The sequence below is a fragment of the Lepidochelys kempii genome, chromosome 13, assembly GCF_965140285.1.
Source record: "Lepidochelys kempii isolate rLepKem1 chromosome 13, rLepKem1.hap1, whole genome shotgun sequence".
NCBI classification, from domain to species: domain Eukaryota; kingdom Metazoa; phylum Chordata; order Testudines; family Cheloniidae; genus Lepidochelys; species Lepidochelys kempii.
This window is the reverse complement of record NC_136392.1, coordinates 5,900,902-6,036,843: the sequence shown is the minus strand read 5'-3', so window position 1 is coordinate 6,036,843 and position 135,942 is coordinate 5,900,902. Positions and strand designations below refer to the sequence as shown.

Sequence of the window (135,942 nt, the reverse complement as noted above, 5' to 3'; positions counted from 1 at the left end):
GAGATCCTGAATCTATTGCAGTAATCAAGGAACAGCCTGAATGATCTTAGACTAACCAATTTATTTGAGCTGTAGCTCACGAAAGCTTATGTTCAAATAAATTGGTTGGTCTTTAAGGTGCCACAAGTACTCCTTTTCCTTTTGCAAATACAGACTAACACGGCTGTTACTCTGAAACCAGCCTGAATGATGTCTCATGTAGCATGCGGGTTTATTTTTTCGTGTTTGCATGTTGGGTTATCCCATGGTTTAGGCTTCTTGAGGATGGTAATAGAAGGTACTTTGAGTCTTGTCACATTTGTTTGCTCTCTGCAGGTATGCGCAGTTGCCAGCTTTCACATGGTAAATAAGCACCCTGACTTTCACCATAAGCCAAAAATCAAGCTAATCCCATTTCAAAACAAAGCCAAACCAAGCCACTCCTTATGAACCCCAACACTGTGACTAGATCTCCCCCCTCGCCCTCCCCTCCAGTGTGCAGTCTGGGACAGTGGTGGGCCTGCTGTGCAGCCCTGACTCTCTTCCTGCCTTGCCCCTGCTGGCTGGGAGCCAATCAAAAATAAATAAATGAAGCAATAAGCTAAGCCAAAAACTAGCCAACAAGCAACTCACAAGCCAATTAAGCCAAAAACAAGCCCAATTTCCGCACTTTTTTTTGTGTGGGTTTGGCATGTCTGGTATGTGGTCATGGACACTCCCCATATTCTGAAGGCTCACTCCTTTGTCTTGCAGGGTTGATATCTGTACAAGAACTAAGATCAAGTAACATGGCAGCAATCCCATCAAGCGGCTCACTTGTGGCAACCCATGACTACTACAGAAGTAAGAACTGCTACGCTGTCCTTTAATGGGTGCAAAATGGAGTGCTCACAAACCGGACTGCAGACACTCATGTTGGTGGGTGGGGAATAGAGCGATCTAGTTCAAACCTTTTTCTGTGGAGTGGGTCTTGCGAAGATAAGTCGCTGAACTCTCCTCTTATCTTGGTTGAAGTTTGTAATGCCCATGTAGAACTGCTCAAAAACAGTCAAGTTTGCTTTCCAACCACAGTGTATTTATAGGCTCCTTGGAAATGCAAGTTAAAGAGGACCCTAAAGGAGTTGGGTGCTCATCCCTCACTGAATTTCAATGGGATTTGAGCATCTGAACTCCCTGAAATGCCAGCTTGAACTGTGCTTCAGATAAAATCTCCTATTCTTGCTTACTGTATGCCTATGCTAAAGCCATCGGCTTCTGCATCCTTTCTCAATACATAGCAAATGTACCATTTCTCTCGATTGTTCCTTTCAAAGAATCACCAACAGAACTCCTTATAGGACCCGAAGTGTGGATTAATTTAGAAGTAGCCACCAGTGGCTACGTCATGGCATTCCTGAAATAAACATGAACCATCCAGGCGCTAAACAAAGACACCTTTTTGTTCATGCAAAAAAAATGCCTGACACTGCAGCATTTTTGTTGAAAAGAGGCTAAGAGCCAAGAATGGGGGTGAGTCTTATTTACTCAGCAGGGAGATAACAAGCCACACTCCCTTAACTGTGCCAGCATCCTCTGTACTCAACCATATGACCTACCATACAAACAAAGGAACAATAAGTTCTCAATGCGTGGTTTAGGGGCTATTTTCCTCTTCTTGAAAGTGGCTGCCTCTAGAGTTACCTTAAAGCTCCTGGGAGCAGTAGGGTGGGGGGTGACTAGCTAAACGCTGTGTAAAGTAAGCACTTCTGCGAAAGACAAAGTAAATAGAAAAGTACAGCCTGCCCACATGAGCCTATAGTACAGGGCCAGATCCTCAGGTGGTCTGAGCTACCATAGCTCCACTGCCCATAAAGCTTTACCAAACAGCACCAGCTGAGGATTAAGAACATGAGACCAGCCATGCTGGGTCAGACCAAAGGTCCGTCTAGCCCAGTATCCTGTCGTCCAACGTGGCCAGTGCCAGGTGCTCCAGAATGAACAGGTAATCATCAAATGATCCATTCCCAGCTTCTGGCAAACAGAGGCTAGGGACACCATCGCTGCCCATCCTGGCCTAAGTTCCCTGTAAGCCACATGGCCATGCAGCAGCCTAGGCGCTTAGGGAACCCAATCGGGGACCTGCTGGGGGAGGGGCACCCCTTCCCCCAGCCCCAACTCACCCTGCAGCCTGGCCCCAGCCACAGCCAGATCAGGGCCAGGGAAGCATGGCTAGAGCAGCCTGGACCCAGGTGTGGCCAGGGCCAGCCCAAGGTGCAGGCCTGCTGTGCTGGGGCTGGGGGAGGGGCACCTATCCAGCAGCCCCAGCCCCAGAGCTCCTGCAGCAGGGACAGGCGCCTCTTCTCCCCACCCCCACCCTGGTGCTGCTGTGGGGAGATAGCGCTGGGGGAGTCCTCTCTCTCCCCACAGTAGCCCTGGACCCTCCTGCACTCCAAACCCCTCTGCCCCAGCCCTGAGCCCCCTCTCACAAGAGCCCCACCCCCACCACATGCATTTTGTTATGTGCACCAATATGAAGGTGATGTGTGACACATCACCTCCATATTGGTGCACATAACAAAATTCATTCCGCACATGGGTGGTAAAAATGAGAGGGAACACTGATCCTGGAGAATAGGTCCATCAATGGCTATTAGCCATGAATTTATCTGGTTCTCATTTGAACCCTAGTGTAGTCTTGGCCTTCACAACATCCTCCGGCAAGGAGTTCCACAGGTTGACTCTGCATTGTGCAAAAAAACCTTCCTTTTTTTGTTTAAACCTACTGCCTATCAACTTCATTTGGTGGCCTCTAGTTCTTGTGTTATGAGGGAGTAGATAACACTTCCTTATTTACTTTCTCGACACCAGTCACAATTGTATAGACCTCTATCGTATCCCCCCTTAGTTGTATCTTTTCCAAGCTAAAAAATCCCAGTCTTAATCATTTCTCCTCAGATGGAAGCCATTCCATTCCCCCTAATCATTTTTTCTTGTCCTTTCCTGAAACTTTTCCAATTCCAGTGTACCTTGTGGTCTTCTCCCCACACTCCTGTTAGAGATGCAGGATGGAGAAGGGGAAATTGTCTCATAAAGCACCCTCTATGTTCAGATCGTTGTTGCTCTCCAGCAAGCTCCTTTTGGCCAAGTGGCAACTGCTGTGACTTACCCTACGTCAGGCAAGTTCCTCCCATGCAGAAATGTCTATGCTATGGCAGCTGTAGTGCCATAGGGTAGATGCTTCCCGCATTGGTTGACAGGAAAAACCCTTCCATGTAGGTAATGCCTCTCCGGGGCAGTAGCTCAGGTGATGGAAGAATCCATCCATTGACCTAGCTGTGTCTGTACTGGGGATTAGGTTGACCTAACCACGGTGCTCAGGGGGCAACATTTTTCACAGCTCTGAGCAAACTTAGCTGGGTTGACCTAAATTTTAGGCATAGACCAGGCCTCTGTCTCACCCACACTAGAAGAGGAGACTCCCAATGTGCATCAAACCAAAACCTTCCCCCACCCTCCATGACCAAGAATCCTACACAAGGATTACTGCAGTCTTGCAAGAAAGTGAGCATGGTTTAAGCTCGGTTACTTGTCTCCACTTGCTGAGTGAGAGTTACAAACCATTTGGAAAATTTGTTATGGAAGATTATGTCCACATAGCACCACCTTTGTTCCAACCTGTGGCATTAACCTGCTGCTGCTTGTAATTACCTAGTTTGCTGAGAAACCTGTTTGAGGTTATTCTTTGTCCTTTGGGTGTGAGAGAATCTATTCTTAAAACACCATGCCAGGAAATCTCATAAAGGAGCACTTAAAAATATCTCCAAATGTGTGATGGCAGATTAACATGTCCTTCAGACATGCTTTTACTGTCTAGGGTGGATGCCATTAAAAGACTGGCACATACCAGCTGATCCTCAGAACAGGAAATTAGCTGGTATGGAAACTGGTACCCGCGCCTAAGAAGCAGTAATGTGGCAGATACTTTATCGTTAATGGCAAACCATGTACTAACTGCAGCGGGGATGTTCATTACAGCAGTAGATCTGATGTTTGCAGAGGGGAATGTTGGTCTGATGGGGATGCAATCTCGTTCGCAGGGCGTCTGGGTTCCACTTCCAGCAGCAGCTCCTGTGGAAGTGCTGAATACTCTGGGGAGGTTATTCCTCACCATCCGGGTAAGCACCTCTCCTACAGCCTGGACTCTCTCTGCCCCAGCCCCCTGCAGAGGGGAACTCTTGTGCTCAAAACACCCTGTTTTAATACAAAACTAGCTACCTTCTCCATAGCTCTTCAGAGCATCAGTGTAGCTTCAAAAACGTTCTCCGTGCTAACTAAGTACATTATCCATGGGTTATAATGGCAGAAAAATCCCTATAGAGACTCTGCATAGAAGAGAACTGAAGTTGTAGTAGCTGGCTTCTACTCCTTCGTGAGGCACCACTGCAGAGTGCCAGCTGCTTAATTTGCCCTCTTGCTTGCATGTGTAGCAAGACCACCATGGTAATCAGGGAAGTACCTATTTCTGCTGTACCTCCTCCTAATCAAGCTGCCTGTACCTAGCTGTCCTATTTCATAAGTATGTTTGCTTTTCAGGTCTTCCTAAGTCTGACCCCGGTCACTGGTGGGCTAGCTTCTTCTTTGGAAAGCCAACCCATCCTGTCATGACAACTGTGTCGGAATCCCCAGAGAAGTAAGTGGTCATTCGTTTTAGCTCACTCGGAATATGGTAATGGAGATAAACTAAGAAGCTTGAAGGGTGGCTTGGAATATTGGAATGGCGAGGACAAGGGAGGACTGTTGTGGAGGAATGCAAACTGTAACGTCTTATAATTCTGCTTCGTTGCATTCTGCACTGCATATCTAGAATACTTTCCAGTTGGTCTCTCCTGCAGTGCTTTGAATCTTCACGATCCAGCCTGCAGCAAAGAGCTAACAGCAGCAAAAGGAATCCCTGTAGCTGAGGAACGGTAGCACTGTCGCCCATTATTATGAGGAGATACTAGACCTAAAAACTCTGAGGCCCATATCCTCCTCAGGTGCCTAACTTCCATGGTGATCTGGGCCTGTCTCTTCAGATGTTGTGGAAGGTGGAACATCTGTTTAACTGGGTGGAGCAGGGGAAGCTAATGGCTTGTTTGAACTAAACTGGCTTTGTGTGTAAAAGCCATCATGAACCCAATGACAAGGTGAGTGAGGGACCAACGGCTGTTGGTGAGAGAGACAAGCTAGTTTCTCAGCTACAATAACACTGCATGTCCCGAATAAAGTCCTTCTCTGTCTGCTGAATTCTACTACAAGTTGCAGAGGAGGAAAAGATTTATTTTTCCTTTGTAGCCATTGAAAATTGGTACAATAAAAGGGCCCTCAAGGAAAGTGTCCTTGCAGCGGCAGTAGAAACAGCAGGTGCAGATGTGGATTAACTAGTTTGTGCGCACACATGGTTGCATGTGGCCCTGTGGATCTAGCAAGTCAAGGGAGCAGGGGAATAGCTCCAGCTCCCTTAGCCAATAAACAATGGAGCTGTTGCTACCAATAAGACCCTGTTGTCAGCTAGCACAGCTCTTTGTTGCAGATGGTGCTCACTGTAGTCAGGAAGTGCTGCCCAATCTGGAGCAGTGATGGCTGAGTTTGGGTGCTTCAACCATCTCTCTGGACTCCAAGAATCTCACTAGAAGTCTGTCCTGGAATCACTGCAGTAGGAACGTACGAGGAGCTCTAATGAGAGCAGGGAGCTGCAATTCACCAGCCTTGTATCGGAGGCAGCTGTGTCAAAGATGGTTTGTTTCTCTCGTTTTCCCTCACCCTGTGTCTCTCTTGTCTTCCAGTTCAGGAACTTTCCAGGTGGCCAACGGCGTGATCACTTGTGGCCTGGCTCAGGAAGTAATGAGGAAGCGCCACGCCAGTGAGCCCAGCAAACAAAGCGCTGGGCCATCTGCGTGAACAGGCTGGCACATCTTCCTGCTGCCTGCCTGGTTGCTGCTTCTGATCCAAATGCTAGGAGTCAGAGCCCATTTTCCACTCCCCCTCCCCATAGAGTAGACAGGCTGCGTTAAGTATTTAGATGTAGGTTTTTAAAAAACAAAAAAAAAACCAAACTCTACACTGCCTTAGTACTGTTTCATTAACTTGACTGCATTCTTTCCATACAGCCTTGGTAACGCTTTTTGTTTACTTGTTCAATGAAACTAATAAACTTAAGCAGCCTTTTAAATGCTGTGTGGCTTTAATGTTTTTTCTTTCCAGTATGAGCTCTGCCCTTTGCTGGGTGCTACTGCTCTGGCCTAGAGGGGCTGCTGCTATCATCATGCCTGGGAGTGTTTCACACATCAGACAGGGACCTGAACATGGGGACAAATCTCCTGGCTTCATACTAAATGGAATTTCACCTTAGCTCAGTTTCCCTTAAATCTTGGTGATAAGGAGGGGAATTCTCTCATAACTATGGCTACTTACAGATAGACAGCGTGCTTGACAAACTGCAGCCCTTAAGCAACCCCCTGAAAGTGCAGTCTCTTCCCTGGAATTGTGAACATGCTCAATTAAGGCTTTGAAACCCCTTCACTGTTTCTCATCAGAACGGGCAGGTAGCTCTGCAGCCTTCCTTAGTGGCCAGTCATGTCACTGGGTTGTCCTTTTTCCAGATGGTAGCCATCCCTCCAGGTGTACCTGGCATAGAACATCACTTGCTTTGCACAAGGCATAGGTAGGTGAAGATGAAGGCCCTGCCATCTGAGCAGGGGGTAGCATGATGTACTCCAGTCACTTCTCAAGCTCACTTAATTGTATTGAGGGAATATGAAGCTTTTTCTTCCTATTCAGTCATGATGAGGCAAAGAACAGAATAATTTCCTGATCATTTGGTTCTATCAGTAGCCTGTTCTCAGCATCTGACCCATTGCCAGTAGAGAGAGGTTAAAGCCCTGTTGTAAAATTCACTTAGGTTTTCTGCTGCTACCTTTTGAGTCTCGGCTGGAGGCCAAATAGCCCTTCTGGCTTTCAAGCACCCAGTTCTTAATGCAGGTACTGGAGGATCTCAGTAAACAAGCACTTCAAAAAGGAAACTACCCCTTCTGCAACAATTAAAATGAAGACTGACCTCTGCAGTTATGGATGTGTGTATCAACACCCAAATGCAGGCTGAAATGCAATGAAAGGTTGCTTAGTTGCTTGACAGGCTGCATCTATCATATACTACGTGCATGGAGCCATAAGCCCATGCTTTCTTAAAATGGCCTTTCTTTTAGTGCCTACCTTCCAGGCAAATAACAAAAGGCTTGTTCCATCAGCAGCTGTGCATATCACTGCTCCAGCAAGAGATGTTAGCACTTGCCTAGAATGTAAAGATTGTATGTTACAAATGCCCTAGAACCAAAGCGCTTGACCTACATTAATAGGAATTTTGTTTTTGTTGTCTTCAGATAACTTCTAACAGCTGTCCTGCTTAGTCTGCCTTTATCATAAGGGGTCCAGTTGAGGAGCATGGAAGTTGATCCTACGGCAGCATTCCCTAATTATCTGTCTAGTACAGTGTTTTCAGAGCAAATGAGGGGCTGGGCACTGTAGCGATTTAGGCCATGCAATGCATGGGCCAAGTCTACTGTCTCAAGCACAGATCTTAAGGTCATATAGCACAGACCAATCTTATCAACTCCTTGGTTGGAAACAATCAGTTGGTTTAAATTTTACAGAAAAATGCAGATTTTTTTTTTAAATAAATAAAAAAAGCTTAAGACCTAACTTTCAAATACTTCTGTCTGCTCTTGTTAGACAGCTAATGTCAAACTATTTCTGTGCAACATAGCCAATCACTTGTCTGCCTCTACAATTCAGTCAAGCTTGCATGCCAATTGGGTGCACAGCTTTGGAAACCAGGTTTGTGCAGGCCCCTTTGGGACTGAATACTCACATTCTAATGGCACCAATTTTCTCTGCAAGCAGTTATTTCTATCCCTAGTTAGAACAGGAAGACATTCTGAGCTATAAAAAGGCTTACTGGCAGATTTTAAACTAATTTGGCAACCTCTCCCAGAATTCTGAGCCAAACCAGCTCACATGGTTCTATTATAAGTGAAAGCAATCAACTTGTTGATGGGCCAAAAAGTCACAGCTCAATGACTTTTTTGGGGAAAATACAAGCTGTGGAAATGTCTTGCTCAGCTACCTACCCCAAATAAACATTTCTCAGTCTCTTAGAATCTCAAAGTTACCGCTGTAATCAATCTCAAGGAAGGCAGGACTAGTGCACTCCTCATGCTGAGGCAGGATTAACTGGTCTACAGTCAAAGCAAAATATAGGTTATAAACAAAACCTTAAACTAATCTATGACTAATGCTATCGGGACGGTCAAAGTGTATGGGGAAGTGTCTTTGCTCAGTTCCTTGCTGGAAATGACTTCAGAACAGTTCCGTGATGCAGGGTTGCCTTAGTCTGTTTGGGCAAATGTCTTAGTGGAAAGTGTGTGCGAGTAAAAGCCAAAACCTCAACTACTGTAAGCAAGTGGAGAAAAGAAGAGAAACCAGCAGTCGGACCTTCACATGGCTTGTGTATGAAAATAGCTGATTACTGATTCGCTAATATACGGGATAAGGTGTCCAAACGGGCTTGTTTTACGCTAGAACCATTGTGTAATCCACAGTACGCCTAGAATAGTTACCAACAAGTGCTTATTTTTTTCTCTCTGTTTTGGAACACAAATCTTTCCTTAAAAATTACATACTCCTTATCAAGACCCAGTTGAAACATAAAGGGCTGATGCTTTTCTAACTAAATCTGGTCTGACTTCCTGGTTTTGCATTTTCAACGAGGAAAAAAATGACCCTTTAATGTGGCTAATCCTAGACAATCCCACAAGTGCTTAGTTACAGAAAGGCTGAGGGGTTAGAAAGAGATGGCATATTCAACAGGGTTTATTCTCATATCTTACTATTCAGGCTTATTCTTCACAGAGGAATGCTGCTCTTTGTGGAAGGACATGAAGCCTTTATTAAAAAGATTTAGAAATAAACGTTTAAGTGGAAGTGCACACTGTGTCAGATCCTCCACTGATGTGAATAGTGCTAGTGACTTAACCCAATAAATCAATACTCTGTTGGGATAGGAGGGAGTGAAAATTCAGGTCAGTTCCTGAGTTTTGTAAAGTAGAAGGCAATCAGGTGTGTGTTTCATAAGAATGTGTTTGACAGGGAAGTGTGTAACTGCTGCATTGGCCCATTCACTCTGCATTTAATGGGCTCCAGACATTCTTAAAGTGTTTGAGGGGAAAATAAAATTACTTCCTCGATCAGTCTGGAATCAGTGGAAAATGGTGGCCAGAGCAATACCCAACCATTCTCTTTACAGACTTTCACATCACCTGAGGCTGCTCTGAGCAAGCTTATGACCAGGGCCAGTATGAATTCAGGAGCAGGACCAAGGAGCCACAATTGGCTCCTTTGCAGCCCTCTCCCCCACTCCCCTTTTCCTCCTAATCTCTGTTGCCAGCAAATATTGTGCACAGCTGAGGATCTAGGCCAAATTGGAGTTCTGTTCCAAGTAGTGAATTTGGGGGGGGGTTCCACATGTGCTGTGCATTAATAATTTCCCATCAGTGTTTCTCCATTTCCAAATAAGCTGAGGGAGGGGTTGTCACTTGGTAATTGCCAGACCTGCACATTCAGCCTGTAGGAACACAGGACTGGAAGGAACCTCCTGGGTCAGAGTCCAACCCATCATATCATCCAGTTCATAAATTTGCTGTGCCTGACCTGCAAAGCAAATTGAAAAAGCCAGTGAATGCCAGCTACTTTCCCTTCTTGACTGTATGGTATTGAGTGCTGGCTTCGTTGTTATGGTGGCAAACAGCAGGATATCCCTGCTCAGACTAGATTAGTTTACAGTATTACACAGACATAGCCTTCATTATGTCCATATTTAAGTGGTGTGTCTGCAGCTGCTGATGAACTAGCCATTCAAATTAACTCTTTTCTCTCTCTTCCCCCCACCAGTCATTTAGGAGGAGTTTGGGTTATGCCGTAACTTCCTTGCAGGGACTGATCCGCCTATGGAAGACAGACATTTTACCTGCAAGAGGGCTGTGCCTAATGCATGAAACATCATGCTGAATTTAATCGATTTCTAGTTTGGGTTGAAACAAACCCTATTAAAAGAGTTATCCATGTTCTTGGAGGAAGTGGCAGTGATTATACCGTGCCCTATAGGAGAACATTTCCCTTCAGCCTCAGGAAACAGCTGATATAGACCACCATGATTTTATGCCCCGTGCCTCACAAGTCCAGCCCTTGTGGGGCTGATCCTGTGAGGAGCTGACCCCTTGCAGCTCCCATGGGGGCCAGTAGGAGCAGCAGGTGCTCAGCAACTCCTGGGATCAGAAATAATAGGAGCCAAAGATGCTGAGCACCTTGCAGAAGCTGATCACTTGGATCAAACCGTGGATGAGGGACTCTGCTGACTGTCTGAACCCTCTTGGAATGGCTGGCTGGCAGACAGAGCAATGTGCTCTAAAAAAACGTAACCTTCCGTGAAGGGTTCCCTGCTTGCAAAGACTAAGCCCCAGTCCTGTGTGAAAATTATACCCACAGGGCACAGGTAACCTGAATTAAGGGCAGTTCAGAACATTGTATTTGTGGTTCTCAGCTTTGCGAACCAATGCCCATACTGACAGCACCCCGTGCTCGTAGTCTCACCCTGGGTAAATATGGCTGTAGGTGTTCCCTGGGTTTATTTTCCCAGAGCCCTGTGCCAAGGCAATGGAGTGAGGGCTGAGTTTCTACAGCTGCTTAAACCATTCTAACCTTGTTACATGTTGCTTTTGCTGCCCTCAGGAAAGGGCTCAATGACTCCAGTCCCACACATGATTACTGAGCTTTTAAACCAGAAACCTGCATGTTCTTTCTCTGTGGCTTGCTCAGAGGGACTGGAGATTTTCTTCTGGCCACTTCAAGCCTCCCCTCTGATGCAAAGCAGGCTTGAGTCTCTCATCCAGTGAAGGGGCAGGCCAGGCGCTAGCTCCTAAACCATCCACCTCCCTGTGGCAGCGGTAGGTGGCTGAGTGGGAGGCCAGGGGACATGGCTAGAGCTGCCCTGTGCTACTGTAACAGACCCCTGAGCCATTGGCAGCTGGTGCAAGCTAGAGCAGCTCCCAGTCGGCCCAAAGCATAGATTGGTCAAAACCAGTTTTGCACGCACACACACACCCCCCGCCAGGGTGCATCAGATGCTCCTTGGTCTCAGTCACAGATTGGGGCCACTCTCCCAGGAGTAACTCTGGACTGTCACCAGGATCAGGACTTGCCCCTCAGCGCAGTTTGGTGCTGTCTCGTGGGGGTGGGAGCAGGAAGGAATTGGGAGCAAAATAAGGTCAGCTTTAATGTGAACAATGCAAAGCAGAAAAGGACCAGGGTTAGGCTTGACGATTTTTCCCTTATTTAAAATCCAGTCGCGCTGCCAGCTTTCTGCATCATCATCACATGCCCTAGCTCCAAGAGAGTACTCTTCCAGCTGCCCCGGCTGCCAGGCAAGCTGAGACTAAGGCTGGGGCTCTCCTGAGCTGTGGCAAAGGCAACGAGGGAAATTTGTGGACGTGATGAGCAAGGCCGTAGGCATCTTGCTGAAACACATGCCCCAAAATCCTTCCCACTCCCAGGGAGGGGCTGGAACGTCAAAACCAGCTTTCCTCTCTCCCTCTGTGCAAGGCTCCCATTGACTTCAACCGGCTTTGGAGCGGGCCGCAAGCAGGTCTGCTGTGGTTTCTTGTTTGTTGTGGACGGCCGTGGCTGTTGATATTACCGGGTGAGTTTATATCAGGTTCCTAGCAATAGATGATAAAAGACACACACCCCCGCCAAGTGACAATCCAGACTCCTAATGCGGAGAGAAATGCAAACAAAATGAAACCTGGTCTGACTCCTCTCCCCTTCCTGCTTGGCTGACCTTTAGCCCACTTTTCCATGTGGGCGAGCAGATGGCTTCCTTGGGGAGCAGGCAGGGGGAGAGGGGCAGGCATGCAGTGGAGCAGGGGGAGAGAGACAGGCAAGGACTGCTGGGATCCTCTGCACTGGGATTACGCCTTCGGGATGTCAGGGGAACAGCTGCTGTGGGGAAAGGGGAATGACTTGCAGGGATCCAGTTACATTGCGGTACTAAGTTTGTCAGCGCTGATGTGTTTGTTTTAATAAGGGGGCTGTAGAGCAGACCCACTTCTGGAAGGGACAGGGAGTGCTTCCAAGACTGTGCAGGGAGGCTTTGCTTATGCACAGCAGCACCGTGATGCAATCTGCCGGCAATCTTTCCCCTCTTGGGTGTTTCGCCTCATTGACCATGTGCCTCCCAAAACTGTTACTGAATAAATAAGGAGTTTTCCTGGAAAGGAGGCCAAAATAACCAGTAGAGCTGGCCCGAAGACAACAATCCATTTTGCAAGGTTTTCATGGTTTCAAAATTTGGTTTTCTTCCTCACTGGAATGAAAAAAAAAAAACCCAACCGTTTGACCGTTTTTGTGAAACAGATTTTTGTCAAAATGGCCATTTTGGGATCAGAAAGGTCAGGTGCTCAGTTCAGGTTCTTGCTCTCTCTGCTCAGACGTGACCACGGAGTCCACCCTGAACCTCAGAAATCTTCCCATCAAAAACGTTGCTGAAATCGATCCATCTCTATGAAATGTTTCTGTTATGACAAAACAGCGTATTTCAGCCAAAGTCATTGAGTTGAAAGCATTCTAACCAGTTGAAATAACCAGTAATATCATTTGTCAGGAAGGAAAACGCCAAACCTCTTTCATGTAGCAGCGGGGAAGGCTGGCCTTGTGGCTAAGGCAGGATATCTGCCCTGCTGGTTTTAGCCTCATAGCATCAGCCTGAGTCAGTTGACCTGGGGTCACTGCCGCTATGGAGGTGCAGAGAAAGTTTCTTGCAATGCAGGGATACCCTATGAGGCTCTGTAGCCTAACGGTTAGAGCAAACCCTTATGAAAAAGATCCTTTGAGTTTAATGGGTATGAAACTAATAGAATTTGATAGAAATCATTCTGAAAGCCTTAAAAAAATCTCACAGAGGCTTATAGTATTCTATTGGATGGCTTAAAAAATCTCAAGAAAAGTTATATTCTCTAGGGCTTTTCTCCAAGGAGCCAGAAGATGTCTGGGTCCTATTTCTGGAAGAGCCACTGATTTACTGTGTCACTTTGCATCTAATTAGAAAATATATGTATCACAGCTCTATGGAAAACTGGCTGCTGAATATAAGTTCTAGTGTCCTGGGAGAACAATAATAACAACCAGTCTTTAAGGCAGTGTTCTCAATCCCATTGCATACAACGGGAACACTCACTTTATGGCTGTGTGCCTCAGTTTCCCCTGGATGATTAGGCTTGCCCACTTTTCTAAAGCAATTTTCAACTCTGTGGCTCTGAATACATTTCTGAATAAACACAGAATATTGCTCTTAGATGTATGGCCACTTGTTGTCACCAGATTGATTGTGCCTGTCAGTGTAGATGAGACATCTCCAGGACAACCTAAACAGGAAGCAAAGATCTGCCTTTGAGTATGTGCTCTGCTCTTCTGATCTGCACTGTGACAGTGAAATCCCCGAAAACTGTCTTCCTGTGTTCTTCTTTCAGCTCTGGGATGTTGAGTGCACATCTTAGGCAACAAGAAATGCTTGTCTAGCAGTCTTACCCTTTACAGGCAGATCACGTGTTCCCAAATAACCCTTTCTGTTCTCTTCCATCCCCACCCCACATGCAGCGCTCCCCACAGCCTGAAGGTGGCACAGGATCCTCTGAGGTTGACTCTACTGATGCTCTAACAACAGGAAACACTTGAGTCCCATCCACATCTGGAGACCTCCAGATGTCCCCCTCACCTGCATGTGAAACGAGACAAGTGTCCCCTTTGCATCTCTCCACTGGAGGCAGCAGCTGCCCTTCATTTTCAAAGAGGGCAGCTAGGGCCACCCTTAGGAACAGGTTTCAGAGCAGCAGCCCTGTCAGTCTGTGTCCGCAAAAAGAACAGGAGGACTTGTGGCACCTGAGAGACTAACCAATTGATTTGAGCATCAGCTTTCGTGAGCTACAGCTCACTTCATCGGATGCATGCAGTGGAAAATGCAGTGGGGAGATTTTATATACACAGAGAACATGAAACAATGGGTGTTACCATACAGACTGTAATGAGGGTGATCAGGTAAGGTGAGCTATTACCAGCAAGGGGGTGGGGGGAAACCTTTTGTAGTGATAATCAAGGTGGGCCATTTCCAGTAGTTGACAGGAACAGTGTGTGTGTGTGGGGGGGGGGGGGGGGGGGAACGGAAATAAACATAGCAAAATAGTTTTACTTTGTGTAATGACACATCCACTCCCAGTCTTTATTCAAGCCTAAGTTAATTGTGTCCAGTTTGCAAATTAATTCCAATGCAGCAGTCTCTCGTTGAAGTCTGTTTCTGAAGTTTTTTTGTTGAAGAATTGCCACTTTTAGGTTTGTAATCATATAATCATAGAATATCAGGGTTGGAAGGGACCTCAGGAGATCATCTTGTCCAACCCCCTGCTCAAAGCAGGACCAATCCCCAATTTTTGCCCCAGATACCTAAATGGCCCCCCTCAAGGACTGAACTTACAACCCTGGGTGTAGCAGGCCAATGCTCAAAGCAGTGAACTATCCCTCCCCCAATCAAGTGACCAAAGAGATTGAAGTGTTCTCCGACTGGTTTTTGAATGTTATAATTCTTGACGTCTGATTTGTGTTAATTTATTCTTTTACATAGCAACTGTCCAGTTTGGCCAATGTACACGGCAGAGGGGCATTGCTGGCACGTTAGTCTCTAAGGTGCCACAAGTACTCCGTTCCTTAGGAACAAGTGCAGCACGTGAGGGACTTGGGCCCCTGCAGTTTTGGGGACCTTGCTGTGCTCTGTTTGTCTTTGAATTTCACAGGCTGGTTCATCTCAGCTCTGGGAGCAAATATAGAGCCAGCTTCTCACGCTAATCAACACCCTGGGAGCCTGGGGCCCTCTGGATTATGAGGGGTTAGATCTTGCTTCTGTTGAAAGCAATGGCAAAATCATTGTGACCTTCAAGTAGAGGCAGACACAGATCCTAACACATTAAATAAGAGATTCTTGCAAACACATATAAATCACCCAAGGGAGAGGCTTGTCTGAAACTTTGTTTCACTTCCTGCATGTCTATCAGTTGTTGCCGTTTTGACCTAAGTAATTAATTCATGTGTGTTTAGCACTTTGCAGATGGAAAGAGCCCAGATAGTCACTATTATTGGCCCCTTTGACATTTTGACTGAGGAAGGACTAAATAAATACTGAGCAAAGGCTTTAGGATTTAGCCCCACCTTATAAACGATCCTTTCTAAAGGCAGAAAGCAGGTGACTCTATTTGTTTAACTCTCTGAGGGAAGGGAAGTAAAGCCAGGGGCTGATTCAGGGCTCTCAAGTTGATACAGTTACTGGCTCTGCATGCAGCCAAGCCTTTAGTCACAATTGTGTGGTGTCTGTGAGCGATCCTTTCTGCTGAATGGAAAATGAGCCAAGGTGAGAGCTGCTAGGGTGCTGGGAAGCCTGGATTCATTTCCTTTTTTCCACCACTGCCCCTCTTCCTGCCAGCAAGGTTGTCTAAGCAAATCTTGGGGTTCCTCATAGGTTAGTGACTAGGAACCATTAACATTTGCCAGGTGCCATTCTGGTTTTGAACCAAGGGGGCAGAGGGGTAGATGCAGAGAGGGGAGCGGCATTTCTATCAGCCTAGATCTTATTCTGTTTTTGCTTCAATTTTTACACTACTTGGCCACTGAAAAAGGAAATACAAATTGACGGTCATGAACAGCAGAGCAAAGAGGCCCATTAATGATCACACATTGGCGGTTGCTGAGTCATAAGAACCTGATTCAGACAAAGCCTCCTGTCACATTGCATGGCAATTTTGGCATTGGCGGGGTGGAGAGAAGAGCCAGCTGGGACCAGATCCCATAGTAAGTGACTGCAGGTAGATAGTGACGCATGGTACAGCTGAAGTGAGGCTTTGTGTATTTGTTCTTCCATCTGCCCCTGCCCCCCAAAATGGATTTCAGACAGTGGTCTCAGCTCATTAACATGACTTCCCCCCCCATCAGTTCCTTGTTGGGCACTTGACTGAACTAGCTGGGGGGTGGGGGGGTAGGGGGAGAGTAAAAGCTTGTCCAAGGTTTTGGATTAAATTTTTATAGCCATTTGATATTATTTTTGCCAGCATCAGTCCTAGATTAAGGGGAAAACAATGGGCCACCCCTTAACAGGGCTGTGATGCACTGTCACCTGATAAATTTCAGTGCACCAGGCCATATCTTTGAACCAGATTGTAGTCAGCCATCTGGGGATTTCCTTTACATAGGGGAATATAGCTGGCACCTCTCCTAGACGTCTCAGTTTGGGGATATAGCGAGAGCAGGAAATGGGGTGGCTGGAACATGCCATCTCTTTTAAAATGGAAGGGGTTTGAAGTGGGAGGTTGTCTGTGGATGCTGGATCCCGCACCCCCCATGGCTAAGGCATACGCTGGGAAGCTGTTCAAAAGCAACAGGTAACTTGTATTAGAGGCGGGGTTTTAGCTAATAGAGCAGTGTAAAGCCTGAAGTAGCATCTTGATGTTCACTCACTATATAACTAGTATCTGTTTGCTCTCCCGTATTATTTCCTTTCTGAATTTGTGGATTTTCTACTAAACAAGCATGTCTCTGTCGTACAAACTGTGTGGCATGTGGGGGCCAAAGTGAGCTGATAGCTGGGGGGAGAGGGATGATTTCACACCTTTTGGGGGTGACAAACCAGAGGGGAAAAGTTTGCATGTCTGGTAGTTAAGAACTCGTGAAGGACAAATCTGGAGAGACTCAGGACTCAAAGAATGGCTGATGTCACCCTGTGAGGAGTAACTAGGCCAGTGGAAGCCAGGATGAGACCTTGTGCTAGTGGGCTGGCCACTGGTGTAAGGGATCTGCGGCATTCAGGCATCCCAAGGTCACAGGGCAGGTGGTGAGCAAACCCCTCACTGCTCTGGGGGATCCCCAAAACGTCACAGACGGTTTTTACTCCAAGCATCCCTTGGTGCAAGCTGGAATGGCCACTGCTGGCTCCTATAGCTGAGGTGAGTCCATGGGTCTGTGGCGGAAGCACTCAAGGGTTGAGTAGTTGTTGGCCTGTATACTGGAGGGAAAGGGCCCTCGTTGATTGTTTTAGAACCTTATATACAAACTGATTTTCCCAAGCACCTGCATACACTGCCAGCTGGTAGGGAGCTGCAGGCTGAAAACCACTGAACTCTCCGCGGGCACATTGGCTGAGGGAGTTTCTCTCCCTAAGGTCAGAGAGTAACAAGGCCCCTCTTTTCTGTGCTGCTTCCAGCTGGACCCTCAAGGCATAGCCCATCACAGACTGTGCCAAGCCAGGTACCTTGGCGAGCTATACAACAGGGATTTGGCCTGGGTCCGCAACCTTTCCTCAATACCACGGCTGTCCCCACTAATCCAAGCTATCTACTGTTCCTGGGTGAAATCCACCCCGGTGCTGAGGTTCCATCACACCGTATAGAGCCTGCTTAGGAAAGGGTGCACTGCATGGGGTGAATTTTACCCACAGTTTAGTGTAGAAGGGGGAAAACACCTGCCCTCTGATTCCCCTTCACCATGGGGAGCCTTTCATTCTAATATACAGCACCCAAGTGGGTGAGAGACGGGTCTTTGGTGCCCGCTCTCCTCCACCACCACTATGTCTTGGCAGTGTCTCTCCTACTCCCGACTACCACCAGAAAACCATAAGGAAGGAAGCAGTCTTAAAGCTTAAGCACATGGCTGCAGGTTGACCATATAATGTTCTGGGCTGGAAGCTGGTATGGAGGGGATGGGTCAGTGAGGTTGACTGTCCCTCCTATGCTGATATCAAGATAGGCCATGAGTTTCACTCCTCTCCTACCTGCTGCCAGTCCCATGTCTGAAAGGTGGAGAATATACCCTTTTTTAGCCCGAGTGGATATTCGAGGGGTTGTTTCTGTTAGGAGGAGAAACTGATGATAGAGTCAAGTATTTCATTGATGCAATCCTGTTTATTTAAAAGCTTGTTCAGAAAGTCCTGTTTCCCTGAACACAGTAGGCATTAGGCAAAAAGGTAGCAGTGTCTTTGCTCACAACTCCAAGTCTCTTTTCAGCCAGCACTCTGCCCAAAAAATCCTCTCAAGGCTTTTTCTCAGGGCCACGCTATGAACAGCTTCATTTATTTTCTCCTTCTGGTTGTTTCTGACTCACACAGACACACACAGCTCCACCACACAATAACCAGCCCCCCTGTGTTTGCAGTGAGATCCCCAGGGAAACTCAGACCACAGGGCACAGCTTCTATTCCAGCTTTGCCATGCTGGTCTGTGATTTGGGTGCTGACGTCTATCGTTTCAGCTATCACAAACAGGGGTATATGTTCCTTCATCTAGCCAGAATGGAAGACAACTAGCATGTCTGTCAGCTTCAAGGATGGATTCATAACAATCCTGAATCAGGAGTTCAAAGAATCTTAGATTTTAAAGGGCATTTCTGAGCATCCAGTCTGACCTAGCCCATTGATCTTATCGTCTGGAGCTGCACTCCTTTTCCCCACACTAGTTGTAGAAAGGGGAGATCATGCCTGAGATCTTCTGCTCTGGCCCAGCTCCCAGAGAGAATTGCACCGCGCGTGCTTCTCCTTCCTTTTGTCCTGATATCGGGGGCGGGGGGGGGCAGGGACTGGGTTTTGTATGCCTTCCTCTCTCGTGTGGCTTCCAGAATTGGCGTGCGTAGACCGGTAGGGCCTTGCTGACACCCCCCTCGGCCCTCCCCCCCCACCCACCATACAGGGTCCCAGATGCCAGAGGGGCAGGAAGCCTGATGGAAACACCTTGCTCTTGCTGCATGTACGAGGCACAATCTACTGCAAGGAACGGTCCTACTGGGTCAGTTTGGGTTTGAAAGCTGAACTGCGGGCCAGGACTCAATAAACATGCAGCCCCTTTCTGTTTGGTGTCTGGGATCAGCTAACGTGGCCCCATGCAGTGGAGGCTTTGGGTTAATGAGTCTGGGATTCATGGATTGCAAGGCCAGGAGGGAGCCTCTTGTCTGACCTCTTGTATAACACAGGCCAGAGACCTGCCCCCAAATAATTCTTAATAACCTCTCCACTCCTATTCAGGATCCCCCTGTCTGTGCGTCCCAGGACTGCATTTGTGCTTTTGGTCATAGCATCGCAGTGGGAGCTCACATTCAGCTGATTACCCCCAACCCCCCAACTCTTTCTCAGCGTCACTGCTTCCCAGGCTAGCGCCCTCCCCTTCCCCCCCATCCTGGAAGCATGGCCTGCATTCTTTGTTCCTAGATGTAGGCATTTCCATTTAGCCATCTTAAAACACAATCCATTCAAAGCCATGCCCCGCTCATGCCCCTGGCACCTCCTGTTCTCTGCCAACAGACGCTGACTCTGCACGTCAGCTGCCGCTACGAAATGCACTTAGCATAAAGGGATCCAGGAGCCTGGCTGGCAGAGGATGCGGCCATGCTGCCAGACTCATTTAGTGTCACTTTGTAGCACTCGAAATGCACAGGTAGAAGGGCCTGGGGGATCAGGTGACCAGCTGTCTCGATTTTATAGGGACAGTCCCGAAATTTGGGGCTTTGTCTTATATAAGTGCCTATTACCCCCCCAACCTCCATCCTTATTTTTCACACTTGCCTGTCTGGTCACCCTGCTGGGAGAGGAGCAGTGAGCCTCTCCTTTCCAAAATCACAGCTCATCACAGAATAAAAGCCCACCCCCGCCAGGAAGCAAGGCTGCATTTCACACCGGCTGCTTTTCAGCTGCTACAGCTCAACCCTCCTTCTGCAAACCACAGTGTACAAAACCCAAACCCCTCTCAATAAAGGTCCCTTCAGGACAACTTGGACGCCGTCTTTCCTGTGGCTCTAAACTTGCGCGATACCGTGCTTGCTCATGAATGGTTGTTAAGGGAACAAGGGCTGTCACAGCAATGCTTATGAAAACTGTGTGTCAACAATGCCCAAGGAGAAGACAGGGGAATTCTGCAGGGCTCTCGCTGAATCTCAGGCTCTGTTTCTCTTAGGCTCTTGCTCGCTTCGCATTTGCTAGGAAAGTGCATTAATGCCTTTTATTTGCTTTTCCCTTCCAGGGGGCTCCCCCTCCACTGTTGGGCTTGGTGTGCGGGTGCCATTGGTGGCCTGTGAGACACAGGTCAGACTAGATGACATGGTAGGGGCCTGTCTGACTTTGAGCATGCTGATACTACTAAATCCAAGCAAACCTTAAAAGAAAAAGACACAAACGCTCATTTATGGTCATAGTTTTTCCATTCCCACTGTTCATCCCAGAAACACTCCCTGATATGCCCACCCTGCATCTTTTGTCTGCTTTACTGTTGCCAGAGACCGGCCTCAGCCTGCACCCCATAGCCCCTCCCGCCCCCCTGAGTCCCCCTCCCCCACCCAAACGCCCTCCTGGAGCCCGCACCCCACACCCCAGCCACCTGCCACAGCCCTGAGCCCCCGCCTGCACTCTGAACCCCTTGGCCTCAGCCCGCCCCCCATAGTCCCTCCCGCCCCCCTGAGTCCCCCTCCCACACCCAAACGCCCTTCTGGAGCCCGCACCCCACACCCCGGCCACCTGCCACAGCCCTGAGCCCCCGCCTGCACTCTGAACCCCTTGGCCTCAGCCCGCCCCCCATAGCCCCTCCCGCCCCCCTGAGTCCCCCTCCCACACCCAAACGCCCTCCTGGAGCCCGCACCCCACTCCCCAGCCACCTGCCACAGCCCTGAGCCCCCGCCTGCACTCTGAACCCCTTGGCCTCAGCCCAGTACCTCCTCCTGCACCCTAACCCCCTATCCCAGCCTGGTGAAAGTGAGTGAGGGTGGGGGAGAGCGAGCGATGGAGCAAGAGGGGATGGAGTGAGCGGGGGCGGGGCAGGGGGGGACCACAGTGTTCCTCTTTGTGCAGTTAGAAAGTTGGCTACCCTAACAGGGGCCCTTCCACCTGCCAGGGGTGGGGGGGCCCAAGAGCAGCCCCTGACCTGCCCCCCCGCCCTCCCAGACCTCCTGCCAAAGGCAGGTGGAGGGTTCGCGGCTCTCCACAGCGGCCTGGGCTCCCCAAGCCACTCTTTCCTGGGCCAGGCTCCAGCTTCCAGCCTGGTGGGCAGGGGGAGGCTTGGGGGAAGAGGGGGGCAGAGGGCCTGACACATGGTGAAAAGTGGATGGGTCAGGGCTGTTCACTTTCAAATGTATGAGGGCCATAGCCCCTTGTCCCCCCCCACCCCCGCCCCCGCCACTGCCATTCTGGTACCCTTGCTTTAAGAGCTTATGATTTTTAAGTCAATCACATGATTTGGGGGGGAGGGGGGCTGGCTCATGGTTTTTGAATGCTTAGTGTTGGCAATACAAATGAATGGAAAACGAGGTCCAGACCGACATGCCCCACAGCTGTCAGCACAGTGCAAGCTTTCATACTGCGCATAGCCATCCCCCCTGTGAACTGACCCACGCTCCTCTGGGGCAGCTGGTTCGCAGAGACCTCGGCTGAACTCTCTCCAGCCCCTGCTATGCTTAGAGCGATCTTGCATGACATTGCTTGTTCCACTTCACCTCTCCAGTGCTTGCCTGGGTGTGTTTTTGCTAACAAGGGAGTGTCATGTGATGCATTACAACTGTTTGCCTGGGTGCACAGCGACCGACCGAGAAAACAAGGGAAACCGGCCCAGCAACCCACAGATCGTTTACATTAAACAGGAATACACTAATGCTCCTGCCAAGGAGCAAGCCAAGCCGGCCAGAGCCGCCCCTGGTCACCAGGACCCCGGGGGTTCAAATTACAAACTGCCAGGGTTGCCTTTTTCCAGGGTAGCGACTGTGCAGAGACATGTTTCTTTGTTCCTGAGCCAGACAGACAAAGCGCGTCACGCCCAGACAATCTTTGTACGGGGCAGTCTGCAGCCATCTGGTGGCAGAAAGAAAAAGAAGGGAAATCAGTGGACAGAAAATGCAGAATTCTGTGTTGTGCAGGGGCGGGCAAACTTTTTGGCCTGAGGGCCGCATCGGGTTTCTGAAATTGTATGGAGGGCCTGTGAGGGGAGGCTGTGCCTCCCCAAACAGCCAGGCATGGCTGGGTCCTGGCCCCTGCCCCCTATCCGACCCCCCGCTTCTTGCCCCCCCCCGGACTCCTGCCCCATCCAACTGCCCCTGTTACCTGACAGCCCCCCCGGGGACCCCTTCCCCATCCACCCTCCTTGCTCTCAGTCCCCTGACCACCCCTGGATCCCCCGCCCCTAACTGCCCCCCGCCGCCTCATCCAACCCCCCCCAAACTGCCCACCCGGACCCCTGCCCCATCCAACCACCCCTTCTGCCTGATCGCCCCGGACCCCTTGCCCCTAACTGCCCCCTGCCCCTAACTGCCCCCCACCACCCTATTCAACCCCTGCACTCCTTCCTGACTGCCCCCCCCAGGACCCCTGCCCCCATTCAGCCCCCCCTGTTTTCCGCCCTCTGACCTCCCCGACCCCTATCCACGCCCCTGACCACCCCCGAACTCCCCTGCCCTCTATCCAACCCCCTGCCCCTGCTCCCTTACCGCACTGTCCGGAGCACCGGAGGCTGGCAGCGCGGCTGCACCAGGACAGGCAGCCACTCAGCACACAGCACTGGGTTGGGCCAGGGTCTGCAGCCCCGCCACCCAGAGCATTGCACCGCGTAGCGGCATGGCTGCAGGCGAGGGGGGACAGCCTCCCAGGCCGGGAGCTCAGGGGCCAGGCAGGACGGTCCCGCGGGGCGGATGTGGCCCGCGGGCCGCAGTTTGCCCACCTTTGGTGTAGCATCTTATCCCACACTCATCACCATAACAGCGGAACACTCGCTGGTTGGGCATTAAGCAACATGCCTACACATCGGTACCCGTGTGGTATCTCGGCGTCTCGCCAGGGGGAGAACTGGGTGTGCCGAGTCGTGTTTCTGTAGGGTGGCTTCTTTGTTTATCTGTACATGCTGCTCTGAGTTTACGTTAGAGAAAGGAGGTCAAAGAAGCATGCCTTGCGTGTGGCGTGGAAGGTGGTGAGTTCTGACCCCTCAAGAAAGCTCCATCTCCTGAACAGACGAGCTGTTACCTTTGTGATAGAAAATTCCTGTGTGTGTGAGGAGCAGGGTTTTTGAGCACAGGCCTCATCTCGGGGTTTTAGGCTCTTTTAGGTATGCTGGGGCCCAGGTCATTGAAAACAAGGACTGAGACCTGGAACTTGAACTTGCAAACAATGTGGAAAGCAACTGGGATGGAAGGGGAACCAGGAGGACACCAACTGATTCCTACCATTCACAGTCATTGCGGTTGCCTAAACTGTATTGTGACATTCTGGAGGGTGAAAAAGTTATGATTTGCCAATCACCTCTGATTCTTGGCCAAGACCAGAGAGGGTCTTTATGTAATGTGACAGCATTTCTAGCTTTGCCCGGATGTGACACAATCACTTTTGAACACCCCAGTGGATCAATTTCAAAATTTCCAGGAACGTTCTAGCCGTCAGTGGGCTGAACGGGCTGGATTTTTGGTGAGAATTGCAAAGCCAGAAAAGCTGGTTGCTCTTTGCTCGCTAGGCTGAGCCGCCTCAGAGCTGTGGGTCAGATGCTCGGCCAGCAAGGAGAGCCAGAGGGCGAGGAGCTCCTTCCACCCTCCTCCCAGCTGCCTCCCAGCCTGCTCCATGAGGGGTATGGGACTGGGAGAGACACACAGAGCCACTACCATGGAGGAGGGAATAGGGGTGCACAGTGTGCCCCTAGCATAGAGGGCAATGGGGTGGACATACAGATGAAGACATGCAGGGAATGGAGGGGACCCCATGAAAAGCCCCCAGAATGGGGGGAAGGGGAGAAACAGAAACCCAGGAATGGGGTGGGAGGGTGGAATGGGGTCCCCACAGAGCCTCTGGGAGGAAGGGGAGCACACAGAGGCCCTGGAATGGGAGGGAGGTGGGGAATGGAGGAACACAGCAGAACCCCAGGAATGGGTGAGGCATGCAGAACGCCTGGAATTGGGGTAGTTGGGGGGGTAGTGGGACATAGAACCCCAGGACTCAAGGGGTGGCATGCCCCCCAAAGCCTCTGGAAGGGGTAGATGGGAATAGGGGGGACATAGAACCCCTGGCATGGGAGAAAGGAGGGAATGGGTGAAAGTGGGGATAGCAGGGGATCCTGATATGGGGGTTGGCGGGAACAGGGAGGACACAGAGCCCCTGGAATGAGGGAGGGATGGGGGAAGGGTTACAGTTATTCCCTGAAATAAAGGGGGATGGGAGGGTGGCACACACAAATCTTGTGGGGGAAGGGGGAGGAATGGAGGGTTGCAAGGAGCCCTCGGTGGAAGCCATGAGCTTGGCTTACAGAAGCAATGAAGTGGGCAGCCCTCTAATGATTGCCATTATAGTGGATGCAAAAAGAAAAGGAGTACTTGTGGCGCCTTAGAGACTAACCAATTTATTTGAGCATAAGCTTTCGTGAGCTACAGCTCACTTCATCGGATGCATACTGTCTTATTATCATATTATTATTATAAAAAGAAAAGGAGGACTTGTGGCACCTTAGAGACTAACCAATTTATTTGAGCATGAGCTTTCGTGAGCTACTGCTCACTTCATCGGATGCATACCATGGAAACTGCAGCAGACATTATATACGCACAAGAGATCATGAAACAATACCTCCTCCCACCCCACTGTCCTGCTGGTAATAGCTTATCTAAAGTGATCATCAAGTTGGGCCATTTCCAGCACAAATCCAGGTTTTCTCACCCTCCACCCCCCACACACAAACTCACTCTCCTGCTGGTAATAGCCCATCCAAAGTGACAACTCTCTTCACAATGTGCATGATAATCAAGGTGGATTTGTGCAGGAAATGGCCCACCTTGATTATCATGCACATTGTGAAGAGAGTTGTCACTTTGGATGGGCTATTACCAGCAGGAGAGTGAGTTTGTGTGTGGGGCGGTGGAGGGTGAGAAAACCTGGATTTGTGCTGGAAATGGCCCAACTTGATGATCACTTTAGATAAGCTATTACCAGCAGGACAGTGGGATGGGAGGAGGTATTGTTTCATGATCTCTGTGCGTATATAATGTATGCTGCAGTTTCCACGGTATGCATCCGATGAAGTGAGCTGCAGCTCACGAAAGCTCATGCTCAAATAAATTGGTTGGTCTCTAAGGTGCCACAAGTCCTCCTTTTCTTTTTGCGAATACAGACTAACACGGCTGTTACTCTGAAACCTGTTATTATTATAGTGGATGTGATACTCAAACCTCATCCACATCACTTATTCCTGCTGGGGAGCGGCCCCCCTGCTAGGCCATGAATAAACTCTGACTCCAGCCGATTCTAATTCCCCTAGGTGACCAAAGTTTGAAACTGGTTCTTTCGACTCCCCTGCCAACATCTTATCCACCTAATTCTGCTCATTCCCTCCCTAAGGGCGCTCACTTTGTAGTGATTGCCCCTTCACGCCCAGTGGCTCCTCACAGAAGTAACTTAGATTGCTTTATATGTTAAGCAGGGGACGGTATTTTCCCCATTGGCCTTCCATGGGAACATAGTAAGTGACAAACTAGACCAAGCCGAAGGGCCATCTAGTCCAATATCCTGTGTCTGACAGTGGCCAGCACCAGCTGTCTCAGTGTGTAAGGTACCCTGCAATACACAGTCTTGGGATAACCTGCCTATGAGGAAAGTACTTCCTCCTCAGCCCCGCTAATTAGAGGTGGAGTTATGCCCTGGGGCATGAGCGTTTATATCCCTTCCAATGCCATATATCCGCTTCTTCCTAATAAACCTGAATGCCATTATTTTAGCTAGCCCCAGAAAGTCTCGCTCTGACTCTTCGCTACTCAGGGTGTAGCGTTACATCCCAGCATCTTCCACCTCAACCGTTCATTCTCCTCTCCATAGTCTGCACTTGGAATCCTGTACAGGCCAGCTGAGATGTTCAGGGTGACAATCCTTCCATTCAGAAGCCGGAGAACTGAAAGCAGGGCTGGGCACTCCTGGTGGAAGATGTCTCGATGCAGAACTTTCCCTCTGCTGGTTCACCACAGTCTGAGTTTGATGCTTGGGAGCTTTTCGTGCAAGCATTTACCTGGACTTTGGGCTAGGACTATGCAGTCCCATCCCCCGCCCAGCTGGTGATTTGAGATAATTAAAATACATGCATAATGTGGAGTGAAGCAAATAAAAAAAATGGATTGAAAGGGAACATAATGGATTTGGGACTAACCCTCATTACTCTAAAATATATATCCTGGATTGCACCCAATGTGTGGTGCAGAATTGGATGCACAATGCATTATATATTAATGGTCATCGTGATGTACTTTTTGAACAGTGGCAGCATGCAGTGACCCCATCCAGCGCAGCAGTCAGCGTATAACAATTTGTATTGAAGCAAAGCAACGGAATCCAAAGTTGCAGTTCAATGCATGGGCCACCTACAGCATATTTTGAATGGAATCAGGTGTTCTCTATTGGAAAAGGTGGGTAGACTAATGTAAAGAGATTCCCACTGCTCCCTTTCCAAGACCCTGGAGTCTTGTGCAGCTGATCATTCTGTTATTCCTCACAGTGGAGTCCGATAAAGGCTCCCCTAGGACATGTAGATTATTGCCATATATTTTGCTAATCATTTACACATTCTAACATTACTGCAAAAATTCAGTCTTACAGAACACCATCGCGTCTATGGATCAGACATAATTATACAATGGTCTGGTCAGCAGGAAGTCTTGAAATGAATTTGCAAGGCGGACAGAAGGAATATATTGTCTCTTAGGGGGAGAGATCAACTCCAAATGGTTTTGCTGGTCTTTCTTCAGATTTTTTGTGTGAAATGATTGAAAACAAGTGACATGAGTCCTAGCTTCTGAAATAGATTCATCTTCTCTGGAAGCAGCTGTTCCTGTTCTTTAAGCATGTATCCTTAGTACAGAATCCCTATTCTTCAGAAAATGATCTAGGAAAAGCCTGCAGATATCCGACCTACAGCGTGTACTTGTTTCAGAGGCCAGGGAGCTATTGGTTTCATATCCAGAAGTCTTTATAACAGAAATGTCAGGCTTAAAAAGAGGTGAAAGGAAACAGTAAAAGAAGGGCTCCTCTGTGCGGCTATCACTCTGGGTTCTCGTAGTATGAGAAACTGTGGAGTTTTCCTTTGAGGTGCTGGAAGTCAGGCCTCTGATCTGGACTGAGCTGCCAGCACTTGTGCATGGTTTCATAGAGCATGGGTGGGCACTTTGGTGGGCAGGACATCTTGAAACCTGTTTGGACTTTTTTGCAAACTTCGCTGTTACTCATACCTACAAATAAAGAAGAAAAAGTGTATTAGAAGCATAACTGCAGGGGGTCTTCAGTCACCCAAGTGCAGCCAGAACAACAACCAGAATCCAGTATCTTTGGGGGTAAGTGCCACTATTCCTCCTTGAAGCATATTTGTATGCACTTGGGAAAGTGGCTGCAATATAAATTGCCATGCTCAATTCTGCTCTCAGTTACACTCAAGTCAACGGGAAGTCAACGGGAAATATGCTGGTGTAACTGAGGGCAGAAAGGAGACTTTAACCTTGCTTTATACTGTGATGCATTCAGAAGAAGAGTGTTTTCCTAAGCTTTGATGCCTGTAACGTGTGCATCTTGTCAGCACAAGAGCTGGGTGAAATTTTTTGACATTTATTTTCAGTGAAGAATGCAGATTTGGTAACATTGAACCATGTGCATTCAGGTCAGTTTCATCAAATAGTTTCTGTTCGAAAACAACTTTTAAAAAATGCCAAAAGAACCAAAATGTTTCATTTAGAAAATTCCAAATGAAATGTATCAGTCTTCACATTTGAAATGTCTTTTTGTTTCAAAATTTCCTTTAATTATGTTATTTTTAAAAAATTAAAAACTTTTCCAAAATGCTCAAAATCAAAACAATTTTCTTCCCTTTTTTGGAATAGCCAGGGACCTGAAAAATCCATTATTTGCACAGCTCCAGTCATCATGGCTTCTTGCCGATGACTCTACCTTGGGCTCCAAACCAAACACAAAGCAGGTGCTTTCCACAATACTCTGTGAAATTAAGCTGAATGGCGAGGAGTTGCACACAGCATAAGGCACAATACCTGGGTATGGAATCTGTCCATAGGTGATAATTTCATACAGAAGGATCCCAAAAGACCAAACATCGGACTTGATGGAATAGCGTCCGTGGGAAATGGCCTCAGGGGCTGTCCATTTATAGGGGATATTGTGGGAGTCAGACAAGTACACATCATCCTGCAAACACAAAGGATTTGTGATTAAAAGGAGAGGTAGATACAGCTCCTGGAAGCAGGGCTCTGCTCCCTCCAGATGTCAAAAATCTGTGCCATTTGGTTTGGACTGCAAGAAACAAAACTGGGATTTCACAGCAGGTGAGACTGGCTAATTGCTCTCCAAGGACCAGGCATGAGACCAGTCTGAAAAACTAGGCAAAGCAGAAAAAGAGGAATCACCCTCCCCCACAAGTTGTGGAGCTCCTCTGCGCAGTCCATGTCAGCCCAGAATAATATTCCATGACTCTCTCATTCTCTCCCCCCCTCCCCAGCCCCCGAGATTCCATCCCTGGCCTTTTCTCTATGTGCTACTGGGCAGGGAGCCTCGACAGGATGGCTTCACATCCCACATTGTCTCCATATCCTTCCCCCCAACTCTTGACCAGAGCAACCATACTGGTTCAGCAGCTCCCAGGCCTTCTGCAACCACAGAAAACTGGGAGGGATTTGGCCGTAAGGGATCTTTAGTGTATTCGTCATCAATGTTGTTTCGGGATTGAGCAGCACCTGCTGTGGAAAGCTTCTCCCATCTACTGATCATTGGATCCATTCCAACCAGCTTTATTCTACAATCCTTCCTCACCTCTTGTCACTGCCTGAGTTGAATAGAGTTACTCACATGAGTAAACACAATCCTACATGAGAATGGATTGCAGAATCAGGCCCTGAGAGAATTCCTTTGCAAATGTGCCTATTGCTCCATTAATTTGTGTGTCCAAAGTTAGCCACATTTTAACATTACTCAGAGGGGAATGTATTCAGAGTGCCATGGAGTAAATCCATCTGCAGGTTGCATGGGGGTAACTGTGAGCAGATTATGGCTCATTGTTATAGAATCATAGAATACCAGGGCTGGAAGAAACCTCAGGAAGTCATCTAGTCCAACCCCCTGCTCAAAGCAGGACCAATCCCCCAATTTTTGTCCCAGAACCCTAAATGGTCCCCTCAAGGATTGAACTCACAACCCTGGGTTTAGCAGGCCAATGCTCAAACCACTGAGCTATCCCTCCCACACAATTATGTTATCATAAACTCACTGAGGGATTCATCAGGGTCCAGCAATCACATTTCCTTACTTCCCCCTTCCAAACCAACCGTTGTCAGCCCTGAGTTGATTTACAATACCTTAATAAGCCTGGCCAGGCCAAAGTCACCCACTTTGCAGATGTTGTTATCTCCAACAAGAATATTTCTAGCAGCTAAATCTCGGTGAACAAAATTCTGAGACTCTAAGTAGCACATTCCATCAGCCACCTGGGATGCCATGTCAACCAGGTCAGTCGTGTGCAGATGCTCTCCTTCTGACTCTGATAAAAAGTGAATGAAAGATCCTTCTATTATTATCTAGCTCCAGTGGTCATGTAGATCAAAGACAGGAAAATAGCTCTGGATGGTGGAAGGCACACTGTGGTAAAAAGGCAAAGCAAGATCTTAGCTGGTCATGGAAACCTGTGTAGAAGTCACAAAGGGGTAAGAGCATGCTCATGTGTTAAATTTAATTTCAGTCAAAAAGTTCCAGAGAGAGTTCCAGAGGTAGAGCAGTAGATCTAATACCTCTTCCGTCATCTGATAAAATAGGCTCGGTTTTGTATTTGACAAGTTGAAGCATGTGAGAAAGAAAGATAGAAAGAAGAATTCCAAAGACATGAACATATTCAATTTTAAGAGATTTTAACTTGACATTTTTCAAATTTTGAAATTTAGACAAAATTTCCAGCTTTGATAAAAACAATAGGAAAAATATTGAAAAAAAATCAGCAAATTTTTACTGTTTTTTTTCCTATCAGCGTAAATTTTAACTATTTATTCTCCCAACAATGTAAATGTATCCAAAGATTGGGGGAAAAAATCAAAATATCTCTGGAAACACCTCCTGCTCCAACACAATAGATCTCTGTATTGCATTTCCTTGGATGACAAAAGTTGATATCACTGAACTTAGTGAATCAATTCCATCCCTGCTGTTGTTAAAACCAATGATGGATGGAGAGCAAGGATGAAATTGTGCCTCTGACTTTTCCCCACAATTAAATGATCTCCGCCATCGAAAAGTATAAGGTAATCACTGACATGGGTTTAGTATCGTCCCGCCACAACTGTCTTGGGCTAAAATTTTCAAAAGCAACAAAGTCACTTAGGACCCTAAATTTCTTTTTTAAAAGTGACTTAGGCTCTGACCCTCAAAGGTATTTAGGTGCCTAACTCCCATGGGTATAGGGACCTAAAATACCTTTGAAAATCTGAACCTTAGGAGTCCAATGAGAGACGTAGCTTCTTAAGACATTTAGGTGGTTTCAAAAAGTGAAAGCTGGGTCACTTTCTACCTGCTTAATCCTTGAGGTATCTTTGGTTCCTAAGAGACTAGACCACCATTTAAAAAAATGGACACCAATTACTTTGGAGGCTTCCGTTGTTGGGAGCCCTACATGAGACAGCTACTACCTGAACAACCAGAGCTGCCATTGGCTTCACCTACTACTAGATCAGTCATACTTGTTCCAGAGATAGCTCCTTCCGGGAGATCATCCTCTAGTTTTTATGATCCATCCTCTAGTGCCCTCTTTTTAACCTCAGCTTGTATCATTGCTGTAAGTTATGGAAGAAGGGAGAGGGTGGCTTGAAGATCAAACCTCTTTCTCCACTCACCATGGCTTGAAGTCATCTGGGAACACCACTACTCTGCCTTACCTCGGAGAAAATCTAGTAGGTTTCCTTTGAGCATGAGCTCGGTGATGATGTAGACAGGGTCTCCAACAGAAGATATGGCATAGAGGGAGAGGATGTGCTTGTGCCTCAGATTCTTCATTACCTCAGTTTCATTCTTAAAAGTGGCCTGGTACGTCAGGTCAGCTGCAAAGGACCCGTGTAAGAAAAGAGAATGGAAAGGAATGAGGTGCTTTAATAGAGATCTTAACATTGAATTACCTCTTCCAAGGCTACTGGCAGAAACCTAAGAGATATGGAGACATGGGCATTCATGTCCATCATAAAACAACTTAGAATACTTGGACAAAGAAATTGTTCCACTAACACCCCTTTGTAGATGAGAGATGCGGAATCCTAAAATGGGGCTTTTCACAGAGCTAGTCTCTGGTGTTACTCTTGAGGTGATAGTGTTAATACTGTTGCCCCTTTTCGACCTAAGCAGCTAGTCAAATTTCGGGGCCGTGAGGATGTTCCAGTTGGAAACAGAAATTGATGGAGTCTGGCATTTTCTTTGATGCAGTCTTATTTATTTATAAGGAAATAGTCCAAAGTACAAAGCCCAAAGTCCTGCTTCTCCGAATGCAGGAGAAGTCAAGAACAAAAGGAGAGGTGTCTTAGCTTACAGCCCCAAGCCTTTTTAGCCAACACCAGTCTCAAAAGCTCTCTCTCTAGCTTTTCCAGGGTCACATTGTGCTCACAGGCTACTGCCTGGCTTTCTGGATTTTTGCCTCAGCTGCTCTCTCTTCTATGTGGTCTTAGTTTCTGTGCGTTCTCCCTTCACACTCACACCTCAATCAAAAGCCCCTCTACTCTGCCCACCCAGTTTAAAACTCCCTGAGTGAGTTCACAACCTCTTTCCCCTCCCCGCCCCCCCGTTGTCTTAGGGGAGACGCCTGTGCTTAACTTATCCTGAGAGTTGTGTTAATTGAAGGGTGCATTCGCTCCCATCTCAAAGAGGTTTGTGACCCATTCAGTCACCCGTACCTCTCAGCATACCAATACGGTGACTGGTGTGATGCAGCAGGGCCCAGGAGCATTGGGAGAGTGATCTTACTGGGGTCTGGGAAGTGGGCAGGCATAAGCCCTAGGCTAATTAAGGATGGTTCCCTGTAGAGTAGGGAAGCTTACTACAGGTTAATTGGAGAACCTGTAGCCAATCAAGGCCCTGTCAGGAACCTAATTAAAAAAAACCTGCTTCAGGCAGACAGGGTGGTGTGAGGAAGGAGAGAGGGCTGGAGTTTGGAGGTGTGTTGCTGAGAATTAAAAGACCAGAGAACTGGAGGAAGGGAGGGCAGGGAGACTCCCTCCCCGAGTGTCAAGGACTGAGGGTAACCCTACCCAAAGGGGAAGAGGGTAAGAAACCCACAGAGGTTGAGAGGGGCTGGGGCTCAAAGTGAGGAGCAAGCCCAGACCCCTTCCCCGCTTCTCTCCTCTACCACCTTCCCGGGCCACTAGCGGGGCCCTCAGCTCCCCAAGAGGGCAAGGGGTGGTGTCCAAGCACCCCCTGCCACGAAAAGCGCGGGACCCACCATACCCAGTATGGCAAAATGGCCAACGTTGGTATCAGCTTTAGGACCCTGCATGGAGCCATGGGACTTTAGTGACTCATTTTGGCAGCTGGACCAAGTGGGACCTATTATCTCCCACTCAGGACTACAAAGCCATGTCCCGATGGGCACAAAGGAAGTGGTTTTTCAATAACGTTGGCTCAATTAGCTTAACACAAGTGAAAAGGTCTCTCAATACTCATCAAGATGCAGGCTAACACACTAAAATCCATAGACCTGGCTGGGTTTGAACTTAGGGTAGATTTTTTGGAGCCAGACAAAGCAGGAGGAAGGCCTTTCAGAGAGAAACCCTAGGAAAAGCCTGCTCAGAACGGAGTTGGGGCTACAGTTCATGTTCTAGATACAGGCCTGCCAAGGGCTTTGTTATTATATAAGTCAAGGATAAAGGCAAACCTCAGGGGTGGGGGTGAGTTTGCACCATAACCACAGTGGTTACAAATACTTTGCATTTCTTCACTGCCCTTAAAAAAACCCAGCAACAACGACTGATGATCTTCTATCAGAGTGGAACGCATGTCTACAGTGATACAACCCTACCCATGCAACAAGGCATTCTGGGAGTTGTAGTTCCTGGAGGCACCCTTGCAATTATAGGCTAGAGAAAAAAATGCTGGGAAAGGGAGCAGGAATATAAATTCTCTTTTTTCCAATCTCCTGCCTATAATAATCTTCTGTTGACAGGTAGGAGAGGCCTGCTGCCGCAGTGACTGGGGTCTTTGCTGAGAGGAAATCAGGGAAGGAGGCTAGGAGGGGCTGTGGGAAGCAGTCTGAGAAAGATCCAGGAAAAAGGCCAAAGAAGCAGGCAAGGCTCTGGAACCATGGGAGGGGTATGTTCTTTGTTCAGGAGAGGGCTGCGTCAGAACCACTGGACTGGGGGCGAAGGCTTAGACTTGCGTTAGAACAGCTGTTTGTTGTCAATGGACTCTCATTATCCTGAAAAGGGTAGAGTTTTGGTTTGGCCAGGGGTTGAGACTAGCCAGACAGTGGGGGAAGCTGAAGCAGCAGAGAGAAGACAAGCCACTGCTACCCTCTCTAGATAAAGAATACAAACATTCCTCCAGAAGAAAAGCTGTCACCTTTGGGGATTGTTTTAATTGCAACTTTGACCTTGTTTTTCCAGTATCCTTCATAGACCTCTCCAAAGTATCCAGCTCCCAGCTTCTTGACCAGACTGAATTCTTCTTTGGGTCTTTCCCATTCATCCCAGTGAGGCAGGGGCTCTTGTTCTTGCTAGATTAAACAACAACAAAACAACTTTATACTGTTTCAGCCTGAGAAAGTCCATCGGGGGAAATAATGGAGATATACATCTGCCACTGACAGCCTGGCCAGCAGGTGGCTGAAGGACTGGCTAGAACAACATGAATCGGTGCTCTCTGTTGTGATCGGTGCTCTCTGCGAGGGCTGATGAACCGATCGATCAGGGTGATCAATGGGATTATACATCCAGAGAAAGGATGTACAATCCCATTCGCTCTACACCACTCAGTTGACACCAAGATGTTCCAGAATACTGTGCTCCTCCAATGTGTCATTACCATGGAGGAGCTCAGATACCATGGAGATGTTTTGCAGACCACATTGAGGGAAGCCATGTAAGCACCTAGACAAATTAGACCATTTGGGGGCAGGCAACACACGTTTCTCCACTTGCAAAAATGCCACCTTCTCTTTCTTTACTTTCTCTTTTGCAACATGAAAGGCAGTGTCTACAAGCATAAACCCCATGCCACTTCACCAAGGAAAAGTGTTTTTTTTTTTAATTCCAAAAACAAATGAGACTTCACTATCTAGAGAGCAAAGGTGCACTCCAGGCCAAGTTCCTAACTGCAGCCTATGTGACATAGTCACAATTGGAAATGATTTCCCCCCTAGGGTTAAATCTATGATTTTTTTGTTGCCAAATCTCAAGGTTTCCAATATGAATATCTATGAAGCAAAAGCTGGTGGCTTGGCTGGCTTCTCTACAGGTGTCCTATTTGCGAGACAAGGCTTCTTCATTGCATCCTTCTTCTGTTATAGTGAGGCATGTGTGCACAGGCAGCAGTGAAGGTGTTAAGGAATGGTCTACATATCAGCTGCTATTTCCATGTCACTGGGTGAGCATAAGAGATGCTACATGCTTCCTTAGTCATATGATATACAAGTGGTATCTGGGGGTCTGCATCTATCTTCCACCCCCACAAAGCTCCAATATACACCCAAACCACCTGCCAAGCTGAGATGCTATCCTGATACCTTGCTCCTTCAGTCTCCTTTGCCATTTCTTGATATTTTTATGCATTAATTTGCCAACATAATTCTGAGGGTAACTCCCCTGACTTCAATATTTACACCAGGGATCTATTTTTGCCAAGCAAATTTGATTTCTATAGTTGCTGATCTTACAAAATGGGTAGTGACTAATAGGATGTATATACAGCATTGAAAGAACTTGTATAATTTTATTCCTGGGGGAATTCTGCGCCAAAAAATTAAAAATTCTGCACCAAAAATTAAAAATTTTGCAAAATTCTACATATTTTATTTGTCAAAATAACGCAACATAATCATGCCAGTTTCAATTATTTTAGTAATTTATTTAAACTGCAATACAGAAAAAAGTCACAACAATCCAGCATTACCTAAACACATGAAAGTTACGTTGCAAATACTTGGTAACCAATATCCTGCATTCCACTTATAATTCTGGACTTTCATTTAAATTACATTACAGATCACCAAACAGCAACATAAAAATAATGTAGAATGTCATTTTAAATTGCTCAGACTTTCACACATGAAAGTCATTCAATTTTGCTAATCATTGTCCTGCATTTCATTATAATCCGGTATTTTTATTTACATTACAGTACAGAAAACAAAGAGCCTTCAAGTTTTTCTCACTTAGTGATTTCCTTCTTGCTGAAAGGATCAAATTGTACAGTGAAAAACTTCTTTTTGCATCTGCAGGGTTTGAGACAGCATTTATGCAATTCAGGGTCAATTTGGCAATATTTGGAATCCTCTCTTTCACCGACAGCAAAAAACACTTGGAGGTCTACAAAAATAGGTTTACTTTGAATAGCTTCAAGCACGATCTTTTCCTTGTACAGTTTTAGCTCCTGTTCAGGTACCTCAGAAAAACCACGTATTGCTTGAAAATACTCACACAGTGTACTGGCAAGATATAAACACAATGAGGATCAAATAACCTACAAGCCTTCAGAAAATTCAGACCTGGTTGTCCAAAGGACAAATATTTGTTAAGCTTTTGAGAAGCTTCATGGACTGCCTCTTTAAAGAGATCTAGAAAGGCTAGTCTTTCAACAGGAGATAAGTTTTCCCTAAATTTGAAAAACTCTGAGGTGCTTTCTCAAGGGAGCTCTAGATGTGAACTGAAATATATCTGCTGTTCTTCCAGAAGGTCAAATGCTTTAATAGTGCAATCCTTCCTGCTCTCAAATGCCAGATTTAAACAGACTTTGTTCATCTTTCTGTGCTAGAAAAGTGATCTGTACTTTCAATAACACATATTTAGTTGGGTCATTCAGCATTTTCTGAATAGTTTGCACAGAAACTGACGAGATGCTGTTGCTCTCTTGGCTGAAGAACTCTTTGTAGAACTGAAAGTTCTTAGAGTGATACTGAACTTCATGGAACCAGATGTTCCAGTGTGTTCTACCCGGGCTACAAGGCATGGATGCTTTTGCATCTGGAGACTCCTCTTGTAGTTTCTAGTTCATGAAATGGAGGTACCTCACTTTCCTACTACCAGAGTTATAGAACATGTTTTCAAAGCACTTTACATATGTCTCAACCAGCTGAAAAGGCTTTCTAAATGATTCACCAATTAAATTAACAATACGTGCTAAACAGGTGATATGAACAGTATTTGGAAACAGTGTAGAAAACACAGAATCAGATGCCTTTTTCATGTAACTAACATTGTCAGTATCTATTACTAAAACATTTTCATAATCAAGCTGGTACTCATTTCCTGCTTTGACTACAGCCTGTGAAACAGCTGACTGATTAACAGCATCTGAAAACATTTTATCCATCAAAAGAGAGTTAACATGCCCACGGCAAGCAGGTTGTAATGGTGTAAACAGTACATACAGAACTGATCTTGCCTCATCATCACAACATTCATCAAAGATAATAGCGATTTTCTTGTCTTTAAGCTTCAGTTTTAAGTTTTCCTTTCCTTTGAGGTACACTTCAGGTGAGTATGACTCAGTCAGTTGTGTCCTATCAGGAATTGCACCACCATTCTAGACCCTGCTGTCAAGAAATTGTCCCACAAGTGGGTGGTCCATCTTTGACATAGGGATGTTGGCACCTGCTAGTGTCTTCACTCGTGCTATACAAATCTGAAAGTAGAGAAGTTAGGTGAGTCTTGAGTGAGCACCAGTGTTTACTATCCATGAAACGTTTTTAATCTTAGATTAATACATTTATTCACATTATATTTAGTTCCTAATGTCTAGATTTTAATTTAGATTTATAGTATAGTAAATGATCACATGATTACATATATATTGTAATATTCAGTTATTTGGCTTATGCCTCTATTCAAGGAGACTTGCACTCAATAACAAAAGTGCATTATTAAATTACAATCGACTGTAGAACATCACGTGAAAGTGCAAAAGTGACAGTGTAAAGTGTGTTATCATCAACAGAAGACTGACCACAGTCATCACTTAAAAAAAGTTTAAAACCAGAGCTGTCAATTCCAGATCTCCGAGCAAGTGAAGAGACCCCATCAGTATAGCTTTTCTAAGCTACTTATCTTATTTTTCTGTATTATAACATTTTCTGATATTTTCCACTCACCTCCACACATTCTTTCTCCACCTGTGTTTTGTTTTTCAGTGTACTTTTTTCTGTCTTCCTCGTAAGCCGTATCTTCCTTCAGTTTGGGGTTTTTTTTTAAGGCAAAATAATCAACAAATTACAGACCGTCGGTCATGATTGAGAACAAGATTGCAGGACGCGTAAAATAATTTGTCCCCCTCCGTATGCAGTTTTGCAGGGAATTCTTGAGCATGAGAAGCTGGCATAGCTGTTTTCGGTGAGGATGTGAAAGCCATTCACGTCATGCATAAGAATGAATATCTCTTTGGTAACTTCATCTGGACCTGGCTGGCTACTTCGGGAAGTGCTTAGGTCTGACTGTCTTGATATTTTATTGACTGCTTGACAAATGTTTTATTTGCCCTCAAAGTCTTTTTTTAAAATAGGTAAATAAAATAGATTCTGAGCTGTAATCTAATCCCATTGTGCCACTAGAGCAGCGGAAAAAAGCAAGAAACCACATAGATCTTTCCTAGCTGAGGATTCCCTTCCTGTCATTTACAATAAAGTGCCTTTACACCACCCTGGCAATGTAATGGAGCCTTACAACTTTTACACCTGTTTTATGCTGCTGGGGGAATTGATTAAGAATGGGAACAATTCAATAACAACAGTAGGAACATTAATAACTAAGCAGGCAGGCTGCTACATTTTCTGCTCTTCTTGAGGGGATAAAGCCTGCCTTGAACCTACCTCCAAACAACCTGAAGCTCTATCCCTCCATGTGGGGAGTGCTGCAATAGCCTCTCGCGCTCATTCAGTCACACGCACACCCAGCCCCGTCCGCCTGGCGGTGATTGATGTCTCCCCACACACGCCCAGCCCCGCACCCCCAGCAGTGATCTCCACCAATTGCTCCAGGTGCTCGAAGAGAGATATCCGGGCTGCCTGGGAAGGGGCATGTGTCCCCCGCAGATTTCTTTGGTTCTCCATTTTTCTGTGGGGAAGCAAAAAAATCTGCAGAGGATATGAATTCTGCGTGTGCGCAGTGGGGCAGAATTCCCCCAGGAGCATATAATATACATGCAGTCACTAGAGGGCAGTGTTCGGTTGACACTAAGTGTGCATTTCTGTGTTGGGGGCTGATTTATTTACTCATTCGCAGATTTATAAGGCCAGAGAGGACCATTGTGATTAACAAGCGTGATCTCCTGGATAAGAAAGGGCATGGGTCTTCCCTGAATTAATTTCTGTTTGAACAAGAGCATATTTTTTTAGAAAAACATCCAATCTGGATTTTAAACTGGCCAGTGATGGGGACTCCACGACAGTCCGTGGTAAGGTGTCCCACTGGTAAAAAAAAAAATAAATGATGATGATTTATTTACAATCTGAATTTGTCTAACTTCAACGGCCAGCCAATAGCTCGTTATACCTTTGCCTGCTAGACTGAAGAGCCCATTGTCAAAGTTTTGTTCCCCATGCTGGTATGTACAGAGTGTGATCAAGCCATCCCTTAGCCTTCTCTTTGTTAAGGTAAACAGATGGAGCTCCTAGAGTTTATCACTATAAGGCATGTTATCCAATTCTTTAATCATTCTCTTATAGACTCATAGACTTTAAGGTCGGATGGGACCAGTGTGATCATCTAGTCTGACCTCCTGCACATCGCAGGCCACGGAACCTCACCCACTCCTATAATAGACTCATAACCTCTGGCTGAGTTCCTGAAGTCATAGAATTATACCACTGGAAGGCCCTCGAGAGGTCATCTAGTCCAGTCCCCTGCACTCATGGCAGGATCTAGACCATGGTATCTCTCTCATGGTATAAATGTGCCAACTCACATATCACCTAACAATAAGAATACTTAGGGCCAGATCTGCAAAGGTATTTACTCACCTGAAGATGCAGGTAAGTGCCTAGAGGGATTTTCAAAAATGCCTAAACAGATTAGGCATCTAACTTCTATTCATTTCAATGGGAGTTAGGGGCTTAACCTGTTTACCAGCTCTTGAAAACTCTACTATGTGCTTATCTGCATCTCCAGGCACTTAAATACCTTTGAAATCTGGCCCTCGGTGCTTAGATGGCATCTGCCTCCTAATGATTCCACAAAAGTGGGTATTATTCTCCTCATGTTACATATTGGGAAACTGAGGCACAGGTAGGTTTCAGGACTTGCCCAAAGTCAGAGAGTCAGTGACAGAGTCAGGAATAGCATCCAGGTCTTCTGATTTCAAGTCCCCTGGTCTAACTAATAGATTTTAAGATCTCCTGAACAACACAAACCAGAGAATTTCACCCTGTGATCGAGCCCATCTGACCTCCTGTGTAACACAAGCCATAGTATTTCACGCAGTCACCCCTGTACTGAACCCATCTGACCTCCAGGCCTGCATGCAAGAAGACATCAAGCTTGCCCTGCCATATCCTGACCCACTCACCAACTAACGTTCCCACCACAAGCATCATCCTGGCAGTTCTTGGCTGGCTCAGATTTACCTTCCAGCAGGGGATGGTCAGTCTCAGGCCGTGGGAGAGGGTCTTCGCTTTGTAATGCTCCACCAGGCTGCGCAGATCAGGGAAGGAGAACACCACGTTCATGTAGAGGTTCCCCTGGGGGTTCTGCCAGATCTTGTAGTGCCTCACAATTGAGTCATCCCGAACTGTGAAATCAAGGAGGAGAGGCAGAAGGAGCACACAATGCAAAACAGTCATTAAATGTGTTGCTACCTTCCTGTGCCAGTAACTGACAGCATGCCAGGAGGCAAGAAGTCATTCCTCACACACCTGTCACTGGTGGGGGAAAGGTTTGGATTTGTTCAGGGTCTGCCTACCTCCTATACCTGGGTTTCAGAATCGAATGTGGTGATCCCTCACTAAAATCACCAATTTGCTTTAACTTAAGGCCCGGCTGTCAGAGGTGCTGAACAATCTGTCGCTCTCATTGACTCCAGAGTTGTGGGTGCTCAGCCCCTTTGGAAATAAGGCCCTTGGTGTAATGGCGATTGTAATCCCTGGAGACAGAGAACACCTCTGTGGCTATAAACACACCAGTGGCTATAAAGCACCTTGCTCACTCCGGGTACGGAAATAAACCAAATATTTAGCCAACGAGAATGTGTATTAGTGATGACTAGCACTGCATTCAGGAATTTTAGTGGGTCAGTTCCCTTCAAACACTGCCAATGCTTACAGAGCAGAATCCAGTGTCCTCTTATCTTGTGTTTCTGATCCTTGTTCCCTGCTGCACACTGACTCAATGTACACCTCTGTTAGACACATGCTCTGCCACAAGTCTTCCTGGGTTATTTTTGCTCTGTTTCCTGGTAGGTATTGTCCTGAGGCTTCGTGCAGCCGCAGGAGATTAACCATAGGAATTGCACGCTGTAAACTTTACTGCTGTCTTCCTGTAACAGAGAGGCTCAGAATCCCCATTTCTAGCAGCAGTCCGAGCAGTTGGCTCAAAGGAACAACTTGCAATGCGTGTGATCTGGGATGGAGGAGGGGAATAAGTATGTGATTTCTACACTATGGAATGGAAAGTGGTCACATGTGGTTTCTTAAAGAGACACGCCAGCCTGCTGAGAACACTTCTTTCCAAAATGTTTGTATCTACCCAGCTCGCTAGCTGTGAAAGAAATGGGTGGAAGAAGCATTAGTGTATTTTCAGCATCTGACAAAGTTTTGTTTATGGTCAGTTTCACCGATTCCCTGGAGTAACAAGCTAAACAATTTCACAGGAAAATGCCTTATTAATAGGAACAGGTGGAGCAGAAAAAAACCCCCTTACTTATTACAAAGGAATTAAAGAAAGAAATCAAGACATACCATTGAATGAAAGGGCACTCTATCCAAAAGGGGAAGGTTCTTCCAATTTAGCCAATTCAAAAAAATGGATAGTGTCTCTTTAGCATGGCTGGCTCCTGTGAAATTGCTCAATAGTCCAGAAAAGGAAATTCCGTATTCAGAGGTCTAAGCAAAAGGGCTGGTGTCTTGTTACAGAGGGTGGGTCAGAAGGAGGGAGAGAAATAGCTTGACTTACCTGAAAGCACGTATTCAGCATCTTTTTTCTCACTGATTCGGATTAGAAAGGCCCCGGTCTTGTTCTTATCCGACAGCAGTCTCTGTAAAGTCTCAGAACGCGAGATCTGCCCAAAAAACCAGCTGGAGGAGGAGAGAAAATAAACTTGTGTTGAAATGGAGTCTCTCTAGAGCATCAGCACACACGAGGATCTCTGCATCAACCTAGCTAGCTCTATTGTAACAACTCCATGGCCAGCGAGAGACTTCGCTGTGTTGCTGTTCTGCATCCCCCAAATCACAAAGAACCTGCTTCAGTAGACAGGACCCTACCCCCTGCTCCCTAAACACATCCCCCAAGCTAAGGAAGGTTCAGTCTCTTTCTGCATCTATGACTTCTTTTGGGATTGTTGCATTGTCTCTCTGGGATTCACAGCCGAAGAGTAGGGGTTCAGGCTTCCCAGGACCCTTCCCCTGCTTTGCACCACATTGGTGAGGCAAAACAGCCATAAATGAAGCTTGTTGACCTAAGGTTATGCCTGATCTGGGTCACTGGCATGGCACAAAGGCAGCCAGAGCATGCCCATGACTCAGGCCCTAGATAGCTAGTCCTCCCTACTTCCCTGTCCAGAGGCTGTCCTTGTCATCCAGTGCTGGGCATATGGGTGTCAGACATAGGTTCTCTTGGGCCTTGCCTTGTGGGATGCTGCCCCGGAGTTTCATTGTAACCTAACCCTTTGTAAAAGGGCGGTAGTTTCCTCTAGAGAAACAAGTGAGAATCTATGGATCAGGTTCAGACACTGACACCAAACTGCTTGGCTTGGCTAAACTGCCATTTGGCTAACAAGTGCAAAGCCCTCTGATCTTCCAGCATTAAACAGTGGTTACGATTCCTGACCCCAGCGGGGTTTTACTTACGGTTCTGCCTCCATTGTCTCCTGCTCAGCTAAATAATTGTAAGGAACATAACCTTCAGCTAGGATCCTGTTCGAGCCATCGACTTTCTTGGCCCACCACCATTCTCCTTCTTGCCTGATGACCTGGAATAGGTCTCCTGCCCGGAAGCTGATTTCTGTCCGTGTCCTGGCATCAAAGTCCCAGAGGCTGGTGTACAGAGGACTGGCTCCAAGCCTGGAATTCATGCTGCCGGGTGGAGGAGCTGAATTATGGCAGAAGTTAGGTTTCCCCGCAGCAGAGCCAAGGTCAACGAGGTTCTCATAGTTTTCCAGCCATGAGCTCTTTAAACAGCTGTGCCGAGCAGCCCTGGAATGCTTGTCTCCTGCTGCCTTCCAAAGGTGTCTGTGTAACTCTGCCAACTCATCTCACCAGAGGCAGGTCAGATGGTACCTGCCAGGAGCAGACTTTGCAAAACGCCCTCTGCACATCATGTTCTTTATAGCTAAATTGCAGCCCTGCCCTTAAGCCACGCCTCTTTTGGCAACAAAAGGACAGAAGGAAGCCAAGTGAATTACTGCTAGGTTTCAGGTGGGTGCAAGGCACCAATCCTGTGAAGCAAGCAGGGCTGCCTAGCTAAAGGCCAGAGGCGGAGGGGCCATGCGTGACCGATGAGGTTTCACTTTAGGGTACGTCTGCACTGCAATTGGGAGGTGTGATTGCCATGTGCAGACATACAGGGCCTACCTTTACTTTAACTCACTCACATACAGATAGCAGTGACGCTGTGGCAGGACGGACTTCACCCCGGGCTATACAAGCCCACCTGGGACCTTAGGTATCATTTGGGTGGCTAGCCGTGTTGTCATGGCTTCATTGCCATTGGTCCCCAAGCTAGCTAGATTGCAAGCACACCCCTTGATTGCAGCGTAGCCGTCCCATGAGTGAATTTCACCCAGCTGTAGGCTGCTATATGGGAGAGGGGAAGGGGAGAGAAAGGGGGGAAACAGAGATGCTAGAAGACAAGAGAGGGAGAGGAATTTATAGAGAGAGATGACGGTCAAGGAGGTTAAACAGGGAGGAAAGGGAAGAGAGAGAAAATGGGGAAAGAGGAGAAGGGGAGGGGAATAGGGAATAAAATGGAATTTTAGAGGGTTAGTGGCGATTCTTGAGTTAGCCTGAGGATTTCACGCATGTTAAAAAGGCAGTTATTACACATGCCACATAAGGGTGTAAAGCAATATCCTGGCCTCTGTTTTGGGGCAGGGAGCTGTAGTCAATGTCTCTCTCATGCCCCAAAACAGAGGCCAGGAGGATATTGCCTTGCACCGTTATGTGCCATATGTAATAACTGCCTCATAAAGCCACTCAGCTGTATGTACGGTCCGATCCCCCTACCCTGTGCCTCTTATGGGGCCTGATCCAATTCTCGTTGAAGTCAATGGAATACTTCCTGTTGACTTTGCTGGGTTCTGGACGGGGTCCATACAGGGCTTTTCACCTGCAGATCTCAAAATACGTAGCCTAGACAAACCTACATAAGATGGGTGCACAACTGGCTGGAAAATCATACTCAAAGAGGAGTTATCAATGGTTCACAGTCCAGCAATAGGGGAAACCGAGGCACAGGGAAGTAATTTTTAATTCTAATCCTGGCTTCCAAAGCAAAGCACTTGCAACTCCTCCCAGGGTGGTTTCATCCACAAACTTTATAAGTGTACTCCCCGTGCCATTATCCAAATCATTTATGAAGATATTGAATAGAACCAGGCTCCAGACAAATCCCTGCGGGACCCCCATCGATATGGCCTTCCAGCTGGACTGTGAACCATTGATAACTCCTCTTTGAGTATGATTTTCCAGCCAGTTGTGCACCCACCTTATAGTAGGTTTGTCTAGGCTATATTTCCTTGGTTTGCTTATGAGAAGGTCATGTGAGACTGTATCCAAAGTCTTACTAAAGTTGAGGTATATCACAGCTACTGTTTCCCCCATTCATAAGGCTTGTTACCCTGCCAAAGAAGGATATTAGGTTGGTTTGACATGATTTGTTCTTGACAAATCCATGTTGACTGTTACTGTCACCTTATTATCTTCTAGGTGCTTACAAAGTGTTTGATGATTTGCTCCCATTATCTTTCTGGGTACCGAAGTTAAACTGACTGATCTATAAAAACAACAAGGAGTTTGGTGGCACCTTAAAGACTAACAGATGTATTTGGGCATAAGCTTTTGTGGGTAAAAAACCCACTTCTTCAGATGCATGAAAAGCTTATGCCCAAATCAATCTTTTGGTCTTTAAGGTGCCACCAGACTCTTTGTTGTTTTTGTGGATACTGACTAACCTGGTTACCCCCTGATACTTGACTGTTCTATATTTCTGTGGGTTGACCTTATCCTTCTTTTCATAGATAGGGACTACATTTGCCCTTTTTCGGTCCTCTGGGATCTCTCTCGTTCTTCACGAGTTCTCAGAGATAATCACTAATGGCTCAGAGATACTTCAGCCAGTACTGTAAGTCTTATAGGGTGTATTTTGTCTGGCCCCGCCGACTTGAAGACATCTAACATGTCTAAGTAATTCTTACTGTGTTCTTTCCCTGTTTTAGCCTTGGATCCTACTTATTTACACTGATATTCACTATTTAGTGGTGCAATCACTGCTAATTTTTTTTGGTGAAAACTGAAACAAAAAAGGCATTTAACACTTTGGTCATTGCTGCATTTTCTGTTATTGTCTTTTCCTCCTCATTGAGTAACGGCCCTATTCTGTCCTTAGTGGTCCTCCTCTAGCTTCTAATGTATTTGTAAAATGTTTTCTTGTTACTCTTTATATCCCTAGCTTATTTTGTGCCATGGCCTTTTTAATTTTGTCCCTATATGCCAGCGTTGTTTTTGTTTTTTATATTCAGCTTGAGTAATTTGACCTGGTTTCTACTTTTTGTATGACTGTTTTTTGAGTTTCAGGTCATTGACGATCTCCTAGTTAAGCCATGGTGGGCTCTTACCATATTTACTATCTTTCCTTCTGAGATGAAGCTAGAAATGGGAGGCAGACCTGTTGAAAGGCTATGGATGGGGAAGGCTAAATGGGGTTAGAACAAGGTTGATGTCATGGTAGGTTTCGACTACAGACCACCTAACCAGGAAGAAGTGAATGTGGCTTTTTAAAAACAACTAACAAAATCACCCAAAGCAGAACACTTGGTGGTGATGGGAGACTTCAGCTACCCAGACATCTGTTGGGAAAATAATACAACAGGGCCCATCCAACCAGTTCTCCGAATGCCCTGGAGGCAACTTTCTATTACAGAAGGTGGAGAAAGCAACCAGGGGAGAGGCTGTTCTCTCCTGGATTCTGACAAGTAGGGAGGAAATAGTTGAGAATTTGAGGCTTGGATGAAAGTGATCACGAAGTTGATAGAGTTTTTGCTTCTAAGAAACGGTAGGAGGGAAAAGAGCAGCATAATGACAATGGACTTCAAGAAGGCAGAGTTTAGCAAACGCAGGGAGTTGGTAGGTACAATCCCATGGGAAGCGAGTCAAGGGGAAAAAGAGTTCCAGACAGTCAGCAGTTTTTTTAAAGCATCATTATTAAAGGCACAAGTGCAAACTATCCCAATGCACAAGAAAGACAGGAAGTAGGGTAAGAGATGGATATACACATGGTTGATGTGTTTTTATTTTTTAAGAGGACCCTTTCCTAGATCCTCTTGGGAACCTTCCAATAGCTTCACAGAGCCTCCTCCAATACTTTGATGAGAAAACCAGAGAAAGTTGGTTAAAATACTTGTATTTAAAGAGGCAGAAAATGTACAGTTAACGTTTGCATTTAACAAATAAAAAGAATGTCATGCTTCAGGCAGCCACTAAGTGGTGCTAAAAGACAGGGAGCTCAGGGCTCAGCTCTCCCTGGAGTATGAATTAACCATGATGATGATGATTTATTGTTTCACAGTTGGGGAACATCGAGAAGCCAGGTCCCTCTGCTGCAGAGCTTACAGTCTAAATGAGGAATATGACAGACAAATGAGAGCTTAATAATATACACCAGGAGGGGTCAGGAAGGATGATGGTTACAGGAATACAATTATATCTGAGTGGGTCCGAATTGTGGGGAATGGGGGGAGTGGTAATTGGCAGTTCCAGGCATAGAGGGAGAAGTCCAGGCAGATCTAAGACCCAAATGCTGCCCATATGTGGGATGCCTGGATGTCTCTGAATCCCAATGAGGAAACAGGGCTTTACATGGCTTTTTCTTGCTGTGAACTACAACATGGTCAGGTCTGATTCTGCCACTGATACTAGCAAGTACTCTGAAGAGTTACATTGTCCGCATGCGCTCTGAAAATTGAGTGGGTTTACATGCATTGATCAATAAATAAATCAGACACACATCATGAATAAATCCATAGCAATCAGTAGTTTACACAGACAAAGTAAACGGGAAACTTCACTTTCAACGCAGCGGGTAGCTTGTGAAATCCTGCTGTACTGTTCAGATTAAGAACTTCTTATACCCAAGGTGACATCTTTGCTGTACCGCATCTATAATGAATAGTCCTCTTGAGGAGGGCACAGCCAGACCATAGCAAGGAGGCTAAAAGTCTCCAAAATGGAGCACGGTTTTCTGTCCCTCCTAAGGAGAGGGCCTTGTGTATCTTCATCTGAAATGTGCAACACAAGAATGCCTGCCGGACTCAAGCCCTGCACAGGTTAGTCAATGGAATGGATACCTCCAGCAGTGGGAAATGGAGCCCCAAATAATCACGGGGGTGAGGCGTAGGGCCGTTTCCATCAGGAGAGCAAATTGTGCGCCCGTCTGTAAATCGAGCAGAGTTTCTCTCTCAGAGCGAGGAAGGTGGGTCGTTCCTCAGCATTACCCTTCCAACACTCCAGCATGACGATATAGATCTCAGGAGGGCAAGTGCTTGGCCGGGGCAGGCGGTAGCCCATGCTGATTTGCTGTATGGTTTCTTGGTTTGTCATTCCTGTAAGGAAACAATAAACTCCAATGACCCTATTCACCATCACGTTGTGGAGTTTATCCCCCCAAATGGCTCAGGGTGGCTGTGAAGAGTCTAGCCGGCCTGTATGGAACGGCTTCTCCATCACCATTCGATCCCTCATCAAGCGCACCTCCCATGTGTAGTGAAACCTGTGTCAAGCAACTATCAAGGCTGCCTCCTGGCTGTGCCGTAGCGGCTCCATGCACTGTGCTGAAAGCCTCCTTTCCTGGCAGGAAGACTGGATGGCGGGGTGGGAGAAGCACATGTTTCATCAGGGCTATCTGCTGGATGTCGGTGAGGTGGGGAGCCAGAGGACAGCAGCCTTGTGTAAGGGGAGCACAACGAGGGTACATCTACACTGCAAAAAACCAAACCAATCCGCGGCACCAAGTCTCAATCTGGGGCAATTGACTCAGGCTGGAAGTGCTTGTGCCACAGGGCTGAAAATAGCTGGATAGATATTAGGGCTCAGGTCGGAGCTGCAAGTCTCTCCCCCCTCGGCAGGTTTCAGAGCCTGGGCTCCAGCCCGAATGTCTACGCTTAGCCCCACAGTGCGAGCCCGAATCAGTTGACCTGGGTTCCGAGAGTTGCGACCACAGGCGCTTTTCTTGTGTAGACGCGCCCTGAAGGACATTCTCTGAAAGAGTGTGGCACAGTATCCCTCGAAAGGCAGCACAGCTGGTAAAGAGGAGGGGGAAGGGTGGGCATCTTACCTTCATACGGGGTCTGCCCATACGTGAAGACTTCATAGAGCAGGATCCCATAGGACCAAACGTCAGATTTCAGTGAGTAGGTGTGGTAGTTTGCTACTTCTGGTGCTGTCCACTTCACTGGGATTTTGGTGCTGCCGCTGGTGGAATAAATATCGTCCTAAAAAGCAGCAGGAGATAGGCCATGAGCAAAGGGGAAATAACAAACACAATATCCCCTCTCTCACAGGCACGGGGGCAGGAGAAGCCTAAGCTGCTATCTCAAGTAACCCTTACTAGCCCCACAGCTCCCTCTCTCCAACGGTGCACTCGTTTCAGGGCCGACACTGATTGTGTCCTGCCACACGCGATGTAACTGGAGACCATGTTTCAGTACCTCGGTCTAGCTGTAGCTCTCGGGATTGTCAACCTGGGACAGCCAACGCTGGATCCCTGGTGCGAGTTTCTCATCCTCTAGGCAGGCAGAAAAGTCAGTGTTTGGGGAGAGGTGGAGTTGTCTGTTCTGTGGCATTCAAAGGCAACCCCTCCAGCCAGTTAATCAGCTGTATCTAAGTCTAACCAGCTGGTAGGATGGTGCCACCTTGTAAAAGCTTCAAGGGTGGGGCTCACAGGTTCCAGTGTGAATTGGGGCTTTGAAACTGGGAGCCCCTTGGGGACAGGGAAGGGAATGTGGAAATAAGCAAGGCAAAGGGACCAACAGCTTCCAGCAGACCAACCTTGAGGAGCCTGGCGAGTCCAAAATCGGCGATTTTGCAGGTGAGGTTGTCTCCCACAAGGATGTTCCTAGCGGCCAAGTCCCTGTGAACGATATGCTGTTCTTCAAGGTACGTCATCCCATCGGCCACCTGACAAGCAATGCTCATCAGGTGGAGTGTGCTCAGAGCCCTCCCTTCCAGACCTGTTAAACCAGCGATCGAAGGACCAAAATCACTTTCTGTTTTAGGCTGATCCATTAAAACCCTCACAGAGCACGTTATGGAATCAGTACATCCTTGCTAGGAAAGAGACCTGCTGCTAGGAACTGATAAAATAAACACGTTATGAACGTGTGCAGCCTTTGTTATTCAGCCCCCACTTCTGCAAAGCACTCACACACACGCTTAACTTTGAGCACATGCAGGTTCCCCTTGACTTCCATGTCTGTAAAGTTAAGCGTGTGTTTCAGTGCTTGGCAGGCATTGGACCCCTGTGAGCTCTGTTGCAGTGAGGAAGGTGGTCCTCATAAGGAGTATGGTAGGAGTATGAGCCACTGTTAGGAGTATGAGCCATGGAGTCTAACTCTTGGCTGGGAGTTGTGTTTCAGAACCCATCCTACTTGGGAGTTGTTGCTCCTTGGATAATGAGTCCTGCGGGATCCATAGCCCCAAAGGAGGCCCCATTAGTCAATGGAGGATGTTACCTAGTAAAGAAGAGGTCCCAGCTGGGAGCTGTGTGACTTGTTTCCCTAACAACTATTTCCTGGTTGGGGGAACGAAAGAAAAGAATGAGAGAAATAAACACTACAGGCATGTTCTTCGTGCAGTTTCAGGGCTGACTCATCAAGATGGCAACAGGAGACTTGCCTTTTTATCTGTTTCAGACGCCAATGCCCAAGGGACAAGTTTTGGCAATTCGCTTCCAACAGAGGTTGTGGCCGAGCAGGCTGGGGAGCTGAAAACTCACTCTCCCAGTCCCCCGGTGAAACCACCTCCTTTGGAGTCGGTGAACAACGAAGCAGCACGCCATTCGGACTGCGCGAATGTCTCAATGTGCCACGGCAACTCTTCTTAGAGAGGGGCGTCAAGCGACGGCAGGAGTTCAAACCTGCAGGAGCTTTGAGGAAGCCTATGCCTTGTCGACATACACAAATTGTACTGTTTTCACTACATCGGTATAGTCCGAGCACTACCGCCCTCCATAAAGGAAGGGGAATAAACTGTACTGGAAAAAGACAGCATTATACGGATATAACCCACATGAGGTATTAGTCTAGTATATATATTTCAGTAAAACAATCACACCCGACCAAGTGAGTTATACCAGCACAAAAAACGGTGTGAAGACCAGGCCTTACATTCAGATCTGGGTGCTCAGGACTGTTGAGACTTTTCTGCAAAGAGGCCCATTGCATAGTTACCGGTGGTAGGGGTGAGGGCTTCTGTAAGAGGTTTAAAATTAAAAATGGCGAATTGTCCCTGGCCGACGTATGGTGAATTAGAATGTACCCGGGGCTGAATTCTGCTTTCAGTTACACTGGGGTAAGCATGGAATTGCTCCGACTGGGGTGGAGCCGCCCTGCCTTCGCCCCAACGTAAATGAGAGCAGAGCTCGGCGGGCTGCCTCTTTGACGGCAGCGCGTTGTCACCGGTTTAATTTGGGCAGGGCGGAGGCAGCCGCCTGGGCCCTGCCGTCCCTTCGAGCTGCTCTTGAGTGCTGGGAGACTCGAGTTCCAAGAGTGGTACTGTCACATGGTGGGAGGGAGAGCTCAGTGGTTTGAGCATTGGCCTGCTAAACCCAGGGTTGTGAGTTCAATCCTTGAGGGGGCCATTTAGGGATCTGGGGCAAAAATTGGGGATTGGTCCTGCTTTGAGCAGGGGGTTGGAGTAGATGACCTCCTGAGGTCCCTTCCAACCCTGATAGTCTATGATTCTATGACTCCCTGCGCAGCGCTTGGCATTCAGGGCCGGGTGGTACTGACCGCTGAGGTAGCTCTCCAGGTTGCCTTTCCTCATGAGTTCGGTGACGATGTACAGGGGCTCACCCACAGAGCAGACCGCATGGAGCTGGATCAGCCTCTCGTGCTTCAGCCGCTTCAGGTTCTGAATCTCTTTGGTGAAGTCTTCTGCCTTCATGTCAGCTGTGGAGGAAGCCGAGACGTTTCCAGGGTGAGTGCGTTTCTCGCTACGTTCATCCCTGCCTTTCTCCATGTGGCTGCGGGAGCTTTCCAGCCCCGCCCCCACTCTGCGGCTCTCACGGCTCATGCACCCCACCCCCTTGCAGCTCATTAACAATAACATTTATTGAGGTTGTTCTCGTTAGGATTGAGATGCCATTTTCAGGTAGCTGCTGAGTGCAGAAGGGCCTTCCACACTAGTGGTTCTCAACCTGGGGTAAGCCTGCCCCTGGGGGGACTCAGAGGTCTTCCAGGGGGTACATCAAGGCATCTAGATATTTGCCTAGGTTTACAACAGGCTACATAAACAGCACTAGCAAAGTCAGTACAAACTAAAATTCCTTACAGACAAGGACTTGTTTATACTGCTCTATATACGATACACTGAAATGTAAGTACAATGTTTATATTCCAATTGATTTATTTGATAATATATGGTAAAAATGAGAAGTCAGCAATTGTTCAGTACTAGTGTGCTCTGACATTTTTGTATTTCTATGTCTGATTTTGTAAGCAAGGAGTTTTTAAGTGAGGTGAAACTTGGGGTACACAAGACAAATCAAACTCCTGAAAGGGGGACAGTACTCTGGAAAGGTTGAGAGCCCCTGTTCCACACAACAGTGCAGTGTCTTACCATGAGGCCTCCAGAGTGATGGGGGGTAAGGGGGGAGGAAGCCATTTTGTAAAGGCCTCAACGTAGATAGGACCAGATTTTCGAATGGGTGCGTGCAGACGTGTGGATGCTTTGGCATGCACCTCGCTTCCAGGCAAGTAGCCTTACTGAGCTAGGGTTGCCCGACTAAGCCAGGCAGGAAGTCCTATCGAAGTTAGTTTATTTAGTCTGATTGTTTACATGAAATGTTGGGTGATCAAGGGGGAAATGAAACAGACTGGAGAGATCTTTCATGGCAGTGAGTGAAAGAGACAAGGTGGCACATGGTTAATGTTCCCTGCCTTCGCGTCCACGCACCTTGTTTTATGATTTTGATGGCAACTGGGACCATGTTCTTCCACAATCCTTCCCACACCTCTCCGAAGTATCCTTCCCCCAGTTTCCTCCCGAGGGTGAATTCTGAACGGGGCCGTTCCCATGCATCTCTCACCGGAGGTGTCTGTATTAAACATATAGAGACACAGAACATTTCATTTCAGGCCTATGCCATCCAGCTAGTCAGGTAGAGGCAGCTTTATGAACCAGGGCAGACTTGGGCATAGGATGAGAAAGCAACCGAAGTCAGCATCCAGTCCAGTCCCAAACAGCACCTCTTCATCCTGATTCTCCTCTGTTACGTGTGCACTTCTGACCCTCAGGTGTGTCCCAGAATCCTTTGCCGTGGCTACTGCCTTTGGAGCACTGGCCACATTTGGGAGCCAGAGATGTCCATGAGAACAGAACTTTGAGACTGCAGGATCTACCACCATTTTAGGACCAGGAACTACAAAGGCTCAAGGGATACTAAGGGCTCTGGTTTCTCTCGGGAGGCAGTTAGGTCTCACAGGAAGCGTGAAGGCAGAGAAGCTGCTGGAAGGGGTATGTAGCAGGAAGCAGCCGCTCAGATCACAGAGAGACCATCCCATCTGCACCATTAATATTGATTTGTATGATAAGAGGGTGCTCAGTGAAGCTATAGGAAACTGGTCTCTGTCCCCTGCAAATTAAACTTCTCGGTAGAGCTGGTTGAAACTTGGAGTTTCTGTTCCAGAGGAAGTTCCTACATTTCAAATTCTTTTTCACTCTGAATTGGAACCAATGACCTTAAAGATGGCCTTGAATATGGAGTAAGCATTTGAGAAAGCCCTGTGCAATTCAACTTGAAGAAAGGGAAACCAGATAAAAGCCGCAGAACAAGAGAGACTCCTTAACCTTATAATTAACACAGCAGAGCCTGAAAGCAAAGAGGCTGATGGATGGATAAGAGGGCAGCTATATTAAAAGGACACTTAAACCTTTCATTTAATAAAGTGTCGAAAGTTGAGCTGCTCAAAAAATTATGGACACATTTCTGTGAAAAAATGCTGAAAAAAACGTTTTTCATTTTCAACATTTTTTCACTGAAAGACTTTTTTATTTCTGTTGGCAGAATGAACACGGATTTTTTTTTTTCATTCTGGCCCCATTTCTCCCACTGGAGAATGTTTATAGTTTTTGGATTCATTTTTTTTTTTTGGCTCCAAAACAAAAAGAATGCAACCAGTTCTACAAGAAACTGCCTGCATTGTCCTTCAGAATGCCTCTGTTCTAATGGCCACCATATCCCCTAGCAAATCACCTGCTCCCTACCCCATCACAATCACAGAACAAGTTACAAGACTAAAATGAAATAACGAAGAAAGAAAACGGCCAAGGCCAGCAAGCAAATAGTGAGCATCAGGTTTAAGATGAGTGTAAGAGTGAAAGAAACTAGTTGACGCTAGTGTTGTGTACACAGACCTTAGGGATGCAGGGCTGTAACAAGGGGCTCTGTACAACTTTCCAGTTTATGGTGTAAAAGGTGAGCAGTTCCTCCATGTTGGGGAAAGTGTGTCCCTTTTGTATGTACAGACCTCCGTCGGGCTCCTTACAGATCCGGAAATGACTGACTTTAGCATGATTACGGACTGCAAGAGAAAAACCAAAGGAGAAATTGAAACAGAGTTCAGTGACCCATGCAACCAGCACTAGTCCCCACTTGAGCATTGCTGGCTCTGGCCTCAGTTTGGCTCTCATTTACACCAGTGTAACAACACTGACTTCCATACTAAAGAAGTTCAGCCTAGATAGTTTGTCCAAGAGGTGGTTAACAGGTGACTTGGTCTATAAATGGTCTCTAAATACTAACACATGGCAGAGATTTGATAGTAGACAGCTCTTTATCTAGCAGACCAAGGCCAACGAGATCCAATGATTGGTAGCTAAAGCTAGACAAATTCAGACTGGAAGTAAATTTTTAACAGGGAGGGTAATTAACCATTGGAACAATTTACCCAGGGACGTGGTGCGATCTCCAATCACCTGAAGTCTTTCAATCAAGACTGAATATCACTGTATGCTAGTTTGCAAACAGAGTTTACGGGCGTGATGCAGAAATTACTGGGGTGAGGGTCTTCATCTTGTGTCATGCCAAAGGTCAGACTAAGTGATGCATTAAAAATCTATGAATTTACATCACTGTAAATGAGACCTGAATCAGGCCCTGATAGCTTAAAGCCGGAATTTCTTTTTTTATATAATCCACAGATCAATAGAACAATCCACTGGAAATAAACCCCGCGGCTAAGGACTATGAAGCTGTCTTATGAAGCTGTAAATTGTTTATGGCTTTCATATCCCTGAATGAGAGCATTGTACTTTGCTTTCCCACAGTGATTCAGCGCTCAATATTTGCATAGATACGCAGGGCATTCAATGGCCATTGGAGTGGCTTTCTGTCCCTTTTCAGAGCTGAAGTGAAGCCATCTTAATAGGATGCTATAAACCACTTTAAACACATCCCTGCTCTTTCCTGCTTGTTGGTGAGCCCAGCTCCACAGGCAGAATGTTCCTTCACCCAGGGGCTTCTCCCACTTGCATGTGGTACATGCTGATCACTTCCCTTTCCCCTCATCTTGCCAAATCTACACCTGGGGCTGCCATAGCCCAGGGAAGGGCGACCAAGAGAGAAAGGAACCTAAAAAGTGCCTTGAGATGGCTCTAAATTATGCCAGGGGTGAATTTGGCCTCTGGCAGGCCCCCAGGATGGAGGTAGGTGGCAAGGTGGCTCACAACCATCTTCATTTCCCTTCCCCACCAGCTGTGCCACCCTCTGCTCCTGGGCAGCACTGAGCCCCCTTTGTGGCACGAGGGCAGAAATGAGCCACAGACAGCAGCAGGGCCGGACTTTGCAGAGCGCTGGGGGTTACCTGACAGAGAATACTCCCCCCGGCTACTCTCGCTGTCGCGGATGAGGAAGGAGCCGTGTTGATTGGGCGGTGAGAGAAGGAGCTGCTGGGCCTCATTTCGACTGACTCCACTGAAGTACCAGCTGCAAGAAAGACAAATGGCCGATCAGAGCGACTGAGCCCCCAGGACAGACCCTTGCTGCACCCGGGCCCCGAGAGGCATTGAGACGGGAGGAGTCAGAGTAAAGCCCAATAATGCCCTGAAATGGGCAGCGTGAACCGAGCTGGGCTCTGCACCATGTGGCTGCAGCTGGCTCCGTTTAGCCATAGCATGCGCCAGGGGACAAGCGACGGAGGGTCAGGTCCTCAGCTGGGGTCAATCAGCAGCTCTGCACGGACTTCGACAGAGCTATGCTGATTGACGCCAGCTGAGGGTCTGGCCCAGGGGGGCTCATCGGCACTGCTGTGTTTTATGCAGAAGGTGGTGTGATACGGGAGTGATGGGCACCAGTAAAACCTCCTGAGGCAGATAATAAAAGACTTGCTGCAAAAAAACTCCAGCCCCCTGAATACTAGCAAGTAAAAAATGGGGTGGCCAGTGCCCAGGGTGCAAAAGAGAGAAATGCACCTTTTCCTTCTTTTCCTAGAAGAAGAGCTGTCTGCTGCAGCAGGAACGACCTGCATGGGCTAGGTTAATGCACAATGCACAGGCACAGACCAGCCTTTGCATGTATCAGCCCAGGTTCGAGGAGGCCTGCAGGGAACAGAAGGTCTCCGGCTCCCCCTAGATGTGAAGAGGGCAAAGTGACTTTCCCTCACCCGCGGGCAGGGTTAATTTGCCTATTTACCACTTGTTTGGGTGTTGCTGAAGCAGTGTGATCTGGCCTTTCTTAGGAATGGCGTTTAGTGGGTTATATTGGTGCATAACATAACTCATGTGAGCATGGACGTGGGGCTGGATGCGGAGTCCAACCAACCATTTCCTTTGTTTTGAAAAGACCTCATCATCTGTAACCCAGCCCTGCTTAGCCCACGGACCGCCTGGTGCGAGGGATGCCCACATGAAAGCCAGAGACAAGGTTTGCTAGTTTACAGTGCTCATGCTCAGCGGTACTCAAGGAGCTGCCCTTTGATGTCCATTTCAGTTCAGTAATGTACATTGTGGCTGCATATGTACAAGCCAGCAGTGCAGTTTGCTAGCTTCACCCACCCCCATTGTGGAGGCATGCGCCCCAGTATTGAAGGAACTGCCCGTTGATGTCAATTTCTTAATTTATAATGTCGCTCCCCGGCTAGTCACATCAGACGCACACACTGTTTTCCTAATGTCTCCCACACAGCTTCCTTCCCCTTGGGTATCAACCATGTTACATTCATTCCCTGCCCTCTGCAGAGGCTTTGTATGTCTCATGTGGCACAAAGGGAGCAGAAACCCCAGTCCCCAGTGTCAGTGCTGAGGGTTGGCCAGAAACTGCTTGTATCCAACCCCCCCAGTGGCAGGGTTGAACAGAAGATCAGGATGCCAGATGTTCTCCCCATGTCCCCACCGAGCTGGAATAGCAGAGATGCTGGTTCTTGGGTTCCAGCCCACACTACCTGTGGTTATCACTATTTGTGTTTGTGCAACTGCCTCATGAGCAGCAGAAGAGCTGATTTACAGTGCAGAGACAGGAGCACCCGCAAACAATCGCACCACAAACAATCACACCCTCTGATGTCATCGCTAACCTTTGCGCTCAGAGGCTGCTGAATGATTTGCTCAGTTTCACCGGGGCCTTTTGTTATCTGGTATCACAGCTTGTTAATGCCAAACTATTTCCTTCATTCTTTGGACTCCAGAGGAGAGTACAGGAAAGCCCGGCACTTTGCCCCAGATAAGAGCAGATCTTTAGAACCAATGGCGTCTGCTGTAAACACTTAACTCCACCAAAGATACCGGGCATTTTGATCTTAATTCAGCAGTTAAGGAAGCAGGAAGAATTAGAAGGGTTTGGTAGCACCTAAAATAAGGCACTTATTTGCCCTTCAGTTCTAGAAAATCCAGGTTCAAATATGGATTAGGTCACAAGTGAAAATGTGCCGGTGGTCTTTCCTCTATTTGCCCGTCACAAAACTACCCTTTGTGCTTGGCAAAATTCCGTACAATCGTCAGTCTCTAACCAAAGGAGATCGAAGATTGGAATAGCAAGGCAGGGCTGCAGGTCAGGTGTGAGGTGCTGTGGGCAGAGCTGTGCTAGGTGTGCTATTGGGGACAGGACCTTTAAGGGCTGAGCTTCCCAGACACAGTGCAGGCAGGGCTCCAGGAAGCTCATTGTTACAGGCAGAGCCAATTGCAATTGGACACAGAATGCAGCAGAACTCTTGCAAACTCCTTCAGTGTGGAGGGCTCACTAAACACCACACAAGGGGCGTTTTGCACAGTCCCTGCCCAGAGCCAGCCTTGTCTCCAACCAGGACTATCCCATCTTAACACACATGGGTACTAAAATGTGTATGTGCAAATGTATACGTGGCCATTCAGTGTGTGTAAGGGTTCAGGGGGCCAGGAACAATATCACGTGTCTCTTCTCACCACTCTTCTAATTATTACATCATTTATTTGTATTACCATAGTGCCTCTGAACCCTAGTTGTGAAGCAGGGCTTCATTGTGCTAGGCACTGTACAAACCCAGAAAGAGACGGTTCCTGCCCCAAGGAGTTTACAATGTAAGTACTAACCTAAACTGCACTGCTCCTAAAATCCTGCTGGTCAGGCGTTCTGATGGATGCAAGTGGATCCCGGCTCCGTCCTTCCCCTCCAACTCCTCTACTCCTATAATTTGTGCAAATCTATTGTTAAAAATCATCTGGGAAAGGGTCAGAGGTCATCGCTTCCCAGGCAATACATGAGTAAAGGCGGTTGCCAGGGTACTAGAGGCCATTGCTGCAGAAAGCTGAACTGGTGTTTGTTACAAAGGGTTGAGCAGTGAAAGGGTCTGTTAGTATCTCTGCACACCCCCACGCAGGCACTGGGAGAGGCTCCCAGAGGGTGTTGGGTGAATGGCGCCCCTGAGCCTGCATTTACCAGGGACTTGATCCATCCAGCAGCGTCGTATACTCAGCCCAAGGCACAGCTGGCGTTTCTTGTTCTTGTTTGTTCTTGTTGGGAGGGGCAGGGGGGAAGACAGGTTGAGCCTGTCCTGGGGCTCAGGGTTGGTGTAACTGCGCAGAAGGGAGATGGAAAGGGATTATTTGCCTCAGCTACAAGCACTGATGTGGTGTGGATCTGACAGGCTCTTCGCCTCGCTCCCCCGCAACTGGCTCACTTGCAATACACCCGGCTAGCTGAGGAAAGCTGCTTCCCCCCCAGGCTGTTAGCATAGTCCCTACTCTCGTCTCTTCACCTAGCGTGACGGTTCTGGGCAAGCTGCAAGCACACATACACCCAGTAAATGAAAAATGAATCTAGGTTGCCAGGCCTGGGGCCAGGCGGTGCCCTCAAGACCCCCACCTGCAATGGGAGCAGAATCACAGCATCACCGGCAGGCCTCAGGTGAAGACAACCCACTGCCCGGCTGCACAGGAGGGTGCGGAGTGAACACGCTGCGGGGAGCAGGCAGCTCGTGGCTGGAGAGCAGCGGCTGGTGGCCAGAGAGCGGCAGCTAGTGGCCAGGTGCCCAGCTGTGAAGGCAGTGCCCCTCCAGCAGCAGGAAGGGTGGCCAGACCATACCAGGCCATCCTCACTTCTGCCCTGCTGCTGGCGGTGACTCTGCCTTCAGAGCTGGGCTCCCGGCCAGCAGCCGCTGCTCTCCGGCGGCCCAGCCCCGCCACCAGCAGCAAGCGCAGAAGTAAGGTTAGCAGTACCACAATCCCCACCCCTCCCAATAACCTTGCAAGCCCCGCCCCCCCGAACTCCTTTTTGGGTCAGGACCCCTAAAATTATGATGCTGTGAACTTTCAGATTTAAATAGCTGAGATCATAAAATGTAGGATTTTAAAAATCCTATGATCGTGAAACTGACCAAATTGGACCGTGAATTTGGTCGGGCCCTATATATGGGCCTCAACTCAGGCATCAGTCTTGCACCCCCAGATAACTAGGGGCAGGTGGTAGGGTGCAAACAATTGCAGGCGTATTTGAGAATACGTGGATACGTAGGTGGGAGTCCCAAAAAGCATTCAGCGGCGGCACAAGGCTTCTGCCATGGAGACGCGGAGTTTTGCCACTGGATTTCAGTGAGCTAGGTCAGTGGTCTCCAAAGTGGGGTGCGTGTACCCCAGGGGGGGCACCATAGGATTCCAGGGGGTGCGTGGCAGGAGGAGTGCCACCTGACAGCACTCCGCTGTTTTTTTTCTTCGCCTGCAGCAGGTCTTCCCCTCCAGCAGCACACCTGGGGCAGGTCTTGCCTCCTTTTTTGTTCGGCAGCACGCCTACGGCAGGTCTTCCCCTTTCCTTTCTTCGGTGGCACTGGGGCGTGCGCGATCCAAAAACTTTGAAGACCACTGAGCTAGGTTACTGCTTCTGAAAGTCCCACTCTACCAGGTGCTGTGGGGGTGCAGCCAGTGATTTGGGTGACTCCGTGAGATCAGATTCTTTGCTCCTGCAAAACTGCACTCACGAGACTATTTGGTAACAAACTCAGAAGCCGCTTTTCAGAAATCGGGACGCTGGTGCATACGCCCCACTAATTTCTCTCTGCCACACAGATTATTGCTGGCTGCAGATTATTAAAGGAACTATGAATTGGTGAGGCAAGAAAGTGAGGAATACATAGCATCAACAAAGCCAAGCACGCTCCACAGGTTAAGGATCAATTTCCTCCACCTAGGAGTACTAATGACTTTTACTCCTCTCCTGGAATTATTCTAATTCAGCTACTCTCTTCACGGGGCCCATGAATGAATTTGTCAACGAAGCTTTGCCTGAACCTGCCTGCTGCTGTCCTGGTGCATTGCCAGTCATAACAGCTAAACTGCACTGTGGGTTTATGCTCTAGACAAGCACGACCACGAACATGGTCACTCTTGATCTACACTGAGGTTTGATCCCACCAGCAAGAAAAGGTGGGTTCCTTTACTTCATGTGCCACCTGTAATACAGGTGTGAAACACAGGTGTGCTGGTAAAGACTGACCCAGCCCCAATCAGTGGATGAGGGTCAGGACTACACAAGTGTCATGCCCCTGGCATCTGACAGGCATCGGGATGTACTGATGGCTACTGGTACAATGCCCACCCTGCCATTGCTACTAGGGCTTGGATGGGGTTGTGTGGAGAGTTAGGGGAATTTTTATTTTTTGGCAAATACTAAAGTCACTGAAAAAATGCAGGTTTGGGGTGACCGACCCTACCTGTGAATTCAGATTGAATCTGGTGGCCAGATTTTTTGTCTGGACAAAAAAAAAAAAGAAATTAGGGAAAACAATTCAAAAATGGCAAAACCAGTTTGTTGAGAAACTGCTGATCCCTTTGATCTACACAATTTTTTTCATTTTGATGAAAACCCTCCCCAAAAATCCATTTTTTTCTTGTATTTTTCAATCCAGCCCTACCTGGAACCTGACGAAAAGAAACGAATTCATCAGTGCTGAAAACCCTGTATTCTGGTCGTACCCCACCACCATTTTTTTGGTCGGTGTCCTGTCTATCTGATCTCAGTGAGACGGACAGATGGAACGGAACCCTATTTATTTTAAAATGCAAAGTGGTTTCACTTTGAAAACTGACTGTAGTGTGTATCGGATGCTGTCACCCACATTCCACCCCTTTGACTCCATATTCAGGAAGATAAGTAAGAGCTCAGCTGCCACTTGAGTAGACTAGAAAGACCAGAGGAGAAACTTTTCCTGGGACTTCACTCGGAGTTTTCGCAATGCTTGCTTCCAGCGTGTGTGTAATATGCTAATGGTACTGACTGACTCATGGGCCTGATACTGGCAGAACGGAAGTGTCTCAGGTGTGCTTCACAAAGCACGTCGGACCTGGATCATTGTGAGTGGGGAAAGAAATGCTGCCTTTCACTCACGCACTGGGCAGGAAGAGGTTAATGTTCTAACCTTAAAATCAGCAGCTGTGAAGGTGTTGCTGGGGAGTTGTTGGCAGGGTGGGGGAGTGGTTTGCCAGAGCAGCTTGCTGCTGGAGCTCCACAACACCCTCCCCTTGGGCCGGTGCTGGAGCTGGAGAACTCGACTGGCCCACGGCTGTGCCGAAACAGGGGTTTTGTCTGGTGGGGCTCGGGGGTTCAGCAGGGCAGCTGCCTCCCTCTGCCAAGCTTGCCACAGCTGTCTACTTAGCCTCATCCCACACCACAGTCTGGGAGAAGAGGACCAGCAGCGGTTTGGGGGACTGATGCAGCACAAAGAGGGATTAAAAGCCTTGTCTACACACACCTCGCATTGCTTTAATCAAACCAGTCTAACCCCCCTTGTCTAAAGGGCAGCTATACCACTGGAAAGGTGATGTATCCTGGCACAGTGTATTCTCAAACAGGAAGGGGAACAGCTATACCTGGGACAAGACCCCTTCAGACTGGTATCAATGTGTCCAGGCTGGGGGTTTTACCAGCATCACTATTTCAGTTAAAAGAAAATAATCACACCCTAACCGACACAGCATCACCAGTACAGAACCTGCGAGTGGAGCAGGCCCTTGGCAGCCACCTGCCAGGGATCATTATTGTTTGTATTACCGGAGCACCAAGGAGCCCCCAGCTTGGAGCAGGACCCCGTTGTGCTAGGTGCTGTACAAACAGAACAAACAGCTCAGACATCTCTCTGTTTGGCCTGGAACTGTGCGATGCGCCAGTTCCACTCACAGCCCAATAACCGTGGTGTGCCGTAGGCCCTGACTACTGACAATACCAAATGCAAATTACAAATAAAAGAGAGACAAGACAATGCTACAGTTCAAGCTGATCGGGGACAGCCTCAATGTAGAGGCAGCAGGCCCAGTGTTTGTTCTTTGTCCCTAGCTTTCAGTTCTGCCAGGCCTTAGATCAATATATAGCACTGGTGCCGGGAGATCCAGCTTGCCAAGTTTCCCCCTGCTTTGTGCTTCATTTACAAAAGATTATCCCCACACAAGCCACAGTGAAGAGCTGGTACTTACAGCTGATGGGAGGTTTCCTTGTTGATCCTTGCCACGTAATTAGCAGGGACGTAGCCCAGCGCTGGTTCCCCCGAAAGCCTCCTGGCTAAGACATATTCCCCCTCTTCTTTGAGGACACAGAGTTTATCTCCTCGGCTGACGCTCAGCTCCTCTGCACTCCTGGCTCTGAAATCATACAGCGCACTAAAGAGAGAGGAGCTGGGGAGGACAGGATCCGGCTCTAGGTCTGGCCGCAGGGGGACAGGATCAGGCTCAAAATCCCCCTGTGAGGGCCTATCAGCAGAGACGGTGTTTGGCCAGAGTTTGTTCCACAAGGAGGTCAGGAAGGTCAAGCGCTTCCTGACATGTTGTTCCATCCCTGTTCCCAACAAAGCTGTGTCCAAGCGTGAGGCCGCTATGCTATAGCATTTCTCCACAGCAGAGCAGGGACTTTTGGTCCCATGTCTTTAGTCCTGAGCTCTGCACATCATCTGTTCGAATCAACGCTCAGGGGCGTGTGATGCCAGCTCAGTGCTGAAACAGGCACCTGTGCTGTCTTTAGCTGAGAACTTCCTACTTCTGAAAGTGAAACGAGAAGATCAGGTGTAACTCGTTGCTGGCTGGAGCCATAGGCTCAGACCTGCACACACATCTGGCCTTACAATCACACCTGGAGTTTGCTTCATTAGTCAACTCTGTTTACACTTTAAGAAGCAAGGGAATCTTTTGAACTAGAAATTAACCAAAAATATGTTCTGGTAGTTACCAGTTACTGACAAACAGAAATCTCTGGTAGGTAGGAAGGACTCGTACGTACAAGTGGTAAATCTCAGAGAAATAATCTCCCTCTATCTTGTGCAGGATCTTTCAGATAAATTATCTCATATAAATTATTATATTATAAATGTGCTAGAGTTAAAAACAGGAGTTCCAGAGACAGCAAGTGAGAGAATGTAAGAGGGGGAGGTTTTCAGCTGGAGTGGTCTGGATTTTTGCCTCAAATATTTTTTTTGCTCGGCACTTACAGCCCTCCTCCTGGGCAGGTTCTGACATCTGGCTTTACCTGTCTGGAGCACTCTAACTCCCCCTGTACTGCAACTGCCTTGCTTTTTGTTTTAAACTGGAGCTCTTTTGTGGGTGCAATCCATAGACTGTTGAATAAAAGGGAGAGGTTTATTGCATTTCTTGTCCGGAGTTTACCGTTTATGTGGCCTCAGGTTTGCTATGTAATGTGAAAAGTCCCAGCTGAAATGGGCTGACGTTTGCATGGAGTTTCCATGGAAGTGAGATTTACATGTCTCTCGACAGGAGATCAGCTCTCCCTGCATTCTAGCTTTTGTGCCTCTTATTTGTCCTCCGCTGCCTTCGTTAGGATGGGAAGGATAGGACTGGTCAATAGTGGTAGATGTCAATTTCACCGTACACACACAAACCAACAAACAAATATTTCCATCGATGACCGAAATTCACTGCTAGGCAAAGTAAGAAAAAACGCTGCTGGAGAACTTAGAGCTTGATTTAAAGATATTTACATTGTATATTTTGACGTGAAATGTTAACCTTGCGTTTGAATAGTTATAAAGCTGTAACTTTTTGAATCTCAACGTCTACTGGCAATTAAATAATTATTGTCTGCCCCCTGCATAATTTCCCAGAAGTGTGAAAATCTAAATTGATAAAAATCAGAAAAAATGTTTAAAAATAAACATCGATATTATCCATAGGAATTATAAAAAAATAAAAAATTGAATTGAAACCTAGCTATAATTGTCTCTGGAATTCCATGGCTGACACTGGTTCGTTTTCAGGATGCAAATTATTTGTTTGAAAGAAGTGGTTTAAAAAAAAATAGAGAGGAAGAGATATATTGTAATGGTTTGATCAGAGGTTTATTGAATAATTATGCCATTTAAGTGGTCTCAGCTATTTAAGAGTTCTACTTAAGAGGACCACAGCACCTAAGTGGTGAATCTGGACTGCCTAAGGTGCAATTTTCAACTAAGTGGCAAAACTAGATCACTTAAGTGGTTGACTTAAGGCCACTTCAGTAACAAAATTCAGACCATTATAAATTTAGCTGAAAATCTCTCTCTTTCATCTGGATCTCAATTTTTCTTTTCATTTGAGTTTGGCTCTAGGAATTGCATCTGTCATGGTTTTGCATCTTTTAACTCACAGGAGCCATTTAGATCCTGTGGTCACGAGAGCCATCTACTCACCTGGATATATTATAAAGTTACATTCCTTAAACTTCACACCCCTTAGGTAGCCAATCCTCCATTCCCTGATGCAGTAAATCCCACTTCCACTCGCTGACTTATTCTGAAGCTGCCAAGTGCTGGCTTGGATATTTTTCTAAGATCTGTTCTGGGAATTGCTTTGGGGCAGGTCTCTGGCCGGTGTTATACACTTATCACAACGGTGCCTTCTGCCCTGGGAATCCATGAACTGTTGTTCCAGAGTCCACAGGGCTGCTCAAAGTGGGGCCAACGGGTTCCTAAGTGACCTGGGATGGGATCGGAGTAGAGCGCTATCAGCTTTCCTCAGGATAAATGCTCATGAGCACTGAACGAACACACACTCTCTCTCTCGCTCACACACACACACAGTTTTATGAAAGTTGTAACTCCAGTGATGTTGAGTGCAAAAATTCACACGCGAGTTCATTTGGCTGGTAAATTTGCTTTTGGCGGGAACACAGTGTCTCAAGGTGCCACATTAGTAAAGCACACTGGGTTTCCTGTCATACAGACAGACAGGTAATTCCCATTTCACAGCCGCCACAGAAGGCAGCTGTAGGAGTCCAGAAAACACCACGAAGAGGCGACACAGGGTAGCAAACCAACATGTGCAAATCCCATGGCTCGGTGTCAGCATCCCTGCGTGCTCCCCAGGATTCTGACAATACCCAAACTGCCTGCCCCAAAACTTGATCAGATTTTAGGGGCATCTTGCCCCACCCCGAAGGCTCAGAGAGCCATAAGTGCAAACCAATTTGTGTCCTCTCCCCATCTACCACGGACCTGGGCTCCATGAAGAACCATTCCAGGCTGCTGCATAGGAGTTGTGGGGAAGGATGGACTGGTGGGTCTGTAATCATGAATATATGCCGAACATAAGAATGGCCACACCGGGTCAGACCAAAGGTCCATCCAGCCCAGCATCCTGTTCACCGACAGTGGCCAATGCCGGGTGCCCCAGAGGGAATAAACCTAACAGGTAATGATCTAGTGATCTCTTTCCTGCCATCCATCTCCACCCTCTGACAAACAGAGGCTAGGAACACCATTCCTTACCCATCCTGGCTAATAGCCATTAATGGACTTAATCTCCATGAATTTGTCCAGTTCTCTTTTAAGCCCTGTTATAGTCCTAGCCTTCACAACCTCCTCAGGCAAGGAATTCCACAGGTTGACTGTGCGCTGAGTGAAGAAGAACATCCTTTTATTTGTTTTAAACCTGCTACCCATTAATTTCATTTGGTGGCCCCTAGTTCTTACATTATGGGAACAAGTAAATAACTTTTCCTTATTCACTTTCTCTACACCACTCCTGATTTTATATACCTCTGTCATATCCCCCCTTAGTCTCCTTTTTTCCAAGCTGAAAAGTCCTAGCCTCTTTAATCTCTCCTCATTTTGGACCTATTCCAAACCCCTAATCATTTTAGTTGCCCTTTTCTGAACCTTTCCTAATGCCAGTATATCTTTTTTGAGATGAGGGGACCACATCTGTACACAGTATTCAAGACGTGGGCATACCATAGTTTTATATAAGGGCAATAAGATATTCTCCGTCTTATTCTCTATCCTCTTTTTTAATGATTCCTAACATCCTGTTTGCTTTTTTGACTGCCGCTGCACACTGCGTGGACGTCTTCAGAGAACTATCCATGATGACTCCAAGATCTTTCTCTTGATTAGTTGTAGCTAAATTAGCCCCCATCATATTGTATGTATGGTTGGGGTTATTTTTTCCAATGTGCATTACTTTATATTTATCTACATTAAAATTTCATTTGCCATTTTGTTGCCCAGTCCCTTAGTTTGATGAGATCCTTTTGAAGTTCTTCACACTCTGCTTTGGTCTTAACTATCTTGAGCAGTTTAGTATCGTCTGTAAACTTTGCCACCTCACCTTTCTCCACTCCCCACCTACAAGGAAGAAGCAAAACAAATGTGCCCTACCTGGCCTGAGAGGGTCCACTGATGGCTGCCCATCAGCCTGCCCAGCGTGCACCATCTGCACGAGCACCGGGCACTGGAGAGAGGATTTCCTGTTTAGGGAGTTTCCCCAAGTGGTGCTTTTCTTACTTCTAGCATACAAGCAGGCATCAAAGAAGGGGGGGAAGCAGGGGTTCCAACTTGTAGGGGAAAGAGACAGCAAGTTCCACATTGCCCACTGGAATGTGTGTAAAACACCTCCGACAACTCTGCTGTTCCCACTACGCTCGCCACACGCCCCCACCCTCCTTAACCATGTGCATCGAGAGAAAAATCCACCATGGCCCTGGCTTCTTTAGGCATTTAAGCTGGACAGTTGGTATCGGCACATGTGTCCCTTGCTCTTTTTAACGAGGGCTGCAGTCCCACAGAACTATGTATTCAGGGTCGCTGTAGCCCTGCCAGTCCCAGGATATGAGAGAGACAAGGTGTGCGAGCCAGTATCTTTTATTGGACCATCCTCTGGTCCAATAAAAGACATCACCTCACCCACCTTGGCACACCAAGAAATAGTTGATAAAATCTCATCAGCCACACCCCTTTTCTAGCATCATTTTATTTTCCTAATAACTTCCAAGTCCTAGCAGGGGCATCACAGGCTTTGGGTCCCTTCGATTCAGTAACAGGCCTGAAAAGAAGAAAAAAGAACAAGCATGTCTGGAAAAGTTTATGATCCTTGTACTGTGGGAAAGGGGAGGATATAGGGTGGGAAAAAGAAAGGAACGATGGGAAGAACAGAGAACAACTAAGGACTCAGGTATGTTCTTAGCAAAAACTATCTGCCTGTGACTGACAAGTTTTAGGCTGCCCTGGAGTCACCTGGGTATAGATTATAGCACCACTGAAAAGCACCTCCAAAGTAGACCCCAAAAGCTGATTACATATTTCTTGTTTAGCTGTGGAGCACCTGGGAATAATAAATACAAGCAACACTTTACATTCATTCATGTGTCAACTACCGCACACAGTATTCTCCAAATAGCTAACTGATGGAACACAGCCGCTCCTGGCTTTTAACTAGAGGGCTATTGCATTTAATTATCTGAGGTTGTGTGTCAGGTCCTGTTACATTTACACTGTAAATACATCTTCCAGCTGAAATCCTTAGGAGGGTAAAGACGAATGGAAACCATCCCCCCAGCTAAAACGCATAAAGGTAGAAGCTTGGAGAGCGCCGTCCAGAGCGAAAGAAAAGTTTCTGACCACGGGGCATGAAAAGGTAGATTCACTCGCAGAGATTTAATTGGGGGAGATTCCACTAGTTTTAAAATGACGGAGGGAGTAAAGCATCAAGGGTAAGCTGACCTCCCTTCTGTTTCCAGTACAGCATTCCCGTGCACCAGACTCTAGGCCCAGGATGGGAGGAATATTTCCAATGGATGGGGGGTTTTCTGGTCACTGCTTGTGTTAACTGTAGGCCATGCCAGCAGTGCTTCACAGTCCCGGAAGCTCTTGTTTGCTCAATTACATAAGAGAATTTTTTCTTTTTTTAATTTAAACATGTGAGATCAGATTTTCCAAATCCTTGCTGACCCTGCTGTCTGAGACGGCTCGTCTGGGCGAAGTGTTGCTAGGTGCGCAATGTTCCCAAGGGGGTTGGGTGCCCTAGGAATACCTGCTGCAAAAGCCAATGTGGCGGTGTGATATGCAGCGGGAGGAGGAAAGCGTACAGGATGAAGGCACTGAAGCAGTTTTAACTTGTCTCCGCTTTCTGAGCGAGGGCTCTGCTAGTGAAAAGCAGGATCCTAGGAGCACATGGTCTGCTTGCCTAAAATAGGGCAGTGCAGAGGTTTGCAGGCTGAGAGGAACACCTTTCTCCTGCGGCGGAGGGGGGCAGACGGTTCAGGGGCTCTAAGCTGTCAGTGCGAAGAGTCAGGTACCAGGGGAAGCACAGCTGCCCTGGGGTGGAGTGGTACAGGAGGAGTCAGACTGGATGGAACGTTGTTCTCACTGGCCATCATGTTGGGGCCCTCTTGGGGTGGAGAAGATTGGCTGAGAGGTGAGCAGTGTGAAGTGTACAGATCACCTGAAATAACCTAGAGAGGAGGAAGAGAAACCGGGTGGATTGTAAGCGCCTTGGGGGCAGGAATCATCTCCTTGTTACATGTCTGTATAGCACCTAGCACCAAGGGGCTGGGGCATCTAGATGTTATTGCAATGCAAACAGCAGCGTAACAGCACCTATCAAATACAACCAAGAGGCTCCAGAGCCCTCTAATGTATAAGCTACCCCTTCTGTCCTCCACCATCGCTCTTCGGGAACCGAGCTTTCCAGCCTCTGCTGTAAATGATCTGAGCTAGCTTAAAACTCATTCTTTCCAAATAGGGTTCCCAAACATTGACTCTCCGCAGAGGACAGCTCCTGGGGACGCGCTGCACAGGTGTGCAATCTGCCTGCCTTTGGCCCTAGAGCGGTTGATGGGCGGCACCACCGCACAGAGTAGGGGCTTCCTGTTTGTGATACTTGCTTTTGGATTGGATTGGTCTGGTCTGGTCACGTCACAGGTCCTGCCTCTTAAACTGAGTGTACTGCCAGCTGGGCCATTTTTAATCTCCTTCCAAGGTGTGAGAATCTCCACTGTGCTTTCCTTAGGCGAACAATAGTTAAGTGAGCTCATGCTGCTTCCCACCAGGCCCCACTCCTTATGAAGGGAGCACACTGGATGGAGGGCACATGGCTTTGGGGTACAGCAAGGATAGCTAGCAAGGCTGCTAACATGAGAAGGAGCAGTAGTCCACAGGCCAACAGCCATCTACAGCTATTGTTGAGTTACAGGGGAACACAGCTGTACAAGGTATATACAAGAGTCCCTCTGTCCACCCTGGTCTGTGACCCGAGATCCCCACATGGCCTTCTGGAGACCCTTTTGGGGGCATTATTTGTGGGTAAATTAAATCCATTTACAGTACTTCAATTGTAAATTCTTTAGGGCCTACTACAGTGGGGTCCCGGGCCATGTCTAGGGCTCCTAGGTGCTATGATAATACAAATAAATAGTAATAATAATAATCAGCAGTCTGGTACCAATCTGTCTATCCTTCCCTGCACCCTCTCCCATGCTGGCGGCCCAGCTGACATGCTCTGACCTCACGTTAGCAGATGGGGTCATCATCTTTTTCTCCATTTCTCTCCAGTCTTCTTCCACCGTCTATATTCATTAGTGCTTCTATGCCACCACCTCAGCTGACCTTCTAATATGTTGACCTGGGACAGCAAGACAAAGATAGCACCAGCTCCCCGGTGGGGAATTCTCCAAGCTCCTCTCCCCACCCAACATTCTGCAGCCTGCACTCCCCAAACTTGAGTGCACCCTGAGATTAGGAGGTGGCCGGTTAATGTTTTGTTCCCACGGCTGAGTGCAATTTGGACATGCTTCTGCACTGCTGGGTCTCAGCTGAAGCAGATGCATGCAGAGGGATGCTGAGAATGGGTCCCATTCTGGAGGCATTTCAGAAGGCCAGACAGGCTCATGGAAGATGCAAGGCTGGACCTCCAGGCTCTGGGACGGAGTCTGTTCCCCTGAGAACCCCCAAAAGTAATCTTTACCCAGAAAGAGTCTCCTACCAGCCCTGCCCTTCCCCTCCTCTCTCTGCCCTCAAGCTCCTGTGACTACCCCTAGTTCCCTCTGCTCAGTCATTCCCACTTCTGCGGGAGGGAACAAGCCACACACACTACACCTGGCAGCTTTATACAGGGCTCTACATCCTATTCACAGGTGGGTGAGGGGAAGAGCCCCGGTGCATTATGAAGTCCTACCTGTTTCCGTAGGAAAGAGACAGTCTTTTCTAGGTCAGCCACAAAAGACTCAAGGTCCCGCTGGGAGGAACGGTCGTGGGAAGGCTCTTCATTTCTATAAGTAGTGGCAGAGAAAGTGAAGGCTGTTGTGAAAATGTTCACTCTTGAATTTCCTGGCTATGCAGGTATTTAAAAGCGTGACCCTGGCTGTACATTCAGGTTCTGTGTTTCACGTTTCTGCTTTTCTAAATCAAAAGGAGTTTAAGGGCCAGATTCTCAATGGTTCAAGAGCCAAGAGTCACTGGTGAAACATCCATGCAACTGTTTGCCTAATTTGTACAGGCACATACCACGACTGAGTGCAAACCCCCACCTTACACTTTAGTGAGTCTACATACTGATTAGAGGTGCACTGGCAGGTTTTTTTTGCACGAGTGGCCTTAGGTTCCTGAGATTTTGAAAATCTGCCCCTACAATGTTCATTCTCTCTTGTTTTCACTGGGCTCTCACCCAGCAATCCCATGCACCGCTACAGACTAGGGACTGAATGGCTAGGCAGCAGTTCTGCAGAAAAGAACCTAGGGGTTACAGTGGACGAGAAGTTGGATATGGGTCAACAGTGTGCCCTTGTTGCCAAGAAGGCCAATGGCATTTTGGGCTGTATAAATAGGGGCATTGCCAGCAGATCAAGGAACATGATCGTTCCCCTCTATTCGACATTGGTGAGGCCTCATCTGGAGTACTGTGTCCAGTTTTGGGCCCCACACTACAAGAAGGATGTGGAAAAATTGGAAAATGTCCAGCGGAGGGCAACAAAAATGATTAGGGGACTGGAACACATGACTTATGAGGAGAGGCTGAGGGAACTGGGATTGTTTAGTCTGCGGAAGAGAAGAATGAGGGGGGATTTGATAGCTGCCTTCAACTACCTGAAAGGGGGTTCCAGAGAGGATGGATCTAGACTGTTCTCAGTGGTAGCAGATGACAGAACAAGGAGTAATGGTCTCAAGTTGCAGTGGGGGAGGTTTAGGTTGGATATTAGGAAAAACTTTTTCACTAGGAGGGTGGTGAAGCACTGGAATGCGTTACCTAGGGAGGTGGTGGAATCTCCTTCCTTAGAAGTTTTTAAGGTCAGGCTTGACAAAGCCCTGGCTGGTATGATTTAGTTGGGGATTGGTCCTGCTTTGAGCAGGGGGTTGGAGTAGATGACCTCCTAAGGTCCCTTCCAACCCTGATATTCTATGATTCAATGCTCATTAAAATCAACGGAAAGACTCCTACCATCTCCAGTGGGCTTTGGATCAGGCTCAGAGTTTGTATTTGTGCAATATCATAGTTCCTTAAACAGCACCATAGCTCTGATCTTAGCAGAATCCAGCACTCTACATACACAGAACAGTTTATTCAGTCATGTATAAAGAGTCTTGTATATTTTGCAAATATCCCTGCACTCTAGTCCTCAGCTCAGGTTGGCAGATTTCAAATGATCACATGCACGCGCACACAAAAAATGACAAACTTTGTGACAGTAGAGAAAGGGAAGGTGAAAAACGTAGAGGCACTGCACCTGGGGATGGCAGGGTTGTGCTTAGAAGGGTTTTCTTCTGGGTAGCTGAAGCCAGGAGACCTCTTGCTCCGGAATTGCTGAGAAAGAGCATGGAACTGCCCTCTTGTTCTGCAGTCTGGAGGAAGGGAAAAGAGACTTTGGAGCGATGCTCTGTTGGGAAGTCCTGCCCTTTTGCTTGAATTTCCCCCTCCAATCTCCCCACTCAGCATAAGCCTTCATCATCCTACATGCAGCTATAACAATTACATCAAGCAGTTCTGAGTTGGTGCGTTCCACTGCACACGGAGCAAGAACCTCCCCCGGGCTGGAGCACCATTCAACGTAGGGGCGAGAGCATCAGGGGCGCCAGCTCCATTCCCCGATTCTGAGCGCCGGCCCCCACTGCCACTTAGAACTGCAGCCACTGGTGCCAGCGGAGGGTTGAGGTCATTGAGTGTGGCTTCACCATGCCCTCTCCCCTCCCCTGACATGCTGGAGGGGGGTGGACCTGCCGGGGTACAGGGCTTGGCAGGGGCACAGCTGCACCAGCAAGGAGGGGTGCCCAGGTTGAGGCATAAGTTAACTTAATAAAGAGTCTGGCCAATGGATTTTTCAAGGACATACAATTTATTCAGGGCATCTTCTGCATCCTTCCCTATGGAGATGACAGACCCAAGTTTGCTCCTTCAAAAGGTCCCAGGTGATCACTCCAACAGCAGGAGACCCGAGAATGAGCTGTGACTTACTGCTGCAGAGGAGTTGTGTAGATAATAAAACCACCCCTTGTATCTCTTTTAGAGAGAGAGAGAGCATCCCAACCAGAACCCACATGCCGATCGGCACAACAGCAGCACTGCGCCCACCTTCGCAGCAGTCCTGCCACATGCGGAGATCGACTGCTGGGATCTCCTCGCAGTTGACCATGCCTTGGGGGTAGGATGCCACCCGGAACACATCCCTCTGGAGCTGTTGGACATGGTCACTGTTGTCGCAGATGATGCGAGCCAGCGACGTCTGCTTTATCTGAGTCACCTGGGCTGGGGTGAAGACTCCAGGATTCCTGTACCAAAACCTACAGGGAATTGCAATCCATGGTGTCACTGAGGTTAACAAGCAGTAATGCTGGGTGAAGAGAAGCCAAAATTGGGGGGGAAAGGCCAGGCCAGGTGGAGGAGGGCACAAGTATTTGCATTTCAGGACCTGAGTTTAATTTGTGGTTTAAGTGGACTTGAGTCTGAGGGTCTCACAGGCCTTCAAAGGTGACTACTCAAGTTTGACCCTTCCCCTCTCTACGGGGTACATAGTATAACCAGTTCCATCCCAAGACAAGCTCAGAACGGTAATAGCTATAGTGTAGTGGTTAGGATTGTGATGCCCTGGCTCACACAGCTCCTTCCTGCATTCTTTCTGTAGGTAACCAGAGCGATTGGTGTCACATCTGACATCACATGCAGTAAATTCGCTCAGAATTAAGCTCCCAACCCTGTCCCACACCTATACTTTTCTAGCATTTCCACTTCAGAGACAGCAGATGACATAACTTAAGAACCTTGAAAATACCAATGAAGCCCATGTGAATTAATCTTTAACTAAGAGCAAGATAAGATGCCTGTACTGCCATAAGTCCTTGAGCAGATACACAGAAGGGAGGAGAACAGAGCCTGCCCTATCTCCTTATTCCCCCACCCAAAGAACCATCACAGCCTTTGAACCCAGGGGAAATCAGGAATTGCTCCTTCCCTGTCCCCCCAGGAGGAGTGATCTCCCCAAGCAGAATACTGGGGGTTTTGGTTTGACCAGAGGTGATGCTACCTATCCCCATCTCTGAGTCTTCGGAACTGCGTTGCTAGCAGGCACATCAGTGTTGGTCCAACTCTGGTCCCAGGGACAAGATCTTCCACCATCAGTGCTGGAAACAGGTCAATGTTTTTGGTAGTCCCATATAAACTGCACAGTGAGAGGCAAAAGGAAAAGATTATCAGAGGGCGGAAAGTGATCTCAGCTGGAGTTTTGCTTCATTTGAAAAGGAATCTGGGTGCAAGGAGCTCATCTGGGCAACATTTGGACAGTAACTGCTGTGAACTACCTAGACGACAGAAGAGAGGGCCTACCTCAGCAATAAGGAGTAGTAACCAAGACAGACAACAGGCAATTTAGTCCTCTTGGAAAATAGCTACTAGGGACTCAGATTGAAACCCAAAGAGTAACATACCAATCCCCTGATACAATACTAGAGGTTGAGAAGGGATTGCTCGCTTGGAAATCTCCAGGCATTCTAGTTGTTATACCACGGCCATCACCCTGGCTTCTGAACCCCATCGCCGTAGAGCAGATCAGCTGATAGGTGCTAGGGGAGGCAATACCACTGATAGACTGATCTCATGGTCCAAACCACAGTACCTCCTGAGCTTTTCTCTGATCTCCAGGTTTTTGATCTCGTTCCGGAGGTCTTCAAACTCCTGTGCCGACGTGAGGTTGCAGAAGACCCTAAAGTCATTGTATGGGGGGATGCCGTGGTCCCTTCCCCTCTGGATGTTGATTGCTGCTAGATCCAGTGAGACAGAGTGTGCCATGGAGAAGAGCTTCTCAGTCAGTTCCATGTTCAGGAGCTCGGAGGGGACCCGCATTTTCCCAGGGACCCCAAACAGACCACGGAGGAGAGGATCAATCCCTCCTTCCTGGGTAATCCTGAAAGGGGAGAAGAAGGCCTTGTGGAGGGGGACGTGGCCTTGGCGAATGGGCTGGAAGGTTTCATTCAGCCGATACAGGACGGGGTTGATCAGCGTGTGTCCGAACCGGAACGCAGCCGTGGCAAAGGCATTGAGGATTCCAGCATTGACGTTGGGGTCATAGCCTTTGTATTCACCCAGCACCTTCATGCCAGCTTCCCCGAGGATCTTGGGGAGCCAGTGTGCGTAGGTGATGTGCTGCATCTGGGCGCCCACCATTTTGCGCGCCTCATGGTAGAGTGTGTCCCCATCCCAGTGGGGATTCAGGGCCCGCAGCTCAGTGGCAAGCCGGTTGTGCTCCCGGAACCAGAGGGTGTGCATGGCTGTGAGGCCCAGCTGCTCGTTGGCGCGGTGATCCCCTGCCAGGAAGCACAGCACGGGGCTCTCGTTCTCATCCCGCATACACTCGGTGGGTGGTCCCACTGCAAATGGGAGGAGGCGTTTCCCCGAGCTGGGCACCACCTGCCCTTGTTTCAGCAGCCCTCTCTGGCTACTCAGGTCCCTCAGCTCCTTAGACTCCTGCTCTGTGCTGCCGTAGACATTGGAAGCATCGATGTAAGAGGTCAGGTGGTTGATCTGTTCCCTGGCATAGACTGAGTTCATCAGCAGGGAGGTCATCCCACTGCCGCACACTGGGCTGGAGCGGACAAAGAACATGCAGCGCCCATTCCTCACCCGGGGGTCATTCTTCGGGATCACGACCGAGAAGCACGGAGGGTCATTGGTGCACACCTCGCTGCAGGGTGCCCCGTCCGAGAACCGTGACATGCTGATGGCTGCCACCGTCTGGTCCATGTCGTGGTCCAGAAACTGGCCCCACTGCATGAGCATGTGAGTGAACTGGTCATCGGAGGTGATGGTTTCTGTCCCTATCATGGCTGTGGAGACGAGACGAGGCAGCGGCAGGGGCAGCTCCCTGGAGTCTTCCGCCAAAGAGAAGCCCCGTGGCAGGTTAAAGCCATTCTGGTAGGCCGGCTTGAGGAGGCGCTGGAAGGCTGTGAGGGACGCACCCCACATGGGATGCTGGAGATTGTTACAAGAGCCATCGTGGGTCCTGTACTGCTTGTGAAAACAGATGTCAGAGCAGTTGGGCGTGCGGCGGTGGGCAGAGCAGCCAGACAGGTTGGCGATCACGTTCAGGTAGTGAGGGGAGACCAGGTCATTGTAGCGGTAGCCTGTGAGGGAACCCCAAAGGAACACATTAGAGCATGGCCATCGTAGAGACACACCCTGCCACCTCACATGAGGGCTGGAAGAGGCCAATTTGATGTGGAATGTAGGGCCTGTGATTATGGGAGGGTGAATGCAGAATAATGAGGTACTGGCCCTATCATGGAGTGGTGGACGGAGGCAGGGTTTGGCACAAACATTACAAAGAGGGTGTGGTGTCTGGGCCTGGGTTCCAGGCTCTAGTACATTTGGTTTGTTTTTATGTGTTTATAGTCAGATGGCTCCCAGGTGAGCACCTCACAACCTTTAACGTCGGTATCCTCAGAGCAGCCTTGTGGAGTGGGAAGGCATTATCGCCACTTGACAAATGAGGAACCGAGACACGGAGACAGACCGGAGCGGTGTCTACACCATAAGCGCTACAAACAGCAGCATAACTGCAGCTACTCCGCTTCTGTCTAAACACTTGCTCCAGCAATGGAAGGGGTTTTTCCATTGCTGTAGTAAATCCACCCCCTTCATAGACGGTAGCTAGGCTGATGGAAGAATTCTGCCATTCATCTAGCAGTGTCTACACCGGGGCTTAGGTCAACTTAACTACGTCTCTCAGGAGGGTGAATTTTTCACAGCCCTGAGACGTGTAGCTAGGCCGACCTAAGTTTCAGGTGTAGACCAGGCCTAAGTGACTTGCCCTAGGTCACTCCAGAAGTCTGTGGTAGAGTGGGGAAGTGAACCCAGGCCTTAGCCACTGGGCTACGCTTTCCACTTTACAGGGCATTCTATGCTGTTCATGCCTATAGTTGAAAGTTGGATGGAAGATGATGGTCAGGATAAGGGGCAGAGTTAACCACTGGTGTTGGATCCTGGATAGGCTCTTACTGATATTTAAGTGTTTTGAACTTTTAGTACAATGTTCTGATTTCCCACCTTGCAACAGTCTGGCGTTGCTGTTTTTTAACTTTATTCTCCCTGTGAATTTCCTGATGTTCTACTGTCGGATCAGTAATAACCTGTCATACCCGTGCCATTCATGTCCACGATCAATCCCTGCTGGACATGGTCTTGGATCAGTTGTAAGGTTCTTTCAAAGATCTCGCCAGCCCGGGCTGTTTCGATGGTGTAAGGGTCCCGGGGGTAACGGAAGAGTGCCAGCAAGTCATTGGGAGTTTTGGGTCGCCTGTTTCAGAAAATTAAAAGTGGGCTACAAGGGATCCTTGATTACTGAAATGAATATTTCCCTGATGTTAACAAGATGTTTCAGGCACCCTGGGTCACAGTCTAGACCTATGCAGGAGACATATCCCAACAAGTATTCATGTTAGTGATCCAACTTCTCTGCTTCCTAGAGCTGATCAGGAAAGGATTCCACCCCGCCCCTGCCCCCCCATGACAAAATTTGATGAACATTTTCATAATTATTCATACTTTCAAAAATGTGTTTCAGTTTTTGGCACCTAAACGCCATAACATTTTGGTTTAAGGCCCAATTTTTTTGGTTTTTCCTATGAAAACCCCAAAATGTTCAATTAAAATGAATTGTTTCTGAAATTTCAATTTAATCTAAAGCCACTTTTTATCCAGAAAAAAGTTCAGATATATATTTCTTGGCCTTCTCCACTGCCACACACTGAACTAAGTCATCTGCATTTATATACTGACTGTGCTGTCCCTTTATTTCCATGTGTGCTCAGTCTCTGAACAGCTCAAGATTACAGTTCCATTCCTCTTCCAGTTGTACGGTCGCCTACAAAATAGTCTCAAGGGGTTCCTTTGTAAAAATTCTACAGTCAAACGGGTCTCCCCATTATGATTTTTACCCTGCTATAGAGGAGTCTATGTTTATTAACTTGGGTCACCCGAAACCTGAGACGGAATAATAGCAATGAGGTATAATACATGCTTTCAGAGCATCTCCAACTCAATATATTTCTGATCTCCATCTGCTGTCACTTCTGCAGCTCAGATCTTATCCCCAGGCAGGCTTACTTGCTAAATAGCTCAGTGCGCGTTGAATTGATAGCATGGTCCACACTGCTGATGGCTTCCTGTATTGATGTGGCTACAAAGGTGTCACCACTCCGAACAACGTCCGTGGCTTTCAAGGAATCAAGAGAGAATGAGGAAATTAAATGACTTCATTTTACTTTGGTTTTCCAACCCTGAGAGAACTTGGTGAGGCTTTTGTGCATCAGTGTCCACTAAAACATAGAACTTCATTGTCGTGTGCCATCATAAACAATTTGGGGTAGGTTTGTCTCTCAGTTTGCAGGATAGTTATGAACTGAAATCACTGCACCAGCATACAAGAGACCACACCGCAGGATGACAACATGCCCTTGGGAGATTTTGGTCTGTGAACATTCACTTGCATAAGGTATCTGAATTTGCTTCAGCTGTAGTTGCCCCACTTTCACGTTAACATGTTCTTTAGAAGATCTGTGAACTGACAGGTACATTCATGGCAAGAGTGAGTTTTTCTTAACATACACAGGAGTATGCACTTCAGAAACCTGATTCTAAGGGTATGTCTACACTGCAATCGGGAGGTGTGATTGTACCATGTGTAGACATACCTGAGCTAGCTTTAATCTAGTTAGCTTGCTCAAAAATACTGGATATGTATTCGAATGGCTAGCCCATGCTGCCACAGCTTCAGTGCTGGTTTTAGTGGGACTAGCTAGATCAAAGCACCTCCTGATAGCTGTGCAGAATCAGATATACCCTAAGCGTTCCCCCCACCCACTCAAGAACTAGACAATACCTTGTGGCCAACACGTCACACCAAAGATAATCAACCCAGCTCAAATTTGGATATTGACATTGGGGACTGACATGCAATGTGCACTGTTGGGAAACAAGCTACCAACCACGGACAAATCACATTAATTATCCTGTGAGTAATTTCAAAAAACAAAGAAGTTAGACAGCATCCTAAACGCCTCACAGTCAATTCATGCACAGAGAAGGGGGCTAAATAAATGATTGGCTATGCACGTTATTCACCCCCGCATGCTGGAGAAATGCTTTTAAACCGCCCTTGCTTTGCTTCTAATTTTTGCCTCCTCGATTCTTCCCTTCCCTCCAAGGGTTACCACCGTGACGCTTGACCTGCGGGCTGATTGACAGATGAGTGTTACCTCTCTGGCGGCTCTTTGTTACAATCCCTGCTTCTCCTTCCTTCTTACCCAGAGCAGTCGTGTGAAAAATGGAGAATGCCTTCCTTCCCCAATGGATTAGGGTTATAAGCAAGCGTTTAAAAACTTGTCATTCTATTGGCAGAGCTATTCTCATTCGCCCACCCTTTGCAAGGCCTGGATGTCTGAATGACCTGCCCATAAGGAAGTGAACAGAGCGACACAACTGTTCTCTAAAAGTACAGGCATCCACACAGGAAATATGTAAGTAGAGCAAGAGAAAGAGAGAACATTGCAAAGATAAAGCCAAGGGACACTGTACCAGTGATGGTCAGCTGCATGGTGCTGGACGTGAATCCAAAGGTATTCCTGGCTATACACTCATATCTGCCCTGATCAGCCACTCCCAGGTCTCGAATGGAAAGGGTCCCATCTTGACTTACATGGAACTTGCCGCTCTCTGTGATCTGAATACCCTCCTGCGGCATGAGCAAAAGACAGGAAGATGTTTCAGAGATAATCCCTCAGCCTAGACTCTGTTCTATTTAGGAAACAAACACAGCTGTCATTCATCAACATGGCCAGCAGATGTCAGGAGATCTCTGTGCAACACAGAAAAGGTATTTGAAAGCAGTATCAGTCCTTTTCACCCCACCCCCAGCAATTCTTTTGGCTAGTTACACTCTTGTCCGGCTTCCCACCTCCCTCTGCTTCCAAACATCTGTTGTATAGTTCTGAAGGAACTCCGATATGAAATTGCAAAACTACTAACTATGATATGCAACCTGTCGCTTAAATCAGCCTAGATACTAGATGACCGGAGAGTAGCTAATGTAACGCCGATTTCTAAAAAAGATTCCAGAGGCAATCCTGGCAACTACAGGCCTAACTTCAGCACCAGGTAAAATGGTTGAAACTGTAGTAATGAACAGAATTCTCAAACACATAGATGAACGTGATGTTGAAGAGTCAACATGGCTTTTATAAAGGGAAATCATGCCTCACTAATTTATTAGAATTGTTTGGGGGAATCAACAAGTATGTGGACAAGAGCGATCCAGGGGATCTAGTATAGCTGGACTTTCAGAAAGCCTTTGACAAGGTCCCACACCATGGGCTCTTAAGCAAAGTAAGTCATCATGGCGTAAGAGGGAAGGTCCTATGGATTAGTAACTGGTCAAAGAATAGAAAACAAAGGGTACAAATAAATAGTCAGCTTTCAGACTGGAGAGAGGTAAATAGTGGTGTCCCCCAGGGATCTGTAGTGGGGCCAAAACTGTTTAACATATTCATAAGTCATCTGGAAAACAGGGTAAGCAGTGAGGTGGTAAAATCTGCAGACGATACACAACTACTCAAGATAGTTAAGTCCAAAGCTGACTGCAAAGAGCTACAAAGGGATTTCGCAAAACTGGGTGACTAGGCAACAAAATGGCAGATGAAATTCAGTGTTGATAAATGCAAAGTAATGCACATTGGAAAACAATCCTAACTATACACACAAAAATATGGGGTCTAAATTAGTTACCACCACTCAAAAAAGAGACTTTGGAGTCATCGTGGATAGTTCTCTGAAAACATCCACTCAATGTGCAGCGGCAGTCAAAAAAGCTAAGAGAATGTTAGGAAAGGGATCAATAAAAAAAAATACATAAAATCATACTGCCAATACATAAATCCACGGTACGCCCACACCTTGAATCCTGTGTGCAGTTCTGGTTGCCTCATCTCAAAAAAGTAATGTTAGAGTTGGACAAGGTACAGAGAAGGGCAAAAAAATGATTAGGGAGCTGGAACAGCTTCCATCTGAGAAGAGATGAAAAAGACCGGGACTGTTCAGTTTGCAAAAGAGATGACTGAGGGGGGATAGGATAGAGGTCTATCAAATCATGCCTGGTGTGGAGGAAGTGCATTAGGAAGTGTTATTTACCTCTTCATATAACACACAAACCAGGAGTCACTCAATGAAATTAACAGGCAGTAGATTTAAACCAAACATAACTAAGGGAGTATATCTTCAGACAGTGCACAGTCAACTTGTGGAAATCACTGTCAGGGGATGTTGTGAAGGCCAAAAGTATAACTGGGTTCAAATGAGAACTAGATAAGTTCATAGAAGACAGGTCCATCAATGGCTATTAGCTAAGATGGTCAGGGACGCAACCCCATCCTCTGGGTGTCCCTAAGCCTCTGACAGCCAGAAGCGGGGACTGGATGACAGTGGATGGATCACGCAATAATTGCCGTTCTGTTCATTCCCTCTGAAGCAGCTGGAATTAGCCACTGTGAAAAGACAGGATACTGGACCAAGTGGACCTTTGGTCTGACCCCGTATGGCTGTTCTTACAATCCATATACATTCATTCATTTCACGTATTACTTTCTCCTCCAGATTCCATACTAGCTTAGAGGCAGGAAGCTGGGATCGTTATGCTGTAATACAGACATTAAAAGTTGAGAAGAGCAAGGGTTAAGTCTCAACAGGTTTGGTTCAGCTGAGGAATCAAAATTTAGAGGTTTTTCTGAACCTCTAGAGGAACAGGCTCTTTCATGAGATCTCAGACCATTGTGGTCTTGGGTGGGGGGGTGGGAGGTGTGAGACATTTCCAGTATTAAGAACTCCAAACATTCAAACATCTTGAGTCAGGCACCCAGAAGTCATGAGACTGGGATAAAATCATGAGATCTAAAAAATAAATTTATGGGTTTTGTTCTTTGCCTTCTGAGTTTTGAGCCTTCAGGTCACACGTTCAATCTTTTCTTTGCAACCATAAAGGCTAGCAACTTATTTTAAAGAATAAATGAAAACGAGAGTCTCATGCAGTTGCTTGTCTCCAGGAGTTGGGGCAATAAATAAATAAATACATAGCTGTTGTATAGTGCTTGTCATCAGCCGATCTGAAAGTAGTTTACAAAGAAGTAAAACGTCAAATACTGTGAGACTAGCGATAGAATCACAAAAGTTGGAGCAGCCCTTCTCTTTGGATTGTGGTGTCTCTTCTTGGTTTTCCAGCTGAAGCCAAGGGATATGTAAGACCTGATTCTTCTCTCATTTACACTGGTGTAACTCTGGACTAAACACATTGAAGTCAACAAAGTTTCACGTGCATTAAGCTAAACAAGAACAAGGCGCCCTTATTCCAGAGTAGAGGGCCCACACATAGAGTTATTCAGAAATAACTGCTCCTGAATAGCTCCATATGTAGACAAGCCCTAAATGAGAAGAGTCAGACCCATAGAATTCTGTACAGCTCCTAACACTATGGGTACTAATCTTTATTGTGGTTCCCAAGTCCTACCGTAATACAACAGCAATAATAAATAGTAATAAAATAAAATAACAATAATAATACAAATAATAAAGTTTCAGTTCCTATTTGAACTGAACTGCTACAGCTATCCCTTCTTTTTCTCTCCTCCCAGGATTCACTGAAACTCAGCAGATGCTTAACGAAGACAGTCTGTGTCCAAGAGAACTCCCAATCTAATTAAAATTTAACCTCTTTTTCACCGCTGCCAGGCTCCAGCCTCTCTGTAGCATTGCCTTAGTAGCACAGCTCTTCCACGTCAGACCCAGAGCCAAGTAGAAGTGTAATGTATTAGTGATGCAGCCCGCTCCCACCAGTGGAGACCCCTGAACACAAGGACAATTTGTACTGTACTAAAATATCCCGTCTTTGGGAGTGTCAGGGATCACTCAAGTCACAGGTTGGGTAAGTGGAGGCTGTTAAAATGGAAAGGACAATCCATATTGCTAAAGACCCAGCTATTTGACATATAAAAATCCTGTTGGGAAAATTTAGTTCCTCAAAACCTTATTTTCCATCAAATTTATCTTCTCCCATATTTACTACGCAAACTTATTTAATACCATGACAGCATTAGGTAATGACTAGAGCTGACTGAATTTTTGTTTATTAACAGTAAATTCACAGAAAAATGCATTTTGGGGGGGCACTGAAATTATTCATGAATTCCAGTCAAATTTGGTGAAGAATTTGGTGAAGCCGAACCCCACAACCAACCGAAAACAAAAATTTGGGAAGTGTCGAAATGGTTCGTTTTGAAAAAAAATAAAAAACAAACTATTTTCAAACTGTCATTTTGACTCAACATTTAGTTTTGAAATGTTGATTCGAATCAACATCAGAAATGTTTCTTTTCTACCCAAATGCAAGTTTTTCCTTTCAGAAAAAAGAACAACAAATTCAGTTTCAGTTTGAAACTGACCGAATTTGTTTCAGGTATTTTTGGCTCAGCCACTGAACCGAAAAATCAATTATTCACTCTGCTCTACTAATGAGACAGTATCGGGAACACTGCTGTGTGGGGATTATCAGCTGGGTACAGGGTGACTGCGGAATTCCAAGTTCTCTTACTTTGGCCCAGGTGATGGTGGGTCGTGGATCTCCTTGGGCAGCACAGGTGATCACAACATCCTGCCCAGTCTCAGCTATCACATCTTGTGGTGGGTGAAGAAACACAGGGATCACTGTTTAGTGTGAAGAAACAGAGGAAAAAATACAAGAAATGTCTTCGTTAGGGGCAATTGTGAGAGGTTTGAGTTCGTAACAACTCACCAAAGTCCTCCTTTTCTTTCTGCGGATACAGACTAACACAGCTGCTACTCTGAAACCTAACATCTCACCAGTGAGTGATAATAAGGCTCCCAGACACCTGCTGCTGTCTCAAACAACTTTTAAAGGGACATTGTCAAGTTAAAATATCATCTGTTTTCCTTGTCTCTGTTAGTAACAACCCTCTCTCATTTAAATTTCATTGTTCATCTTCTGCTGCTGTTTGTATTTCTCTCAGCTCAGACAATTACATGGTGGATTTCTCCATCACCTGGCGTTTTTAAATCAAGACTGAATCTCTTTCTAAATGATCTGCTCTACCTCAAGCAGTAATTGTGGACTTGATGCAGAAATTACTGAGTTAGGTTCTCTGGTCCATGTTATGCAGGAGAGAAACTCGAATCTATGAATTTACAGAAGCTAGTCAGTTTCTCATGTGATTTTATTCAGTTTAATTTCCCCAGAGTATGTCTACACTTACCCTGGATCAAGGCTGTGGCGATCGATCCACTAGGGGTTGATTTAGCGGGTCTAGAGAAGACCCGCTAAATCGACCACAGGTTGCTCTCCTGTCGACTCCGGTACTCCACCGGAACGAGAAGCGTAAGGTAAGTTGATGGGACAGTTTCTCCCGTCGACCCAGGGCGGTGTAGACACCACAATAAATTGACCTACGGTACGTCGACTCCAGCTCCATTATTCACGTAGCTGGAGTTGAATAACTTAGGTTGATTTAACCCTATAACGTAGACCTGCCCCCAGTCTCACCAGGGGCACAATGCTGCAGTGTTTGGTGGGCAAACCCTGTGGGCCATGTTTTTTGTTTAAGAAGATTGTTTCCATAAGAATTTAAAAAAAAATTTTTTGGAAATATTTCTGTTGTTCTTATCTTTTGTAAAAGCTCAAATTTCAGGAAAATCTAAATTTGGGATGAAATTTGGTCCGGCAGTTAGTGTTCAGAACAATGATTTCTCAATAAGATGTACCACTTATACAGAGGGCCAGAATTAGAGCTGCTAGGAAAAAAAGACAATTATTTTTCACAGAAAATATCAAAATTGTCATTTTTCAAAGTATCCTATAAAAATACTATTTTCCCCCCTTGTTGAAAAAACCAAAATCATAAAGAGGATGGTTTAAAAAAATTTAGTTTTCAAAAACTGAAAACTTTTACCAAAAAATGAACCCAGAGCTAATTTTTAAAAATTAAACAATGCAAGGTTTCAGTTTTGGTTGTTGCTGAAATACCAGAAAACATCAAGCCAAATGAAAGATTTCTGCTGGGATTTCCAAAGGAGTCTAAAGCAGTTCGATGCCCAATTCTCATTCCATTATGCTCCTTTGAAAATGTCACAGCCTGAATGTATTTTTCAGCATTTAAATATAGGTTTTGGAAGGGCACCACTCAGTGAAAGATCCATGAGGAGCATGAAAACTAACACTCACCAACTAGATGAGGACTGGTGTGTAGTCCCTCTCTCCCAGGCACTCTCCATGTCAGGTGAGTTTTGATCTGATGTAAACTGGGCAGCTTCACTGACTTCAAAGGGACGATGCCGATTTACATTGGCTCAGAATCTGGACTTGTGTATTTCCCCCATCCTCTAAAGGAACTTTACTATGGTCCCTCTGCTCCCAAGGCAAAGAGAAATCCATCCCACAGGAATTCAGGCAGTTGCCTTCCTCAACAGATAGCGTCAAACTCAACATACTGTAAAGTGAATGCAATCCATTTGCCAGCTAGTATTTCCCACACACACTGGCCTGCATTGGTGTACCTCGAGGTGTCACCCAAAGCTGCACCGGGAGGCTCTTGACTCCGATGGCACTGATGGCATGGCATTCATACTGGCCTTGGTCATGCAGGGCAACCCTCATGACGCGCAGGGTGCCGGTGGAGAGGATACTGTGCCTCCGGTCATTTGGCAATGGCCCACCTGATTGCGACAGCAGAATGATGTATTAGTGAAGCTGTTTGTTACTATTCCATTCATTGAGGGTGGTTGAGAGTGTGTCTGGAGTCTGCCCATTCCCACTCTAAAAATCCCGACCCCTGCTATTGATGCCCTGAAGCATAATCATCACCTTTCCAGCCAAGGTCAAGAAGAGGTGCTGCTTCTACCTCGGTGTCATCCCTAATTTGCTTTATGGATGATTATGAACTTAGTCTGAACATGAACCCTTTCTGTGCGGTCAGGCGTCATTTAGGGCACGAACAAGGCTCCACCAGACCTCTTTATCCTGGGCTGCTCTTCGCATGTCCACGGGAACAACTTACCCAGAGATGTGGTGGACTCCCCACAATCAAGATGGGATGTTTTTGTAAGAGGTCGGCAGTAGTTCAAACAGGAGTTAATTCGGGGGAAGTCCTGTGCCCTGTGTTATACAGGAGGTCAGCCACTAAAGTGGTATTTATTTAACCTTTTCATTGCTGGACAGCCTACCAAGTCCATTCATGCACAGCACCCCATTCAACATCCATCCTACAGGAAAGCTGCTCCTGGAACACGGGCAGCAACAAGGAAAGGGTTAAAGGAAATGGAGAACATGCCGGTTAAGGAGATCTCAGCTGGCTTGATGGCTGGTCTGCTGCTGTGGAAGCCACAGTGCCGGCAGGGAATTCTTCCCAGCTCAGAACAATTCATTATGGCTTGTGGAGCGTCAGGAAAGCTGGAGGGCCCCTGGGCCAGGGATAACTGGCTCCTGGCCCAGACACGGTTACATGGGGTCAGCGCTGAGGAGCCGTGCTGAGAACCATCATAGAACTTCAAAGTTCACCCAAGGTCAGTTTTCAAAAGCAAAAAAAGAAACCCCAGGGAGGCGTCAGAGGCAAGTTCTCTCCTCTATTACCCTCTCCCATTAGAAAGAACCCAGTGATGACCAAAAGCTGGAGTGCGGTGACACCAATGAGCCACGGCTGTCCAGCCCCCTACTCTCTCAAACCAGGTGAGTGTCTGGAACAGGCTGCGGTTCAGCATTGCCAAGGACTTTATGATGAAAAGGGAGTGAAGGAAATGCAGTCTCCAAATCCCTCCTTCCTTCTGACAGTTCTACTTAGGAATGTATAGGGGCTTAAGAATCTCTGTTCTTTTCCTGATTCTTAATGTTATCCTGGATGATGTAATGTAGTCAGGGCCAGCCTTACAGGTGGGCAATGTGGGCAACTGCTGTGGGGTGTCGTGGCCAAGAGGGTGCTGGTGCCTGGGCAGGGTAAGAGGCATGCACCTGCCAGGTGGGCTCTGCTCCCTGCTTGTGGCTTCGTTGGCCTGCGCAGTGTCCCGGCTTGGTGGAGGAGACGGGTGGGTCAGGCCAGCTCCCAGCGAGGGGAGGGGCTGACGCTGTGGGGGCGACTTGCGACTGGGGACGGTCTGCCCCAACAGTGAGCTGCAGGAGCCCTGGTGGGCCCAGGGGAGCACCCTGCAGGATAGGCTGGGGCCAGGGCTGGCCTTGCCCCCGGGGCTGTGCCATGTGCTGATCCATGCTGCGCTGGACGAGGAGAATGCCAGGGGGAGAGCTGCTTCTGACCAGTGTCTCCTGCACTCACCCCTGGCTGCCTAGCAGAGCCCACCTGCCACAGTAGCCACTCACTCACCCCCAAATGCCCGCTAGTTGCCGGCCCTGTAGGCTCAGCCCAGCACAATCGCTCTTTAGAGAGTGGAGTCAGGGCTACAGCCCTGAGGTCAGCAGTTAATCCATCAAAGGTAAAGGAAATTCATTTGAACGGAAGCAACTGACCTCACTGGTATTTACAGGATATAGAAACCAAATAGCCTCTTTCGACCCCTAAGGAAGAATTTCAGTGACTGCCTTAAGCTCCTGGTACTCTCACATCAGCCTCCCCCTTTCCCACCAGAATCCTTCATGTCCTTGACAGAGACTATAGGACTGTGTCATGCCCTCTTGGCCTTCCAATCACTGGAGGGACAAAGCGGGACCATGTTAACGCCACTCCTGAAGCAGCTGAGAGGGTGAATCAGAACCTGGGTATTTCATGTAGTATAATAAACGTTTATTAGAGTTGCAGTGAGCCCCAGTGAGTGGTGGGAACAGCCACGCAATACTCATCCACCTCAATCCCAGACCAACCACCAGCCCAAAGGATGTCGCAGGATCCGACATCTCACCGGGGTGAGAAACCTTCAGCTCAGCTGGGTGATAACTCGCCATCGGCCGCAGAATGCCCCAGAGCAGTAGCCTAGCTATCATCGTCCAGGCCTGGTGGGTATTTACAGGAGAAAGTAACACTGGGGGAGTACCTGCTCTTGTCCAGGTGATAACAGGTGGAGGACGGCCTTCAGCAGTGCAGGAGAAATCCACGCTTTGCCCCTCAGTCACAGTCTGATCAGTGGGAATGACCAGGAACCTGGGAGTATCTGAGGGGAGAAGACAATGGCACAGCAGTAGGAGAAAACCAAACCCAGCCACACAGGAATAGCCACTGAGAGCGGAACAGGGCCCAGTACACTGGGTTTAGCAGCCTGATAAGCAGTTGAGTGCTTAACACCAGCAAATGTCATAGAGTCCCTCACCTTGCACTATAATGTTTGCCGTAGCCTGGATGGAGCCTTCTGAGTTGCTGGCATTGCAGTTGTACTGGCCCTGGTCCAAGAAGGTGACGTTTTGGATGTACAGCCCTCCCGAGCTGGTGATGGCAACGTGGGAATCGCTCGGGAGTGGTGAGCCTGTGCCCAAAGTCCAGATGACGTGCGGGGGTGGGTGCCCAGAGACCCCACACTCCAAGGTGACGCTTTGCCCAACCAGCACTTCCGTGTTCTGGGGTTGGATCACGAAACTGGGCTTGGCTGAAAGCAAGGGACACATTTCAGACACAAGCGGCCTTGCTGCCCTCTCCTGCGCAGGCCTCTCCAGAATGGGGCAAAGCAAGCTTCACTGGTAAATTAGAACAAATCTGCCACTGAAAAGTGGGACTTGACCCAGAATGCATTTCAAATGTGTTCAGAGTCTGCTTGGTGTCATCATGCCTCCCTCCACCCCGCCCTTCCATGACCTCCAAACCGGCAAGATGAAGGACTCCTCTACCACTCTGCATCTCCACTGACTTGGCTGCGATATCGCTCTCCTCCACTCTCCCTTTCCCTGTTGCTTTTGTCATCCACAAAACCATGTTGCCCTACAAACCTCCCCACGCCTGGCTTACTCCAAACCTATGATTCTTCTGCTTCCATGCTCTGCCCGTCCCTGGAGACTGTGCAGATCCTCTTTCCCGGGATGTTTGTCCTCCCCTTCCGTACTGTTATACTCTTAAGCCTGCAATTCTCAATACCTATTTACCACCTTCAATTACCTCCCTTAAAACTTCCCCTCCTCTAGTCCCCTTCTCTCTCTGGACTCAGGACTCTGCCTCCAGAAGATGTACTTCAGCCCTGACTCCTGTCTGGAAAGTGCCTAGCACACCACGGGGGCTACTAGATATAAACATCATCAGATAATTAATGTAACAGCACAAATCCAGGGACTTTTACTCAATGAATTATAGGGGCCTCCCGACTCTCTCTGCTACACAAGCCGAGTCCTTGGGGCAAATCCTCATTCCTGCACAGCCTGAGGAAACAATCCAGGGGGCTGTATTAGGGTTACAGAGAGGAGGCCCTTCTTTCTGAAGGTTCTGGAGCAGGAGCAGAACCTGTCCCTAGCTGCTCAGAGCAGCAGTAGCCTTCATGTGCTATGTTCATTTTCTGAGGGGCTGGGATGGCTGGTGGATTCATAGAATGATGGCTTCACCGGTACCAGCCCTCCCTTTGCTCCATAACACCCCTCCAGCTGGCTAGGAGCCTTCAAAGCACCACGTGTGAAGCCACTCGCCAAAGCGTACATAAATAAAGGAAGGGCTTAATCTGACTGGCTCCCTTCCATAATCTGGACCATCGAGAAGTCTTTAAGGCTCAATTACATGGAGTGCCAAAGTAGCGCAGAACTACTTCCTGTGTCTTGACCTCTCCGGCTATGTTCTTGGCCATGCACTGGTAGACGCCTTTGTCGGATTCTTTGGTGTTTTGGATCATCAGGGTTCCATCTTGCAGCAAGTTAAGGCGCCCATCGTCTTTCATGTCAATTTCATTACTGAAAAGCATAGCCAGGCACAAAGAGGCTGAGTTTGCAGGGACAGAGGAAAAACGCTACCATTTCCCCCTATTCATCATCATCAAACAATTTACTTATTTATTGCATGCATAATATTAGGTGCGTGTCTCTTCAAATTATTTTTTAGCTCCCCATAATTGACAGCAAATATTTTTCCACCGTCATTATATGGAATCATAGCTAGTATTCCTTTTATACAGAAAACAACTACAGGCAGAAACATTCAAGCTTCCTCTCAGCTTGAGTTCCAGCTTTCTCTCCCTTGTTCACTAAGAACCACACACTATCTGGAACTCAAAACAGAGATATATTCAGCAGGTGAATAATATACTGCAAGTAAATATATCATTATACCAATGGATCCAATAAAACCATCTAAATGATTTTTAGCACTGCTTCTCCACCCCGATATACACAGATACTTTCAGTCAGGGGAATCTTTATTGCAGGCAAAGAGAACTATAAAGGAAGAAAGAACAAAAGTAAAGTCTCCCCTGACAGTCTGCCCTAAAATGACTACTAAATGGTTGCCTGTCTCTGTAGACAGGAATGTCCTTGAAAATTGAAACATGCAGCATAGCAGTTAAGCAGCTAGAATAACATCTAACTTGCTAACTCTTAGTAGCGATCCCATCAGAAACCCTGCTTGCTTAGGGAGAAGTGACAGGTTTTATGGTATTCAATATATTAGACTGAGCTGCTTTAAAAAAAACCAAAACATTTTGTGAATATTTTGTTGAAACTTCCTTTTTTCAAAATTTAAAATAAAAAAAGTTCATTTAAATTTCAAAATTTGGAAAAAAATGTCCATCAGCACTATAAGCTGTTGAGAAATAGGGAAAAAAGTGAAAATGATTAAGAAAAAGTATTTTTTCACAAGGTTCAAAGTTTTGGAAAAAAAATTAAAAATTGCACTTGGGTAAAGTTCACCCAGCTGTAGTATGAAGTTTGTTTTTTAGGAGGTTTAGTGTAAGAGTAGGAATCTTTTTATAGCAGAGAGATTAAAACAGTGAAAGCACATATAAAATAGCATCAAGTTATGCAAGCAGTAGCCATGATGGAATCATCCCTAAAGCTTTATGCAAAGCCAACTTCATTTCAGCAGGGCTGGAGGTTCTTTGGTAGGAGAAGAGCTAGGTATAAATTCACTGTGGGTTCCTAATAAAACAGGGGAATTCCATTCCAGGACCTGAGAGCTGTGAAGTATTTTTTTCTCTCCCAACATTCAGCTGCAACTCTTGGAGCCCAGCCGGCGTTAGGAGGTCACCCTGTTGGATATCATTTATCCTAGCATGATGGAACCTTGGAGGGCAGCAGAAGACTAAAGGAGGAGAGGAAATTTCTCTCCCCAAAATATAGATGGATCTGCCAGGCAGAACAACATGCCTGATGAGCATTTATTAATTCCCCTTGTCCAGTGTGACTGCCCGGTTATAGTGGTTTCCAGTGTGGTGAACATATATTAGTGTGATCCCATTCGCACTGCCCTGAGTGGGAGCTTGCCAGCATTTCCATCACAAAACCCTCTTCTGAGAGCAATATAACTCAGCCACAAAAATTTGCACTGGAGTGAAACTGCCTGCAGGGTGTCAGCAGGGATGCTAACATTCATCATTTGGGTTTTATTTTTAAGAGCATCCTATTCGCTCGCCCACATTCCCATGAAAGAGAAGCAAAGGAAAGCAAGGAAGACTTTAACATGAAGAATGAACAACTGCTCAAGCCTCAAACGTTTTGTCGTCAGGCATTTCCCTGTGACTTTTCAGGACCTGATATCATCATGCAGCAGCGGTGTCTGCACTGGCAGGATGGCGTGTTAACCCCTTCCCTGCCACGTTCCACTGCAGCCTCTGCACCACAATAGAGCACAATAATTCCCCTTTCTAAGGCTGACTCTTCCATGGACAAACCAAGTACAGGAGACAGCAGTTTAGTGGCTAATATATCACAAACATGGTGGCGCCAAGCACACCAAAAGGCGAATAAAATGTTTTGAGAGACCACTTCTTTCAGCCTGCAGAGTACATTTATGGGCAAGTATCAACCCTTGGAAGACATTTCAAATGGAGACGAAGACAGCACTTTATTGACAGGCTCATTGGAGAGTGCTACTAAAATGAAGGTAAATACGATTAATGAAACATGCATTTCTAATTTTTGTGAAATGACTCCTGTAATCACAGGCAGTAACTGAGGAGTTTGCCACTTGATGGAAGCAGCCACTCCCACAGGGCCTATGTGCGCGACTCACTTGTTGTGTAGCCAGATGATTTCTGGCTTTGGGTTTCCTTCTGCCCTGCAGGTGAAATAAACTGTGTTTCCCAACTTGACGTCAGCATCATGGGGCTCGGTGGTGATGCGAGGCCTCTCTGAAAAACACCATTTATCAAAACCCACTCTAGTGTTGATAAATTGTATAGTCAATTGCTTGACCACACGTTGGTTCATTATGACGTATCATAACCAGCATTAGTCAGGTTTATGCTAAAAGCCAGTAAGAACATAGTACAGGAAAAAGATTCTTTACGATCAGAGGTGAAAGTAAGCCAGTACGGTACTGCGTACTGGACCAGCTTCCCCAGGCTGGCGATTTAAAGGGCCAGGGTATAAAAAGGCCCTGCCTCTTCCGGTTAAGGCCATGCCCCCTGCTCAGGACTCCAACGTACCAGTAAGTCCTTTCAGTTGCTTTCACCCCTGCATATGATACCAGTCTCCAGGAAGCGTCTCATGCAGCGTGGTTACATACATTCACTTTTTACAGAAGCTGTGGTCTCACAGTTACACATTTCAGCTTGGAGTATTTATACCATGATTTAACAAGTTACAAAACTCTTTACAGGTCACTAAAATCCAACCCCTCAGTTTGTCTCCGTTCCTTAACTTGTTGTTCTGCCCCTTCCTTATTTTTGTTTTGGATGCTAGCATTCCAGGTGTCGGTCCGTGAAAGCACCTTCCCAGCTTGTACTAAGCCATAAAACGAATGTACCTTGACTTTGACAAGTTTCTTATCTGCGTATGCGAAGTGCTGGGTAGTACTATTGGAAGGTATTGTGAGATGTAGCCTAGCATGAGTGAACAGAACTCTGTGGAAACCATAGGCCAATTCAACTCTTGTAACTGCCAGGCATTTGTATAAGGTAGTGTATACTGACCTAACATACATGTGTTGGGGAACTCCAGGGTAGGATGAAGTTAAAGCCTAATTAGACCAAGCCTAGAGATGAATAAGTCACCCCCCCCCCCCAAGCAATCCCAGGCCAATTCTGACCCAGTGGCTGAAAATATGGGTACAATATCCTAGGCCTTACCCCTTATATTACAAAATGGGCTTACACACTATGACCCCAATGCAGCAGTCCATCCCTACTCAGCAAAACACATGCTCACGTCTTGTGGACTTCAATGGGAGTTAAACATGCTTCAGTTCTTGTTTTGCTGAATAGGGATGAATTGAAGCACGTGCTCTGGAGCCTTTGACCCTGATTCAGCATGGTACATAAGCTTGTGTCCAACTTTAAGCCCATGAGGAGTCCCACTGAAACCAGTGGGGCTGCTCATGTGCTTAGGGTGACCAGATGTCCTGATTTTATAGGGACAGTCCCGATATTTGGGGCTTTTTTTATGGGGGCTCCTATTACCCTTCAGCCCGTCCCGATTTTTCACACTTGCTATCTGGTCATCCTACATGTGCTTAGGTACCTTGCTGAATCGGGACCTATCACTATTACAGTGAAAGAGACATGCCCGATGGGACACTCATGTCATACATCTTATTGCTCAGTTGATACAGTACCTATGACAGAGTATTTAACTAAGGTTACGGACGCCTCTACTGATGTCCATATGCAAAGAAACACTGACTGCAGTCGAGGTGCTCTTTTAGCTTAAGTGAATGGTCTATTGACCTGGGAAGCTGACAGCACCAGTCTCCATCTTCCTACTTGCAGCACTGGTGCTGGAAAGTAACTGACCTGGGCAGTGTTGTCTAATGGCTAGAGAAAAGGAGTAGTGGCCAGAAGGGTCCTGGGCATAAATTCTAGGTGTGCTGTCAACCACCAGTATGTTACTTTGATCAAGTCACTTGACCTCATTAGTCCTCTCTCATTTCAGCAGTGGAAGTGGATGCAAAGCAGGACCATAGGGAGAAAAAAAACACAGATGCTGAGTCAACCCCCTTTCTTGTTTACACCGGTGCAATCCCACTGACTTCAGAACTGAGCATCACTGGGTGAATAGATTTAATAATAAAAGCATGCTCACCACAGTTAAATTCTTGGGTTGTCAAGGTGGTGATGGACCGGCCCTGTAATTCCCTTGGATTCTCACAGGTGGCAGCTGTTTGAATATTGCCCTGTTCAGAATATTTCTTCAGCAGTTCGGCCAGCCACATCAAGTCACAGTCACAGAGCAAGGCATTGGAGTCCAGCCGTCTGTGAGACATAGATCAAAGAAAAGTTATTTAATCTCCCAGCCCCTTCCCAAACATACACAACGGTTTGGGCTACACTACGAAATAGACTCACAGCCAGATTCTGAAAAGAGCTCACAGCTCCCGCCCAGGGACCTAACTGAAGTGGGCAGATTTTCAGAAGTTATTGGCATCCAACAGCTCCCTATTGTATAGGTGCCTAAAATGGCAGCTGTTGAGGGCTGAGCTCTTTTGGAAATCTGGCCCCCAATTTATCAGTGCTTCTGATAAATACACATTGGTTCAATGACACCATGAATTAGAGCTGGTTCGACCCAAATCAAAATGTTTCGGTTTGTTGTACTGACCTAAAATGTTTCATTTCAAGTCAACTGAATGCTAAACTGGAGCCTTATTGTGGCACATTGCCTCATGGGAGTTGTAGTTCAGACCCTCATTCTGTCCTACGGGCTGGACTCCCTGACCAGAATCCATCTCCCATGATGCAATCCAACGTCCCCTCTAATTGAACAGTGTGGTGCATCATGGCAGATGTAGTCGAGCCAGGGTGCTTGACTCACAGGGGAGAATGGGTCATCAAGCAAATTAAACTACAACCCCCAAGAGGAAATGCACAACCATAGGGAAATACAGCATAATGTTGAAGTGATCTGAAACATCTTGTTTCGGGTCAGTTCAACAAATCAAAATGAAAGTTGAAGTGTCAAAGTGTTTCATTTTGGTTGGTAATGCCAAAATATTTCATTTTGGCATTTTCAAAACTAAAATATTTCAGAACTTCTCATTCCGTGAAAAATTTTAATATTTCACCTAGAGCTATGCAGAAGATGGAAATTTTGTTTCTTTCAGGATTTTGTGATTTCAAAATTTGTTTTCATTCCAATTCAGCCAAAAATCTAGAAATTCTCTGCAAAAGAAAACTCTGAAAAAATATTTTGGATAGATCAAAATAATTAGTTAAGATTTCTACTTTATTTTATGTTATCACATAGAATACAATTTAAAATAAACAACATTCAAAATCAAAAGTTGATTCAAAACTTCATTCAAATCTCTCTCTATATTCAAAATAAAAAATTTAAACGTTTCATTCCAAAATGTCAAAATGGGGCGTTTCGACATTTTAAGACTTTCCCTCCTGTTTTCTTCCCTGAAATGAATCAGCCGCAAAATTGACACTATTTCTTGAAGCATTTTGATTTTGACTGAACTGCATTTTCAAATGGAAAAGGGTTCCCTGGCAGTTTTTCCAACCAGATCTAATTTTAACTGTCTCTCTCGATTTGGGATAAAAACAAATGTTGAAATATCAAAATTTCCCGCAGGATGGAAATTCCAGTTTTTGTTCAGTTCTACTATTAACTGCTGAAGGTAGAAATCCTGTTTTAGCTCTCCCTGCTTATTCGTTCCAAATTATACCTGGATAGTTAGAATATGCACCATTGCCTATTATGCAGCTATTTTATCTGGCCTGAAACTAGAAATTCAGTTCACTAACTGTCCAGCTACCAATATTGGTGTCCACAATTCATTTGTGGGAACACAAGCACAAATGTTATGGACACATTTTTACATCTACACAGTTTGTGGTTGTGTATCGTGCCCATACAAAGGAGCGCAGAGGTATAAAATTTCAGATTACTATATAGGGAATAACATTACCAATCTAACGTTCCGGTTCTTAGGTCTAAGCCAATGCCCACTGAAGCCAGTGGAAAGATTCCCATTGATTTTAACATGCTTTGGATCAGTTGCTTGGTACCCCCAATGCTAGATGCTGTATAGCATATGCTGCCATGACTGGAGAGGAGTTTTCATCTCTATAACCCATGCCCCACCTTTGGGAGATGGGAGTAATGGTATCTGAGTTCATCCTGTCCTTTCTTCCCTGCAGATTTCATTACTAGGGTCAATTCTAGGTGCAGGGCTAACGGACACCGAAGAAAACTTTACACTATACCACTTTCCCTTTTGGAAGTTCAGCTGTGGAAGGTTCTTGGGTTTCACTTTGTGAAAATTGCATAAGAAAAATGAAAAAGGGTACAATGCTTCATTAAACCAATATTTGATAGTACAAAAATTCACACCATGTAAGCACGTTTTGCAAACATCTCACTCATCCTTGACTCTTGGGCAACATTTTACAACTTCTTACAATTAATTAATTATTACGATGCAACATGAGAAGGAGTTTTTTCTGTGTGCAGCAAATGTAGAGAAGGCTGCAGCGGAATGGGGAAACATGATCCTACCGCAGATTTTTCAATTATGGCAGAACCCCATGATTTGTGCACAAAACTTTTCACCCTGCTCATTTCCTAAGATCATAACAACAAACAGCTTTAAGGTCCGATGGATTTTTAAGTGAAAGAAAGAGAAAACCTGGAGAAAGCCAGGTTAAGTGAAGAATCCCACATGATAAGCTTTGTGTTTGTTGCAAGATAACCATGCTCCTTGGCTGTGTAGTGAAGCACAAGGCTATACCCCAAGTCCCTATAAAAAAATACTAAAAGACTTCTCTTACCGCTGTATTTCTCCTTTCACTGTGTGTATCGATCTAAGGAATCCAAGATGGCTAACAAGCAGAGTCATTTCATTGACTTCAGTGGGATTTGGATGAGCTCAACCACGCTATGGGAGTGGAGGGTACTGAGCACCTTGTAGGACTGAGCCCTAAGAGGGACCCTCAGCTGCAGCATTGTGCAGAAGGCATTACAGCAATTTCAGTCACCAACGTGAAGAAACCACTAAGTCTGGTTAAGTCTTCTCTTGTGTGTGGCTGCCACAACAGTGTACTAGACATAACAGTTGTCCCAGAACTACATTAACTGGAACCTTTGCCAGCCAGTCCAATTGGTCTCTAGGTCCTGGCCGTGTGATAAAAGACAAAACAATTGTTCTTTGCTGGCAATGTCGTCCACTTACAGCCGTTTGAGGGATTCCAGTTGAGAGAAGGTTCCTGGCTGAATTCTGGAAATTTTGTTGTTGTGCAAGAATCTGCAATGGGGATATCAAGAGTGCCAAAGTGTTACACAGAGTGCCAAAGTGTTACACAGAGTTCTACACTATACAGATAACGTCCCAGGTCAAGGCTCACTTTAAATGTTAAGGGTGGTCACCAGAACTTTGCTGATGTGCAGAATTTAGAGTGAGTGAGTGTGTGTGTATATATGATACTTTGATACTCTCTAGGGGCTATAGGGATATTGTTAATTTGCTAGTGAACACAATGCAATATACAACATCAAATGCTGAATATGGATTGGAAACAGTGACTCAGGATTTGAAATAAAAAAGCCCCAAACCAGATTCTTAAATCAAAACCACTTCAAATTCTGCAAGGGGCAGGGAGGAAGAGATTGAATCTCTAGCCTTGGACCCATCCCTAGCATTTTGGTTCTAGCTCAGACCTAAAACAAGAAGGGACTTATTTTGAGCATGGATTCAGATACTGCTGAAATTTCGTGAGAGCAGCCATTACTATAAGATGTCAATTCAAGGAGGCAGACATCTCATATTAGCCCAGTGCCCTTAAAAATCTAAACCCAAACCTGATCCTAGAATCAACAGGACCTTGAACCCAAACACTATCCTAAATCTAGTGCAGATCCATAACCAGACCATTGGCCTATTTCTAGATAAAACCAAAGCTCAGCTCTGGGTTCTGAGACATATGGTTCAAGACTCCTGGTTCTTAGAAAAACAGGAAGTTAGTTACACCAGTATGCATGAGGGGGGAGCAAGATGGAATAATTAGTCTGAGATTACTGGGAGGGTCTGCAGTCGTATCTAAAATTCTGAACAAAGGAAAATTGACAGATGATAGTGAGTAACTCACTGTATTAACCAATGGAACAGGAGAGGAAGACACAGGCAGCCTAGCATGTGAGATGCATGCATGGGTGCCCTAGAGTTCAGCCATGCCTCACAATTTGGATTTGAAGTTTAAATTCCAAGTTTTAACTTCTCTGAAATTTAGATCCGTTTTAGTTTGTTGAGTTACAAAGATCAGCTAGAACCTCTTGATCCAGATCCTAATTATCCTCAAGTTTAGGGATGTTTGAATCCTGGCTTTTTCTCAGGGCCTCTTTCTAGTGTTTGTGGATGTAAAGCACATTTATTTGCCAGTGCAGAGAGGGCTTGTTGAACTGAATGTGGAATGTGAACCTCCACTTGACTTGTTCTGGCTACAATGTTGTTCCTTTAAGTAGTACTGGGGAGTAGGAAAGAAAAGCTTTAGTTCTCTAGCCATTCCAGGGCATTACACACATTTTTCTTGTTATCTTTTTCTCTGACTGCATTTCCCCCTCATTTTCTCATGCAAACTGCCCAAGAGTCAAGGGCACCAGAACCTTTGTAGAAGTGGGGGGGGCGGGGGGGAGGGGACAAGGCAAATTCCTGCACCCCTTCCCTTAATCTCTCCTGAGCCCCCTTTTCTCCTAACCTGCACTCCCTCATGGACCTAGACCCCTGCGCCCCCCTCTCCCCAGCACTTGGTGCAGCCGGTCTCCTACCTCCAGCAGCTGCATGCAGCTCACTGGGAACCAGCCGCGCAGCCTGTCCTCCTCCTGCCCTTCCCACCAGCCGCTCTCTGGCACCTGCAGCACCGTGATCAGCTCCCCCACCGGGAAGTGTAGCCCCTGCTGGCACTGCTCCGAGCCTGCCCAAGGCTTGCAGTGTGGGGGGCAAAGCCTCCCTCCTCGCCCCTCCAAACTATGCCCATGTGTGGGGGAGCATGGCCCCTTGCCTTCCCCCCACCCCGTTCCAGCACTGGTGCCAAGAGTTGACTAATGTTGACCTGAAAAGAAGTGAACAGGAACAGAATTCTAATACGGCTTGGCCAGTTACAGGGCCCGTTGTGTGTGTCAGAATGCACAGAATACATCCTGGGAAGAGCCCCTAATATTCTCACCAACCTTTGTGCTTTGCAAGGACCTAAAGTCTTCTGATTTGAGGAAACTCATTTCCAGGTCTCTCTTAATTTTAGAGGCCCGGCTTTGCTCCATGGCAATGAAGCAGAAGAAATCAGATCCTGAATTAAAGCTCCAGAAACTTTCCTGCCCATCACCCAAGATGGAAACTCTTCCAAAGGGCCACACCATGAGAAGTCAAGAGAGTGTTGTGAGCAAGGGAGTCCCCCTTCCTCTTCACTTACAATCTTTCCAGTTTGGGCAGGTCACTAAAGGTTTCTGGCTCCAAGGCTTCCAGGGTGTTGAAATGAAGGTAACTGGCACAAAAAGAAAAGCACAAGGGACGGTGTTATAAAAACTGACTTACGAGTCCAGACAAATGTCCACCAGTCAATCAGCCAGTGCACAGTCCAGGGCAGATTTTCAGAAGACGGTCTTCACATTTGCATCTGCAATTTGCATGTGCAAAACCAGCCCGGGTTGGGAAATCATGCCCTATCGATTCATTCCAAGAAACTTCTGTCAGCCGTCAACTCTTCTGCCATACTGAACAATAAAAAACCCCATAGGCCAGACTTTCAAAGCTCTTCCCTTAGCCCTAGAAACACCGCCACCAACTTACTGTACCATAGCTTCGGTGGGAGACCCTATTAACTTAAGCTGAGCTTTATGTGGTTCTTCTGAAGCGGTCACTGGAGCTAGTGGCTGCAACAGCGCAGGGCTTTCCTCACCTCCCTCCTGCTGCCTAAAGCATTCCCTAGCGTCTGTATGGGGCGGTCCTTTGGAAGACTGGGGGAAGGGGAGAAGTAGCCTTACACAGGTGCTCCCCAACACCCTGAAGACACAAGGTTGGTGTCAAGGATCTGTCCTCCTCAGAGCGCCCGGTTTGGATGTTACTTGGAAAGTGCACTCGCATAAGTCCAGCCTGCCTAATGGAAGGGTTCTGCGGTGATTTTGGGGCAGTGGGCTCTCAGCCCTCCAGCTGAGATTTTCTGGCTCTCTCTCCCCCTTGTGGGGTCTCCAGCGAAATGAACAAACAACCCAAAGTCAAAGTTAAACAAAAGGGCAAAGAGAAAGAAAAAGAAAAACCTGGAGGCCGTGCTAGCCAGGAGATCGACCTCTTTCCTCAAAGGGGCCCTGAATGGGGGGACCAAAGAGTCCGCTGGGTCTTCAGCGCAAGTCACGGGATAAAAATCTCTTCCCCCTTTTAGCTCAGGGAGTCTGTGCTCCCTATTTGTGAGGGCAGAGGTTCCGCATGCCCTCAGGCATCTTCTGGGGAGCGGGGAAGCTTAACAGCCTGCTCCCTTCCTGGGCTGCCTCCTATTGAGTGGAGCTTCCACCTTTTAAACTCCTCTTGCATCCCTGGCATGACTTGCAGCTACTCCAGCCCAAAGCAGCTCCTTAACCCCTTCCCTGCTGATGGGGGATTATACACCCCACCATAGTTAAGATAGCCGTCTCATAGACTTTAAGGCAATAAGGGATCATTGTGACCCTCTAGTCTGCTTTCCTGCACATCACAGGCCACAGAACCTCACCCACCCACTCCTGTAATAGACCCATGACCTCTGGCTAAGTTACTGAAGGTAACAAATCATGGTTTAAAAACTTCAAGTTACAGAGAATCCACCACTGATTCTACTTTAAACCTGTCAAACAATGACAGTGGAAGTGGGGACAACCGATCCTTACGTGGCACCGAGGAAGGGTTTCCCTAGCGGGGGTGGTCCAATGGAGTGGCAAAAGTTTGACCTGTGCTTAACACGAGCAACCCAGCTCTGCCAAAACGTACTAATTCTGGGCTGATGTTCTCGGCTCCACTAACATTCCAAGTCACACCTGCCATCCAATGGTACAGGGTTTTAATGGAGCGTTTTGCATGGATGGGATGAAGGAGCGCATGACAACAAACGAACAGAGACAGGGATAATCAAGGTTCCACCCCCTCCCCGCCCACGAGCTGTTACATCAACCCACAACCTAAGCATTGTTCTGAAATTATTAGGAAAAATACCTAAATATCAAAGTGGCAGGAGTAGCCTCCTCCCCTTACGTCACCCAAGTATAGCTCCAGCGGTGACCCCTGATAACTCTACAAGTCTATGTTCCACCAGTTGCATCCAACTGGTTTGAGAAACGATTGCATAAGCCAGAATGCAGCTGTCCCATTCATAATGGAATGAATCATGATAGAAGATTGGCTATCAGAATAAAGACCAAATCACCATGACTCAGATTCTATAGCCTGGAGTGTGTTTTAATAAGTCTCAGTTGCGTGCTTTTATTTCTCCAGAGGAAAGCAGCTGATACTGTCCATCAAACAGGTTTTAGTTTTACTTGAAAAGTTGGCTTTTGGGATGGATTTGAGCAAGGCCAATTTGCTTGGAGAAAAGCCTGTTTCAGGGATTGGAAACAGATGGGGGATTTTATCCCTCTGACATCAAATCTGGTTTGTTCATTGTTAAAATGTGGTTGTGGCCAGAAGTGCATCTCTAAAAAGAGGCCTTACACTACAGCACGGACAGTATCTGCTCCCCAGGATTCTTCTCAACCTTTCTGAGGAGCTTGTTGATGAGGAAAAGGTATCAGATATATTGGATACTGTCAGCACTGCAGAGAGCAAGTTGAATCCTATTGTTCCTCATACAGCAAAGCAGCCAGTTATGTTCCAGCTCCAGTACCTTGGCTGCTGGTGATGATGCACAAGGCAGAAAGGACTCACCATTGGCTGCAGCCACCAGCATGTTCAAGTACTTTCTGTCCTCCTGCCTTCCATGCTCACAATTCCTCACTGTGCATGGGCGCACGCGCACCCACCTCAGGGATTTTTTATGATCCCCGTCCCCCGTGTGCATGCACAAAGCCATCCCAACTTGCGAGGATGCTTTACCCCTTGATTTTCTTATACCACTTTGGCCGTGAAGTGCTGACAGTTGGAAAGAAAAATTGCTCTAGCTGACAAACAGAGCAATTAACTATGGCCAGAGAGGGCATCATTACAGAATGCTGAAACATCATTGTTCCAGGATCCAGTGGCTAGGCAGAATGTAGGCTCCCTTCGTCCTGGGGCATCCCAGGAGGCATGGTCTGAAAGACTTTCTATGGTACCTCAAAGTTGGACTTCAGCAGAAATTTTATGCATGCAAACATCACAATATTGGCAATTGCTATAGATACTCAACTTTCCCAGCTGCCTGTTCGCTTCACACATTCACTTCCAGCAATAGATGAGCTGGATTGGATAAAAGAAAAACTGAGCCTATCCCCAAAATTCAAACAAAGGGCCAGATACTGGACCTTGCTCTGTAAAGATCTGCCCCACTTAGGATAAAGGTCTTCTAGTGGCTCCCACACTTCCCCATCACCTCTCAGCACGAGGAAACTGTTTAGGGACAAGGAGGGAAAGGGAAACATGGCCAGAGCATTCCTACACTACAGGGATCTCCAGCTGCTGGAATATCCCTTGGGGCCATGGGCAACTGAATGAAAATAAGAACAGTCTTCAGCATTGACCAGTCAGTGTGGAAGGACCAACCCTTCCTGAAGTCCTGTCATCACAGTCTTAAGTGCCATGTGTAGCAGTTCAGAGGTGTCTTACTGAGGGTTTCTAAAGGGAATCATATTCCCAAGCAGCAAACAGAGCTCTTTTGTACTTACAGCTGTTCCAGAGACTGGAGCCCCTTGAAGGCATGTTGCTGGATACTCTGAATTTCATTTTTGTACAGGTAGCTTTGGGGAGAGAGGAGAACAGAGAAATGTGAAGCATTAGGATAATTAGATGTTGCTGTATTTAAATTATGAAGAAAAGAGCTATAAAGCTGGACCCAGCTGGAGCATTCTCATTGGAAACGAGCTGGGATATACTTATGCCAGTGCCATCTAGAAGATCTGGCCACACAAAGTATGCACTTGACTAGCAGAGTTATAGAAGCTATTGGATGTTATAGGATTTAGAGGGGCCAACTCACAGATATTTCAAGTTCTGCAGAGCTTCAAAGGACCTTCTTGCAATTTGTTTGATCAAATTATTGTTCAGCAGCCTGTTCAAAACCAGAAGGAAAAAACAAACACACGTGAATGCAATACACCCGAGACGTGTAAAGTTTCTGACGACAGCCCAGATATCTGTTGAGGAGTCTTAGTTGTAGAGTGTAGTAACTAAGGCCTTGTCTATAGTATAAAGTAGTTATGGCTGTATAATTAGACCAGTACTTTCCCTCTAATGCCGTTATATTGGCATAAAGGTGCTTTATGCTACTCTAGTTATTCCCATACAGGAAAGGGAATCACCATGCCAGTCTAAGTGCACCTTTACACTGTATAACTGCAACCACACTTGTACGGTCTAGCTGTATGGGTGAAAACAAAAACAAAACCCACTCCCCTGACATAGTTACACCAATTCAACTTCTGAATGCAGATAGGCCCAAAGCTTGTGCAATTGCAGTAGCTGCCCCACTACAGATTACAGCCTGTCCCCAGGTGCCTCCGAAGGCCTTGGCTTACGCTTAAAAATTGGATTGACCTAGCCACATGGCTCAGGGCTGTGAAAAATGTCATGGCTTGTGAAACTTTGTTAGGTCCCTTAACCCCCTGTGTAGACGTGGCTAGGTCGATGGAAGAATTCTTCCATCGACCTAGCGACGACGTCTTGGACAGGTGGGTGGATTACTTACGTCAACAGAAAAATCCCAACGTATGACGCGTCTACGCTACAGTGCCATAGCTGTGCCGGGGTAGCAGCTGTAGTGTACAGATACGTTAAGAACTCTCAGCGCAGGCCGTAGGTAAACTGAACCCCCAATGGCATATCGTTACCTTCACTTAGACTCATAGACTTTAAAGTCAGAAGGGACCATCGTGATCATCTAGTCTGACCTCCTGCACATCGCAAGCCACAGAACCTCCCTGACGCACTCATGTTACAGACCCCTAACCTCTGGCTGAGTTACTGAAGTCCTCAAATCATGGTTTAAAGACTTCAAGTTACAGAGAATTCACCATTTACATTAGTTTAAACCTGCAAGTGACCCAGGCCCCATGCTGCAGAGGAAGGCAAAACCCCCCAAGGGTCTCTGCCAATCTGACCCTGGGGAAAATATTTTCCTGACCCCAAATATGGGATGAGTTAGACCCTGAGCATGTGGGCAAGACCTGCCAGGCAGACACCTGGGAAAGAATTCTCCGTAGTAACTCAGGGCCCTCCCCTGCTAGCGCCCCTTGCAGTTATTTTCATTCAGGCATCAAGTTGTCCTAATTTTTAAAAATGAATTGCAGTGTTGTGGTTTTTATGAGACACTCTCCCAATCCTTGATGTTAATTAATACTAGACGGTGAGTCTTCCAGTAGGACAAGCTTTGATAGGGCATAAGAGCACAAATCACAGAGCAAAATAAAACACCATTTCATAGGTTAAAAATAATTATAAAATGGCAACAAATTGTTCTGTGATCTAAACAATTTAAGGGTAAACATATAAAAATGAAAAGTAAAGAACATCGTCCTGACATATGAAGCTATTCATATTTTCTTTCTGGTGAGCGTGGAGTCAGATTTTAATACAAAAGCTACAGAGGTCATTGCCCATGCAAATGCACATCTGATTTGCACATGCAATTTCTATGATTATCCAGGCAAATGAAAGATTGCATGCACCAGTGACCAAAAAGGTATATTTGTTTGCACAGTTAACCAATTTGGGTGTGCTGTCACAGCAACCGCGCATCTAATTGGTATGCAAATCTGATCAGCAATCAGTCAAGACAAAAGCAACCTCAGTTAAACTAAATAGTTTATAAGTAGTTTTGGTAGAATTTAATTTTTTTTTTTATAATGTTGGTTTTTAAGGATTTTTTCCAATTTTTCACAGTTGCAAGAAATTAGGGGGATGGGAGTGCATCAGAAAACAGGGTGGCACACAATAATTATTTAGTGACAGTAGATGAGGTTCAAAAAGTTAAAGCTTTATAACCATCAATACACAAATTCTCAACATCACCTGTCAAAACATATGAAGTAAATATCCTTAAAACAAACTCTAAGAAATTCTCAAGCAGCATTTTTCTTACTTGTAAGATTTCAAGTATCATCAAAGGAAATATTTTTCCCATCAGTGTGTGCGCGCGGTGAAAAACATTTACCGACACAAATCTCACCCTTCCAGGCCTATTTGTAAGTCACTCTTGAACACAAGATGGGAACCACTCATCTGGGCTGCTGGACTGCACTGCTCCTTCTGATGCATTCAGTTGGTGTTTAGGGCCTGGCACATTTCACAGCAGCTGCAGGCTACGTGAAGTTTACAGCACAACGGCTCAGACTGCAAATGTCACAGGCTGAGAAGTTTATTTTGGAAAGTGCTGCCCTGCATGGTGTGGATAGAAGTGGAAAAGAGGGTGAGCAGTGGAACTACCTGCTGGGAGCTCCTTCATTGCAGAGAGCTGCTTTTCTGATGGTGTAGAAGAGAATGCCGCTTTTTCCACAGTTTTGGCTCACCATAGACTTTACTGGATTATATTCAAAGTCTTGGTCCGAATTTTCCAGGATCTGCATGGAACTGACCCTGAGTAAGTTACAGAACCGCTCTCTCGATGATGATGACGACACCACCTTCCAGGGTCTAACTTTCCAGAGTCTGACGTAGAGCTTTCTCCGCAACAGGAGCAAGGTCTGGCACCATTGCGGGGGAAGGCTAGAATGACCGCAAATCTCGCAGCCTTCCCAAGGAAGTAGAAAACTCACTTCTCTGACAGAGACAGTTCACAACTGCAAAGGCGGTAGAGATAGGAAAAGCAGTGAAGGCGAAAGAGAGAGGGTAAGGAATAGTAGGAGTGGAAAGAGCAGAACAAGAGTTTAGAAATACATTGGGAAAATAAAAACATGGCCCCAACTGCCAGAGGGAATGCCGGAAAAAAATTAAACTGCCGGTCTATTGGGAATTCAGGGTCTGAAGGGGGGTTCTTAATAGCACCTATGACTTCGGAGCACAAATATTATGGACAGTCAATGGACTTGCACCTCTACTTTACATGGAAATCCAGCCTGTCGTCTCTTGGGAGCTGCCCAGATATCACATGCTAAAAACATCAACAGATAAATAGGCAGGTAGCTAGGGGGATGGACAGACAGATAGAAAAGATTAATGCAGGCAGATACTCGAAGAGATCTCCCCACAGCTGGCATGGCCACGGATGCACAGCCTGCTTTCCCCCATCAGGATGCAGAGTGACGTCAAATCCTTGGACCAGCCTACTCCGCGCCAACAGCCAGCCACGCTGAAAGCGGAAACAGCTCCTAAACACAGAGCAATTAGCTTCTCGGCTGACTGAACACTTGGGTGCCGGCACAAAGTGTCCAAGCAGCCCAGGAGAATAATGTTGTCTATTTACCCACAGAATAAGTTCAGCACAGGGCAGCAGCAGAGCATCTTCCCAATCTTTCCCTGCCAGTGGGCTGAATCCTGAGCAGGAGGGATCAGCTCCGGCGGGAAGAAGGCAGGTTGGTGGCCTGTGGCTATTCAATCCTTGGCCTCAGTTCAGAGAATGCCAGACAGGCGGCCAGCTAGCGACAACTGTGATGTCATTGCTAGGGAGGTGGACACCTGTCCACTACAGCGGACATCAACAAGTCATTTCATGCAGGCTGCCAGGTAACCACCAGGTAGTAGGGGCAGGGCCTGTCTCGTGTTGTGTTTTGTACAGCCCCTAGTACCATGGGACCCTGACCTTGGCTGGGTCTCTAGGCACAAATGTAACAATGTGATTGGAACTGGAATGACTTCAGCAGCTGATTTCAGAGTGAAAACCTCTGCATTTCCAAACTCTGCTGCTGTTTAAAACCTCAACCTACCCCATTTCAGCCAGACAGCTATTTGGCTGACTGTACTGAGCCAGTCCCTTGCCTCGATCAAAGCAAAATAACCCCCTCTGTAAATGCAAACCATACATGACACCAATGTATCCGTGTTCCTGTTGCCCCATTGTTTAATGCACAAAAATCTGTGGAGAGTTTAAAAATCAATTAGAAGCAGAAATATCTGATTTTTGCCACAGGCCTCCCTAATGCATGGAGGGGCCTGACCCCAACTCTCACACTTCCAATGCGCCCTGGAACGTACTCAAAAGTGAGGTTATTTGCAGACAATTTATAAAATACAATGTAATCTGCTGAGCAGCCAATGCTGATCCAAGCACATTAGAGACAGGGAATAAAAATAACTACAGTTCTATTGGTCCTTAGTTGGTTACACATTGCAATATCCCCTGAAAATACAAACTGGATGGAGCAAGGCCAGGATTCTTGGTTTTGTTTTGTTAATTTCAGATCCAAAAGATACAGCCGTTTCTAAGCAGGGCAGCGCGCTGCAAGGCAGTGGACCTCCTAACCAGGGAGGGAGTCCATCCATGTAGAACAACTTGCAAGATCCAGGCCATTGATGGTTTGCCAAGATGGGACCTAAAGGATCGATCCTGTTCCCCACTGAAGTCAATTACAAAACTCCCAAACTCCCACCAATTTCCATGGGGGCAGGAATCTTGTACGAACAAGCTGAAACTAAAAAGTTTGCAGACAAGCATATGTAAGTAAATGTTCTAGAGGAGACAGGATTCGATAAAAGGAAAATAGTTAACTGTGTGTGCCTCAGTGACCCCCTGTGGGAAAGGAAATGAAATAAAAAGTATCAGAAAGTTTATTTGTTTAATATCTTATTAAGAAAGGGCCAGATCATAAATGGTGCTATGCCAGTTTCCACCAGCTGAGGATCTGGCCCCAAATATCTAAATTGTATCCTCAGTGACATAGGTCCTATTCCTACAAAATTTCTTTGGGGGTTTTGGGTGCACAAGGACCAATCAATCAGTCCCATAACTGTTAACAAGAATATTTAAAATCAAATTTCTTTTATGCTTTGCATCTGAAATTTTGTTGAGCACATTTGCTGAGCACAACTGAAAAGCTACTTTAAATTATTCATTTCTTTCTATTTTGTAGAATTTACAATATTATCGCTATTCGATGATGGGAAAATAGTGAATTTGGATTTAACGTGGTTACTTCTCTCTTTCCATTTGGCAAGCCATGGGCTACGCTTAATATTACTTGCCCTTTTTATTCTCTTTTCCCCCTCTCCCTTATAGTAAATAAGCTGTGGGCACATTGGAGGGGAGAAAATCAATTTAAAATAATGGTATAAAAAGCATCACCCCAGAACAGCCTCAATTGTTGTAAGTACTTGTAAGAAAGTTGGAGAAGTTGCAACTGCATTTAAAAGTTATTTCAATGTACCGTCAGAAATTCCTTCTTGCTGATAAAATGGTCTGGAATGGAGAGTTTCCAAACAAGAAAAAGAAACAAACATTCTGGGGACTGAGTTAATCAGCTCTCAGTAGACCAACGTTCTTTGGTTACAGGAATAGTACTAGGGAGGAGGTATTGTTTCATATTCTCTGTGTATATATAAAGTCTGCTGCAGTTTCCACGATATGCATCTGATGAAGTGAGCTGTAGCTCACGAAAGCTCATGCTCAAATAAATTGGTTAGTCTCTAAGGTGCCACAAGTACTCCTTTTCTTTTTGCGAATACAGACTAACACGGCTGTTACTCTGAAACCAGGAATAGTACTATGTAGTACCTCAAATGGCTAGATAATTCAAGATAGAACCCTCTGGTTCCTCTAACTCATCCCCCAAACACCTTTTATTCTAAAATCCAAAAGCCTATTTTAAAGCAATAGAGTCTATGCCCTTCACAAACGCCTGCTACTGTACAAATAATGTTGCATGTTCCCAAAGCTCTGTAATACAGAGTGCCCACGGTGTGAACTCTGGGGAGAGCATACATAAACTGGGTGGGTAGCTTGGAACGCTCAGCACTGGTCTGGGGCCAGAAGGCTTTTGGACTGGGGGCCCCACATCCCAAGGAGGAGAGCCAGACAGAAAGTTTACACCCCAGGAATGTGCCAATTATCTTGATAACACGGGGATCTGAAGGTTGAGTCCAATACAACCGGCTGGTGATCATCCTCTAAAGGAGACTCAGCCAGGGCCATAGCAAACACATTTCACCAAAACAGGATTGAGAGGAGCAAAAGCAGGGAAGTTAACCTCTCATATGTGCAAATACAGACTTTCCATCAGGCATCCAAAACACTTGGGACTTATTAGTCTCCACACCACCTATTGTGACCTCACGCTGTGGTAGATCTCCGGCTGACTTCAGTGAATTCCCATCTAAACAACTCCTGATTAATTGCCTGTATTTTGTGGAAGAGAAGAAGAATTAAGTTTTCTGTCCCCTCCTCCCCCAGGAATAAAGCTGCACTGGCAATGACATTCCATTGACGTAAGATTTTCCTCCCAACCTTGCGACTCCGTAATGGGAAATAGGTAAACACAACCCGAGCCATCTCGCGTCCCACAGGGGAAGGGGGTAAGTGTGTCATGGGGAAGGGACAGGACCAACCGTGCTGGAGCATTTGACACACATCATGGTTGGATTCTTGTTGAGAGCTCCAGAGAATTAAGCTCTGATATGAATTAGGAGAGCAGTGATAGGGAGCTCACCAGGTGTAACTTTAGACAGCTGAGCAAGGAAGAAGTGGCACATGCCTGCTAGCTGGAATTTATGTGTGGGGAATGGTGTGTCTGGCACATCACATTTAGTTAATTTAATGGACCAGAAGCCTAACAGCAAAGGTTAGCTAGATGGCCAGGGAACTGGGAACATAGAGGAAGCTAGTCAAAGGCACAAAGCCACCCAATTTTCATTGACAACTCAATAGGAATTGGGCACTTAACTCCCATCTCTGCCGTTGGAACCTCCCCACCCTAATGTCTATACATGCGGGCTCCAATCCTGCATGTGACTTTAGCCCCAGTTCCACAAAGCACAGAACATGCTTAACGTTAGACATACGCTTATGTCCCATCGACTTCAATGGGATTTAAATACGTGCTTAACTTTAAGCTAATGCCTAGGTGCTTTGCTCACTCGTGGCCTATAAGCAGGAAGACTTTAAGAGGTTCCACATGGGTGAAAGGGTCCATTTGGATGGAATCACTTCCAGGAGTGGGGCCAGATTATATGCTCTTCGGGGCTGGAACAGTGTCTGCTTCTGAGTTTTTATGCAGAACCAAGCGCACTGTTGACATTCAAAGGATGATTATGGACGTGCCAGCTGTGGTGCCTGTTAGGGATGCCCCGAGTTCAGTCCTTAAAACAGGGATTCAAATGCTGTGTTACATATGAAGAATAAAGCACGTTCTCCCCAATAGGTATGAAATGACATACTGTATCTTACATAGAATCATAGAATATCAGGGTTGGAAGGGACCCCAGAGGGTCATCTAGTCCAACCCCCTGCTCAAAGCAGGACCAATTCCCAGTTAAATCATCCCAGCCAGGGCTTTGTCAAGCCTGACCTTAAAAACCTCTAAGGAAGGAGATTCTACCACCTCCCTAGGTAACGCATTCCAGTGTTTCACCACCCTCTTAGTGAAAAAGTTTTTCCTAATATCCAATCTAAACCTTCCCCACTGCAACTTGAGACCATTACTCCTCGTTCTATCATCTGCTACCACTGAGAACAGTCTAGAGCCATCCTATTTGGAACCCCCTTTCAGGTAGTTGAAAGCAGCTATCAAATCCCCCCTCATTCTTCTCTTCTGCAGGCTAAACAATCCCAGCTCCCTCAGCCTCTCCTCATAACTCATGTGTTCCAGTCCCCTAATCATTTTTGTTGCCCTTCGCTGGACTCTCTCCAATTTATCCACATCCTTCTTGAAGTGTGGGGCCCAAAACTGGACACAGTACTCCAGATGAGGCCTCACCAATGTCGAATAGAGGGGAACGATCACGTCCCTCGATCTGCTCGCTATGCCCCTACTTATACATGTATATAAGCATATCAGCTCTCATTAGAGCAGCAATCTTTCTTGATGAAATGCACAAGTGGGTTTTAAATTTGTCAACATAGACGCAAACACTAGATGTTGCTCACTTTGGAAACGCAGCCATCTCTGGAGCGAAAGGAAACTAACTACCATGATCAGCTTGCAACAGTTTGGAGCAGAAAGCGCAGAAGCCGCATATGTGCAACTGAAAAAGCAAAGGGACTGAGTCAGGCAGAGCATGATCCTCCTCGGGAGAATTAATCCATGATCCGAGGTGAACCTCTCTGCAACACAAGCTCTTACAACCTGCTCTGATGAGCACAAGTCTTCAGTTTTGCATTGCATCCAGCAGGTGGCAGTGCCCTGTGACACAGCACAGAGCCCTGTGACACTATGCTGGGACACTGGCCGAGGGTCACCACCTTCCGCAAAGTGGGGAATATTTTTATTTGCCTGTTGGAAAACCTGGCAAAAAGCAAAAGTTTGCCATTTGCCCAGAGGTGTTTGCCCACTTCTCATTCCGCTCTATGCATCTACCCTAGGATTCTCTGGACCATAGCTTCTAAGCACTGACTACATACCCAATGTTCCTTTTGTTAGCAAACTCCCAGTCCTTACAGGGTGTGCTGTCACTGCACAGTTAATCCAGGCTCTTACTTGGGTGTTGCCTCTAACTCCCCCCACTCCCATCCACACACAAAACCCCTCACCCATGTTTGGAGGTGCTTTCAATGTGGACTAGCTGGCCCGGCCATGCTGAGGGTTAGACCCCGGGGCCACTTTCACTGTGGCTGGTAACCCACCTACTTCCCAGTGAGGATGCAGGCTAAACCTCTCAAGTGCTGATCGTCCTCCAGTGCCTTCCCGCCATTCCCTATGTGCCTAGAAAAACAGACAAGGTCTCACACAATTCACTGGGAAAGACTCAGAGTGGCTCAGTTGACTTGCAATGCACAGAACCCTGGGATATGCCCCCAGACATCCCAGCAACACACACGAGTGAGCGCAGCACCACTGAGGACAAAATAACGTGGGTAGGGGCTTTTCTCACACCCGGGCTAGGCTAACCCAGGTGCTCAGACTTGGTGCTGATCACCTGGGCTAACGCTGAAGTAAAGACGTACCCACGGGCACGGTCTGTGGGAATTGCAGAAACCTCTCACATACAGCTCTCTGTTGCATCGTCTTCAGCTTCCTTGTTATTCCAGCTCAAGGCCCAGCTGTCAATGCACCTTAGTCATGAGCTGCAAACGTGGCAATGATTCTGAGGCTTACCAGCTGTGACTATTCTATCCAGCAGGTCTATGAGGCCTGGACTTAGGGTGCAGGGCTTTTCCAGGTGCCTTTTTGCAGAGGCAGACTGAGCAGGCCTCAGAGTGCAGGGGGTCCTGAATGAATGGCTGCCCTGCATCTGTCTAGCAGCTGCAGCTGCCTTGGCCAAGGGGAGGAGCTGCAGTTGTGTGTGGGCCGCACCCAGCAGAGGAGCAGTGTGCCAGCTGGCTGGGGCATGTGGGTGAAGTGAGTGGGAGGACGGGAGGCTGAGGGCATGGCAGAGCAGCAGAACCAGCACAGCAGAACTGGGTCTGCACCCCAATCCTTTGATTTCCGAGTCATCCTGGATGTGGCACGTAGTGGCTTGTCGAGGCGGGAGGGTTAAGGATATAAGGGAGGGGTGGCACGGACACTTCTAGAGCCTAAGAGCTAAGGTGCGATCAAACGCATTAACTTTAAACCTAACCGCAGTGCAGTCCTGGATCTTCTGCGGTGAAAGGCTAGTGTAGGTGAGGGGTAGTAACTTCCTGACACTGGCACTGGTTACTGAAAGGGGCACGGGGAGGAGGGAGGGGGAGACCCTCAAGACTCATTGTGCTGTGTTAGGGAGAACTCCGTCCACAAGCTCATCACCGCAAGGCAGAGATCGCGAGGCTGAATGGCTCTGTATTGACTCAAGTTCATTAACGATCAGCATGGGCCATGCAACAGGGACCAGAAGAGCCGGGGCTGGAAGAGTTCCAGCTAGCCGACAGGACCTAAAAGCTTACCAAGGTGGAAAACTTAGGATAATCTTTCTTTGCCACTGCAGGACCCTACCGAGAACACTAGACAGGGTTTCTAGGAGCATATTATGCTTGCAGCCTTTCAATAGTCTAACTTGGATTTGTTTCTTTTAAAGCACTGCAGTTTATCAAACCTCCTGCTTCAGGGAAAGAAAGCAAGAGGCTGGAGCCAGCAGGGAAATCTTACTTCAGCCCAGGCTGTTTAGAAGCCCCAAAAGACCCTCAGTACGTTTGCAGTGTGCTCCTTTCGTGGCAGTTTCAAAGCCCACCTCCTTGTCTCACTCCCTGTTAGATTCTGAGTACAAAGGTTTCCTTAGCAGGGAGGGTTTACAAATGTCAGCTCCGATATTCCACAGCCGCCCTGCCTGGAAAGAAACGTAAAGCGGAGACTTCACCACACAATCTGCTGCCCTTCCTCTGCCAGCCTACAGGAAGGCTGTTTTTATGTATTTATTTAACAGTGGGGAAGCAGGATTTAATTCTCCAGCTCACATAGCCTCTGGGCCTTGCACTGCATGCTCAGGACTCCTGCACATGGACCATGACCCATCCTCAAACCCTTGAGAATGTTTGCATCAAGAACATTAGCAAGAAACAAAAATCCAGAACAAATCTCACAGGGGATGGGTTTTTTTTAAAAAAAGTCATTTTCTTTGTGACTTCAAAACCCATAAAGATGCATGGGGCAAAAATTTGCCCTGTAACAAGCCATCAGCAAATTCCACAGCTTCTTTCAGTTTTGCTGCAGGAAACAGACTAAATAAATGACAAACACCCAAACTGTGTAGGGCTGTTGGCTCCTGGTCTCCCATTCTCTGTGGCAAGTTGCAACCTGACCACCACCATAGGATGTTACAATTAGAACTGTGCAAATATCTGATTTTCCTCTTCACCAGCAATTCTGAAAAAAATTGAAAAGGAAATCCATTCTTTTTCATTTCAGGTTGAACAAAACATTTCAATTCAACAAAAATGGAAATGGTTTGTTTTGATTACAACCATTTTTAAATGGTTTTGATTTTTTAAAAATAGGATTGAAGCAAAACAACGTGTTGAAACAATCTGAAAAATCAAAACAGTTTGTTTCAAAAACGTCAACACATTTCAATTCTTTTTAGAATTTGTTTCACATTTTTTCCCAGCTGAACAATCCAGTGAAACTGACACAAATACGGGAAACATTTGTATGTCACCAAATCTGCAGTTTTTGCTCCCCCCCCCCCCAAAAAAAAGTTTTGTACGAAAAATTGCACCCAGTTCTAGTTTAATGTCAACCCCAAAAGATTCTCGCTCTGCTTTACTGTCAGGCTAGTCCTATAGCAGGATAGGTTACAGTTTGGTTAAATATCAGACCTGTGCATACCAATCTGGAATGGTGGCAATCCCAAATTCTTTAGTGTCATGAAGGGGCAGGAACAGGAGCTAGTCACCCAACTCCCATTGGCTTTCAAAGGGAATTAGGCACCTAATTGCCCTTTGTAAGCCTCCACCAAAATTCTTATCCTGTAGTCCCAGGACACAATAGCTGAATCAACAACGTAATTACTACACCTTGATTTTACTGCATGTATGCCATTCTTCCTGCCTAAAGCCCCAGCACAGAACTTCAACTGGTTTTAAGCATGTGCTTAAATGCTTTCCTGAAAACCTCCTGTCAAATGTTGTTGTATATTTTTAAGACACACTTTTGTAAGGGTGCCTAGGTAACACAGAGCTCTGATCTACTAAACTCCCACCCCGACTTTGTTTGTTTCTTTGTTTCAAGAAGTCTGTTTCCATTAATTTATATAAACCTGGGAAATTCCATTGCAGCCAGAGGAAGGCACGGCTGTTGCAGCGTGATGGGGAAAACGGCCATATAGTGGGTTTTATGGTCAAAGGCCAGTGTCAGTCCGCAAAGTCAGTCACTCCTCTGCACCATCCACATGGGATGCCAGCGGACTCCGAACCTCGGATTGGCAACACTAAAAGTAGGGGTCTCTGCCACTTGAACTAAAGTAGTAACACCTGTCTTTGGTAGCAATGCCACCCTTAAACCTCTCAGGTGGACCAGCCACTAGAGGGAGACACGACACACACTATGCTCCTGTGTTGGGTGCGTAACCTGAAAACCAGCTGTTGGATTCAAGAAATATTTATCCCAGCCCGCACTTCAGCGAAGAGAAATGAAGGCCCCTTTTAGCTTGCAACTTGTTCCAAGCGACTGGGCAGACAGAGGAAGACTCTGGAAGCAGCTGAAACATGGATGGGCCCCTTCCTCAGTAAGTTGTTGGATCTGTTGCTGGCCTGGGTTTATTTTTCCCATCTGAACGCTTTCCCCCTTAGTGCTACCTGGATGCTGGTGAAGGTGCTGGTCAGCTACTCTCCACTCGGTCTGGTTAGTCATTTTCTGCTGCTTCAGATGGCCACAGTGTGTATTTTAGTGGGCGAAATTTGCAAGTCCATTCCTCTGTTTGATAGGAAGCAGTGAGCTGTAAGGTTGTCCCAGAGAGAAACTCGCATGTGCAGTTCCAGGGCTTGCTCATATTTCTTTTGGCTACAGTAGCTTTTCCCAGCTCTGGCAATCAGTTACATCGGCACCCCAGTGCAAAAGTGTGTGTGTGTACACGTACCCGTACATGCACACAGAGTCGTGCTGCCTAGAGGGCAGAGAAATCATTATCTTCTTTCCCTAAGCCAAGGAAAATTCATTTGGGAGCCTACCTAGCAGCACTTTCACTTAATGCCTGATATTTTATCACTAACGTGTTTCTAAAAAGTTTGCCCCGGTGAGCAACCTTTTATCAGTAGGAGGTAGCTGAGAGGCTGCTACCAATCAAAAAGATAAGAGGACCAGTTCAGCCATCCTAGCCCTCTCCATCTGGGCTGGACCACATGTCCTCATTTATCGGCGCCTGAAGGAGAACCCAAGGAATCAGGGACTGGAACAGCAGAATTCTTGTACATTTCACTGCCCTGTCTAGTCACAAGTAGCTGGTCAGGCAGGTAGAGCAGATCTGCACGCAAGCCTACCAAAGGAAAGAGGAGGTGTGTTTTCCAATTTTAGGCCTGCCAGCCTGCAGATTGTCCCTCTGAAAGTAGCTTGGCTGTCTCATTTTGCTTCCTGCCAAACATCTGTCCACATCGCAAAACCATGACCTAATTTGGAATGAGTTGTTTTCTTTACTCGGGACAGCTCCAGGGCTGGAAGAGCAGGGAGCTCATCACACCTAGATTGAGGTGTATTGGCAGGATTGTGTGGAAAAAGTCTGCGTGGCTTTGTGATAAGATGCACACCTGTCTGTCTAAGGTCTCTCTGTCTCTATCTAGGCATTCATTCCACCCTCCTTGCCCTATCTGAGCCCCTTGCAAAATGACATGAATTCACCATGTAGATCTATGTTGGCCTTTTCTCCTGATTGCTCGTGGTACTTACATATCCCATGGTGCTATTTGCAAGATTAGGAATATCGGTCCTGGTGTTCTAGACAAGTAATAGCTTCAGCAATTACATTTTACCTACCTTAATTTACCAGTCACTTTAATTGGATAGGTATTACCTCTTTGTTTCCTGTCCTTTTCATTGCTGCATTTTATTGCTGGCCTAGTATCACAGCTGCCCCATATCAGCACAGATGTAGCTGAATTTCAGCAGTACAGAAAGTGCACTGGTTATTGCATGGGATCCACAAGCACATTGTATGTGACCTTCTGAAAGGTGCTATATAAAAATCAATACATCATCCTAATAGCGCCTGCCCACACATTGCCTGATTTCTAGCTAGAATTATGAGTCCCTCACTTCCAGGAGGATTAAATTCAGCTGCAATTTAATTTTAAAACTGTGAAAGGGAGGGAAGCGAGAGAATGACCCACAGCCATGCCTGGGGGGCGGGGGGGGTTGAAGTTTTAGTTGGCCTGAGAGCAGAGCAGACAAAGTTGCTGGAACGTATGATGTGCCGGAGCTAGATGGGCACGTACAGCACATGGTCTATTCCACCGCTGAAGGGTGGCACACAGCTCTGTTGCCCAACCCATCAGGACAAGTTATTGTGGTAATATTGCATGTCACCATAAAGCCTCCTGTGACCACTGCTTAATACTCTAATTATAATTGTTCCAGTGCCCCCTTGTCCTTCCCACACCTGTTTGCTGTAACCAGCTGCTGTCTTTTGCCAGACTATAAGCTCTTTGGACCAGGGACTGCCATTTCATTAGGGGACTCTACAATGTGGGCCCCAGACATTAATTGGGATTCTAGATGCTCCAAAGAATAATAGTACAGCATTGAGAGCTACTGTGGGTAGCTCACAAGTAGTGTCATGTGATGGGTGTGAAATTAACTGGTGCCCCATTACAGGTCCTCAAGCACAGGGCTGGATTACCAGTATTCTCCACAAAGCACTGAAATCTGGCACGCTGGTAGAACTGAATAGAAGAAGCTTCCACAGTACCTAGGCTGGCTCCAAGCAATGCAGGCTCTTCTTGGTAAGGCCAAGGACTGGAACAGCGCAGGGCAGAACTCAGTACAACCGAGCTCTGCGTAAGGTGGGATGTGACCTTGCACTATGTTTGGCTCTGGCTATCAGAGCTCACTTCCTCCAACCCTGTCATTCGCACAATTGATCCACCCATCCAGGGCTATTAAGAGCCCAGAAACCTGAGCCAGCTACTCAGGTCCAGTTCCCATTAGGAACAGGCCTGGGTACAATAGCTACATGGTACCAGCATAGCCTCTTCCCTATCACTGTTCATTCAGAGATACTGCTGATACATTGCGCTCTCTCTACCCACCCACAATTATGGATACTCTAGGAACCTGTTCCAAGCCCACTTCAGTGAACAGGAGTCTATCCATTGACTTTCTGGCCTTTGGACAAAGTCCTAGGATATATAAATATTTAATTATTGCATCATGTTAATTCCAAACATACTAGCTCCCAATGCTCCTCAAAGGGAGGAAGCATGTGGCAGATTGCCTCAATCAGAAAAATAGAGCAAACACATGCTATGTAACTGTCTTATCTTGCCAGGATCTCCCTCATCCTATGTACAGCAGGCTTCTTGGTTGGGCTAGATAACAGAAGATCTTATATTAAAGTATAAACAAGATGACTCAATTAAGCGAAAGCAGCCTCTAGACAATACTTTGTACTGAGTGCAATTGAACTGGAACAAGAAAGAACAACTTCTCTTGCTTAGCACAGAGCACTCAGCACATAGGAATAAAAAATTACAGTCTCTCGTTATTTTGTATTTGTATTACAGCGGTGCCTACAGAGTCCAACCAGGACTGAGGCCCCATTGTGCTGGCTGCAGTGCAGATGCAGTCCCTGGCCCCAAAAGTTTACCATCTGTATAGATAAGACAACGGGCTGGAGAAAGGAATCAGATTATCCCCCTTTTACAAGGTAAGGATTGAGGCAGAGTGAGATTAATAGTGAAATCTTGGCTCCATTGAAGTCAATGTCACCCCAAGTGAACTGAGCTCAGTGGTCCAGCGGCTAGGAGATTGGACTGGGAGTCAGGAAAGTTGGGCTGTATTCCTGATTCTGCTAGTGACCTGCCTTGTGGCCCTTGGTGAACTCTCGGTGTCTCTTCCCATTCCTTGTCTGCATAGACTTAGCTCTTTGGGGACAGGGACTTTCTCTCAGTGCGTGTTTACACAGTACACTGCACATGGGGGCCCCCGCTACCAGACTGAGTCCCAGTCCAGTAACGTAACAATTTATTTACAGTAAAGATGGGAGAAAGCCCTAACCATCAGTCCAAATTTTGGAGGAAGTTTGAAGGGGCTGTTTGAATCCAGGGCTTTTGGTTTGGCTCATTAGAGAGTTAAAGCTAGGCTGGAAAACCTGGACCCTGATCCAAATTTTGTCCAAGTGCTGGGATCCCAGGTTTTTGGTCTGGCCTATGTCTTCTAAGTAATATACACAAGACTTACTCAAATCAAAATCCACCATTTCCACCTCAGGGGGAAATGATAGCCAGACACTGTTCTTTGCATTACAGCAATGGGAGCTTGTATTAAACAACTCAGCAATTTTTATTTAAAAACTTTCCATAACATGTGGATGAAGGGAAAGCAGTGGATGTATTGTTTCTTGACTTTAGCAGAGCTTTTGACACGGTCTCCCACAGTATTCTTGTCAGCAAGTTAAGGAAGTATGGGCTGGATGAATGCACTACAAGGTGGGTAGAAAGCTGGCTAGATTGTCGGGCTCAACGGGTAGTGATCAATGGCTCCATATCTAGTTGGCAGCCGGTATCAAGTGGAGTGCCCCAAGGGTCGGTCCTGGGGCCGGTTTTGTTCAATATCTTCATAAATGATCTGGAGGATGGTGTGGATTGCACTCTCAGCAAATTTGCGGATGATACTAAACTGGGAGGAGTGGTAGATACGCTGGAGGGGAGGGATAGGATACAGAAAGACCTAGACAAATTGGAGGATTGGGCCAAAAGAAATCTGATGAGGTTCAATAAGGATAAGTGCAGGGTCCTGCACTTAGGACGGAAGAACCCAATGCACGGCTACAGACTAGGGACCGAATGGCTAGGCAGCAGTTCTGCGGAAAAGGACCTAGGGGTGACAGTGGACGAGAAGCTGGATATGAGTCAGCAGTGTGCCCTTGTTGCCAAGAAGACCAATGGCATTTTGGGATGTATAAGTAGGGGCATAGCGAGCAGATCGAGGGACGTGATCGTTCCCCTCTATTCGACATTGGTGAGGCCTCATCTGGAGTACTGTGTCCAGTTTTGGGCCCCACACTTCAAGAAGGATGTGGATAAATTGGAGAGAGTCCAGCGAAGGGCAACAAAAATGATTAGGGGACTGGAACACATGACTTATGAGGAGAGGCTGAGGGAGCTGGGATTGTTTAGCCTGCAAAAGAGAAGAATGAGGGGGGATTTGATAGCTGCTTTCAACTACCTGAAAGGGGGTTCCAAAGAGGATGGCTCTAGACTGTTCTCAATGGTAGCAGATGACAGAACGAGGAGTAATGGTCTCAAGTTGCAGTGGGGAAGGTTTAGATTGGATATTAGGAAAAACTTTTTCACTAAGAGGGTGGTGAAACACTGGAATGCGTTACCTAGGGAGGTGGTAGAATCTCCTTCCTTAGAGGTTTTTAAGGTCAGGCTTGACAAAGCCCTGGCTGGGATGATTTAACTGGGAATTGGTCCTACTTCGAGCAGGGGGTTGGACTAGATGACCTTCTGGGGTTCCTTCCAACCCTGATATTCTATGATTCTATGCCAGCAAGCGAACCCAGGGCCCACTGTAAGGTGCAGGCTGCAGCTCATCCTCTGCAGTGCGGTCATCTCACCTTCCAAGGTGGAGGGTGACCATTGGTGCCTGCAGCCATATCCCACGTCCTTATACAACCACACACACACACTCCTGCTGCTACCCTGCCTGCCTCCCCTGGACTGAAATCCTCTCAGGATTCTACCAGTGTTACTCTCTGTGGGAGGAGGGGTCGGATGAAGGATTTGAGGACTTGTTTCTAGCCAAGACTGCCCACACTAAAAGCTTCCTAGCACTTGTAGGGCACTTCACATTTACGAATCCTCCACAACACAGTGAGTGGTACTTAAATGGCAATTCCTGTCCCCACTTTGCAGATGAGGAAACTAAGGTAGAGAGAGGTTAAGGGAATTTCCAAAGGCCACACTACAATCAGAAATACATTTCTTTCATGGGTTCCAGATTATTTATGCAACCATGAGAATAGAAACTTTAAAAAAAAAAAAAGCCGAGATTCATAGAATCGTAGAAACGAGAGACCTGGATTCTCAGGCAATAATCCCTTGAATCTACAAGATGGGGCTGTAGGAAAGATGCAAGTACCAGTTGCGAGACTCACAATAAAATCATGAGAGTTGGTTGATGCCCGTAATCCGAGGCTGGCTGAAAACCTCTTTCCTTTCCACCTGGTTTGCTCCTGCTCAGAACCTCTAGAGGAAGGTTTCTGCAGAATGCATGTGGTTTGGCCAGCTGGCTCCAGTGAAAGAGGAACAAACCAAGGGAAACCCTGTTTTTTTAGGTAATCAAAATTGAAGTGGTTCTTTCTGATAAAGACACCAGACACTAAGAACACAAGCAGCCTCCACTCACAAACTAGACTGAAATCCTTATCACATGGGTCTTCCTGCCACAATCCTTTCACTACCCTGTTCTCTAGACTGGAGACTTTAGGCTTCTCAAGAGCCAGACTGGGAATCTGATTGAGGTTCTCTTTTTAAGTTTAGGTCCAAGAACACAAAAACCTGGCCACAAAGTCATTCCGAAAAAACGCACTTGGAGCGTTCCTTCTGGTATTCGGTACAACTACAACAAAGGCTTCTATAATTTCCTTTAATTCAAGTATGGGGGGAGGGGGGGAAGTTGTTCGCGGATGGTTCAGTAGCAAATCTTGCTGCAGGCTGTAATAAACCGATGGGCATTGTCAGAGGCCAAAGAATATGGAGTCCCCCTTCCTGAATGTTATAAATTAGCAAGCCCCAGAATGATGCTGCAAGTACAAAAGGTCAAATTATTAATAGGAACCAGAGATCTCTCCTATGCAAAACATGCTCTGTTACAATAAAGGCCCCCCCAAACCAAATTAAGATCAGTCCAAGGTCTATCCTGACTGATAGAAAGGAACAAGGTCTATCCTGGCTCAGAGGTAAGAATACAGTGAAGGGATTGTGGTCTGCTTGAATTCCCACCGACACAGGAAGAGCAAAGGGGAACGCTAGAGTTGGAGTGAGCACCAGCAGCTCGGCAGAACGCATTCTGGTGCAGGTAGTGAAGGCAAAGAATATGTAGACATTGCTTCTTCATCGCACACCACAGTTACAGAATATCGCACAGAGGAACGGGAGGGTGACCACCCAAGCGTGGTGTGTGCACAGGGTGTCCTAGGCATCAGCTATGTGGCTGAGGCAGGCAAGGGGGAAAAAAGATAGCTTTAAGCCACTGCTCTGTTCATCTGCTCCTGGGTCAGCCAAGGCCAAAACTGTCCTTAGGGGCTTCTCTAAGCTCTACTGGCCGTACATGTCCTAGGCAGCTGGCAGGATGCCCCATGAGAAAAGGGTTTCACTGCTCAAATAGAAGTCATTAAATTCCAGGTTTCACTGAAAACGGTAAGAAACGTTGCCTAGGTTGGACTGGGGGCAAAATTTTATGCAGAGAATTTAGTTGCATCCGACAGCTCCAGGCACAGCTGAACAAACCCACAGGACGGATATATTCGCTAAGCCATTAGAGGGAGCGGCCAATGCATTCATATAGCAGTTAGACTTATGGCACATACTCATTATCTAACCCAAACATCTTTAGTCCATTATATGCCTAAGCTCCCGCAACCCAGAGAATGGTGCCTGTCACATTGGCAGTGAACTACCCATTTGGTTCCCGTAATGATCAGTGCAGACAGCACCTCCACCAACAGGTGGACCTGCATCTTTATTTTCATGCTAAGTTATCTTGGTTTTGATATTATGTTGCTGTCTTGGTTCATGGGGGCGAGGAGGAAATTAAGTGGTGACTGCACATGCTGGAGTTGTTACTTGCAGTGTTCGAATAAATCCTTTAATTTCTATAAGTGAGTGTTACCTTGCAAAACCAAGGTGGTCTCATGTTTCTGATTCCTTCCATTCTCTGTACCACGACCACACTACAATTGGGCGCCTTTTAAGATGGGGACAACTTACAGTGTGTTGAGGTTCTGCAGTCTCCTGAAGGCTCCAGGTTGAATCTCTTTGATGCGATTGAAGCGTAAATCCCTGAAAGTGAGAGAATATCAGTCAGCGTACATCTGAGAGCAAGATTATCCATTAGCAACAAAGATCATTAGCTGTCCTGGTGCTTTAGACCTCAGCATGTCAGGCCTAAAGGAGCTTGAGAAACTACATCAGATGAAGAATCCATTCTGGGATGATAGAGTGGCTACCACTGTTTGCTGAGGCAGTCTGAGCCTCCCTAGATTTATGAACTCCACTTTCATTCTTAAGAACCTGATACATAGAGGCCACATTTTGAAAGGAGTCAAGTGATCAGTTGCACTAGTTTGTAACACACTATTGCTCTGATTGCTAGTGGTTAGCTGTGCAATTACCTAACTTGCATGCACAAAATGTGGTAACTGCGCATGCAACTTGGGCAAACCTAACTAAAGTATAAACTTTGCCCCTAGTTGCCAGAATGCAGGTGGGTCTGTATTTTTATGGACTCATAACAAGGATTTGGTATTTCCACATGGGCACTGAGGCCAAGTTTCCAGCTGCAGGTGCATAGCGGAGCTCACATGAAACCCTAGATTTGCAGGCACAGACTCCTGCATGTGCGCATGCACTGTCCTTGCAAACACATTGCCGGACATGGAGCTGCACACGCCGGTGTATACAGGCATGCACACAGGTTTGCGGACACTCTTATTAAAGTTCAGGGCCAACATTTTGGCCCTAAAATGGTCAAATCTTGCTGAATAGTCTCATGCAGTCACCGTTTCCAATTAGCTCCAAAATGCTGCAGGGACTCAAAGGCTTCTCCCGTTCTGCATTTTCAGTTAGTTCCATTTCATTTAGAATTAGCAGAATCCATTGTGGCAAACTTAAAGAGCTCTCTGTGTAACTGCACTGACTTGGACCCTGAAATATTATATTTTGACTGCTTATTGGATAATAAAATAAGAGCTAAGTAAACAAGTAGAAACAATTCTACAGGGAATGTGCATCCATTTGGCGCCTTTGATTGTCCAATGTGCTATGGCAAATTTTGCCTCTACTACTGTAAAGGGCTGTAGTTAGGGCAGGGAGACTGGGCTGAAATACGTGCATAATCTAGCATTTGCCATAGAAATATCACCACACCTTCCCCAGTGAAGTTCACCCAGGGGAAGCATGAAGAATGGTGCATGATAACAAGGGGATTCGAAATCAGATAGTAACAGTCCACCCTGGGGAATTTTGTTGTAGTGTTTCTGACCCTGTCAGCTGTTAGCAGAATAACCCTTCCCTAAATCAGTATGCTGAATCATTAACAATGGGAGCATGCAAAGCAATCAGTGAGAGCATACAAAGCAATCAGTGGCTTCTGGAATCAGTTTTCATTTGTATTTAGCCAATTTATGCATTGACACATGCACATCACTATGTTACCTCGGCAAGCAATCAACTGCAAGTCATTTATTGAAAGAATATTGCAATGCCACAGAAATTATTGCTAGCACTAATTTACTTTAATGTAACATCTTTCACTCACAAGGTGCTTTACACAGCAATGGATTAGATTTTGGTAGTTCTGGGACCATTCACGCCAGAACTGGCTGAGCAGATGTCAGCTGCCCATATATTATGAACAGAGACATGACAGTAGAGGCTGTTTTACCAACCGAGTTAATGGCTAGGACATGGGGGTTATCCCCTACGTTCCTTGGGGAAGGGGTCAATTAGGCACTGCTTTTAAATGAACTTCCTGGTGGTAGAAAGAGGCAGAGTGATGACCCTGGATACTGACTTCTTCCATTAACCCCCAGGACAACAGCAACAGCAGTGCGGCTTGCACTGACCTGCCAGTGGGCATTAGTCCTGCCACGAAGGGAAAACAAGCTAGGCCAGAGAAAAACGGAGTCTTCACGATTCATTCGGTTCTTGGCTTCTCAGCTCAAGCTGCCACTTGCACACCTCTGATAAATAGCAGCAGTTCACTTTTATCTCTAGAGTTCAGAGTTATTTACAATGGTGGATGGACATTGCTATCCCTGCTTTACAGCTAGGGAAACTGAGGCACAGGGAGGTTAACAGCTGTGTTTTCCAAAATGGCTGCTAATTGTGGGGTGGCCCAATTTGAGATACCTAGGGCCTGACTATCCAAGGGGCTAAGTACCTGTGGACTCCATTGGATTCAAATGCAGTTAAAGTACCATTTCAACAAGACCTACCTGTTGTATAGTCCTTATGCTGCCCCTCTGCACAGGGCTGAACTTTACTCAGCATTGAAGAGATCTTAATTAACATTCATTAGTGCTATGAACATTTATACCAGCTAAGGACCTGTCCCTCTAAGGATACCTCTGCACAGTGAAAGCTAAGCACAGGCTAGTCTACCTGAGCAAGCTTGAATCCAGCTAGCTCACACCATGGTATTAGTGAAGTCACTGTAGGCCAGGGGTCTCAAAGTCCCAGCCCATGGGCCATCTGCGGCCCGCAAACGGAGGAGAGACGCATGCAGACACACTGCCGGCAATGTCGACTGCAGGTGCCCCCCCCCGCCCCCCGGCAGCTCCCATTGGCTGGGGGAGAGGGGCAGAGATACCATCCCTAGTTGCCTGGCAGAGTCAGCCACGGAGACAGCATCACTTTTTTCCACAATGAATATAAACAAGTCAAAATCCCGAACACAGCTCTCTGACGCCCACCTCGCTGCAATCCTGAAGGTTTCAACTTCACTGAGGCCAAACATCCACAAACCGACAGAACCGAAGTGTTGTCAGGTGTCTGGCAAACACTCAAAACTCTGACAGGCGAAGAACTGTATAAAGTTGTAAGACAGTTTTATTATGTCTCAGAAATTCAAAATAAAAGATACAATATAAACATTTTCTTTTCTGAGTAACAGCCGTGTTAGTCTGTATTCGCAAAAAGAAAAGGAGGACTTGTGGTCTCTAAGGTGCCACAAGTCCTCCTTTTCTATTTTCTTTTCTGAACACCATCCTCAGCGACGTTATTGGCCCGCTGGGAGGATTTGAGGACTGTCACCGGCCCTAAGGTCAATTGAGTTTGAGACCCCTGCTGTAGGTGGAACAAGCCCAACGTGAACCTTGGGTACATATTTGGCTTGCTAACCTGAACCTGCACTGCAACTTGGCCTATCTCAACTGGATTCAAGCTAGCTTGAGCAGGCTGTCCTGTGCACAGCTTTTGATGTAGACACACCCTAAGTATCCAAGGCCTTGCCGAGTTGCACTGGTTTACCGAACAGGGCTAATCTAAACCCATTCAGTAAGATGGGTGCATGGGTACTCATTCTGGTTTACACCAGGATTAACGTGGTTTAGTTTAAGTCAATTAAGAATCTCTTTATGCCAAACCAGAATAAGGCCCTCACACCAAAATAAGTGTCCATGCTGGGGTTTGAACCAGTGTATCTAAATCAGCTTAAGAACAGATTGAGGTTAGGCAGGTGCAACTTTCTTGTGTAGATCAGGCCTGTGAGACAAGGGGACATATTTTTGGTTAGCAAGTATCAGTAAACCAGATTACACTTAAGGATGAAAATGCAGGAAAAATCAAATAGAGCCAGTGTTGACAGCCTTGCGCTATAGAGCCAGCTGTTCTTCTTTTCTGTATTTACTGCTGGACTGGTTAACTTTAAGGTTACACAGAGAGAGAGGGGAATTCTGGTAACACTTTAATTAAAATCCAGAGCCATTCCTGAGGCCAGTCTTTCCAAATTGCTCAGCACCAGATTTTCTGTGCTCAGCACCCTCAATTGAGGCCAGATTCTCCCAGCAGCTCCCATTGTGACACTTAGGACAAGAATTTCATAACTCAGCAGCCAATATGCAGTACTCGTTTGAAAATCTGGCCCCAGTCTGTGGATGTTGGTGTGATGAGATGGCAGCCATTAAAACAGAAGATGGCATTTCAGGCCATAACCACCACACTCAGTTTCGCGCACAACACAGAATTTCTAGGAGCTCGTTCAGTAGTAACTAAAAATGTATGTCATTTCCCTTTCATACCATTAACACTTCGGCTTGCCTTTGTCTTCAGCACCCTAGACTGAACACATCTGAGATACAGCCAGTGGTGCTAAGGATAATGGAGTCCTCTTGTCCTCATTTGAATAAAGACAACTTGATATTTTTAATTTATGTCGTACTTCAGTGATTTATGATGAATCTGCATAAAAGCACGGTGTCTCCACAGCACAATTCACCCTTGAAAGACCCACTCAGCTACTCACCACACGGCTGCAGTGCAGCTCTAACACGGTTAATAGAACAATCTCTAGTACAGAGTTTTTCCTAAGGATGCCATATGCATCATGGCCCAGATTTTCAGCTGGTGCAAATTTGCATTGCTCCATTCACATCAATGGATCACACTGGTTTACACCATCTGAGGATCTGGCTATTTATATTGAACCCTGTTTCCTGGAAATACATTTTTCTAGCATCACAGGAGACACTTGACATTATACAGAGTATTTAAGAGTGGAGGCCAATAGCCAGGAACATTCAGAAGGTTCCAGTAGGGAGAACCCTACATTTTCCAGTGCCTTTTAACTAGCAGATGTGCTAGTTAACTGTGAGGCATGCTACATAGCTATGGCACAAAAACTTCAATTGGGTTTTGGCTTATGGAAATTAGATCGGGATCTGACTTGGTTTACAGCATGTCAGACCAAATCAAGTGATACTGCCCCATAATGTGATAAGTAGAGATATGCCCGAGGAATGAAGCATAGACCCAAATTTGAAATTGCCCAGAGCCCATCTGTGCGATCAGATTTGGGGGTTACAGTTCAGGCCTACCTCTAGTGACAGCAGATGAAGAAATTATTTGCATCGCGCCCTGAATTTTATCCACATAAAACACTAATACAGCAAATAATGTATGAGATCTCCCCAATTATTTTGGGGGTGGACAGATGCCACAGAGACAGAATGAGGATAGGCCTATTATGTACAAGGAAAGCAGATGATTCCTCTGCTGGTTTGCAAATTGAGTGCCTCTCTGTTTATTCCCACCTGTGATAGTGTGCGGATTTCCCTTTGCATTGCTCCTTCCATGGCTAAATGCATGAAGACTATGTGAATCATCATTTGGGAACCTGAGGTGGGCTAGTGCATAAAGCCTACTCTTAACCCAACACTTCTGTTGATTGCACCTTTGGCAAGAGAGCCACAATTTCATTGGTGGTGCCTAGAATGGGGAGGAGAAAAGATGTCTGAAGAATAAATATTTGGCCCTGAGACAGATTTTCAAATTGGCAAATTACACGGCCAACTGCTGACCCAAGCAATCCCAGATAATTTGAACTATTAAGTGAGAACAGCAGCAAGGGGCTCTCTTTTGCAGGGAGGAGATTACAATCTGATCCTAATTAAACCAGATTAATTAATTAATCCCTTCTTGGGATTCTTGTCAGCAAGCAGCAGGGCTCCCTCAATGCATTGGATCTTGCCCATATGTTGACTGTTCAGACATTGCCCAGATCAAATAAAGACAGCTCTCCCCTCCTCCTGAGCTCATGAAAACACGCACCGACTCTGATCCAGGAACAACAAAAGGAAGTTTCAGAAGCACAAAGGTAAATTTATCCCCATCAACGTGTCCAACAAGGAGACAGACTTTCTCAGTCTAAGACAAATCGCTGCAGCATGCCTCTATATTGATTCATTAGTTGCATCTGTTCAGCTTGTTTTGAGCCACAGCCCATAGATCTTTACTCTGCGTATGCGCACACATGCGAATAGAGGCATTTGCTTAGAGAAAGATGATGGGTTCACGTCACCCACCCACTACTGTACCACTGCCACCTCTTTGAGGAAATGCGGCAGCTGTATAAACAGCGCACAGAAATTTGATGCTTCGTTTCTGGACAGCAAGAGGAAAGAAGATTCTGCTGGAATTGCAGGGCAGAGGTGGAGTAGTGAGGCAGAATACAAGTACCCAAGTTAGAATTTGGTAACCACTGCCCTTACAAAGAGCATCTTGGGACCTTCATCACTGGGAAGATTTTCCATTTCATTTGAAAGATGCAGAAGTGCTCCCCAAATAGGGAAAAGGGTGATTATTCAAAATCTTTCCTATTTTCCTTTCGATAAACTGAGGTTTTCAGAGAGACTATTCTGACCAACATGAAAGGGTTTAATTCTGAGGGCTATTTACATAGCCTAAATAAAGAGGATGAACTGGAAAGAGATAACTGTTGGTACATTACACATATATGTTTAACACAGAGAGGAAGTTAACTGCTCAATTTCCCCACCTTCCCCCCAGTTCACCTGTAAAACAGAAATTTTGGGCAAGTGGGTAGAAACAACGTGAAGGGAGAAGCACTTCCAACAAGAACACATTTGCTCAGTATGGTTTCTTAAGGCTAACATGCTGCATTTTTATATCACAGCTTTTATCCCCAGTGATCCCACAGAGTTTCACAAACTAAATACATACATGATTTGCCCACTAAATGTAGCCATGTCTGGGGAGGAGAACAGCAGCTGAGACAGTATGCTTGTCATACATATAAAGGGAAAGATAGCAACTTTATATATGCAGTAACATCAAATCCCTCCTGGCCAGAGGTACAGAATCACTTACTTGTAAGGGTTTAATCAGTTCCATTAACCTAGTTGGCACCTGTCCAGAAGGACCAATGGGGAAAGAAGATACTTTCAAATCTGGGGAGGGGGAGGTTTTGTTTGCGCTCTCCGTTTGTTCCCTCTCGAGACAGAGAGACCAAGCAAGTAATCCAGCTTCTACTGAAATGATATATCTAAAATTACAGAAATTGTAAGTAATAGCAAGGAAATGCATTAGATTATCTTCTGTTTTAGCTTGTGAATTTTCCCTATGCTAAGAGGGAGGTTTATTCCTCTTTTTTGTAACTTTGAAGTTTTGCCTAGAGGGGAATCCTCTGTGTTTTAAATCTTATTACCCTGTAAAATTACCTTCCATCCTGATTTTACAGAGGCGCTTCTTTTACTTTTTTCTTTATAATAAAGTTCTGTTTTTAAGAACATGATTGGGTTTTTAGTGTCCTATCTGTGCTCAACTTGTTTACCTATTTGGTTGGTATATGATTCTCAAGCCTCCCCAGGAAAGAGGGTGAAGGGGATTGAGGGGATATTTTGGGGAAACAGGAACTCCAAATGATCCTTTTCCTGAATCTTTGTCCAGCTCACTTGGTGGTGGCAGCAGTACCCTCCAAGGACAAGGAAGGATTTGTGCCTTGGGGAAGTTTTTAACCTAAGCTGGTAGAAATAAGCTCAGGGGGTCTTTCATGCGGGTACCCCAGAATTCAGAATGGGGAGGGAACCCCGACAATGCTGCAAAACAGCGAGGGAAGGCAAAATTTGTCAGATTGGACAGACAGAAAATGCATAATCCGTGACAAACTCAGCGAAAGGGAGGTGGACTGACCGGGTCATCTTCAATTCATGCCAGCAATGAGTTCAGGTCACAGGTGCTGCATGTTCTTTTCTTGTACCCGGAGTTAAGTTTAGTTAGCCCATAACTCAGAAGTAGATCTACGTATAATGCAAAGGAGAATAATCCATGTATAACATGATTGGAATCCATTAGCCTCCACTACAGGGAGCTTCTTCCCACTGGTGGCTTCTCCCCATACCAACATGTTTCAGAGTTTATGGTTGGAAATGTCATGCTACAAAACAAATGGCTTTGGAGGTTAAAGACCTATTGAAATTTTCAGAGTGTATGTTTCACAGCTGTTGCCTTCTTTGGGCTGTTGGCTAAATGAACTGCCTTAGTCCCAGCGGTAACCAACAAATCACATCTGGCAAATCCTGTTCCAGTGGAATGGACGGCAGCCAAAATACATTTGCAGTTATACATCATGCATTTTTATAGCTTACTTATCTGTACACATGTAGCCATTACTGCCATCATGTTCCATACTCAGAATAAAATGAACAGACTTCATTACCAAGGATAAATATTCCATTGCTAAAACCAGACATGGGGCCAGATCCTCAGCTGCATCCAGCTGCAGGGAATGAGAATCAAAAGGAGCCATTAACAGCTTAGGGATGGTTTAAGCCAGTCCTGGGATCACCTAGATCAGGCTTAGGACTGCTCTAAGTTACACCAGCTGGCTACAGCCCCCACCCGCAAGGGCCATCCTGTAGCAGGAGATTGCTGCAGCACAGTCTGGGCTGGCCACAATTCCTCCCCCTTCCCAATCCTGGGTGCTCGAGAGAGAGAGCCACTGGAGCCAGCTACACTGGCTCTACACCACCCATCACTGCCTCCATCAGAGGAATGCCCATCTGGGGACTTGCAGCTGCTTTCAATTTTATAGCAGCACAGACAGAGCTGGGGCCCAGGATCTGGGTGTATGTATTTGTATCTTGTACCAGTACATTCTGTTCATATCAAATGATGACTCTTATGAGATAGGACCATAATTCCATATTTTTTACTCAAAATAAGAACTTCATGACCTGGATCTTAAGTTTGCTAGACCTCTGGATGCTCACACAGATGCAGCGTGCCGTCTCCTGAGAGGAAGAAGTACGACTGTGTCATAAAAATCTGGAACAGTTGGCGTTTTTAAGATGTACCTTTTGATCGTTGGCAACTTTTAAACAGCATGTGAATTATTAAACATTTTTATAACAGATAAAACAGAAAGCTGTCTCTTAGGACTATTTATTTCAATTAGATTATAAAATCCCCAGGACAGCCAGAGCCACAGTGTGTTTTTTATTTGTAAAAAGAAAAAGGAGGACTTGTGGCACCTTAGAGACCAACAAATGTATTTGAGCATAAGCTTTCGTGAGCTACAGCTCACTTCATCGGATGCATGCAGTGGAAAATACAGTGGGGAGATTTATATACATATAGAACATGAAACAATGGGTGTTACCATACACACTGTAAGGAGAGTGATCACTTAAGGTGAGCTATTACCAGCAGGAGAGCGGGCGGGATGGGGAAAGCGGGGGGGGGACGGGACGGGAGGGGAAACCTTTTGTAGTGATAATCAAGGTGGGCCATTTCCAGCAGTTGACAAGAAAGTCTGAGGAACAGTGGGGGGTAGGGAGGGGGAATAAACATGGGGAAACATGGAATAAACATGGGGAAATAGTTTAACTTTGTGTAATGACCCATCCACTCCCAATTTTTATTCAAGCCTAAGTTAATTGTATCCAGTTTGCAAATTAACTCCAATTCAGCAGTCTCTCATTGGAGTCTGTTTTTGAAGTTTTTTTGTTGAAGAATTGCAACTTTTAGGTCTGTAATCGAGTGACCAAAGAGATTGGAGTGTTCTCCAACTGGTTTTTGAATGTTGTAATTCTTGACGTCTGATTTGTGTCCATTTATTCTTTTACGTAGAGACTGTTCCTCAGATGTTCCTGTTAACTGCTGGAAATGGCCCACCTTGATTATCACTACAAAAGGTTCCCTCTCCCCCCGCCCGCCCCGGGCTCTCCTGCTGGTAATAGCTCACCTTAAGTGATCACTCTCCTTACAGTGTGTATGATAACACCCATTGTTTCATGTTCTCTATGTATATAAATCTCCCCACTGTATTTTCCACTGCATGCATCCGATGAAGTGAGCTGTAGCTCATGAAAGCTTATGCGCAAATAAATGTGTTAGTCTCTAAGGTGCCACAAGTCCTCCTTTTCTTTTTGTGAGTACAGACTAACACAGCTGCTGCTCTGAAACCTTTTCTATTTGTATATCTTTGCAGTGATCTATGAACAACAGAGAATATTTAACTTGGCTCAGGTGATCCATAAAGATTTATCAGTATGAGCCTTGCTTTTAATTAGGTGGACCAAAATTAGACTAGAATGAGCCACAAATCTTCCTAAGAAAGTGTCTGAAATATTAAACGCAGTGCAGGAATATACATCAAAATGTGATGGCTCTTATTTAATTTGACATCTGGGCCCAACCCCGAATAATCCCATTCAGATCTCGGTAGTTTGCTACCTTTGCCTTTCACATTAACCCAAATAACTACATTTTCCGAACTTTTAGACATGCAAAGAGTACCAGTGGTAGCCCAGGAGAAGCAGCAGTGTGAACGGTTAGCATTTGAACCACTGTGTTATCTAACTGCTCTCAGAGCAGGAAGATGCCATAGTAGTTAAAATGCCAGACTGTCTCCTGCAGTGTTCCCATTGTTGCCAACAGAAAAGCTGCACTAGTAACAACAGTGGAAAAATTTTAGGGAGAAAAAGCTAAGACAGACATCCCAGCTGAGATCAGAATTTGATCCATTAGAGTCATATGGAAGCGATCCTCAGCTAGTTAATTTTGAACAAATTCCATAATCAACAGCAACTCAACTGAGAACGAAACTATTTATACATCTTTAACAATTCCTGTCTGCTTTTGACACTGCCCAACTCCTCCAAACCAAGAAATCATGTCTGGATAACATGTGTAAAGGTACTTTGGAATGGGCCAGATAGGTCTTAAAGCCATTCTGCAGTTTTAGGATTTACCATTCCTTAAAAGCATAGGAAGTTTGCTCTTCCAGATCTATTACCAGAAGTTCTACAGAAGTCCCAGATTGGCCCCAAAATGCTACATGAAATCCCTCTCTTTTTGTTACTCAGATCTTCCATTGAAATAGACACAACCAACAATGCATAGTCTTCCCCACTGTAACCCCACCTTCCAAAAAAAAAAAATACTACCAATCCAGTGGATTTTTAAGAATGTATAAGGTTTGTCACTATTGTTTGGCACCCCAAATAAACCTTCAGTTCTTCCCCTCTCCCTTCCCCCAGTTGGGTCTGGAAAGTAAGAACCTACAGGAAGAGTAGATAAGGGAATGGAGTTGCATTTATAAGCAAGAAACAAAACCACCATCTCTTTGCATACACAAAACTAAAACACCCAGTGTTCTCCCATTTCCCCAAAGCTGTCTCTCCAATAGTAAAAGGTGATCTATCATCTTCCTTTAAACAAACTCTGTTTAGGGATTATCTTTGGAGACTCAAAAGTCATTGTTTTCTTGTGATCTTAGTTGTTTTTTAGTTTCCTGTAGGTGTCCAGTTAAAGATCATTAACTGATGCTAAGTGAGACAGTCTCTGAAGAGGTGAGTCTTTTGCAATACAGGCATTCCTGCAGAAAAAGCAAGGCGTAGAAAGCATAACTTTTCTTTCCTCTCCTCAAAGGCTGATCATGCAAAATAACCAGGAAAATGAAATCAGCTACTTACAATATGTTTGTCTGAGGTGGGACTTCAGGGATGTTTTCCAGCATCAGATGCATGCATCTTACTGTAGTCCTAAAGCACAAGCAGCGGCTAGGACAGGAGCAGGAGAAATCAGGCAAGAGAAGAAAAAGCAAGAAGCCGGGAACAACTGCAGATTTGACCAGCATTGTGTTTGCTGGAGTGTACTTTCCCTGATTCTGAACGGCAGGGAGCTGACAAAAGTTTCCCAGCCTTGAGGTCCAGGAGGAGGGGACTCATCAGCATGTGTTTTCAATTAAATTAAGGCAGTTTGACAGTGTAACCTTCCACCCCCTCTGCCATAATGTACATTTTTGAGATCACACTGCTCCCCCACCCTCATTTAAAAGTTTGTACACAGTCACCCACAATTGATTTTGACTTATTCCCGCCTTGGCTCCCAGCTGGAATAGGAAATTAACTCCTCATGTTCCTCTTTGGCATATTTCTACATTTGTTTAAAAGTGCAAATAACAGCTCTCTGACATTGGTAAAGTCAGCTTTGTAGAGGCGAAAGAAAGGATGGCTTTGTGGTTAAAGCACTGGCCCAGGACTCAGGAGAGCTGAGTTTTACTTATTCTACCTGACCTTGGGAAAGTCACTTATTAATCTCTGGGCATGGCTACACTTGCAGATGTAGAGCACTTTGAGTTAAACCCACCTTTGGAGAGGGCTGTAGGGAAAGCGCTGCAGTCTGTCCACACTGACAGGAACAAGCTCACTGGCATGGCCACATTTGCAGCACTTGCAGCGGCAATGGGAGCGGTGCATTGTGGGCAGCTATCCCACAGAGCACCTCTTCCCATTCTGGCACTGTGACTTGTGGGAAGCGGGTGCGGGGCATTCTGGGTCTTGTCCCAACGCCCCGTGATGCATCGGTTCGCATCCCAGCAATCCCTGTGCTTCCATCCACATTTGGCGCCATCTTTCAACGTTTTTTGTACTGCGCGCTCTGTCTTCCCTTTCGGTCTGCGGGAATGGAGCCCGAACTGCTGAGGAGTATGCTGATGAGTCTCACCTGCACCTCATGTTTGGCAGTCGAGTTATTCCTTATGATCCAAAGTGACAGTGAGGGCTCCGATGATATCGACTCGAGTAACGCATATGACACGAGTTTGCTTGTGGCATACACAGACATGCTCACCCCTGTAGAATGCCACTTTTGGGCTCAGGAAACAAGCACTGAGTGGTGGAATCACATTGTCATGCAAGTCTGGGATGACAAGCAGTGGCTGCAGAACTTCCGGATGAGAAAAGCCACTTTCATGGGACTGTGTGAAGAGCTTGCCCCCACCCTGCGGTGCAAGGACACAAGATTGACAGCTGCCCTGACGGCGGCGAAGTGGGTGGCTATTGCAATCTGGAAGCTTGCAACTCCAGACAGCTACCGATCGGTTGCTAACCAGTTTGGAGTGGGAAAGTCGACTGTTGATGCAAGTTTGCAGGGCCATTAATCGCATCCCACTCAGAAGAACCGTGACTCTGGGTAACATGCATGACATTTGTGCAAAGCCATCCACAATGGGTTTCCCTAACTGCAGAGGGGCGATAGATGGCACACACATTCCAATTCTGGCACCAGCTTACCTAGCTTCCTAGTACGTTAATCGGAAGGGGTATTTGTCTATGATTCTCCAGGATCTTGTGCATCACAGTGGGCATTTCATTGACATTAATGCAGGCTGGCCTGGAAAGGTGCATGAAGCACGCATCTTTAGGAACACTAGCCTGTTCAGGAAGCTGCAAGCCGAGACTTTTTTCCCAGACCAGAAGATCACCATACGGGAAGTCAAAATGCCAATTGAGATCCTTGGAGACCCTGCTTGCCCTTTAAAGCCATGGCTAATGAAACCCTACACAGGGAGCCTTGACAGAAGCAAAGAGTGGTTCAACAACAGGCTGAGCCAGTGCAGAATGACTGTGGAGTGTGCTTTTCGTTGTTTAAAGGGCCGCTGGCGCTCTCTGTATGGGAAGCTGTACCTGGCCAATGACAGCATCCCCACAGTTATATCCGCGTGCTGTATCCTCCATAACATTTGTGAAGGGAAGAGTGAACAATTCACTCAGGCATGGAACTCGGAGGTTCAACACCTGGAAGCTGAATTTGAACAGCCAGAGAGGAGGGCTATTAGAGGGGCCCAACGCGGGGCTGCAAGGATTAGGGATGCCTTGAGGGAACAATTTGAGGCTGAAAGCCACCAGTAACGTCTGGTGTCCTGCACAGGAGTGAAGTGCAGTAGTTCCAATGTTAGTAGGAATCTGTGTTTGCTACGCTGACGTGCAGTACCTGTTTCTTTCCTGGGCTAAGGTATTATTGCATAAAATAAAAGATAAAGAATGTTTTCAAAGCCAAAAAACCCATTTATTGAAAAGAAACAACTGCTTGGGAAACATTGGGAAACAGAAAGGTCAAGGGGGTGGGGTGGGGAATGATACAATCACAGATTTGCGTATGTCCTGTCTGGAGTGCTGTGCAATGAGTGCTGCACCTCAGGGTGGCTATACTGCATGGCGATGGGGATTGAGTGCAGTGGGTAAGGGTTGTAGTTTTCAGGGCTGGGTGGTGAAACTACAGGTGTTGGAGGCAGCTGGTGGCGGTAAGAACCCGGATGTCGGGGAAAGTGGGTTGGAGGTGACATGGGGGCCCAAGGGAAAGAGTTTGGGGACAAGGGCTGCAGGGGGGACAG

The 135,942-nt window shown here is 46.5% G+C and overlaps 4 protein-coding genes across 4 annotated transcripts in view; 1 reads left to right on the top strand and 3 right to left on the bottom strand.

The window, feature by feature from the left end:
• The window catches only part of PPDPF (pancreatic progenitor cell differentiation and proliferation factor), a 12,469-nt gene extending 6,300 nt beyond the window's left edge, over positions 1–6,169 (top strand). Inside the window, exons 2-5 of the mRNA XM_073309026.2 lie at positions 733–822; positions 4,056–4,133; positions 4,552–4,648; positions 5,784–6,169. Coding sequence (XP_073165127.1) covers positions 768–822; positions 4,056–4,133; positions 4,552–4,648; positions 5,784–5,898 — 345 coding nt within the window. The 5' untranslated portion in view covers positions 733–767 and the 3' untranslated portion in view covers positions 5,899–6,169. The remainder of the gene's footprint in view (positions 1–732; positions 823–4,055; positions 4,134–4,551; positions 4,649–5,783) is intronic.
• An 18,979-nt stretch (positions 6,170–25,148) lies between these two features.
• Positions 25,149–42,799, bottom strand: PTK6 (protein tyrosine kinase 6). The gene is made up of 8 exons (XM_073309025.2): positions 42,342–42,799; positions 41,446–41,567; positions 39,903–40,066; positions 33,692–33,845; positions 31,030–31,191; positions 29,467–29,648; positions 28,150–28,303; positions 25,149–27,342 (listed from the first exon to the last, which is right to left on the bottom strand). Exons 1-8 carry the CDS (start codon positions 42,563–42,565, stop codon positions 27,155–27,157), a joined length of 1,350 nt encoding a protein of 449 aa, XP_073165126.1. The 5' UTR covers positions 42,566–42,799; the 3' UTR covers positions 25,149–27,154.
• A 4,315-nt stretch (positions 42,800–47,114) lies between these two features.
• Positions 47,115–62,209, bottom strand: SRMS (src-related kinase lacking C-terminal regulatory tyrosine and N-terminal myristylation sites). The gene is made up of 8 exons (XM_073309024.1): positions 61,854–62,209; positions 54,788–54,909; positions 53,340–53,506; positions 51,879–52,020; positions 50,714–50,872; positions 48,753–48,934; positions 48,040–48,196; positions 47,115–47,308 (listed from the first exon to the last, which is right to left on the bottom strand). The coding sequence occupies exons 1-8, from the start codon at positions 62,207–62,209 to the stop codon at positions 47,115–47,117; spliced, it is 1,479 nt and encodes a 492-aa protein (XP_073165125.1).
• Positions 62,210–69,163: 6,954 nt separating this feature from the next.
• Positions 69,164–133,404, bottom strand: LOC140896881 (peroxidasin homolog). Its single transcript, XM_073308948.2, has 22 exons — positions 133,241–133,404; positions 122,016–122,087; positions 102,357–102,428; positions 102,046–102,117; positions 98,634–98,705; positions 96,404–96,475; positions 93,310–93,479; positions 91,301–91,418; positions 88,859–89,028; positions 87,477–87,749; positions 87,204–87,320; positions 84,726–84,884; positions 82,750–82,862; positions 78,693–78,849; positions 77,223–77,331; positions 76,256–76,413; positions 73,738–75,241; positions 73,150–73,284; positions 72,201–72,409; positions 71,359–71,473; positions 69,813–69,906; positions 69,164–69,260 (listed from the first exon to the last, which is right to left on the bottom strand). Exons 1-22 carry the CDS (start codon positions 133,402–133,404, stop codon positions 69,165–69,167), a joined length of 4,221 nt encoding a protein of 1,406 aa, XP_073165049.1. The 3' UTR covers position 69,164.
• Positions 133,405–135,942: the final 2,538 nt, after the last annotated feature.

Excerpts from the sequence above, each read along its gene's own strand:
- PTK6 (XM_073309025.2), bottom strand. The coding sequence starts at position 42,565 with ATGAATTCCAGGCTTGGAGCCAGTCCTCTGTACACCAGCCTCTGGGAC. Across the intron at positions 31,192-33,691 it reads AATTAAAACAATCCCCAAAG|CTGACCTGACGTACCAGGCC; the intron begins GTGACAGCTTTT and ends GGTCCTTTGCAG. Across the intron at positions 27,343-28,149 it reads TGGACAGATTCCATACCCAG|GTATGAGTAACAGCGAAGTT; the intron begins GTATTGTGCCTT and ends CTTTATTTGTAG.
- LOC140896881 (XM_073308948.2), bottom strand. The coding sequence starts at position 133,404 with ATGCTGGTCAAATCTGCAGTTGTTCCCGGCTTCTTGCTTTTTCTTCTC. Across the intron at positions 102,118-102,356 it reads CTGCAGAACTTGAAATATCT|CTACCTGTACAAAAATGAAA; the intron begins GTGAGTTGGCCC and ends CTCTCCCCAAAG. Across the intron at positions 93,480-96,403 it reads CTGGAATCCCTCAAACGGCT|ACGGCTGGACTCCAATGCCT; the intron begins GTAAGTGGACGA and ends TATGTCTCACAG.
- SRMS (XM_073309024.1), bottom strand. The coding sequence starts at position 62,209 with ATGGAACAACATGTCAGGAAGCGCTTGACCTTCCTGACCTCCTTGTGG. Across the intron at positions 50,873-51,878 it reads CATCAAAATCATAAAACAAG|CTGACATGAAGGCAGAAGAC; the intron begins GTGCGTGGACGC and ends CTTCCTCCACAG. Across the intron at positions 48,197-48,752 it reads GACTCGCCAGGCTCCTCAAG|GACGATATTTATTCCACCAG; the intron begins GTTGGTCTGCTG and ends GCTGCTTTTTAG.